Source organism: Microtus pennsylvanicus, chromosome 11 (genome assembly GCF_037038515.1).
Source record: "Microtus pennsylvanicus isolate mMicPen1 chromosome 11, mMicPen1.hap1, whole genome shotgun sequence".
NCBI classification, from domain to species: Eukaryota; Metazoa; Chordata; class Mammalia; order Rodentia; family Cricetidae; genus Microtus; species Microtus pennsylvanicus.
Window position 1 is genome coordinate 93,844,289 of NC_134589.1, and position 141,732 is coordinate 93,986,020.

The 141,732-nt window shown below is 48.4% G+C and overlaps 3 protein-coding genes, 1 long non-coding RNA gene and 1 pseudogene across 7 annotated transcripts; 2 read left to right on the plus strand and 3 right to left on the minus strand.

Moving 5' to 3' along the window:
* Window positions 1–338: 338 nt before the first annotated feature.
* On the minus strand, window positions 339–11,967 carry C11H16orf89 (chromosome 11 C16orf89 homolog). Of its 2 annotated transcripts, XM_075989711.1 has the most exons (8): window positions 11,760–11,967; window positions 10,051–10,200; window positions 7,661–7,811; window positions 6,585–6,702; window positions 5,870–6,005; window positions 4,720–4,824; window positions 1,020–1,103; window positions 339–669 (listed from the first exon to the last, which is right to left on the minus strand). In XM_075989711.1, exons 1-8 carry the CDS (start codon window positions 11,956–11,958, stop codon window positions 491–493), a joined length of 1,122 nt encoding a protein of 373 aa, XP_075845826.1. In that variant the 5' UTR covers window positions 11,959–11,967; the 3' UTR covers window positions 339–490. The 2 variants fall into 2 exon arrangements, with proteins under 2 accessions (XP_075845826.1, XP_075845827.1); XM_075989712.1 differs by lacking the exon at window positions 4,720–4,824.
* Window positions 11,968–20,036: 8,069 nt separating this feature from the next.
* On the plus strand, window positions 20,037–31,148 carry Alg1 (ALG1 chitobiosyldiphosphodolichol beta-mannosyltransferase). 2 transcript variants are annotated; one of them, XM_075941932.1, is made up of 13 exons: window positions 20,037–20,261; window positions 21,342–21,419; window positions 21,552–21,655; window positions 23,606–23,754; window positions 25,258–25,347; window positions 25,656–25,766; window positions 26,522–26,643; window positions 26,767–26,805; window positions 27,017–27,076; window positions 27,903–28,013; window positions 28,774–28,888; window positions 29,937–30,012; window positions 30,737–31,148. In XM_075941932.1, exons 1-13 carry the CDS (start codon window positions 20,054–20,056, stop codon window positions 30,866–30,868), a joined length of 1,395 nt encoding a protein of 464 aa, XP_075798047.1. In that variant the 5' UTR covers window positions 20,037–20,053; the 3' UTR covers window positions 30,869–31,148. The 2 variants fall into 2 exon arrangements, with proteins under 2 accessions (XP_075798047.1, XP_075798049.1); XM_075941934.1 differs by lacking the exon at window positions 20,037–20,261 and adding an exon at window positions 20,296–20,550.
* Window positions 31,149–31,330: 182 nt separating this feature from the next.
* Eef2kmt (eukaryotic elongation factor 2 lysine methyltransferase) lies at window positions 31,331–40,832 on the minus strand. 2 transcript variants are annotated; one of them, XM_075941935.1, is made up of 8 exons: window positions 40,710–40,832; window positions 37,693–37,755; window positions 36,080–36,160; window positions 35,069–35,170; window positions 34,643–34,776; window positions 34,299–34,564; window positions 33,168–33,314; window positions 31,419–31,587 (listed from the first exon to the last, which is right to left on the minus strand). In XM_075941935.1, exons 1-8 carry the CDS (start codon window positions 40,803–40,805, stop codon window positions 31,469–31,471), a joined length of 1,008 nt encoding a protein of 335 aa, XP_075798050.1. In that variant the 5' UTR covers window positions 40,806–40,832; the 3' UTR covers window positions 31,419–31,468. The 2 variants fall into 2 exon arrangements, with proteins under 2 accessions (XP_075798051.1, XP_075798050.1); XM_075941936.1 differs by lacking the exon at window positions 35,069–35,170 and having other exon boundaries at window positions 31,331–31,587.
* Window positions 40,833–40,975: 143 nt separating this feature from the next.
* On the plus strand, window positions 40,976–64,958 carry LOC142859541 (uncharacterized). Its single transcript, XR_012912214.1, has 3 exons — window positions 40,976–41,065; window positions 63,713–63,768; window positions 64,840–64,958. It is a non-coding gene; the product is annotated as an uncharacterized LOC142859541 (long non-coding RNA).
* Window positions 64,959–96,611: 31,653 nt separating this feature from the next.
* Window positions 96,612–97,377, minus strand: LOC142859542 (large ribosomal subunit protein eL8 pseudogene; annotated as a pseudogene).
* Window positions 97,378–141,732: the final 44,355 nt, after the last annotated feature.

Here is a 141,732-nt window from a genome sequence, read left to right on the forward strand (position 1 = left end):
GGGACTTGAAACAGAGACCCCGCAGTCATCCGAGACTGTCCTTAGGACTGAGAACCCAGACTCCACTCCCAACAGGGTGTGGCAGCACACACCTGTGATCCTAGCACTCTGGAAGTGGAGGCAGGAGGATCATGTGCCCAGTCTGAAGTACACATCAAGATCTGATACACAGCTGGATGGGCACCTTTGATCTCAGCTCCTGGGAGGCAGAAGCAGGCAGGGCTCTGAGTTGCAGTCCAGCCAGGGATGCACAAGGAGATCCCATCTCAGCAAACAAGCAAATGAACGATCCGATGTGCACACAAAAAGACAGAAGACTCGGCTGCAGTTGTGCTGTGTGTATTCTGCTGACCTCGGGTCCACCCCGTTCTCCAGCCCTGTCTTTCCTGACCCGCTCTCAAGACTTCTAAATACCCAGATGTGGCGATGGGATTCTAGCTGCTCACTTTCCCCAGATGCCCCCTCAGCATGTGACCCCTGACCCCGGGATCTAAGAAAACATGCCAGTCCTCTGGCCCTCAGGCATGGGAGTGCCATCTTGATAGTTGCTCTCTGGTGACTGTGCGGGTGGATGTGGCTCTCCATTGTCTGGGTGGAATTCTGCCAGGATGTAGAGAAAGCCACCCAGGGCTGCGACTGCCGTGGCTGTGTTGTGGCAAGAGCAGCCGTCTGTGGAGGGGAGAGAAGTGCTCGGAGCAAACTTGGCTCTTTGCTCAACACACTTCACCAGGAATACTTTATGGGTCTCCCCCAGCTGATCTGCCAGGCACAGTGTCGGCATATTGGTGTCCTGCACATCAGAGATGCCCCCTGCAGGTAAGGCTCAGACCCTTTTCCACTGAGGGCGAACTGTCAGACGGGAGCAAACAGAGGTGGGAAAGCTCAGTAGTAGAGCACTCAGTGCGATGCTCTAGACCCTTGGTCTTATCCCCTTGTACTGGGGAAAACGACAACCACCAATCAGGAAAGAGCTTTGATTGCCTGGGTAATGGGTAAGTGAAACCCTAGGTGTTTGTTACCTGTGAACATTTTTTCCCTTCTCCGTACTCTTCTCAGAACGCCCTGCCGATGTGGCGTGTCTTCTGGAAGCTCCCCCTTTGCATCTGGAGAAGAGCCAAAGGCAAAGCTCTCAGGATAACTTCCACTCAATAAGCCTTTTCTCCTCCTGACTGCTTTAGGGACTTAGAGCAAGGATTATCAACTCTTAGGTTGTGAACCCTTTGGTATTGTGTATCAGCCTACATATTGGATATTTACATTATGGTTTGTAACAGTAGCAAAATTACACTTAGGAAGTAGCAATGAAATGGTTTTATGGTTGGGGTCACCACAACATGAGGAACTGTAATAAAGGGTCGCAGCATTAGAAAGATTGAGAACCACTGTTCTAGAGGTTTCTTCCTGTGCCTGTCTGCTTGTCCTCTAAGCTCCACCCCCTAAATCAGAACCTCTAGATGGGCTCCTATTTGACACTCACTCTTAAAGTGTCCTAGGACTCTTCATTTTATGAACCATGGTAATAATTTTTTTTTTTTTTGGTTTGTTGAGACGCGTGTCTCACTATGTAGCTGACTCTCCTGGTACTATATCTGTAGACCAGACTGGTCTTGAACTCAAAGAGATCTACCTGCCTCTGCCTCTCTAGTGCTGGGATTAAAGGTGTGCGCCACCAGGCCAAGTTGTTGTTTTGAGGTAGGTTTTAACTCTGTAGTACAAGCAGGCCTAGAGTTTATAGCAATCCTTCTGCCTCATCCTCCCAAGCATTGGTATAATAGATGTGAGTAAGCTGTTTTTGAAACTTCTTTTACTTAATCATTTTGTTTATTTATTTTTGTGGTTCTTGGGTTGAATCTGGAGTCTTGCACACGCTGGGCCTGCACTCTGCCACCTAGCCCTTTTTAAAATGATTATTGGGGCTGTAGAAATGGCTCAGCAGTCAAGAGCACTTCCTGCTCTCCCAGAGAACCCAGGTTTGATTCCCAGCACCAAAATGGCAGCTTACAACCCTCTGTAACTGAAGTCCTAGAGGACCTGAGTTCTCTTCAGGCCTCTGTGGACACCACATATGTATGGTACACAGACATATATGCAGAAAGGCACTCATATACATACAGATAAATTGAAAATAAAATTACTAGCCAGGCGGTGGTGGTTCATGCCTTTAATCCCAGCACTCAGGAGGCAGAGGCAGGCGGATCTCTGGGAGTTCGAGGCCAGCCTGGTCTACAAGAGCTAGTTCCAGGACAAGCTCCAAAGCTACAGAGAAACCCTGTCTTGAGAAACCAAAAAAAAAAAAGAAGAAGAAAGAAAGAAAGAAAGAAAGAAAAGGAAAAAGAAAAAAATTATTATTACATTTAATTATTTAAGGGTGACCTGTGGCATGTGTGTGTAGAGGTCTGAAGACAACTTCTGGGAGTCAATTCTCTTCTACCATGTGGGACTAGCTTATCATACTTGGTGGCAAAGGTCTTTATATCCTAAGCCTACTTGAAGTCCTCTCCCCACTGTTACTTTGAGGCAGGGTCTCACTAAATTGCTCAGGCCAGGCAGGCCTTGGAGTTCTGATCCTCCAACCTCAGTCTCTTCAGTGGCTAGGATGGCAGAGCTGCACCACCATTACTTTGGCATGTCACCAAGTCTTAGCATGTCACTTCGCCTTACCACATCACCGTGTCTTAGCGCATCACCGTGTCTTAGTGCATCACCCTGTCTTAGCGCATCACCCTGTCTTAGCATATCACCGTGTCTTAGCGCATCACCGTGTCTTAGAGCATCACCATGTCTTAGCGCATCACCGTGTCTTAGTGCATCACCTGCCTTAGCATATCACCGTGTCTTAGTGCATCACCGTGTCTTAGAGCATCACCATGTCTTAGCGCATCACCGTGTCTTAGTGCATCACCGTGTCTTAGTGCATCACCTGCCTTAGCATATCACCCTGTCTTAGCGCATCACCTGCCTTAGCATATCACCGTGTCTTAGTGCATCACCCTGTCTTAGCGCATCACCGTGTCTTAGTGCATCACCCTGTCTTAGCGCATCACCCTGTCTTAGTGCATCACCTGCCTTAGCATATCACCGTGTCTTAGTGCATCACCCTGTCTTAGTGCATCACCTGCCTTAGCATATCACCGTGTCTTAGCGCATCACCGTGTCTTAGAGCATCACCATGTCTTAGCGCATCACCGTGTCTTAGTGCATCACCTGCCTTAGCGCATCACCGTGTCTTAGTGCATCACCGTGTCTTAGAGCATCACCATGTCTTAGCGCATCACCGTGTCTTAGTGCATCACCTGCCTTAGCATATCACCCTGTCTTAGCGCATCACCTGCCTTAGCATATCACCGTGTCTTAGCGCATCACCGTGTCTTAGCGCATCACCTGCCTTAGCGCATCACCGTGTCTTAGCGCATCACCGTGTCTTAGCGCATCACCTGCCTTAGCATATCACCGTGTCTTAGCGCATCACCGTGTCTTAGCGCATCACCTGCCTTAGCATATCACCGTGTCTTAGCGCATCACCGTGTCTTAGCGCATCACCTGCCTTAGCATATCACCGTGTCTTAGCGCATCACCCTGTCTTAGTGCATCACCCTGTCTTAGCGCATCACCCTGTCTTAGTGCATCACCTGCCTTAGCATATCACCGTGTCTTAGCGCATCACCGTGTCTTAGAGCATCACCATGTCTTAGCGCATCACCGTGTCTAACACCTTAGTGCATCACCAAGCCTTAGCTTTCTTCTTATCTCAAAGGCAGTTGCTGCTTTAAGGACCCCAAGCTTCTCATGGAGATACTGGCACTTCCCGGGAACCTGTCCTGTGGCGGGCACAATCTGGGTGTTCTTGGAGGTGGTGATGCTTATGCTTATGAATTTTCAGATGGGAAAATTGAAGATAACCTACTGTCACGTGTCACATGGTTGGAAGAGGCTCATCTCGGGCTTCTCGACTGTCACCCTGTCTGGGTGGTCTTCCCCGCTAACTCTGTCTAAAGAGCCTTCCCCAGTGTTCTTTCCCAGCTCTTGGCAGAACTTGGCATGACCACATCTGTATGTGGAAGGGGTTTCTGTCTCATGTCTGGAGCTACACAGATGCTCAGGAAACACTGAAGGAATGAATTTATCAACACACATGCAGCGGGCCAAGCTTCCTCACAGGACTGGCTGCTAAGCCCATCACCCATGTGTGTGCTTGCCTGTGCACACACACATGTGTTCTACATTGTTGTAATATGAGCGGCTGGGTTGCGTCCCCGCCGCCTGGCTCCTGGCCACCAGCTAGCTTATGCCCCGAAATAATTACACGGAAACTGTATTCTTTTAAACACTGCTTGGCCCATTAGTTCCAGCCTCTTATTGGCTAGCTCTTACATATTGACCTAACCCATTTTTAATAATCTGTGTAGCCCTCGAGGTGGCTTACCAGGGAAGGTCTTAACCTGCGTCTGTCTGGAGTGGGAGAACCATGGCGACCCTCTAACTTAGCTTCTTTCTCCCAGCATTCTGTTCTGTTTACTCCGCCTATCTAAATTCTACCCTATCAGAGGGCCAAATAGTTTTCTTTATTACTTAACCAATGAAAGCAACAGATAAGATACAACACCCACCTCCATCACTACATCACAGTTAGTGCTCAGTGCCCATGCACTCGTTTCTCGAGTGACGCACAACTGAAACCCCACCAACCCTTCTCCTAGGCAGGGCAGACGGGCAACTCACCAGGCTTCCCGAAGCATCCCAGCTGGGGCTTCTGCCAGCTGAGAATAGCCTCCAGCCAGCGCAGCTTGTAGAAGTCAGAGAAGCCGGCCATACCGCAGAACATGACTGCAAACACACACCAAGGTGCCTCTGTAGGCCTGTCTCCACCACCCACCCTTTGTCCCTGGGGTCACCACAGAAGGGGGTGCTTAAGGGACCTGCCTGGCTCTTTCTCTGCTCTAGGATTACAGGGCCTCGACGGATGTGCTGTCTTGACCCCCAGAGGCTCCCAGGCCCTAGTCCTGTCCTTCCAGTCCTATCACAGGGCTGCTGGAGTCAGGCTTGGTGGAGGTGTTTAGAAAGAAGCAGTCACTCAGGGCTCCTTTTCTCTTTATCTCCAAGACCCTGGTGTGTGTGTGTGTGTGTGTGTGTGTGTGTGTGTGTGTGTGTCTGTCTGTCTGTCTGTCTGTCTGTCAGTTGGTCAGTCTGTCCAGAACTCCCTCAGTAGATTAGACTTGGTAGACAAAGAGTAGTCACTGTGACAAGCAAACAATGCTTGGTTACATTTAAGCCCCTAATAAGCAATATGTGTGCAAGCATATGTGGAGGTCAGAGGTTAACTACAGCATCATTTCTACAAAGTTGCCCACCTTATTGTTTATTTTCTTATTGTGTGTGGGCATGTGTGTGCCGTGGCATGTGTGGAGAGGTCAGAGGACAACCTTTGGAAGCTGACTCTCTTCTTCCACCATGTGGGTCTCGGGGACTGAATTTATGTCCTCTGGCTTAAGGTGGGCGCCTTTTAACCCCTGAACCATCTAACCAGCCCCATCTTACTTTTCGAGACAGGATCTCTTGGTTTCTTGGACTTGCTCATTCACTAAAGCTAGGTGCTCACCAAGTCTGGGGGATCCATCTGTCTCTACCTCCTCAGTACCAGGGATTTGCCTGCCCCTGCCTCCTCTGCCCTAGGATTATCAGCATGTGTCACCTGTCACCATTGCTGGCTTTTCCACAGGAGTCCTCATGCCTGCAAACCGTGCCCTTTATTGACTAAGCCGCATCCCCAGGCCTGTATCTTCTGTGCTTACTTGATTAACTTAGCAGTCTGGAGTGTGTGCATGCAGCCCCGTGTCTGCAGCCCCCTCCTCTACCACGAGGCTAGGCTCACTGTTTTCCATGAAGAGGTCTCGGGTGCGGTAGGTATATCCGACGGCCTCAGCTCTCCGGTTCAGTTCCATCATGTTCGCACAGAAGATGTCAATGTAGTGCTGGCTCTGGTGGAACAGCCCCTCGGTGCACCCTTGCTGGGGGACAGACAGACAGCAGGAGACGAGGAAGTGGTTATGTGGGAGATACATGCTCAGTCAGGGAAGGCCTGCAGCTCTGAGCTGGTCTTGCAGGGGCTGTGTTTGGAAGAAGGTCTCTCCTCCTTCCCCAGCCACACTCCTGTCTTTGCAGCGGAGTCAGCTTACGTTCTGGCTTGGTCACTTAAAAACTGAGTGACCGTGGCTCACTCATTTCTGAGCCTCAAAGTCTTTTTCCAGAAAGGGATGGCCATGCAGGTGTGTCCAACCTTTTGACCTTCTGAGCTGATTTGTACAGTAGAGTTGCAAAGGAATCTCAGAAGACTTCGCAGTGTTTGAAGTAGGATTACAGTTTTGTGCTGCCCCACATGTATAGGTTGGACACTACCCATAGTGCTTGGGTGGGCACTGTAGGTACGTAGTGGTAGTGCCTGACAAGAGAACAAACACTAGGTGGCGCTCTAAGGCAGTACCAAGTGCTGCTAGATGGCGTGGTCCAGGGAGCCTCTCAGGACGCCGCCGACAGGCTGTGGGAGGGGAAAACGAGTTGAGAACTGGCTTTCTCTGCATAGCACTTACCATTCTGGCCCAGAGGAAGAAGAGCAGCTGGTGGGACAGGCTGTAGTCTGAGCAGCCGGCCTTAGTCATAAGGGTTCTGCAGAAATTGGAGAGCCTGCAAGGCTGGCTGCTGTCTGTCCTGCAGAAAGACAAGCCAGGCTGATGAGGACAGTGCTCCCTCCCATCCTACCCTGAGTCTGCACACCCCGTGTTTCCCTCTGTGATTGTTAGGGTGAAGGTTCTGGGCTGGGCACTGGTTGCCAATTAAAATACAAGTGTCCCAAGTCTTACTTTGTTTTGAGACAAGGTCTCATTCTGTAGCTCAGTCCTGTCTCAGCCATCTTGCTTGCTGGGACTACAGGTATCTGATACCATGACCGACTGTGTCTTGGTCTTGGTCTAGCTCAGAGGAGGCACTGCGGAACTGTCCTGGGCATGGACAGCCACTAGTGTTTGAGACTTCCTATCACTCCGTGGAGTCCCCAAGTATCTTTTCCATCAGTCTCCTAAATAAAGGACCATTCAAACCCTGCAAACTGGCGAGTGTGATCTGGGCTCAGCGTACTTACTCATACCCTAACTGACGATAGAGGTACTACCTAGAGTGCAGCCCCTCTGTGGGTCAGCTGTGGCTTGGCATTTCTCTGAAGGAGGCTAAGAAGACAATGCCCCCTCCATCCTGCTCTGCCCCCTGCACTAAAATGCCCTAGACCTTCCCGCAAGCCTGTCAGCTGCAGACGGAAGTGGGGAGTACGACTGTGCTCTGTACTGCCCCTAGAGGCCGGACGGGAGGTGCTGGGGCCCTGCTGGGCCTGGCGGAGATTGAAGCTTATTCCTGTGTGGCGAGCAAGGGGAGGGCGGGGTGCGGCGGCGACACGGTGAGCAGGAGAGACGACGACACGGGCGCGGGCGCGGGGGGCACTTTGGGGAGGAGTTCAAACGCTGTGGTCCAGGGAAAGTGAGGTCTGAATTGCATGGAGCAGGGCGGGAGAGGCCTGCTGATACCTGCGCACAGGCACCTGCGTTTACTCAAAACTCTGGTTGTGGCTTTGAGGACACGATGGGGCTTTTAGGTACTGGGGAGACAGGGGACCCACCCTGTTCCTAGCAGCTGCACCAGACAGGCATCGCTGCTTTCCTCTGAGAACGAATCCACAGGCTCCAGCCAGGGGTAGACCAGGGAGGCATTGGTGCGGGTCCAGGCATGGGGCAGCTTCCAAAACCCCGGCTGAAGGCTTGGTTGGAACTCTGCAGAGAAGGAGAGGAAGGAAGTGTGCCAAGTGGTCAGGAACCAAGTGCTACAGTGCTGATGACTATTTCAAGCCCAGAAAGAGGATGCCGCTCTGTGGAGCATCTACTGCCGTGATAGAACACTGTGACCGAAAGCAACTTGCGGCACTGAAATTTACCAGATGCAGAAAGCCTCTCACTTATCAGGGAATGCATGGTTCCCCTAATCAATAGCAAGGATTTATGGACGGGCTTTGCCTAAATCCACCGCATCCTGTGGAAATGTGAAGTGGTGGTAGGAAGTCCCGGACCTCTTGGGTGGGATGTCCAGTGGCGTTCTTAGGAAATCATTGCCCAGCCAGGGGTATCCAGCACGGCTGGGTATGGTGTTAAAGGACTGGTCTCTGTCTCTCTGCTAGACAGTTTCGTCTGTGTGGAGGCTAAAACCATCCAAGCTGCCTGCAAGAGGCTGTGGCTTGTCAAGCCGACTACAAGTCATGTGGAGAGCTCGTTGGTTCTGAGGAACCAGGAATTAGACAGCTCTGACAGGCACAGGGAAAGGGCCACAGATGGATATTTGAGGTGACAGCTTCTTCCTCATTCCTCTGACCTGAGACAAAGGCTGGGTGTTTTTTCTCCTGCTGGTAGAGCCTCCCTCCTGGTGCCTGGTCCAGTCTGGTCAGATGTGCTCAAGGCTGGACCAGGATGCTTACGTGAAGCTTCCCTTTCTTTATCTAAATTGAGCAATCCTAAATTAAGGGAAGGGGACTGATTCCAGGTCACCAAGGACTCTTAAGAGCCTCAGTCCTCCGGGAGAGCCCCCCTCTGCCTTGCAAGGGAGCCCCCTGTGTCTTGCTGTGTGCATACCTGTTCACTCTGTAGATTGTGCTGTCCAAGATCTTCCTAGCTGCTACCTGCTGTGTTCCAGAGTTTTCCTGCCTTTTAACTCTTTAGCTAGCAGATAAAATGAACCTGACCTAGGTCTCTAGATGGTAACAGTTCCAGGCTTGTGTAAGTCAGCATCCATGCTGGGATGGGCTTTCAATGATGAAGCTGTCTGTGAGTCCTCTATACTCCTGTGAGTTCCCCCTTGCCCACACTCCTGCTTGTAATCCCAATAAACTCACTGGTTCACTAACACCGTTTTGGTCCGTCATCATTTCCTATCTTGGGTGAGCAACATTCATGTCTTCTCAGGAAAAGTGCCACACAGCAAGCACTGGTGTCCCCATCCCCACCAGGAACTGCTGTGGAACAGTAATTGTGCACTGGAAATATGTATTATTCTCATTAGTTAATAAAGAGCTGACTGGTCTATAGCTGAGCAGGAGAGTTTGGGCAGGAGAGCCAGACTAGGAGAATTCTGGGAAGAAGAAGGGAGGAGGGAGCAAGACATACTGGAGGACAGGTAAAGCCATGAGCCACATGGCCATACATGGATTAATAGAAATGGGTTAATTTAAGTTGTAAGAGCAAGTTAGTAATAAGCCTGTGCTATTGGTTGAACATTTATAATTAATATTGAGTCTCCATGACAGTTATTTGAGAACTGGCAGGCGGAAAAGAAAAGTCTGTCTACAAGAAACAGATGAATGAGGCTTATAGGATAGGAGCTTCTGTGGCAGTGGTTCTCAACCTGTGGGTCTCAATCCCCTTTCATAGAGGTCACTAAGACCATTGGAAAACACAGACATTTGCATTGTCATTCATAACAGTAGCAGATTACAGTTATGAAGTAACAATGAACATAGTTTTATGGTTAGGGGTCACCATGACATGGGGAACTGTATTAAAGGGCCCCAGCATTAGGAAGGTTGAGAACCACTGCTCTGTAGGATCCTTAAAGGGGGCAAGGTGATGAACTTTTTTTTTTGTTGTTTTTTTTGAGACAGGGTTTCTCTGTGGTTTTGGAGCCTGTCCTGGAACTAGCTCTTGTAGACCAGGATGGTCTCGAACTCACAGAGATCCGCCTGCCTCTGCCTCCCAAGTGCTGGGATTAAAGGCGTGCGCCACCAGCGCCCGGCACTTTTTTTTTTTGATACAAAATACAGAACGGTAGGCGCTAAGGTTCTCTGTGCAAAGAGACGGGCCACTTTAGATCTGCCTCTCTGGAAATCAGGATTAAAGTCAGGAAGTGGCTGGGTCACCTGTGGCTTCCTTACGACTGGTGTGGACCTGGCCTCGCTTCAGGAGATGCCCATACCTAGGTATTTCAAAGGATGCTACCTCTGATGCAATAGGCCCACCCTGCTCTTACCTTTTAGGTATGTGGGGTCACTCTTCTTGAGGTAGAAGATGGATTTTTGGAGCAGAATAGACAGCGTGTTGGCCAACTGTCCAGCACGCAGGCTGAGAGGCCGCAGCAGGGGATTGGAAGCCCATTTTTTCTGGACTCCTTGGAGTTGCACTAGAAGGGGAGATGAGAAGTCATCCATCTTAACATCTGGCCACACGTGTGCAGGGAAACACCCAAGGCTATAGTCATGGACCTGAGCAGAAACAAGGCTCTTATAAAGTGGATCTGGCTTGTGGGTACAGCTCAACTTGAATTCTAGAATTGGGCTTGGGTTCAAATCTTGATTCTCTATGCTTTTTCATCAACTGGCCAGAAAAAGTTACTTAATCTCTCTTCATTCATCATCAGAAATTGTTACTTCTGCCGGGCGGTGGTGGCACACACCTTTAATCCCAGCACTCAGGAGGCAGAGGCAGGTGGATCTCTGTGAGTTCGAGACCAGCTTGGTCTTCAAGAGCTAGTTCCAGGACAGGCTCCAAAGCCACAGAGAAACCCTGTCTCGAAAAACCAAAAAAAAAAAAAAAAAAAAAAAAAAAAGAAATTGCTACTTCTTGGAGGATGTTTTAGGGATTAAGTGAGCTAATGCCTGGAGACAGCATTTTCTGTTGTACGAAGAAAGTATGTAATGAAGTTTATTTTCTGTACTGACTCAGCAAACGCAGCCTGTGAGGGATAAGCAAGGAGGAGTCTAGTCTGGCGGGGGCATCTGGAGACATGGATTTGTTCTTATGGCCAATGTCTGCTCATCCACCATTTAAGATATCTTCACAGGTACCTAAAAATACGGGTGGAGGGGGAGCTTGGCACTGTGCCTGCTATGCCTAACAGGAAAGACAGCCAGCCAGAGAAAAATTGCTCTCTCTCTCTCCTCCTCCTCTTCCTCCTCCTCTTTCCTCTTCTTTTCTCTCCCTTGTTTCTTTATTGGATTTTGTTTTGAGACAGGGTCTCTCTACGTAGCCCTGGCTATCCTAGAACTCATGCAGATCCACCTGACTCTGCCTCCTGAGCGCTAGGATTGCAAGCACAGATCACCACATCTACCTCATGCATCTTTTCTAGAGGAATTTGGCGCTGCTGTGTATGTCTCTGTCTCACTTAATCTCAGCCTGGAGGGGATGGGAATCTCCGGAGATGCCCACTGCCCAAGCCTAGGCAGACACCAGGCATGGAATCTTTGTCACTTTGGGCAGGACCTCACTGCAACCCACATGTGTACTTGTGTGCATGCACACCTTTGTGTCTTGGCCAGGTTCCAGCCCACTCCTTCCAGATTGTATGCCTCCCAAAGCTAACAAACACTTGACTGTTTTCTCAGGACCTTTAGCTGCCTTTGGCAGAAGGGGAGGAAACCAGGTAGGGGCAAGATCTGGGGGAGAGTTCCTGTTTTGTCTCCAGCCACCCTTAGGCAAGGGGAGTGACATTTCCTTACTGTTCCCAGCCTGTCAGGAAGGGCTGCCAAAGGAATCTTTTCCTTCTAAGCCTATAATTGCCAAATATTTTCTCATACTGCCTTTAAGTCCTTATTCTACAAAGTTTGGTAAGAGCTGGCTGAGAACTATACTCTCAGGAAGAGCCCCGGGTCTTCACCTTATCCAGGTAGAGGCCCTGGGGTCTCAGGTCCTGGGGGAACGGGCTTTCCTAGCGTCCATCTGGGAGCAAGGCTCACATACCTTCCAACACTCGGAATCCCACAGCACCGTCCAGGTTGATATTAGGCAGCCTGTCCTCCAGGAACAAGGTGGCTTTCTCTAGCGCAGTCAGGATCAGGCTTGCCATGGTGCCCTGTGCAGTGTCTGGCCATGGCAGTGAGGAGGAGGGCTGTGGTGGCAGGGCCAGCAGCAGAAGAAGAAACAGCCTCAACCTGGCCATGAATGGCTTCTGTTGGTGGATAGTCACACTGAAATGCCAGGAACCCTCCCAGATCCTTTAAAGACCGTGTTCCCGCCTCTTCCTCCACCTCTCTTCTCCAGGAAGACTTGGAGACAAGAGCCAGGGCAGGGTTGCAGCCAGCTACAGGGCCATGGGCATGGTCAGGCCAGTTTGGCGTATGGGGTTTGCTGGTTGTCTTTGTGTATAGGCGTATGTAGGTATGAGTTTGTGTGAGTACATGTACTTGTAGGGATATGTGTGAGTGTATGTGCATATGTGTGTATGTGTGCTGTGTGTATGTGTGTGTGTGGCATGCACACACGTGTGGAAGCCAACCTCTGGTATCATTGCTTAGAAAAAAACCATCCACCTTGATTGAGAAAGAGCCTCTCATCGACCTGGAACTTGCCAAGTAGTCTAGGCTGGTTGGCCAGCGAGCCCCAGGGATCCTGCGGTCTCCCCCATCCTGGTGCTGGGATTGCATGTGTCATCATGCCTGATTTTTTATGTAGATTTCAAGGATTGAACTCAGGTCCTCGTGTTTGTTCAGCAAGCACGTCATTGCCTGACAGCTGTCTCTCCAGCTCCTGTATCTTTCCCACTGCTGATCTAGCCCTGGTGTAAGTGAAGCTGAAAAATTCAGGTTTCTTCCTTCCACCAGGAACTCACCATGCAGTCCTGGCTGTCCTGGAACTCACTTTGTAGACCAGGCTGGCCTCCAACTCAGAGATCCACCTGCTACTGCCTCACAAGTGCTAGGATTAAGGGCATGTGCCACAGGCTAGATAACAAGGAGGGTTCAAAGAAGGATATATGGATTTCCTTGGGAAGGGGTGTTGTAGCGGGAGCGGCAGGGCTGCTTCCCGCCACCCGACTAGCTTTACCCAAAATAATTACACGGAAACTGTATTCTTTTAAACATTGCTTGGCCCATTAGTTTTAACCTCTTATTGGCTAGCTCTTACATATTGATCTAACCCATTTCTAATATTCTATATAGCACCATGAGCTGGCTTACCAGGAAAGATCTTAAACTGCATCTGTCTGGAATGGGAGAATCATGGCGACTGCCTGACTCGGCTTCTTTCTCCCAGCATTCTGGTTGGTCTACTCCACCTACCTAATTTTCTGTCATATTAAAGGCCAAGCAATTTTTTTATTAATTAACCAAAAAAACAACAGATAGACAAATGACCTTAACCAATAGACAGATGACCCTTCTCCATCAAAGGGGAAATAGAAGATATCTCCTGGATAAACTGGGGCGAGGGTTGGGGAACTGGGGGGATGGGAGCTTGAGGGAGCAGGCTGGGCAGGCTGGGTGCAGGAGAAAGGTTGGGGGCCAGACAGAGTTGAAAAGTAAAGAAAAAGCCGTCTTAATAGGAGAGCCCATTTCGGGATTAGAGAGAAACCTGGTACCAGGGAAATCCCTAGGAACTCACAAGGATGACCCAGCTAAGACTCCTAGCAATGGTGGAGAGGGTGTCTGAACTGACCATCTATTGTAATCAGATTGGTGACTACGCTAATTGTCATCAGAGAGCCTTTATCCAGTAACTGATGGAAGCAGATGCAGAGATCTACAGCCAAACCCTGGACTGAGTTCCAGGAATCCTGCTGAAGAAGGGAGGAGGGATTGTGCGAGCTGGGAGGGGGATGGGGGGAGGGTCAAGGTCACACATGATGGGGGAACCCACTGAGACAGCAACCTAAGCTCATGGGAGCTCATGGACTCTGGACCATCAGTTAGGAAGATTGCATAGGACTGACCTAGGCCCTCTGCGTGTGTGTGACAACTGTGTAGCTTGGTCTCTTTGTAAGGCTCCTAGCAGTGAGATCAGGACCTGTCTCTGTTCCCAATGCTTGGTTACCTTGTCCAGCCTTGATGCAGGGGGAAGAACTTGGTCCTGCCTCAAGTTGATGTGCCAGGCTTTGTTCAAGCCCATGAGAGGCCTGCCCCTTTCTGAATGAAGACAGAGGAAGAGTGCAGGGGGAGGGGGAAGGTGGGAGGTGGGGGAGGGGATGGGAAGAGAGGAGGGAGTGGAAACTGTGGTTGGTATGTAAAATAAATAGAAAAATGGTAATGAAATAAAATTTAAAAATATAAATAAAGGTGTGTGCCGCTGCGCCCAGAGGTTTGCTTGTGGAACCAACTCATTGGCAGGTACATTGTCTTCCCAAACTTTCTCAGAGTGGCACTTGACCAGTGGGAACTGATTTCAAGTTAGGGAGGTCACCCACAAAGCTGGGCGCCATGGAGCGTGCTTGTAATCACAGGACTTGGGAATGTAAGGAAGAAGGAGCCACTGCAAATTTGAGGACAGTTTGGAATTTACAGTGAGCTCAAAGCTAGCCAGAGCAACCTAATGATTCTGACTCAAAATTTAAATTCATAAAAGGAGCTCTAAGATGTAGATCAGTGGTACAGAGTGTAAGGAGTAAAATCTAATGGTTCATTTTCAACAGAAAAGTAGCATGGGTCAGTTTAGGTCCAATTATTGATAAACGGAAAATCCTGGACTCCTGGAGGCAGTCTACTAACTATTAATAATGTTTTCTGCCCACCAACCACCACCCCATAATAAGTCTCTTCACAGACTCAGTAAGCCAGATCAAGCTGAATTAAAAAAGTAGAATAGATTTATTTGAGCAAAGCAACTCCTGGGCAGTTTCTCCAATCCCAGAGATTGAGGTCCGAAAGCCCACCCCCTCCAACAACTAATGTAGGAAGACTTTATAGATTGTAGACAAGGGGTGATGATGTGTCTCCCACAAACTGGGGTTGTGTACAAGTATGGTCAGAGGAGGAAGCTGCAGTAGCTGCCAAGAAAGTGGAACTGGGCTTTTAGCATTCAGAGATTCTCTGAGTGGGCAGGGTTTGGAGACAGAAAACAGGAATGGGTATTACAGCCTGGTGAGACCAGCTCCCAGGTCTGCACCAGGGTTGCAGAAAGAATGCCTTCAGAGTGGCGGTACTTAGAAAAATTTCCTATCTATCTGAGGGAAAGACTCCCAGTCATGGTCTGAGGTCATGCGCTTTATATCGCCAGCTCTCATTCTCCTTGGCTTCTTTGTTCACACAGATTATATAGACATTCAACAACAAACTTTAGGCAATAAAAAAGGTCACAAAAACTATTTCTCAAGGTCATAATGCATTCCTTGTGTAAATGATAAGGGACACAAGAGAAATAAACCTGTCAGCTTTCTGATTGGTGGGCAACTGTAAAAGGGAATTCAGCTGTAACGTTATCTTTAAGAAGATAACCTACAAGGGGTTATGAAGGAGAAAGGCTAAACTATTGAGAGGTCTAAGGAAGAAATATAGAAGTCGTGTATAGCTGGTACCTGCTGGCACAGCCCAAACAGTACCTGAGCAGGGAGTGCGGATTGAGAAAAGACAGAGATAGAAGATAGATTCGGAAGGACTGTCAGTGAATACTGCAGCCCGGAGTTTATTTCCCAGCATGCTTATATACAACTCTGAGGCAGAGAAAGTGATACAAAAGTTGTATCCGAGACAATGCTGACACTACGCAGTATAGGCAGACGGTATTTTAAGAACACTACATCTCAGCTGGGCGGTGGTGATCTCCCAGCACTCAGGAGACAGGCAGGTGGATCTCTGTGAGTTGGAGGCCAGCCTGGTATACAGGGTGAGTTCCAGGACAGGTTCCAAAGCTACAGTGAGAAACCTCTCGAAAGCCCCCCCCCAAAGCGTCACAAGTCTAATAATGCATTTTCTTATCGTGTGCACCACCCCACAGAGCACAAGGAGGGAAACTTGTAACTTTTCATTCAAGGTTGTGAGGCCAGACCATCCTCTGTAGTGAAGCCTTTCCCATGGTTATCTGGGCATAAGGCTGTTTCTCTCTGGACTTGGTTAACAAAACAGACATCTGCAATTCTGTCCTTGTGTATTATCTGTGAAAAAATAACTTATGATCTATTCACAGAGACATTAAGTCTAGTTAATTATACTTAATTGTCTTGTCAACAAGTTATTGATGGAAAACAGGCATCTAAGTTTCTCACCGTTTTGTGGAACAAAGGTTTAACTATAAAGGCATATTTTATTCACCAAAATCACACAGTACAGGAAGAAGTCATCCTCCAGTCAATTCACAGAAACAGCAGTGCCAGCAAAGGAGGAACACGCTGCCAGCCAGCAGTTATGGGAAGAATCCTATGGCCGTTTTAGAGGAGGGGGGTTGTAGCACACAAGAGAATTACAGACAGAAGTAGCCTGTTATTCACAGGCAGTGATCGCATAAACCTTGCTCAGGAGGCTACTCCATCAGAGAGTTTGGTCATCTGTGGGTCGACCTTATATCAGCTGTCTTCTACTGCATATTCTTATGGAGACTGACAAATGGGGTTTTCCAGACCATGCAGGGCAAGCTGGAGGTTCCGAATGAATAGTTACTACCATCTGAGCAGTTAGTCTGTCACCCCAAAACCAGATGTTTAGAATGAAAAATTACTAATAGCCAAGGTGCCTAATGATCTGCAGACAGGATAAGATCATCATGTACTTGGTAAGCTTTAATATAAACAGGATGAGCCGGGCGGTGGTGGCACACGCCTTTAATCCCAGCACTCGGGAGGCAGAGGCAGGCGGATTTCTGTGAGTTTGAGACCAGCCTGGTCTACAAGAGCTAGTTCCAGGACAGGCTTCAAAACCACAGAGAAACCATGTCTCAAAAAACCAAAATAAATAAATAAATAAATAAAATAAACAGGATGCAGATCATACATGGTTTTTGCTGAAGAAAACTTAAGAGGCAGAGGCAAAGACAAGACCCAGATTGTACCCTACTGATCATGCAGCCAATGAGGAAAGGGGGTGTCTTAGTGGTTGTGAAGGGATTTCTTAGAAAAGAAAACATTTAACTGGGGGCTGGCTTACGGTTCAGATGTTCAGTCTGTTATCCCATGACTTTGGCATCTCCAGTATCTTGGGGTCTCCCACACAATCCAGGCTTCAAACAATGGTTTCTCTGGGCTTCCACGCAGGGACACTCTTGATACAATGCCTGGTCTCAGTGGCTTTCCTTGCTATCGAGGGAGATTTCATAGCCCCTTTCTTTCTATTTTTTTTCTCTAAATCCTAGGTTCTGGGATTAAAGGTGTGTGCCTCTACAACCCAGCTATAATCCCTTTCTGAGATCCTTGACTCTAAAGCCAAAACCACCTGGTCAAAGCCTTGACTCTAAAGTCAAAACCACCTGGTCAAAGCTGCCAAGGTCTGCTGCTTGAAGGAGCTGGGACTTGGCTGCCGCATTCAGTTACATCGTCACCAGCTGCCTCTTGCTGATGGTCTTCTTCATTGCTGACGCTTTTCTCTAATTCCTTCTCACAGTTTGGAATTTGCTTAGCTGGTTGGGTCTTGCCATGAAGCCGCCACTCCTTCATTCTATTTAGCACCAGACTTTTCTTTAAACTTCTTATCTGGATTTGGCTCCAGCATCATACTTTCTGGTGCTCCTAATCTCCTCAAGCTGTACCTTTTGTGTTTTTCCTTTCTCAGTGTGGTGATTTGAAATAAAACGGCCCCCGAAGGGAGTGGTACTATTGGGAGGCGTGGCCTTGTTGGAGGCAGTGTGTCACTGTAGGGGCGGGCTTTCAAGTCTTCTCAGACCATGTCCTGTTGCCTGAGTCAAGATGTCGGACTCTCAGCTGCTTCTCCAGCACCATGTCTGCCTGCACACCACCACATCACACCATGATGACAATGGATTAAACCTCTGAAACTGTAAGGCACCCCAGTTAAATGTTTTTCCTTTATAAGAGTTGCCGTGGTCATTGTGTCTCTTCATGGCAGTAGAAACCCTAACTAAGACAGATGGACACAGTGGGAAATCATATGGAAGTCAACATGCAGGGCCTCAAACAACTAAAAAGGGAATTTCCATGTGATTCAGCCACACTGCTTCTAGAATCTATGCCAGCAAGCCGCAGAGATACCTGCACACCCTGTTTATTGCAGTATTTAGGTGGATAAGATATGGAACCAGCCTAGATGACCACCAGTAGAGGAGTGGATAAAGAAAACACGGGACATGTGCACAGTGGAGGATTCTTCTGAGGAGGAGGAGGACAGGTCTCAGAGCTTGACATGTAACTGGACTTGGCCTGGTCCTCCCGCCTCTACCTCTTGAGTACGGGGACTACATGTGGGCCACCATGCCTGTACACTGGAGTTTTATTCAACCATAAAGAATCGTGCAATTATATCATTTGTAAGAAATTAGAATGAACAGGGGATTATGTTAAGTAAAAATAATCTAGACTCAGAAAGATAAGCAGCATCTTTCTCTCCTGCTTGGACTCCAGGGGCAAAGGGATAAAAAAGTAAAATGGAGACTACTGAAAATGATGAGTATCCTGGATAGTGTCGTTTTACTTTCTTTTATTGTTGTGAAGAGACACCATGACCACGCCAACTCCTATAAAGGAAAACATTTAATTGGGGTGCCTTACAGTTCAGGGGTTCAGTCCATTATTATCCTGGTGGGAAGCATGGCAGTGTGCAGGCAGACATGGTGCTGGAGAAGGAGCTGAGATTTCTCCATTTGCATCCACAGGAAGTGACTGCCATGCTGGTCGTGGCTTGAGCATCTGAGACCTCAAAGCTGGCCCCCTGTGAACACTTCCTCCAACAAGGCTGCACCTGCTCCAACAAGGCCACACCTCCTCATAGTGCCATTCCCTATGGCCTATAGGAGCCATTTCATTCAAACCACCACAATGAATAAGATCAAATGTGCTAAGGCATGCACAGAGCTGTCACAATGAGCTGGAGAGATGCTCAGCTGTTAACCCAGGTTTGGTTCTCAGCCCTTGAGTAGCAGTTCACAGGCACCCATCACTCCAGTTCTAGAGGATGCAGCACCCTCTTCTGACCTCTTCAGGCACACAATGTCCATATGTTCATACAGGCAAATGCATTTATACACACAAAATAAAAAGGAAATATAATAAAATGTGGTCTACCTCTGTCTTTGTATAACCAATATATGCCAATAAAATCTATAGTTTTTACTATCTTCCTTAGTTTATTTTTTTTTTTGTTTTTCATTTCATTTATTTAGTTAAATTAAATTGATGTAGAGTAGACTCCTAGATGTCAGAGTCTGGGTCAGTCCCCTCCACCCAAGGCCTGGGATAGCACTCCACACAAGGACCAATAAGAGCTACTTCCACTTTCCCTTAAATGGACCCCCTAAATTCGCAGATGTATCTAATTTGAGGCGCTCAGAATGTGTGCAAGGATAGTTATGAATGCGCCTGGCTCTTCTAGCCCAAAGTTCTTCCCCAGTCCTCCCCAAAACACAATCAGGTCTGTCACAGCAATATCGCACTACACTGGTACTAACTGCTGGTCGAGTGTCGAGTCGCAGGACTTTAGAGGGAGTTGGTTCTCTCCTTCCATTGTGTGGGCTCCCGAGATCAAACTCTATCATGGCAGCAAACACCTTTACCTGAGGAGACTTTTTTTTTTTTTTTTTTTTTTTTTGCATCAGCCACTTATGCAAAGTTTTATTTCACTTGTTAGTGAGGCCGCTGTAGAGAGACAGAAGGCAGAAAGAAAGAAGCTTGGTCTGATCTTAGCCAGGACCTTGTTTATTCATGACAAGAGGGTATTTTTGTTACCCATGTGTGCCGATGGTCAAGATGCCCACAGAGCTGAGATACGACCTTTTACAGCGGTGGAAATGACCTCGTAGTCCATAAGGGAAGATGGGAAGTGTATTCTTTCAGTAGGCAAGTTTGAAATTTATCATAGGTCTCTGAAAAAGAAGTTCTTAGAGTCTAATAAAGGAACAGCTTTACTTTCAGAGGGGCACAGTTCAGGGAACCTGACGTGGCTATGTCCTACTAATTCTTGGGCTCCTTAAGCAGTTTCTCCGAGGCCACCGATCCTCTCCCGGCCCCGCCCCTCCTTTCAGGCTCCGCCCCTACCTTCCAGTTCCTTTTCTTCCAGACACCGCCTTATCCAAGGCCCCGCCCCCGACGCAGCAGGGCCTGGGGCTGCGGCTGCGCACAGCCAGGCTTGCCGGCCAGGTCATGTGCTCAGCGCCGGCGGGCCAAGATGGCGGCGTCCTGCGTGGCGGTGCTGGCTACGGCGCTGCTGTTGCCGGTGCTGCTGCTGTGCGCGTGGAAGCGCGGGCGACAGGCGGGCGCGTCCGCGCACGTGGTCGTTGTGGTGCTGGGCGATGTAGGCCGCAGCCCTCGCATGCAGTACCACGCGCTGTCATTGGCCCAGAGCGGCTTCTCCGTGACGCTGCTGGGGTTCTACAGTGAGTGGCAGGGACTTGGGAGGGATGCTCATCCGGGACCCTTGGCTCGCTCTGGTCTGGGGCTGAGGCAGGAACGGTTGTGCTCCTCTCCTGCCTGTTCAGGCCTGGACCGCTGCTCCCTGGTGTCTGCAAGCAGCCTGTGTCAGCCGCCCTTTACCATACGTGAGGACTACGAAGAGATCAGTTGCAAGGTCCCATTTAATTCGCCTAGGTAGTGCAGAGACTGGGGCTGAAACCCTGGTGTGTGAGACCTCAGTGCTGGTCACCACTTCCTCGTGCTGTCTTGTCAGTGAGTTAAGACACGGTGTTTCTTTACATCCAGCGCTGAGCCTTTCTGGTTGGGGATGTTTCTCTTGTTCCCTAAGGTACAGGCAGAGGTGTCCACTTTCTCCTCCTTATGCACCATGTTGATGATTTTGCAGGGGCCCAGTCTCACTAAGCAGCCAATAGCTGGCTTGGACCTCGGTGTGTAGACCACAGTGTCCTTGAACTCACAGAGATCAACCTGCCTTTAGGGTGCTTTAATTAAAGGTGTGCACTACCAAGCCCCCAATATGTCCGACCTTTTGACAGCGATATGAGATTTACCAGCATTCATAGCTATCCTTGCATACATTCTGGGCATCTCAAATTGGACACATCTGCGAATTTAGGGGTCCATTTAAGGGAAAGTGGGAGTAGCTCTTATTGGTCCCTGTGTGGAGTGCTATCCCAGGCCTTGGGTGGAGGGGACTGACCCAGACTCTGACATCTAGGAGTCTACATCAGTTTAATTGAGTTCCTATTGCTCGCCAGTCATTAAGTTAAAGAATGTGGATATGATAAAGGACATTCTAGTAGAAGAACACAGAGTGACCTCATTTTCTATTCTGGCTATTGGGGACCAGAGAGGTTTTGATAAGAACTAGACTAGGACCCCTCCCACACCATTTATTTAAGACAGCGGCTCGCTTTGTAGCACGTGCTAGCCTTGAACACCCTGTCCTCTTTATCCTTTCAAGTACTGGAATTACAGGTGTGAAGGAACACACCCTGCTGCCTCTACTTCTGATACCTTAAAGGGCTCATTTGCATTTGCAGACTCCAAGCCTCGCAGTGAACTCTTGCAGAGTGATAAGATTCAGATTGTGAAGCTGACAGAGCTGCCAAGTTTGGGAGGTAGGACCAGACAACTCCAGGTTCCTGATTAGGGGGAGGTGGTTTGGAGGGGTGGTTGTGTATTGGGGAGCTGAGGGGACTAGCAGACTGCCAGGAGCTCCATTGTAGAGACGGATGTTTTCTGACTTGCAGCTGGACCCCGAGTTCTCCAGTATGGAGTCAAGGTTCTATTTCAGGCAGTGTACTTGCTATGGAAGTTGATGTGCACAGACCCTGCAGCCTACATCTTCCTTCAGGTATATGCCAGCTGCTGCCTACCTGTGAGAGCCGCTATTAGCAGTTCACTTGGGGGCCTTGGAAACATGCACAAATTGGGTTGTTGGTGTGGGTCAGTGAGGTCCTGGATTTGATTTCCAGTCCACACACAAAATGCACAAATTATTATATATATTGCATACTTCTATGTGCATAAAGTATAAAACACATGAGGAGGGCTGTTGCATTCATGGACTTGTGGCAGCTGTGGTCACCTGTACGACACCAGCACAGATCTAGCCTGCCCACATTTAGCATGGCTAGGGGAGGAATTCATGCGGTGCTGTCCCTAGCTGAGGAACTGTTGGCAGTTAGTGGTTGTTAAGGAACGGGGAGTCCTTTTTCTTCCATAGTGAGTCCACTAGTGAAATGCCCATGTTCCAGGAAGTAACCTCATTCCTGTGTTCATACAAGCAACTCTAATTAAACTTAGTCATTAAAAATAAAAGATATGAAACTAGGAGGGGACTAGTTGGTTTATTGAAAGGTTGGGAGGAGGCTAGGAAAGGCTAAGGTGTGAATGATCAAAATAATTATGTATACAGTAATGAAATTGTCAAATAATAAGTGCAATAATATTAAAAACCAAATAAGCATGAGTGTAGGGGTTGCTGGAGAAAAGGCTCAGCATTTAAAATTCCTTGTTCTTGCAGAGGACCTAGGCTTAGTTCCCAGCACATACAATAGTGGCTTACAACTGTTTGTAACTCCAATTCCAGGGGATCTAATGCCCCCTCCTGGCCTCTACAGGCACTAGGCATGCATGTGGTGTACACACATACATGTAGGCAACCACTTACATGAATAAAAATAAATATTAAAAACCAAAAACTTGAGTAGGAGTTTCTAGTGTCTGTTGTGTGTGTCGTACCCACTGGTATCTTGATGTATTTAATTGATGTATTTTAATGCTCTCAAGAGCCCTGTGGCATAGATTCTCACTATTTAGACCAGACTGGCCTCAAACTCACAGAGATATGTCTGCTTCTGTCCCTTGAATGTTGGGATTAAGGGTGTGCACCACTACACCTGGTCTTACTGTTTTTTTTTGATCTTTTACATATGACTGAGGTAAGAGTATAGGGTATATACATCTGTAACTCATGTCCAGTTTCTTTCTTAGGAGAAATTCTTAGCAGTGGAATTGCTTTGTCAGAAATTCCTGTTTAAAATGTGGTGTGTAACTTGATAGCATCAGAGTGAACCTGGGCCTTTGGGGTGCCTGTGTTTTAGGTTTTGTGATTTCTGCGGCTATTTGGCGTTTTTCAGAGCTTGCAAACAAACAAAAAACCAAAACCAAACCAAAAAACCCAAATAACATGTTTTTCCATTTTTGTGTTCTTATTTTTACCTTTCCCTTAGTTTTTATTTTATCTTGGTGTGTGTGCATGTACATGCGTGTTCATGTGGGCTTGAAGGTATACATGCCACGGCATGTGTGTGGAGGGCGGAGGACAACCTCGGGGGTCCTTTCGTTGTTTGAGATGGGGGTCTCTGTCCCTCACCTCATACATAGGCTAGCTTTCCTATGACCTTCCACGGTTATCTCCTGTCTTCCAGCTCCTATCTTGCTGGAGGAATCCTGGGGTTATTTTTGGGAGATGCCATGCTCAGCTCTATATGGAGTCTGGGATGAATGCAGGTCCTTATGTTTGGGTGGCAAATTCTTTACCTCTTGAACCGTGTCCTTAACCCAGGCGCTCTTGATTGTTCATGATTTGGGGGTTTCCAGATTGGTCAGTTTTGATAACTTCTTACTCTGTTTTCTTCTTTTGATGGCGGAGAGGACCTTCCTTCTGCCCATTGCTGATGAGAGCCTTTGAAGGTCACGGCCTCATCTTTGCTCTTTGCTGTGTGGTCCCTCCTCTTCATTCGGGTACATGGGCCATGGTCTGTGCTTCCTCCACTGCCTCCAAGTGTCTCTTTCCTAGAACCCTCCGGGCCTGCCTGCCATTGCCGTCTGCTGGCTTGTGGGCTGCCTGTGTGGGAGCAAACTGGTCATCGACTGGCACAACTATGGCTACTCCATCATGGGCTTGGTGCACGGCCCCCGACACCCCATCGTGCTGCTGGCCAAGTGGTGAGAGGGTGTGCGTGGGAGGAAGGGCCTGGTTGTCCCATCTCATTGTGTGCTTCCAGCTCTAGGGGTCACCTAGTTGTGCCCTTTCCCTTCCCCTCCTGGGACTGATGCCCCTTGTTGCCCAAGCAGTTCCTGACTGTCACACAACACCAGCTTCATGCCAGGGGCCAGGTGCCAGGCCAGGCCCGCGTGTCTCCCATCTGTCTCCATCACCCCAGCTGTGGTACACTGTACGAGTTAGGAGAGTGGGCTGAGAGTCATGTTGTCTCTTGCCACCAGGAAGTAAGTTAGGAATCACCCCCAGGGAGTTCCATTTCAGAGCCTTCTCCATATCTGGAGGGGGAAAAGGCTGCAGTAGGTAGTATGGTGGTAGCTAAGGATCTTTCTCACTTGGTCCAGCCTGGCTTTGAATTCGTGTCGGTCCTCTTGCCTCAGCTGCTTATGCTCTGGGATTATAGGCACACTCCTCCACACCCAGTTTATTACCTCTCACCTCCCCACTGAGGCAGGGCTTCTGTGTAGCTCTGGCTGTCCTGGAACTCCCTTTGTAGACCAGGCTGGCCTCAAATGCAGAGATCCCGCCTCTGCCTCCTGAGTGCTGAGGTTAAAGGCTTATGGCATCACCCCCAGCTTTTAGGTATTTTCTTTTTGTAATTTTTTGATTTTTGTTTTTAAAAAATAACTTTATAAATGGATATTTTTCCTGAGTATTTTTTGGTGTACCTGTGGAGGCCGGAAGAGGGCATCAGATCCCCTGGGACTGGACTTAGATGGTTGTGAGCTGCCATGTACCCTGGTCCTCTAGAAGAGCAGCCAGTGCTATCTGGTCCCTAAATTTGATTTTTTTGAGTCTCGCTTATTGCAGGCTGGCCTTGATCTACCTGAGGTTACAGGTATGCGCTGCCACACTTATTTTATGATGTGCTGGGGATGGAATCCAGGACTCCGATGCATTATGGGCAAGCACTCTACCAGATGAGCTACATCCTGCCTTTTTCTCTTGAGTGTTTGGATAGGCGTGCACCACCATGCCCCGTTTTTGTAGCACTCGAAATGGAACCAGGGCCTTAGCTTGCCAGGAAAGCACTCTGCCAGCTGAGCCACATTTCCAGCCTGCAGCTTAGTAACCTTGACTTCCTCTTCCTCCCTCTCCTGGGACAAAGCTTCAAGTCACTAAACTCCCTTTATACCGCAGTGAGAGAGTGGCAGCCCTGCTGGTCCAGGGTGCTGAGACTTGCTTAAGTGGCCGTTACTGGGTTTCTCCTCTATTGTGTGCAAATGGATTTATGGAGACCGTTTCCTTTTGAAGTAACTGTAAGCTGAACAGGGAAGGAAGTGTGTGAAAAAGTAACTGTACAGGGAGCGCATGGCACATCCCGACAGGCTCAAGGGCCCTAGTTCTGCAGCCTTTTCACTACCCATGGGTATCAAGTCATATGGAGAATGGGGTGGCATCTACGCTCATCCCATGGCCACCTGCTGATCCTCAAGACATCTTTGTAGGTATGAGAAGTTCTTCGGGCGCCTATCCCATCTGAACCTGTGTGTGACCAATGCGATGCGGGAGGACCTGGCGGAGAACTGGTGTATCAGGTATGCAGGCCTGGGATACCCATCAGCCCGCCAAGTGTTTTGAGAGCTGCAGCACCTGCTGCTGTGTTGCATTGTAGCAGTCATGCCCTGAGAGATAGTTAAGGGCTTGAGAAGCCAAGGGAGGAGGCAGTAGGCTGTCTTTACCTCCCAGCTGTGTGGCCTAGGACTTCTTGGTCCTGAAGGTCTGCAGTATTCTGAGTGATCCTGGAGTTTCCTGTCTTTGGGATTCCCTAAATTCCCTTGCTTTTTGGAATCCTGCTGTGTCCTGTTTCTTAGAATTTTCTCTGTCCACTTCCATCTCACGTCAGGGCTGTGACTGTCTACGACAAGCCAGCATCTTTCTTTAAGGAGACGCCCCTGGACCTGCAGCACGAGCTCTTCATGAAGCTGAGCCGCACATACCCTCCTTTCCAAAGCTGGTATGTCTCCTGTCTCTCCGCTGTCCTGGTCTCCTGCAGACTCATCCAGGGCCAGCAAGCTAATGCTGCAGCCTGCCACCTATTCCTGTAAATAGGCTTTTATTGGAACACAGTCCACCTGTTCACCTCTATGTTGTCAGTGGCTGCTAGAAACCTGGTGTGGTGGTGAATCTCTGTAATCCCAGCACTGGGGAGGCTGAGGCAGGAGGATTTTAAGTTGAGGCCAGCTGGGCTACATGGCAAGCCCCAGTGTTTGTTCCCAAACTACAGCAGTGGAACTGGGTTTCACAAGAGTCTATGACCTACAGAGCCTGAAGCAGCTACTCTCAGGCCCTTTAAGGAACTGCCTGCTGAGCCTTGTGCTACCTTGCCCTGTGGCCAGTGGGTTCTTGTGGGGCAGGGGACCTGAGTGTCCTCTGGGCATCTCACTGGGGAGAGAAGACACCTGTTTCAATTCTGCCCCGTCCTCTGTGTGCTCTGGGAACCAAGCATGGTTGCTGGGAGGCAGGACAACACCTCACTGGGATGCTGTGTGTTCTTGGGAATCAGGTGTAGTTGCTGGGAGGCGGGTCAGTACCTTCTCACTGGGATGCTGAGCAGGTAGAGTGGAGAGCCTGTGGGGGTGGGTACTGTTCCTATAACCTCAGTCCCAGCAACCAGGATCAGTGAGGTCAGTAGGGTGCCAAATGGCTGGGAGCCTGTGGCTCCTCTTGTGCCAGTGTCTAGTATCTCACCTCTCTCCTCTGATTCTTCAGCTCTACGCCCTTGGACCCCAGCGTGGAGAGGTCGGCCTTCACCGAGAGGGATTGTCAGAGTGGGGTGGTGAGGCATCTGCATGGGCGGCCAGCACTGCTTGTGAGCAGCACGAGCTGGACAGGTCTGCCTCCCTCAGTACCTGGGGTGTGTGCCCAGCTTGTCTTGGGATCTGGGGATGGGTGTACGAGTAGGGCGGGAGGTTTGGGAGGCAGTCTGTGACCCTTTTCCCCTTCTCTCCCTGCAGAGGATGAGGACTTCTCCATCCTGCTGGGAGCATTAGAAAGTAGGTGTGTGGTGCATTAGCAGCTTGGAGCTTGGCAGGGGCTACTGCTTGGCGCTTACCTGACCTTTTGTGGCAGCCTGTCACGTGGTGTGCCCCCTGGTGTCATGGGTGGGCCAGCTTGGGACTAGCATCCCCCCCCCCCCCCCCGAGAAGCAGCTTCCCTGCTACACTTATTTATTTTTTCTTGGTTGGTGTGTCTTTTTTAAAACAGAGTTTGAACAACTAACACTCAATGGAGACAGCCTTCCTTCCCTAGTCTGTGTGATAACAGGTACAATGGGAACACCATATCATATTTTTAGAAGGGCAGAGGGTGGCAGAAGGATGGGCATATGGCCTTTAGAGGGCACTGTTAGTAGTCATCTCAGTTCTCCAGGGTAATTTCTCCCTTTCTCCTCGAGACCTTGCCCAAGCTAGGCAAGTGCTCTACCATGGAGCTACATCCCTATCTGTGGTTTATCTGTGTGGAGAGAGAGGGTCTTGTAGGTTGTCCAGGCTGGCCTTGAACCCACTCTGTAGTCCAGGCAAGTTTTGATATGCTAACTTGCCTCAGACTCCCAAGTAGCTGGTACAGGACTGTGCCACCATGTCCCTATGGGTATAGGTTCTACATCTACTTGATAAATAGGGAACCTGAGGCTCAGAAAGGACTCAGGAGTTCAGATTTCAATCTGGATGATACTTAGACCAAACCCTCCCCTTTCCCAGTGCACTCCCAGCCTCTGTAGTTCAGAAGCAGTGTGTCCTCTGCCCAGTCACAGGGTTAGGCAGTTCCCTCCTCCTGCTCCCTCCCAGTCAGGTTCCTAGGGGACCCTGGCATGCTAAGGAAAGTCCCTGTATCACTTGGTGCAGGTGGAGATTTGGTGTCCGTCTTGTTGGCACCCTAGCATTTATCTTAGGCCCCTTAGCAACCTGCAGCCCTGTGCCAGCTGGCTGTGCTGTGCTTAGTGTCTTGGCCATGGGATGTCAGGGCCTGATGGGGCCACTGGTGGGTGTGGTTTTGGGAGAGAGTTGTCAAGTGTCAGCTGGAGCAGCAGGACCTGCCCAGTGGTAGTGATGGAGAACGACAGTGTTAGTGACTTTTCTTCTCTGTGAAGGGAAGGGACCTCTCAGGGAGCACTACCGCCACCTCATCAGCCAGAAGCACCTCCGGCATGTCCAGTTCTGCACCCCATGGCTGGAGGCCGAGGACTACCCCCTGCTTCTAGGTGAGACAGAGTACAACACTATCCCACAAGGGCAGACTGAGCTCCTTTTTGCCCTGTAATCTTTGTACCCTAAGGTAGCCCTGAGTTTGCAGCACAGCCTCCTGCCTCAGCCCCAAGTACTGGGGTCATAGGTGTGCACTGGCGTGTCTGGGTTTTGTTGTTTGTTTTTTGAGACAGGGTTTTCCTGTGTAGTCCTGGCTGTCCTGGAACTCAGACCAGACTGGCCTTGAGCTCAGAGAGCTACCTGCCCCCTTGCCTCCTAAGTGCTGGAATTAAAGGCATGCGCCACCACTGGCTACTTTGTTTTTTAACTTAGAGGAGTTGGCTCTCTCCCTCCATCCACTATGAGGTCCAGAGATGGAACTCAGTGTCAGGCTTGGGAGCACTGTCACCTGCTAAGTCAAGGCAGCCACCTTTAGTTATTTTTAAGTGGTCACTGGGTAGTATTCTTAACAAAGCTGAATGAACCACAATCATAGCCAGAAACTGCTTATCACAGTGATTGCCTGGGAATTTTCTCTTTGAAAATGAATTATGGCTAAGAAGAAACAATAAATCAATACAAGTAAAAACAAAAATGAGTTTTAATCATTAGGCAGTGGGAGACAGGACCCAGTGGTCAGCCATGTTTCTGCCTCTGGTCAGGCTGCCTGACTCCTTGGTCAGTTTCAGTCTGACAGGGACAGCTTCTGATTTCCCCTCCTTGTCTAGGGATCATTACACAGGAGAATGTGCCCTAGTGTTTTGACTGTCTTTGCAGGGTCAGCGGACCTGGGTGTCTGTCTACACATGTCTTCCAGTGGTCTGGACCTGCCCATGAAGGTGGTGGACATGTTTGGGTGCTGTTTGCCTGTTTGTGCCGTGAACTTCAAGTGGTAGGAACAGATACCACGCTACACCTGGGGCATATTCTAGATCAGCAGCCGGGGGCCCTGTCCTATGGTTGGGCTGAGCCCTAGTGAAGGATAGTCAGCTTGGGGCATCCACACCATGCTAGTCACCCAGATACCAAATGTAGCTAGGATTTTGGAAATATTAGTACATGCCTGTAGTCTGGAGGCAGAGGCAAGAGGATCCCTGAGCTTGAAGCCAGCCTGTGCTACCTGAGTTCCTGTCTTGGGAATGTTATAGCAAGGAGCATATTGATTGTGTCTGTATCAGCATGTAGCTTTCTTGTCCTTGTTCCTTGCTGGGATGTAGACACCATCTAGAGAGGATGTGAAGCATAGAGTGGGGTTCACGTGGATCACGTGCAAAGCAGTTTACACAAGGAACCACCTGCGGATATGAGAGGGGCTCCAGGAATATGTCCTGCACAGATAGAGAGGGACGGGGTGGCTGGAGTTTGTTCATGGTTGACATTCTACTCAGGCTCCTGCTGTGAGAAGGGAACAGGGGCCAGAGCTGCCTGCAGTCGACTGGGTTTACATCCCTCTGTTCTGTGGCTCGTCTCTCAATTGGATGGGAACCATCCACACCAGTGCAGTTCTGGGACTCCACTTTCCCTGGCCAGGGTGGGTGTGGGCATGGAGGCTGCAGCTTGACAGCTCGAGACCAGCCACAGGATGGAGTTCAGGATGTGATGTGAAACCCTGTGTGAGCCAAGCTCAGGCTCTGTCGGGATCAAATCTCCCAGTGACTCTGCAAAGGTACTCCCGATGTGTAGAGCCAAATACAGGCTTGCTGGGACTCTAGTTCTCAGGCTGGAGTGGAGAAAAAACACAGAAACCATCTTGACACAGAAAGGTCACCTTCCTTTCTCCCAGTCAGCCTGGTGTTTTGACATGTGCTCTTGCAGGCTTTTCTTTCCAAATACTCCATCTCGGAACACTGAGGCCAACCTACCATTCTTGACGCTGGCTTCACCTGAGGGAGTAGTGGTCTCATCTGTGTTCCCATCCTTTCCCCTTGTTTTGTCTGCAGTTTGCATGAGCTCGTGAGACATGGAGAGAACGGACTGGTTTTCAAGGATGCGGAGGAGCTGGCAGCACAGCTGCAGGTAGTAGGCCGACTCCCGGGGGGGGGGGGGGGGGCTCGTGGCTTTAACCCTGGCTTTGAGCCAGCTCTCTGATCTCTGCTCCTCCACAAGGACAGCTGTGGTGGGACTCTGGGATGTAGACAGGCGGAGGAAGGAAGCAGAAGCCTCCAAGATAGTCTCTCACCCTGCTCTGCCATTCACAATGACAGGAGCTAGAAGAGCCAGGCATACACATATACTCCTGCCTTCTGTTTGTAAAGATGGGAGCTGTGCTTCCCTCTGGGGAGAGTGGGGAATAAGGGAGTTTCTGCAGAAGTATACTTGTGCTCTCATTTCTGACAAGGGACTTGTTTGTCCTTACGTCCTTGTGAGAACTCTGAAACTCCATCCTTGTGCGGATGGGAATACAGCTGTGGACATGTACAGGGAGACTGGATTCCTTACTTACAAAAAATGCCAGGTGGGCTGGACTCAGCCTGAAGCCTGCAGTTTGCCGGCCCCTGATAGATACTTCAAATGCAAAGCTGTCATGGCCTCCATCTTAACTGCACCTGCAGTTGTGTTAGGGGTGGTAGAGGGAAGGGAAGACAGCAGGTGGAGGCTCATGCCCCATCGCAGGGCTGTGGGTAAGTAGATTGATTCTTCAGGTATCCAGTGAGGGGAGGGGCACTGCTAGGCATGAGCAAGGACCTGACATGGAGCTGGGTGCATAGGGAGCTGAATTCCAGTCTTCCTTTTCCTGTAGATGCTTTTCTTAAAGTTTCCTGACCCTGATGGAAAGCTAAACCAGTTCCGGAAGGAACTCCGGGAGTCGGAACAACTGCGGTGGGACGAGAGCTGGCAGCGGACTGTGCTCCCTTTGGTCACTCACAAATGACTTCCAGGCCAGAGGCTAGGGCCCTGCCCTCAGGGTGTGGAGCTAGGTCCAGGCTCCATCCATCCTGTACCCCCCCTTCCAACCAGCACCTGCTCCACTTGTCTCTGGTGGGCTGTTGAGTGCCCCCTAGTGGCCAGAAGCCCAAGGACAGCAGTGGACAACTGGGAAATGGACAACTGGGAAAGTGAACGATCTGGCAGCTGCTTCATCCTGTGTCTCTGAGAAGCTCTTCTCTCTGGTGACCTGTAAACCTCTCTGTCCCTGGATTTTTGTCTCCGGACTTTTACATTCCTTATGTTCTGGTTCTTTTGGGCTGCCATGAGCTCTGGGATATCATGTGTTCACTGGGATTGGCTGAGCAAGGCCTGAGCTGTCTGGCAGGACAGTCATACTTGATAAATTCATGTTTTTATTAGCACAGTAGAAATGCTTGCTCTGAGCCCATGTCCTCTCCAGATGAGCTGCTGAGGACAGGCACCACACTCAGCCTGTGCTTACTGTCCATTTGTGCTTTGCTATTAACTTCCCTGCCCAACAGAAGCCTTCCCAGCTTTCCCACGGACTCTTCCCATGACAGCAATCTCACTTTACCAGTCACCTTCAAATACTGTGATGATGGCTCAGCACGAGCTTCAGGATTACGATGGCCGAGTGCTCTTCATAGGGGAATAGTTTGCTGGCGTGAGGAGGCACTTCTTCCCAGTAGATCCCTGCACGATCTAGACAGAGAACAGAGATCTCAGGAGGGCAGTGTTGGGTACAGGAAGTCAGTCTGTTAGTGCATGGCTGTTGACACAGGTGTGCATTCAAGCTGATTTACTTGGGCCACAGGTTTCTAGGCCCATGCAGGTGCCCTAAGGGTCTGTGTGTGGGCCCACTCAGTCTACAGGAGATTGGTAGGGTTCTGCTCTGCCATTTCCCACTGTATTCCCTTAAGGCCCCACAAACCTCCTGTCTCTGTCTCCAGCAGCACTAGAGTTACAGGTGCTGTGGCCACAACCCCACTTTTTATCCCCCCCAAGACAGGGTTTCTCTATGTAGCCCCAGCTGTCCTGGAACTTGCTTCATAGAACACACTGGACTCAAACTACAGAGATCTGCCTGCCTCTGCCTCCCGAGTGCTGGGATTAAAGGCGTGCACCACTGCCTCCCAGCTCACACCCAGCTTTTTGCATGGGTGCTGAGGATTCAAACTCAGGTCTTCGTGTTTGTGCAGTAAGCACTTCTGCCTACTGGTCTCTCTCCAGCCTGAAGGCGGTAAACAGCAACAGTGTGGCCCCTCTCCCACCACAGCCCCTGGGCTGCCTGGGTTCATGGGACTTGCAAGGACTGTGGGCTGATGCGGTCTCGTCTACATTTCTATTATAAGTAAAGCTAGGAGTTTAAAGGGCAGAGCACCACAGGCATTGAAATATGCGAGGCCCCAGAGCCCACCACCCGAGTGTGACAGACACAAGTTGGCACACTTCAAACTCCTACCTGAATTTTTAAAAATATTTTTAAAAATGGAATCTGGCCTTGCACATAGTAGGAAGCATTCTACCACTGAGCTAAGTGTCCTGATCCCATAAAGAGAGTTACTGAAATCAGGAACAGGCTACTGCTCTGGTTTTTTTTTTTTATTTTTTTATTTTTTTTTTATTTTTCGAGACAGGGTTTCTCTGGTTTTGGAGCCTGTCCTGGAACTAGCTCTGTAGACCAGCCTGGTCTCGAACTCACAGAGATCCGCCTGCCTCTGCCTCCCAAGTGCTGGGATTAAAGGTGTGCGCCACCACCGCCCGGCTCAGGCTACTGCTCTGTAGTACTCGATTTTCCTAGGGGAAAATAGATTGCAGGTATTTATGTGTGCATGCACATGTGTGCGCAAGTACATTAGTGCTCCATCAGTGGGTTCTGGGAGCACCGACCTGCTTATTTGCTCTATACTGAAGGGGGAGTCTGTCCACAGATGCTATGGCAGGTGAGTAGACAGCTTTGTTCTGAGTGCCTTAGTGTCTAAAGGGGACGCGGGATGATGGCAGGACAGCTTTCCAGGTGCTGGCTGGTGTCAGACTGGAGCACAGACAAGGCTCGTAGTAGTACCATCTGGGGGCTCCGCAGATGGCAGGGCCCTTATTCCTCTTCTAAATCAACCCGTAGCTTCTCTCTAGTTGCAGAGTGCTCAAACAATGGCTTCCAACTGCTCACTGCCTCTGCAGGCCAGGCTGTGCCTCACAGAACAGATAAGGATGGGATGGGTGCTGAGGAGCAAGGCCAAAGTCAGCCCGACTTTTAAACCCTCCTAGGGTCGGGAACTGACCCAGCTCTGTGATGAACAGCTTGCCCGTGTCTTGGCTGCGGACGGTATAGGCCACGTAGACATCAGGAACATTCTTCCTCTGGCAGTCGCTGAGCAGCTTCAGGACCCTGACCAGTGACAGTGTCACTTCCCCATAGTATAGCACATCTGCAATGGAAAGGCTGTTATTGAAGGGTCTTCTGTTAGGGTCTGTGCCCAGAGCAAGGGTGTGGGGCTGAGCGGACGTTGGCATGGGGTGAGGGCCCGTGCATCGAGTGGTGGTGTTGAGACTTAGGGCTGTTCCATAGGAAGGTGCTGCGGATGAAATGGAGGAAGTCTAAAAGCTTTACAGTGGAGCCTCACCCCCCAACCCCGTGGCAACATTGGTTCCATGCCCCTTTTTCATTTGCTTAGTGAGCAGGTCTTAGCCGGCTCTGGGGCGAAGTGGGGGGACCTTATTGTGTCAGCTGCAGAGTGGGAGGTACTGTTTCTGGTGACCTCTGTTGTGCTAGGGGAGGAAGGATCATTGATGGCCCAGGCAAACACTGCTTTCCAAGATTCCATGCTCTTTGTCATCTCTGAAAGACACAGTACAGGGACCTAGGACCCAGATGTGCTGGTGGGAACAGACAAGGCCACATGGCACAGTGATGATGATAACTCCCTGGCATATCTGCATGGAGCCAGCACAGACAGTGTGGCAGGGCCACTCAGCTCCTGTTCCCTGAGTTGGCCTCTGTCACTCCATTTAAACATGACCCAGGATGGTGCTATCAATAGGTGGAGAAGTTGGTTGTGGCCCTGAGAGGACCACAGGCTGCGTGGCCTTTGCCCCATCTAAAGATCCAGGGTGGCCGTTTATCGCCAGCAATGGGGCAGTCTTGGTGAGGTGGGTGACTTTCCTGGTGTTCACTCCAGGACCAGGGAGGGAAACAGGTGGCCTCAGGGGAAGGTCCTCTAGACCAGGCTAGTGTCCTGCCCATCTTACGTCTTCATGTCACAGCAATGAGAGCATCTGTTTCCACAGAAGGGTCTGGGGCTCTGGAGTGTGTGCTGTGACATCACTTGGTGGCCTAGGGTGTCACTCGGGGGCCCTGCCTGCAGCATCCATTGTGTCTTTATCTGCCCGGGTGAGCGCTGCTGGGGCATTACCTGCTGCAATGACGACATCTGCCTGGAAGGCAGAGAGCTGAGAGGCTGTCACCTCGTCCCAGTCCAGCTCGGCCACTGTCACCTTCGGGCTGCCTGGGTCAGTGGGAGTGTCGGGCTCTAGGGAGAAGCCGTTGAGGAGCACATTTCCACGAAGCTGCTCTAGCACCTGGCCATGGCAGTCGCTGAAGATAAATGCTCTGGGGTGGCACGCCTTGCAAACAGCCAGGCCCGTGAGCCCAGCTCCGCTGCCTAGCTCCAGGACAGTCCTGTGGGAGATGGGGACCTCTGCTCACAACTGCACCAGCCCCACCTGCCTTAGTGCCCCGCCTGTGCCCCAAGATTACCTGTCCGTGAAGACTGCTGGGTTCTTGATGGCCCACTCTGCCAGGCAGAGAGCAGCATCCCATGTCACCAAGCCTGTGGTGCCATGGGACACAATGGCCGTGCTCTCAGAGAGTGTGACCGAGTCTCCTGAAGGCTGCAGAGACAGGAAGAATGAACAGAGTTATCAGAGTATTATTGGTGGGTCCTAAATCACAGCAACTGAGCAGCTGAGCAGAATATGTCTATGCTGGAATATACTCAGCAGTGAAAAGAAACCAAGTTGCTACAGCCAGAAATATGGGTGAGCTTGAGGCTACTGTGCTGAGTGAAAGGAGCCATGCCGTGTGATCCCCTTCATCTAAAACTTTTAAAATGACCCAGTCAATCACAGACAAGACTGTGAGGTGCGTGGGGGTAGGAACAACACAATAACATTCATATCATACCAGCAAATAGCTCCGGTGGCACTGGGTGGACTCTTCGGCCATCAAAACCTCTGCCAGCGCCTCGTACAGTGCATCCAAAGGCTCTGTGGGCACAGCCTCATGCTGGGAACAGATGGTGAGCTTCAACTGAGGGCCACACTGACCCTTGTAAATAACCATTCTGTTGCTCGCTTCTATCTGCTCTGAACAGGACCGGATGGCTTTTACAGCATTCATGGTGCTGGGGCTGGAACCCAGGACCTTGTGCAGGTTAGGTTGGTATTCCGCTAAGCCATGCTCCAACCTGGCTTTTACCAGATTTATAGGGGAAATTTTGGAGTGGGAGATAAGATAGCATATGGACAATTTAGAATTAAAATTAACAAGAGTGCACTGGTGGGTGCCTCAGGGAGATGTGTGGAGAGTTAGAGCAGGTAAGGCCTAGGCCAGCAGGCAGAGTCCAGGAGAAAGCCACACTGCCTAGGAGAGGTGCCACTGTCCTTAGATGACGTGTTCAAGTGAGCCCCAAGTGCCCAGTGCAGCTTTAAGCTGCCTTTTGGTGGCGTTGAGACACAGCTTCACCTGGCCTCAGAGCCCTGTCCCTCCCAGTGCTGCGAGGGCCTACAGAGGCACTGAGGTGGTAAGGCCTGGAGCCAGGTCGTGCAGAGATCACAGCTGTGCTGAGTCTTACACAGTCTTAAGGTGTCTTACAGAGGTGGGGAAGACACTGCAAACTCCAGCAGGAGTGGGTGGGCCAGCCAGGAAATGGCTGGTGGTGTGGGGGAGGAGGAGGCATCCTTCACCCAGTGGCAGGGATGTCTGGTAGGAGGGAGAACCCGAGTCCAGGAGATGAAGCTGCTGCTGAGAGTCCTGGCCTCTCTCCTACCCTGTCCCACCCTGCCCTCCCTTGATAGCCCACCAGCATCTGCCTGCCCCAAGGCAGGGAGGTGGGGCTGCTGGAGCCTGGCAGAGCTCTGGACCTCTGTGTTCCCCTATGTGGCCCAGCCCTGGCAGCCACTGCCCATCACTGACCTTTTTGATGAGCTTTGAGAGAAAGCAGCGTGCATACTTCACAGATGGCAGGTGCTGCACACACACAGGGTGCTTCACAGTCTAGACAACAAAAGACAAGAAGGTGATTGCTACAGAGACATGCCTTTAGTGTCCAAGATGCTTCACATGACTGGAGGGAGCCTGATGTGCTGGGACAATGGGGGTGTGTGCCCCGGGCATCGACAAAATGGAGACTTTTCTTGAGATGATCTTACTATATATCTCAGATTGACCTCAAATTTACATCTTCCTGCCTTAGGATTATGGGTATGTGCTGCCACTCCCAATGTAAGATTGAGCTTTAAGTTCTTTCTTTACAACGTTTCTACATAGTGGCACAGCTCCGGACAGGAAGCTGAGTTCACAGGCCCTTTCCTGTCCACCCAGGGAGGCAGGTGGGGATGACATTAGTCTATTGTGAGGGCAAAAGTGGGGTATCTGGCTTCAGGGAGGAGGTGAGGGCCCAGTGCAGACCCCCAGATACCTGTCCTGGCTATGAGGCCTAGGTGGTGAGGAGGGTTAGAGATAGAGCCAAGCAGGCAAATATGGAAGAGCAAAGGCCCTGCCTAGACAGGAACTAATGACTCAGTGGAAGTCAGGAGCAGGTCAGAGAGGGCTGTGTGGGGTAGCTCCCAGGTGGCTCAAGGAGGTCAGAGGACCAGCAGGAAGCAGGAGATGGAAATGGGCCTGGAGGGAGGTGTAGCTTTCTACCTTGGGAGGACGGCAGGATCCCCTTACATCTGCCAGAGCTTCCTACTGAGGGTTCATCCACTACAACCCATTGGCTCTTAAAGCAATATGCTCTAATTTTTGTTGGGTTACCCATGGAAGATTGTAAGACAAAGCCTGACTGCTTCCTCCTTCCTTTCCCCCTTTATCTTCCTTTCTGATAACAGGGTTCCCCAGTATAGCTCAGGCTGACTTTGAGTTGGCCCTGGCCTAGGCTCCTTGGGTGGGCTTGGTGGCTGGGGGCATTGATTCAGGAAACCTCTACCCAAAGGCATGTGCATTGCTGAGATCAAATCCCACCTCTGCCTCTGATACTGAGCAGACAAGATGAGCTTTCTTATTTGCCTTAAATGTGAAGAACATTTCAAAGCGGTTATCAAATGCTGAAAGCAGCCACCTATCACCTGCTGTCCCTGTAGTTCAGGACTTCCTAGTGGGTGGGCTGGAGAGATGGCTCAGTGGTTGAGAGCACTGATTCCCAGCACCTACATGGTGGCTCACAACTATCTGTAACTCCAGTCCCAGGGAATATGACACCCTTTTCTGACATACACGTAGGCAAACACCCCCACATATATTAAAAAATACCCAAAAGTTAAAGCCATATAGAAAAAATGGCATAGTAGCACTCCACAGAGACATAGTCTTAAAAAATAAAAAGGCATCCCCTGGCTTCCCTCATCTTGTGCAGTTGTCTGAATATCTTCTTCATCCATTAAAACCAAACAGCCAGAGCTGTCTGAGGTGCTGACACCCATATGCATTGCCAACTCAAGTGCTGTATCTTTGTTTTTGGGGGCATTGCTTGGAAAGGGTACAGGTAAGCCTTGGCTCTGCTATTTGGGTATGCTGGGGGCTCTTACCTTCTGCAGAATAGCCAGCAACAACTCAGAACCTGAGGGCTCCTTTAATTTCTCTTCTAGGCTCTGTTCCGAGGAGAGAGAGTGAGAGATAAATCCTAGGGGGATTGTCTCAGCAACATTACACCGCTGTGGAATATTCTGATAAAGAGCATCAGTTATCTTTACCCAGGGACCTGGAGCCAATCTGAAGTGGGAGCCACCAGAGGTAAACTCAGTCTGATGTCACAGGCCATGTGGGGCTGAGTATCAGTAGACTAACTCCCGATTCAATCACTGGGGTTCCAGCAACTTTGAAGCTGAGCTGGTAAACTAAGAATCAGTTACAGCATAAAGGCCTGGAACCTGCCACTTAAGCTAGGAGACTCAGATGTGTGGTGCCAAGCCTGGCCATGCCGTCTTTCTCACAGGGACTCAGCTCCAGTCAGGGCAGGTATGTGACACACTACAAGCCGTCATGTCTTCAGAGCATTTTACGATGCTTTGACGCTTTTCTAGCCTTGTCTACACTCAGTCTCATCCCTGTTCACCCCAGTACAGCTGCACCAGCTCCTTTACTGTTCTTAAGCACGGCAGCCATGTTTCTATCATAAGACCTTTGCTTCCTGTTCTCCAAGACTATCCTGTGGCTGGCTGTTTCAGGGCTTGGGTAGCAGTTCAAGAGCTGCCTCTTTTGGGAGGCCTTTGATGACTCCATTTGCCATTTCCTTGCTTGTTCTTTTGAGACAGGGTCTCAGCCTGTAGCTGGGGTTGGTCTCTGACTCACAGAGATCCTCCTGCTTTAGCACCCCAAGCTGAGACTGGCTCCCTCACGTGGTTTCGCTTGTTTTCTGGCTACTTACGGTGTCTTGTCTGAGTAGGGCTGGTCTCTACTGTGCCCTGTTGTAGAAGTCTTTAGGTTCTTGCTGTAAGCACTCTTATGTTCATTTTCCTATAAATAAGCAAAGGCTGTGCGGGGGGTGGGGGTGGGGTAATGCTACTCCCTAATATAGGAGCTATTGGACTCTCCCTTCCTGCCCTGGCTGCCTTAAGCAAAAGTCAGACAGCAGCGGGACTGCCCTTACGTCAGCCTTGGCTGTCTGATCACTCCATAAACACCTTGGACAACCACAGCTGATCTGCATGGTGCAGTCTCGTCCAGGGCTGTTTTAGGTACTTTGCAACAGACTTTTTGCTGTCATAAGCCTGGGTACACACTATATTACTCTGCATTCATTTTGATGTGCAGATGGGGAGCACGCCCCCTGGTGGCTTAGTGGAAGGATGGCTGGGATGGTACTAAGAGGCAAGGCTGTGATTGGTTCAGACAACTACATAACCTGCTGTGGTGCCCGGGCGGTGGTGGCGATCCCAATCCCAGCACTTGGGAGGCAGAGGCAGGCGGATCTCTGTGAGTTCGAGACCAGCCTGGTTTACAAGAGCTAGTTCCAGGACAGGCTCCAAAACCACATAGAAACCCTGCCTCGAAAAACCAAAAAAAAAAAAAAAAAAAAAAAAGAAGGGAGTGGACTATGTCGGGCAGTGGTGCATGCCTTTAATCCCAGGCAGAGGCAGGCGGATCTCTGTGAGTTCAAGGCCAACCTGGTCTACAAGAGCTAGTTCCAGGGCTGGAGAGTTGGCTCAGCCGTTAAAGGCTGGGCTCACAACCAAAAATATAAGAGCTAGTTCCAGGACAGGCTCTAAAGCTACAGAGAAACCCTGTCTTGGAAAACAAACAAACAAAAGAAGGGAGTGGACCACAAAGAGCCCTCCTGGGAATGGTCTCTTCTTGGTGCAGGCTGAGCTGGTAACATGTCTCCATGTTACAGACACAGAGACAGCAGAGCAGTGGTGGCTGGACCACTCAACAGTGGCTGGCAGAATTGTAAAAGCAGCCAGGCAGCTGACCGTGGTCAAGAGTTAAGGAATCCCCACTCCTAAGGCCTGCACAAGAGCTGTATGTTTGCAAGGGCTGCTACCAAGGGCTGAGGAAACCCAGCACGTAGGCCTGCTGGGAAGCTGGCAGCCAAAATGCCTCAAGAACTCCGGAGGTCCATAAGGACCAAGGGCGCCCTATATGCAAGAAACCTGCAATTGCTGCTCTTGTCTGCCTACAGCTGGCACAGGAAAACACAGCATGCCCTGAGCTTCTTGTCTGCCTATGATTTCTAGCTGGGAAAAAGAAAAAAGAAAAAGAAGCCCAACTGTTTGGTAGCAAGAGACATTGTATCCCCCACAGTGTTATTTAGATGGCACAAAGATGTAGCCACTTGTAAGGTCCCACAGTATATAATTCATACAGCACATAGAGGTTTGAGTTAGGATTCTTCTTTTTGTAGACCAGGCGGGTCTCAGAGTTTGAGACCCAGAGTGCTAGGATAATTGGCGTGCCACCTCCCACGGTGCTCGAATTCTAAGCAGAAAGTTGGTCTCCCTGGCCAGAGTTTTGGCTCTCACCCTTTCGTACTTAAACGGAGTGACAACGGACCCCAGTATAGTGCACTGTGGGCGACCCTGAGCAAGTGCTTAGCACTGACATCGAACGGAGACCCATAAGCTACAGGGTTCCAATCTGTGTTAAGATCAGAAATACCACTCAAAGAAACCGGGCAGACTTTGGAGGAATACAATTTTACAGTGACTCATGCCGGTGAGTTCCTTGCACACGAGTTATCAGCGAGGACTCTCCAAAGGAACCTCGTGCCTGAGCCGCACGTCCCCAGACAGCCAGGAAGTTCCCTTTTCAGTCTGAATTCCGAGGCGGTTCTGCCTGCAGCCAGCCCTTTGGATGGGAGCCTGGCCTCCCCTTCAGGAGAGCGCGGTTGAAGTTTTCAAAGCTGTTTTGCAGTTGCCAAGATGACCGATCACTTGCTTAAAAAGTCGCTAAAATAAGACAGCCCGGCCCGTGACCCTGGAAGTTCTGCCAGAGAAGGGCCCAGCCTGCCTCCCCAAGTCGGGCAATGAGCGAAGGCGGCCCCAGACGCCCAGCCCGGCAGCCCCAGATGCTCAACCCCAACACCCGCCTTAGATCTGCCGCCCACCTGCCAGGGAAAGGAGGGAAGCGCTCGAGCCGCCAGGAAGCGGCGCTCAAAACTCTGCAGCAGAGACGTGGCCCCCTCGTGGTCCTCAGGCGCCATCGCGGGGCAGGGCCAATGTCGCCTGAAAACAAGCGGAAGCAAGACCTGAGTCTGAGGAGGCGGGGCAAAGAGGCTGGAGCTGTGGGCGGGGCTAGTCAATACTCCGGCCCAGGAGGTGGGGCATGGGGCGCCCTGGGGGCGGGGAGTATGGTGGGGCGGGACAAAGGCGGGTGTAAACTGCAGGGTTCTTGCGCTGCTGTGTCTTGAGAGGCGAAACTTAGGAAAAGGTTAACGCGGATGGTGGGGCGCGTTTCAAACAGGTTCGTGGAGCTGGAGCGGGCAATCTGAAGGCGGGGCCTACACTGGCCTGGGGTGGGGCTTAGAAGGTGGTCCTTGACCAAGGCTGGGGCGGAGTCTAGAGGTTGGAAGGCGGGCCCAAGGTGGGTATGGGGTGGGGCGGAGCTTAGGGGCGGTCCTTGATCGGAATTGAGGCTACTAGAGGTTGAAAGGCGGGCCCAAGGTGGGCATGGGGCGGGTCCGAGACTGAAGTGGGGCGGAGCTTAGGGGCGGTCCTTGACCAGAACTGGGGCGGAGTCTAGAGGCTGGAAGCCGGGCCCACGGTGGGTATGGGGCGGGTCCGAGACTGAGGTGGGGCGGAGCTTAGGGAGCGGTCCTTTGACAGATTAGGGTACAGGCTCGGACCGGCCGAAGGCGGGGCTGAAGTGCTCGCCTAGTTGCGGAGACGGATCTTGGAAGTGCTCCTGGCCTGTTGGGATTCTTCTGCTGAGCTCCCGGCCATCCTGTAAGCGGGGTTATGGTCTAGTGCGTGGCTGAGTGGTGCGCGGCCTTGCTTGCTCCTCTCTGGGCCGGTCTCACTCCCGGGTTTTGATCCCGGAGGCGGGGCGGGGTTCGTGCCCACCCAAGCCAGCACAAGTCTCCTGATTCCTGCACACTGGTCTTGGTCCACCGGCAGGTGCAGTCGGTGTGGGCGGCCTTATCAACACCCTCCCCATCAGCACCGCCCTCTGGGACCCGCCAGGAAGGGCAACCTCAGTCTACTCTCCAGTTTTTGTGCCTGTATCCTAACATCACCTAATTCTTACTAAGCATCTCCAGTATGATTGGTAAGGCCAGGGGCTGCAGCAGTGGGATAAAGCCTATTTGGTTTCTGCCTTCCAGGGCCTGGGGCCTCAAGCGGGAACATAAAACAGTAGCAAGATCTGCGCTGAAGATGAGTGCACAGAATCGCAGAGGCATCCAGCAGGTGTTTCGTTTGATCTAGCAAGGAAAGAGAATCCCAACGAAGAGTGGGAGCTAGCTGCCGCGGGTGGCCGAGTTTTCAAAGTTAACGTGTCTTACTAGAGTTGAAAGGCAGGACGCTGGCAAGCCACCCCTGCTGCCCCCTGATTCTGCATTGTCGTTCAAGGCAGAGCAGTTCACTTTAGCAAATGTTTAAAAAAATTCCATTTGGAAGCTTTCTGAGCCAGCCTGTTCAATATGCTTGCAGAAGGTAGATGAGGGGGACATATTAAGTCCCATTACTTCTTTCAGATGAGAAACCCCTTAGGGGAACAACAGAGGGGAATTGATTGCAGTCAGGTCTGTGACCCTCCAAGGAGCCAGGCCAGCACAACCTTTAAAGAAGGGCTTGGTCTTTTTATTCCCTGAGCTGGGTTGACTTAAACGTAGTGAACTGTAGTTGTTTCTGTGGGATTTTGTCTTTTCATTTTTTTATGTTTATCACTTGTATGTGTGTGCTTGTGTGTGTGTGTGTGTGTGTGTGTGTGTGTGTGATTCACCATATGTAAGGACAGCTTGCAGGAGTTGGTTCTTCTCCTACGCAGACTGAACTCAAGACATTAGGCAAGTTATCTAACTTGTTATCTAACTATCTAGCTGAGTTATCTAACTAGCCTTATTTGTTTGTTTTACAGTCTTGCTGTGTGGACTTGGCTAGGTTGGTATTCTCTTTGTAGCCCATTTTGGCCTTGAACTTGCAATGATACTCCTGCCTCAGCCTCCAAACTGCCCAGGATTATAGGCATGTGCCACCATGCTGGACTGTTACTGTGTTTCTTACATTGCATAATCCTGACTGCAGTCACCTGACATTCTGAGGCCTCACAAGTAGGATGGGTCTGGCTGACTGAGGAAGGCTGACTTTGGAGGTGGCCTCAGGGACACTGGCTTACCTGTGCCGTTTTGATCAGCTCTCTGCCTGCAGTTGGTGATGCAAAACATGGGAGGCAGAGAAATGCACATCATTCTTATTAATCACTTTTGCTACAGAACAAAGGAGCGATAGCTGTCCTCATGATAATACTGCATGACGTGTTCCTAAGGTATTAGGAAGTCTTGGCTGGTCTAGCCTTCCTGATACCACAGACAAGAGCAGATTGAGAAAAGACTCAGAGTTATTGCACACTGAGTGTGACAAAAGCTGTGCATCTTAATTAGATCTGAATGAAGGGGGACAAGGCACTGAGGATCTTGTGTGTGTGTGTACACACGTGTGCCTCCACTGTTGTTCCTGTTCATCTTGTTTTTTTTTTTTTTTTTTGAGGCAGGGCTTTTCATTGGCCTGGAGTCTACTACTAGCTGGCCAATGAGCCCCAGGGATCTATCTGTTCCCGAAACTTAGCACTGGTTCTACAAGTGCAGATGAATCTGGGAGATCAATTCCAATCCTCGTGCTTGTAAGGCAAGCCCTTTACCAACTGAACTATTATTCAGCTCACTGAAGGACTTTTGAGGACCCAGGGACCTCCCAGGGGTGATGGAAGGCAGAGTGCTGATTCCAGATGTTGATGTCTGGAGCAAGGCCTGGGTGCACATCTGAGTGCTCCTGCCCCTTCATTGTAGGAGGCAGTAGGTGCACGAGTTATATCAAAGGCTCTCTATTATCTAATAATAGCCTAATGCATTTTAGCTGTATGAAGCCATTGCCTTTTGGAAATTATGCTTTGGGTTTGGAGTTCAATCAGCATGAGGAAGTTTTTCCTTTATCTCTTCTCTGGCTAATGGCTTCTGTAAGAAAAAGGACCAATTGATTTCTTTCTAGAATGTTGCTTCAGGGTGCAGCGACCTTTTATAGGTCATGTTTCAACTTATAGAAGAATTTTATAGTTCAAATATAAATTGCACCAAATGCAGACTCTATAATAGGATTTAAGGTTAAATAAAGTTTCAACCTTCCTCGGGCTGTTTCCAGCATCCAAGAAGCCCCGCAGCTTTGGAGACAGGCGCTGCAGTAAAGTCTCTGCAGGGTCAGGTGTAATCCACATAGGAAGCTTGGTGTAATGATCTCAGTCCCGGGACTCGCAAAGAGAAACACAAGGATTATATGATGGTTTTGTTTGTATTTTAGACAGGGTCTCGTGCACTCCAAGCTGGCCTCTAACTTTGCCACGTAGCTGAGGTGACCTTGAGCTCCTTATCCTTCTGTCTCTACCTCTGGATTACAGTTGTGGACCAACACACCCGTTTTTAAACCGTGGGGGACGCTGAACCCAAGGCTTTAGGCAAGGTTGATAAGCACTCTACCAGCTGAGCTACAGTGTCAGCTCCAATTATATAATGTTTTGGTTTGCAATGGAGCCAGTATTAAGGATTGAATTGTATCCTCTGCAAAGGTAGGCTGTAATTCCTAACCCTTGGTTCCTAGGAGTGTGAATATTTTTTTTTGGAAGTAGAGTGGCTGCAGATATAATCAAGTTAACAGGAAAACATGCTAGAGGAGATCCTGGGTACCAGCGACTTTCCTTATAGGAGAGGAAAATGCCACATAAAATCAAAGGCACAGAAGAAAATGGCCACATTGCTTTAGAGCTCAGAGTGATGCAGCTATAAGCCAAGTACTACCGAGGACTGCTGTAGCATCAAAGGCTAGAAGAAGCAAAGACGGAGGGAGCCTAACAGTGCCAGAACCTTTGTTTTGGACTCGCACCTTCCAGGTTTGTAAGACACTGGACATCTCTTGCTTTAAGCCACCCAGTGTGTTACTTGGCTACTGAAGCCCTAGAAATGAACAGAACTGGTCACATTACTTTGGGGAGTCCTTTGCAAAAAACAAAAAACCCACCAAAAACACCCAAGGGGCTTTGATAAAGAATCAAGGACTTCAAAGTGGTGCTGGGCCTGTTTTTTTTCCTTAATAAGACCATTTTTAGTAATCTGATCATTACAAGTCTGTCCTGGATGCTCCTGGGTCCCTGAGATGCTTCCCATCCATGCTCCAGTGAATATTAATTATGGAAATCAAATGGACATTTAGCACAAGAAAATGCTCACTGTAGCAAACTTTCAGAGGGCAAGTCATTGAAAGCCGATTCACTAAATGACCTCTTGGCTAAATGATGAATTTGCCTAATGACCATTCTGCATAAGGACTCATTTGCTAAAAGCCAATTTTCTGGAAAAAAAAATCAACTTCTGGGACGTTCTGCTTATCAAAGATTGAGTCATATTTCTACAGTCAAAGTCAGTGGGGTGTTGGGGGCACCACGCTGGGCTACCATTTGTCGCGAGCCACCTTTTGGGGGTTATCTTGCCACGACCCTATCTGCAGTGGGTTCCTATGAACCAGAGTAGGAACACGAGGATTAGAAGTGTTAGGTAGGGAGAACAGAGATAAGAAAGAAACGCAGAGGAGTGGGATAGTACCCGGAGGGCAACTCATTCAATCCTGGGTGCTGAATTTTGAGTTCTCAGTTTGCCCGCGTTTATTTATTTATTTTTTACACTTATACACTTTTATACCCCAATACAAAAGGATGGGGGAGGGAGAAGGCGAAAGACTGCTTTAATGTGATACAGAAGACAACCAGAAGAGTTTCTTGCTCCAACACTCAGACATCAAGCTATTAATTTCAAAGTAAAGTGTTTGATGTTTGGGGTGGTGAACCCACCCTAGACCAAGTATCCTGTAGGCAGCCACTCCCTAAGTAAAATCTGCGATTCAAAAGAAAGAAGTGTACACTTGAATTCTCTGACCTTTGGTCAGGGTGGAGCCTCTATGGGCCCTCTTAAAGTCCAAAACACCTAGCAACCACACCCTCAGGATATTTTGTTTTGTAACCACACCTATTTCTAACAACTTGGAGAGAGCAAAACTAATCTCAAACTCTCTGACCTTCAAACAAGGTGAAATAGGCTCACACCTGTGTGTGTCTCCTTAGTGGGGTAGCCCAGGTCTGTAATACCAGCACTCAGGAGACTAAGGAGGATTGAAAGTTCCAGGCTAGCCTGGGCTACAAAGCCAAATCCTGATTCAAAATAAGAAAATCACCTTAGGTGATAAATAGCTGCATTTTACTAAGCAGATCTCTGCCAACATTGAACACTGTTCTCACCCTTGTTAAATTCTTGCGTGGTGATAAGCCCAGAGGAAGAAGGGCTGTCCAAGTAGTGACTGTACACAGCTCCTGCTCACAGCAAGTGTCCTTCACACCACACCGGGCCACATCTGTTACATGGTACTTCTGACATCTAGATTTTCTTGTTGGTGAGAATTATCAGTACCAGAAAATGCAAACCACTTTGTTTTTTTTTTAATCTCACAATTAGTATCAACTTTTAGTATTTTCCTTTGGGAGCTTGTTTATCATTTATAAAATTAAAACAACTATTGTAATGATTGTTCTGTCTTTCTGTCTGTCTGTCTCTCTCTTTTTTCAATTCCAGCCTTTTGTTCCCTTCTGTGGCTTATGGCATGACAGCTCAGCCACACCTCTAGGTCTCTTTTATTAAGCTTAAAATCCCTGCAGCTCAAAAATTGTGGCTTTTCCATACAACATGTGACTGCTGCCATTTTGACTGGGATCAGGTGACTTTGCCACTATTTTGGCTAAGAGCCAGGTCAGGTGGCCAAGTTCTGCCATCTTTACTGAGGTATTTCCTGCCTGGTTTCCCAGTGTTAACTCTGTAACATGGGTGGCCTTACTGCCATCTTAATTGAGAGCCAGGTCGGGTGACCAAGTTCTCCCATCTTTACTGAAGTCTACCCTGCCTTGTCCCCCAGTTTACTCATGTTTTTTCCTAAATTCCTCTTGCTGACTCTGTCGCATGTATGTTTTGTGCAGTGGCATGCCTTTGGTAGGGCCCACAAAGAACATCCACTTTGCCTAATTCCTGTTCACTCTGTGTGTATGTTCATACATGTAACTTAACATGCACCCATGTTTACTGTTAAATGTTATAATTGTCTGTTTATTGCATCTCATTTCAGACTACAAAAACAACAAGTCTCATGTTTTAAACTGGGATGTACTTTTAAGTCTCTTACAAAAATACTTTATATTTAATCCAACCCTCATTTAAAATATATTAAGATGTTCTCTACTGTAATGCTCTGTCTCTTTAAGAGACAAGCCATGTCTACTCCCTTCCTGCTTGCAGCCTCAGCCCCACTCTCTCTCTTCCGGTCCCTCTCTTGAAGAGGCAGCTTTTGCCTCTCCCCACTTCTCTGTCTCTCTCCTCTCCTCTCCTTTCCTCCCCTTTTCCCTTCCCCTCCATAACCCACCTAATAAATGTCCAATTTCATTTTGTATGGTATGCCTATCTCTATGCCTCCCACCCGCCGCCTTCCCACACCACATGGCTGGAGACCAGCCACCTTCATTTGGGGACCTGCCGAATGGTCTCAACCCCACAACAAGCAGCCGGGGACTCACAGCAAATCCATTTCAGTTATACCCAAAAAACAGCCCTCAACTGCTCAGAGATCTGGGGAATATGGCATTTAAATATTTAATTATTAAAAAAATTTGCATAACAAAAAGAGACAGGTTGGCTCCTAGCAGCAGCACTCTACTTCCTCCAAAGAAGACAGAAGACAAATGGGCACAGAACAATGCCTATCGGCAATTTGCTTCAACAGCTAAGCGCTGACCACTGGGCGAAACTGCCTTCCATCTACACTGAAGATCTCCAGACATGGACAGAATAGCTGGAATCGACAGCCTAGCTGCTCAGGTCAAGCTAGGCTTGTCTTCCTATGGATTTCTTAGCCCACAGGATCTTCTGGAGCCTGGAAGGCCCTGTGCTAAACAGTAGAAGACAAATATAACCTTCAGTGACCATGAAGGACCCTGAGGGTAGCTCTGGGTGCCAACCAAGTAAGTTCTCTGTCATTTTTTTAAATCAATAACTCAAGTAAAATTTTATCCTTCTCAAAGATTTCTGATGCAGCTTGACAGCTGAGAGGTTTTGTCAGTTTAAAAGGACAATAATTCGTGATCCTAGAGAAGCTAAATAAGAAGGTGAACCCAAAGAAAAGCATATAGTTATCCTGGATATTGGAAGTAGATAAGATTGCCAGGCAAAAATTGGGAAGTTGGGGATGGGGGTGGGATGGGGATAAGGGGAGAGGGGGAGAGAAAAGTGAGAAGGGGAGGATAGGGAGAGCTTGGGGGAATGGGATGGTTGGGATGGAGGAAGGGTGGATATGGGAGCAGGGAAGTACATATCTTAATTAAGGGAGCCATTTTAGGGTTGGCAAGAGACTTGACTCTAGAGGGGTTCCCAAGTGTCCATGGAGATGTCCCCAGCTAGTTCCTTGGGCAGCTGAGGAGAGGGGGCCTGAAATGGCCCTATCCTATAGCCATACTGATGAATATCATACATATCACCATAGAACCTTCCTCTGGCGATGGATGGAGGTAGAGACAGAGACCCACATTGGAGCATGAGACTGAGCTCCCAAGGTCCAAATGAGGAGCAGAAGGAGGGAGAACATGAGCAAGGAAGTCAGGACCGCGAGGGGTGCACCTACCCACTGAGATGGTGGGGCTGATCTAATGGGAGCTCACCAAGGCCAGCTGGACTGGGACTGAAAAAGCATGGGATCAAACCAGACTCTCTGAACGTGGCGGACAATGAGGGCCAAGGACAATGGCACTGGGTTTTGATCCTACTGCATGTACTGGCTTTGTGGGAGCCTAGTCTGTTTGGATGTGCATCTTCCTAGACCTGGATGGAGGGGGGAGGACCTTGGACTTCCCACAGGGCAGGGAACCCTGACTGCTGTTTGGACTGGAGAGGGAAGAGGAGGGGAGTGGGGGGGAGGGGGAGGGAAATGGGAGGCAGGGAGGAGGCGGAAATTAAAAAAAAAGGGACAATCTCACCAAACAAATTTCAGTAAAATACTGAAAGACCAGGATAAATCCAGACCCCGCTAGCAGGAAGAGTAGAGCCAAAAATCTAGGTTAGCTGGTTCAGTGACTTTGTTCCAGGAACTGGCTGACCACAAAGTTAGATTATAATCTTGAGAAACGGGGAGTTATCCCCTTGTGATTATCACTGGTATTTTTGGAATCTTCCAATGGCGCCCTCCCTATCCCCTTTGGGTTATGGTTTCTTCTCTTAAATACCCCTTCTCCCAGCTACTCAGGGTCGAACTCCTCTACCCCTGCATGGGATATGAGTTTCGGCCCCAGCACGTTGGTTCCTGTCAATAAACCTCGTGTGATTACAGCAAGGACAGTCTCTCATGAGTTCTTGGGGGGTCGTGTTATCCCGAGACTTGAGTGAGAGTCTCCCAACTCCGGGGGTCTTTCAATACAAATACAAGACCTACAAGTTATAAAGGTGTGAGGACAAATACAAATTATCAAACCTCTCTCTCATGCTGCTTTCCATAGTCTTAAAAATACTTTTCATTGTGCAAAAATATCTGTCACAGTCATTCTGACACAAATATGCTACTGTTTATGCAATGCATATGTCTAAAACTTCTGTTTTCACAAACCCAAAGAATTCTTGTAATTTCCAGGGAGCCAAATTAAAGGATCCACCCTAAATAGGTCAGATATATCCCCCTCAATTCCCTGCTCCTAAATTTTTTTTCCTTAGCTTTGTCCTCTGTTTTGTCAATACCTTAAACAGGTGTAAGAGACACCAGACATTTCCATACCACAAACACCAGAGAGGAGCAAAGAGACCAGCTATGCCAGTATTTGACCAGCATCCAGCTTTCTCAGGTTTCCCTCAAAGACACAAATAAGCAGGAAAAGGTCTTGAGAATCTGACACCCTGGTTCCTTTAATCTGTGGTGCCTAACCTTCTGCCTTTTTATCATAAAAAAGAGATAGGAATGTAATGATTGTTCTGACTCTTTAAGAGACAAGCCATGCCCACTCCCTCCCCATCTGCTGAGATAGGCTGATCTTCAGCTTCTAGCCTGAGTTCTCTCTCTTTTCTGTCTCCCTCTCAGAGAGGCAGTGTCTGTTTCTCCCTTCTCTCCCCCCTCTCTCTTTCTGCTCTTCTCTCCTCCCTTCCATAACCACTAAATAAATATCTAACCTCACTCTGCATGGCATGCCTATCCATGTCTCTGTCTCTTGCCTGCTGCCGCATGTCTCCCTGCCTGGGATTGGCTGCTCTCAGGGCCTGCCACCTGCTGCCACATGGCTCACTACCACCGCTTGGGGACATGCAGCATTTCTGCTGCCTGTTGCTGCCGGGGATCCTGGAGCTTATTTTTAATAATCTTTTTCAACTATGTTTACTTACTTGTGTGTATGTGTACACAATGTATGTATCGAATTGCTTTTCTCCTTCCATTATATGAGTATCATGGTAAAAAGTAAAATGCTGTGGATCCCCAGGCAGCAGGCAGTGGGTCCCAAGACCACACCGTAGTTCCCTGAAGTGGTGTCAGGCAGTGGGCAGCGGGTCCCGAGAGCAGCCAGTCTCAGTCAGAGAGAGCGCAGTTCCCAAAGTTGCTGCAGTGGGCCACGAGGAACAGTGAGTTCCAGGCAGGGAGCCGCAGCCCCAGTGGGTGAGAGATAGAGACATGGATAGGCACACCATGCAGAGTGAGGTTGAATATTTATTTAGTGAGTTATGGAGGGGAAATGGAAAAGGAGAGAAGAGCAGAGAGAGGGAGAAAGAGAGAGAGAGAGAGAGAGAGAGAGAGAGAGAGAGAGAGAGAGAGAGAAATGGGGGAGGGGGAAGTGGGGAGAAGGGAGAAACAGAAGCTGCCTCTTCAAGAGAGAGACAGAAAAGAAGGGACTCAGGCTGGAAGCTGAAGATCAGTGGGCATGGCTTGCCTCTTAAAGGAACAGAGCAGACCATTACAATGAGAATCCTAGGATTTAACTCATGTTGTCAGGCTTGGTGGCAAACACCCTTACTATTGAGCTATCTTTCTAGGCTTATAATTTATTTTATAACCTCTCCTCTCCTCTCTCCCCTCCCTCCCTTTCCTTTCCCCCCTCCCCTTCCCCCTTCTCTGTGCATCAGACCTTCAGGAGTCTGTTCTTTCCTTCCACCCATCATGGGTTCCTGTGACCAAACTCAAGTTATCAGGCTTTCAGGGTAAGCGTTCTTACTCACTGAACCTTCTTGCTGGCTCAACTGTACTTTTTCTTATTTTATCTCCTGGGGATTTAGGAACTCTATGACTCAGTCTAGCTCCTTGGTGGATGTACACACACTATATGTAACTGCTCTGTTCAAGAGCCAAAATACTTCAAAGTACTGTTTTCAACAAATACTCCAGAGAAATAATCTGAGTTCTTATTTTATTTTTAAGACATTTATTTTTGTTATTTTTAATTAACTGTGTGTGTGTGTGTGTGTGTGTGTGTGTGTGTGTAGAATGAATCTCTCTCCCTCCATTTATCTATGTATCTGTCTGCCTGTCTGTCTATGGGATTTATTGGACTGACTTACAGGCTGCAGCTTAATAATGACTGTCTGTGAACATAAAGTCCAACAATCTGGTAGTTTCTCAGTTCACAAGACTGGATGTCTCAGCTGGTCTTCAGTATATGCTGGAATCCTAAAGAAGTAGTTTCCAGTGCCAGTGAAGGCATGGATGTGCTATCAAGGTGAGGGCAAGCAGGCAATAAGCAGGACCTTCCTCCTTCTGTATTCTTATATAGATTTTCAGTAGAAGGTATGGCCCAGGTTAAAATTGTGTATCCCCACTCAAGATCCAAATTAAAGGCATGTATCTTCCTACCTCAAAGGTCTGGACTAAAAATGGATTCACCCACTTCAAACCAAGCAAAAATTCTCTCACAGGTGTGCCCTCCATTTCTGGATTGTAGTTCATTACATATATAGCCAAGTTAACAACCAAGAATAGGCATCATAGTGTATGTTTGTGTGGGTATGTACATGCAGGTTTCCACAGAAGCCATGGCATCTGGAGTTATTGTTATGATCTGTTGGCCTGGTCTATCACCTGGGTAGCCTGTCCCTTTAAGAGACAAGCCCCTCCCTCTCCCAACCCCTCCCCTTCCACTGAGGGAAGCAGAAATCCTGCCTCCTTCAGCCTGCACTCTATCTCTATCTCTTTCCTGAAGAAGTAACTTCTGTTCTCTCTCTTCTCCCCCTCTCTCCCTCTCTCTGTGCCTCTCTTCTTTCCCCTTCTCCCCTCCCTCCTTACCCTTTCCCCTCCATAACTCACTAAATAAACTCTATATTCAAACTCTCTCTCTCCCTGCATGATGTATCTGTCAGTCTCTCACTGGCTGAGGTTGGTCTCCTATCAGTCTAGGTGACCCACCAAAGCCTCAGGGGACTCTCCCAGGCCTGGGGGACCTACTGAGGACTCAGGTCACCTGCTGCCTCTCCTCATAGCACCACTCCCCCTCGTGGGATCACTGCCCCTCATGGGACTGGCCTTCCCTCTTCCCCCATTATATCTTTAAAAAAGAATAACAGTTATAGACTGTTGTTAGCTGCCTGATGTGGGTGTTGGGGATTGGCCTCTGGTCTGTAGCAATAACAGTATATTCTCTAAAATGATGAGCTACCTCTCCAGCCTATTTAATTTCAGTTTTTTTCTTTTTTTATTACTTTAAAAAATATCAATACAAATTCCCACTCCCTTCCCTCCTCCCACTCCCTCCACACACCCTTCCACTTCACCCCCTCCAATCCTAAGAGAAGGCAAGGAACCCTGCCCTGTGGAAAGTCCACGGCCCTCCCTATTACATCTAGGCTGAGCAAGGTATATATCCAAAGAGAATAGGATCCCAAAAAGCCAGTACATGCAGTAGAGACAAATCCCAGTGCCACCGTCAATGGCCCCTCAGTCTGCCCCAACTGTCAACCACATTCAGAGGGACTAGTTTGATCCCATGCTCATTCACTCCCAGTCCAGTTGGAGTTGGTGAGCACCCATTAGCTCAGGCAAACTGTCTCAGTGGATAAACCCCTCACGGCCTTGACCTCCTTTCTCACGCTCTCACTCCTTCCACTCTTCAAGTGGACCTTGGGAGCTCAGTCCAGTGCCCCTATGTGGGTGTCTGCCTCTGTTTCCATCTGTTGTTTAATGAAGGTTCTATGGTGATATTTAAGATAATCATCAGTCTCATTACAGGACAAGGCCAGTTCAGGCACCCTCTCCCTCCATTGCTTAGGGTCTTAGCTGGGGTCATCCTTGTGGATTCCTGGGAGTTTTTCTAGAGCCAGGTTTCTTGCTAATCCTCTTTTCTTACTCTCATATCTGTCCTTCTTCCATCTTGACTATCCTGTGTGTATGTCTCCAAGCCAGAAGAGGGCACTAGACCTCATTACAGATGGTTGTGAGCCACCATGTGGTTGCCGGGAATTGAACTCAGGACCTTTGGAAGAGCAGGCAGTGCTCTTAACCACTGAGTCATCTCTCCAGCCCCCACATCTTGACTATCCTGTTCCCTCAAATTCTCCTCAACCTTTCCCTTCTCCCCTTCCTTCTATCCGCCATCCCCATGCTTCCAATTTTGTCAGGTAATCTTGTTTCCAATTTCCAGGTGGGTCTATATATGTTTTTCTTTGGGTTCACCTTATTATTACTTAGCTTCTCTAGGATCATGAACTATAGGCTCAGTGTCCTTTGTTTATGGCTAGTATCCTCTTATGAGTGAGTACATACCATATTCATTTTTTGGGGTCTGGGTTACCTCATTCAGGATAGTGTTTTCTAATTTCATCCATTTGCATGCAAAATTCAAGATGTCATTTTTTTTTTTTACCACTGAGTAGTACTCTAATGTGTAAATGTGCCACACTTTTCTTTATCCATTCTTCAGTTGTGGGGCATCTAGGTTATTTCCAGGTCCTGGTTATTACAAACAATGTTGCTATGAACATAGTTGAACAAATGCTTTTGTAGTATGATTGAGCATCTTTTGGGTATATTCCCAAGAGTAATATTGCTGGATCCTGAGGTAGGTTGATTCCCAATTTTCTGAGAAACTTGTCATACTGATTTCCAAAGTGGTTGCACAAGTTTGCATACCCACTGGCAATGGATGAGTGTTCCTGTAGTAATATGGGCGAGCGGCAGGGCTGCGTCCCCAACATCCCAAGCCGCCTGCCCGGCTAGCTTATGCCCCGAAATAATTACACGGACACTGTATTCTTTTAAACACTGCTTGACCCATCTCTATCTAGCCTCTTCTAGGCTAATTCTCACATATTAATTTAGCCCATTTCTAATCATCTGTGTAGCGCCCCTAGGTGCGCTTACCGGGAAGATTCTAGCCTAAGTCCGTCCTGGGTCGGAGCTTCATCACGTGCTTCTGCCTGGGAGCTGGGCATGGCATCTCTCTCTGAGGTGTCTGCTCCCCAGCGGAGAGGAGAGCTGTCGAGTCTGACCTCACTTCCTCTTCCTCCCGGCATTCTGTTCTGTTTACTCCACCCACAGGGCCAAACAGTTTCTTTATTGCTTAACCAATGAAATCAACAGATTGATATATGACACTCCCACATCACTTCCCCTTTTTCTGTTTAAACAAAAAAAGGAAGGCTTTAACTTTAACATAGCAAAATTACATATAACAAAACAGTTATCAAGTAAAAGTTACATCAGAAACATTTATACATATAACAAAATTGACCGTAAATCTCTATCAATAAAGCAAAATCTATACTAATGCAAATTATTCATGTCTATATCATATCCCCCTTTAAATGTAAAAGAACATTTATAAACCATATTTGGGAACATGGGCGCAGTTTTTTCTCTCCAAACTGCTTCCTGCTGAATGGGGGCGTCGTTAATTAGGTCTTTCATGGTATAACCTGTGTGCCAGGGTCATCTCAGTTGGCAGTTGAGCGAAGCAATTTTCTGAAGATGTTCACAGAAACCCTTCAGGAGGACGTGGTCCATCATACCAAATTGGAATTGAAGAAATCCATAGAGTCTCATCCTCTGTGAAAACAAAAGAATCTCTTTTCCAAAGTATCATATCCTTAGATCCAAATTCTGAAATCATACCCTCATGATATCCGTTCTGGTTCCACTGGGCAGCCCATATAATGAAATGTCTCTCTGTACTTAGCTCCTTCACAGTCAAAAATTTTAAAGAAAACACAATAATACAAAGAATCCAGACTCTCTGTGAATTTTTCATCTTTACGCGGCTTATTTTTATTTATATCTATAACTATCTGTACTCTGTCTCTTTAAAGACTTTACTTTTTTCTTTTTAAACCATTAACTTTATTCTCTATATTCTTTTTCTTCTCTCTCCCAAGCCAACGTACATTCATCCAACAGTGTGACTCGTTTAGCGGTCTGAATCTGTCCCATTGTGAATCTGCAATTTTTTACTATCCAGGAGCACTTTTGATTTGCGCCTTTAAATCACTAGGCGCTTAAGAGTCTAAGCTGTGACATTCCTACGTTAACTTTTTGCTTTTTGAGCATATATCTGTAGACCAGGCTGTCTTTGAACTCTCGGAGATCCGCCTGTCTCTGCCTCCCAGGCATTGGGATTAAAGGCGTACACTACTACACCTTGAACTCACAGAGATCTGTTCGTCTCTGCCTTCTAGGCACTAGGATTAAAGGCGTGTGCTACCACACCTTGAAGTCACAGAGGTTTACTTTAAGAATTTTAACTTTTAGTCTGCATATATTTTTAACACACTTTAAACCATTCAGAAATTTTCTCTGTCTTTGAATCTCTCTTTACTGTATATCACTCTTTTTCTGACCACATGAGTCTTTAATTTACCAAGCAATATCAGTAGGACTAAAGCAGTGGCTTTGACGGCTGGATCCTTAGCTTTCCAGCCTCATGGCGGATATACAGGCTGCAGCCATGTTTATAGCCACACCTGGCATTTCAAGGTCCCTGCCAGCCAGAGAGCTACAACAGACAACACTCAAGTCCTCTCTCAGTAGCCGGCCCTCCTGCCTCAAACAGTCAGAGTTTGCCCTGGCAGGATGGCCCAGAAAGCTGGCATTTTTAAACGGCGCAGCTTTTTTCCTGCTACGGCTGAAAACCGAAAAGCATGCGTTCAGCTTTTTGTCAACACCATTTAAGTGTTTTGTGGCAGGACCTCTTAATGAGCTGCAGGCTTTGCAGCTAAAGCTGAGTCAGGAAGCCTCTCTTAGATGAGGCAGCTTGCTTGCCTCTAGCAAGCAGAGTAGACCAGAGAAATTGTCACAAGAAACATGCTTTACTCTATTCTTTTCCAAGCTTTCTCAGGCTTTCTGTGGACTCAGTTAGCCACACGTCTGGGCGTCATTTGTAGTAATATGGGCGAGCGGCAGGGCTACGTCCCCAACACCCCAAGCCGCCTGCCCGGCTAGCTTATGCCCCGAAATAATTACACGGACACTGTATTCTTTTAAACACTGCTTGACCCATCTCTATCTAGCCTCTTCTAGGCTAATTCTCACATATTAATTTAGCCCATTTCTAATCATCTGTGTAGCGCCCCTAGGTGCGCTTACCGGGAAGATTCTAGCCTAAGTCCGTCCTGGGTCGGAGCTTCATCACGTGCTTCTGCCTGGGAGCTGGGCATGGCATCTCTCTCTGAGGTGTCTGCTCCCCAGCGGAGAGGAGAGCTGTCGAGTCTGACCTCACTTCCTCTTCCTCCCGGCATTCTGTTCTGTTTACTCCACCCACAGGGCCAAACAGTTTCTTTATTGCTTAACCAATGAAATCAACAGATTGATATATGACACTCCCACATCATGTTCCCCTTACTCTATATCCTCTCCAGCATAAGCTATTGCTAATATTTTTAATCTTAGTCATTCTGATAGGTGTAAGATGGTATCTCAGAGTTGTTTTAATTTCCCTGATAGCTAAGGAAGTTGAACATGTCCTTAAGTATCTTTTGGCCATTTGAAATTCTTCTGTTGAGAATTCTCTGTTTAGTTCAGAACCCCATTTTTTAATTGGGTTATTTAGAATTTTAATGTCTATAGTTTGTTGAGTTCTTTATATATTTTGGAGATCAGTCCTTTGTCTGATGTGGGGTTGGTGAAGATCTTTCCCCCTTCAGTAGGCTGCCTTTTTGTCTTATTTACTGTGTTCTTTGCTTTACAGAAGCTTCTCAGTTTCAGGAGGCCCTATTTATTTATTGTTGCTCTCAGTGTCTGAACTACTGAGGTTATATTTAGGAAGTGATCTCCTGTACCCATGCATTGAAGGCTATTTCCCACTTTCTCTTCTATCAGGTTCAGTGTGGTCAGATTTATATTGAGGTCTTTAATCTATTTGGACTTGAGTTTTGTGGATCTATTTTCATTCTTCTACATGTTGACATCCAGTTATGCCAGCACCATTTGTTGAAGATGCTTTCTTTTTTCCATTGTATAATTTTAGCTTCTTTGTCAAAAATTAGGTGTTTATAGGTGTGTGGATTAATATCTGGGTCTTAAATTTAATTCCATTGGTCAATGTCTTTGTTTTTATGCCAATACCAAGCTGTTTTCATTACTGTAGCTCTGTAATAGAGCTTGATGTCAGGGATGTTAATGCCTCCAGAAGTTTCTTTATTGTATAGGATTGTTTTAGCTATCCTGGGGTTTTTGTTTTTCCATATGAAGTTGATTATTGTTCTTTCAAGGTCTGTGAAGAATTGTGTTGGGATTTTGATGGGCATTACATTGAATCTGTAGATTGCTTTTTGGTAGGATTGCCATTTTTACTATGTTGATCCTTCCTATCCAAGAGCATGGGAGATCTTTTCATTTTCTGGTATCTTCTTCGCTTTCTTTCTTCAGAGATTTAAAGTTCTTGTCAAATTGGTCTTTCACTTCCTTGGTTAGTGTTACTTCAAGATATTTTATGTTATTTGTGGTGATTGTGAAAGGTGATGTTTCTCTGATTTCCCTCTTAGCTTTCTTATCCTTTGTGTATATACTGACTTTTTGAGTTGATCTTATATCCTGCCACATCACTGAAGGTATTTTTCAGCTGTGGGAGATCTCTGGTAGAGTTTTTTGGGTCACTTATGTACACTATCATATCATCTGCAAAGAACGAAAGTTTAACTTCTTCCTTTCCAATATGAATCCCTTTGATCTCCTTTTGTTGTCTTATTGCTATTGTTACAACTTCAAGAACTATGTTGAAGAGATATGGAGAGAGTGGACAGCCTTGTCTTGTTCCTGATTTTAGTGGAATTGCTTTGAATTTCTCTCCATTTAATTTGATGTTAGCTGTTGGTTTGCTGTATATTGCTTTTATTATATCTAGATATGACCCTTGTTTTCCTAATCTCCCCAAGACCTTTATCATGAAGGGGTGTTGAATTTTGTCAAATGCTTTTTCAGCATCTAATGAAATGATCATATGTTTTTTTCTTTCAGTTTATTTATATGATGGATTACATTGATAGATTTCATATGTTGAACCAGCCCTGCATCTCTGGGATGAAGCCTACTTGATCATGATGGATGATTTTTTTTTGGTCCAACCAAGGAGGCCATGCTCTCCATCATGAAGTAAATCCTCTAGGGCGATGTTGCCTCAGCATTTGTCAACCTCACCCTGTAGAAGGGACGCCAGTGACTGTTTGCTTATCACTGTCCAGCAAGATACAGAAAGGACTGGTGTTCCTTGGTAGCCTGGTGCAGTCAGACATTGTGCTACATTGCATGATGGAGATTTTTGGGATTCATTCCCAAAGGTGAGGGGTGATTCTCTAATCTGCACTTGCAATGGTGCCAAGAACCCCAGGGATGGTGGTGATGGAGTGGGATAATGCTGAGGAGAATGAAGGCTTTGTTCTTCTAATAGAAAGGGACTGCTTGCAAGAGGAGCTAAAATCTATAGCCTACTAGCAACTGGAAAGAACCAGGAGTCAGAGGGTTGTGACGAACTAACAACACAGGAACAATGACCAAGAGGGGACTTTGTGGAGTTGCAGTTAGAGGCAGAGTCTCCTGACATGGGTGCTGGGAAAGAAATCTGTGACCTCTGCAAGAACAGCAAGTGTTCCTAATTGCTGAGCTACCTCTCCAGTCCCACCTCTTCTTTTCTTAAATAAAATTTAAGGTCAGCATGTAGAGTATTGGCCTTTTCATCCACAGGTGTTAGTACACTTTGTGGTCATTCAACTCCCCCTCTCCCCCAGTGCATCTGTTTTTTCTTATTCATTCCACAAACACTTGTGTACATATGATAGCTATATCCAAACATAGCTGGGTGTGCAAATAAAGCGGGGTACAAACATAGCCATTTTCTTCTTAGAGTTTATGTTCCATGGTGAAAGAGTGGCTTAAAAGACTACCTGAGATAGAAAAAGACAGAGTTAGATAGACAGATAGATAGATAGATAGATAGACAGACAGACAGACAGACAGACAGACAGACAGACAGACAGACACACATAGATGCAAAGAGAGAGAAAATGAAGTTTGGTGGGTAGGAAGGTGGAGAGTGTAATGGTTTAGATAAAACGCTGTGCAGTTCCCCGAGGGGTGATTGGGCCACGAGGGACAGCCAGGTTCCATGAGAAGCCGTGCTGGGTAGGAGACAGAGACGGTTAGGCACACCATGTAGAGTGAGTTTGGATATAGTTTATTCGGTAAAAGGGAAGGGGGAGGGGGGAGGGAGAGAGGAGGGTGGGATAGGAGAGGAGATAGCAGAGAGCCCAGGCTGGAAGCCTGGAAGCTGAAGGAAGGTCTGCTTGCCTGGCCTTGATAGAAGGTTGGGGAGTGGGTGGGGCTTGTTTCTTAAAGGGACAGGACAGACCATTACAGAGAGGATCTAGGAGGAGGTGGGGGAGGGGAAAACATGACCAAAATATATTGTATGAAAAAAATTTTTAATTAAAAATTTAAAAAGGCCGGGCGGTGGTGGCGCACGCCTTTAATCCCAGCACTCGGGAGGCAGAGGCAGGCGGATCTCTGTGAGTTCGAGACCAGCCTGGTCTACAAGAGTTAGTTCCAGGACAGGCTCCAAAGCTACAGAGAATCTCTGTCTCGAAAAATAAAATAAAATAAAAATTTAAAAAGGGCTAATTCAAAATATGGGGTGTAGGGGTTGGAGAGATGTCTTAGTAATTAAAAGCACTTGGTGCTTTTGCAGAGGATCTGAATTTGGCTCCCAGCACCCACATTGGGCAGTTCACTTCTGCCTATAACCCTAACTCTAGGAATCTTACACCCTTATCTGGTTTCCATGGACACCTACCTACACACACACACACACACACACACACACACACACACACACACACACACACAGAGTGTGGGGTAACACTTTGGAAAGACAAGAGTCCACTGGAAGCCTGCCTGCTTTTCCACTCGCACAGGCCTGCAGCTTTTGCTTCTTGTCTGCAAACACAATTCTTAGCATTCCTGGACAAATTGGGTCCATCTGTGGAATCCACCTCAAGGCCCCGAACTTGCACGGGCAACACTTATTCAGCAGATACCAGCAGCCTCATTAACCTCTGTTCTTTCTGGGGAGACAGTGTAGGGAGGGGCCTGCAGTGGTGCTAAAGCTTATGTAGTATTCTTTGATGATTTCTTGAGTCTGTTGGAGCAGAGTTATATATTTTGCTGAACAAACAGAGGACTTTCCGAGCCCTGGTTTCTGGTATGGCTGACAGGTGTGTATGTGGCAGCCAGGATGAACAGGTATCTCTGTGGTGTGCTGAGGAGGGGTATATCTGGATCATGTGTGAGTTCTATTTTTAGTTTCTCCAGGGACGTTCACACTGATTTCCACAAAGATTCCACAAACCCTACATAAAGGCTACATCCATACCAGCATTTATCAGTTCTGTGCAACAGTCATGTTGACTGGAGTGAGCCGGAACCTCAGTGCAGTTTTGATTTGTGTTTCCCTGCTATCCTAGCCTCCATTTTATGTGGCGCTGTCTGTGGGTGAAGTGTGCTGTGTGCTGGGGTTGGTAAGCTCGTGTCCCATTTTCTCCACCCCTCTGCTCCTCACGGGAGGGACATGCATGGTGCCTTGTTGTACTCTTAGAACACAGGATAAAAGGGGAGGACCCAACCATAGGAGTGACTGGACTGTTGTTGAGCCAGAATCTACTCCCACCAGGTGAGGCAAACGTGGGGGCTTGAGCTCGGAGTGGCAGAATGCACTTCATCCCAAACAGAACTCCTTAGACGGCATCTCCTGCCCATCCCATCACCCTGGTCCTGGGTCCCAGTGCAGTGTCTTTTCTGACCAGCTATGGCAGCAGGCTGTCCGGGTGTCTGTGTAGATGGATCTCAAGCTCATGCCTTCAGGGCATAACTTTGACTTGAGTTTTTTGAAATTTATTTTAATTTTATGTATGGGTGTTTTGCCTGCATGGATGTCTGTGTATGATGTGTGTGCAGAACTGGTTGAAGCCAGCAGAGGGCATTGAATCCTTTGGAACTGGCATTCCCGACATTTGTGAGACATTGTGTGGTTGCTGGGACTTGGATCCAGGTCTTCTGGAAGAGCAATCAGTGCTCTTAACCACTGGACCATCTTTCTAGCTCCCAAACTTATTTTTACTATTTATTTATTTATTTATTTGTTTGTTTATTTATTTATTTAGACAAGGTCTCCCTTTGTAGCTCTGGCTCATTATTAACTCACTATGTAGTCCAGGATGGCCTTGAGCTCACGAAGATCCACCACCCTCTGCCGCCCAACGACTGGGAATAAAAGTGTGTTCCACTAATGCCCAGAGATTTTTACTTTTAAATTTATATTGTATGTGTGTGTGTGTGTGTGTGTGTGTGTGTGTGTGTGCGCATACATGTGTAGTTGCATGTGGCATGTGACACAGTGCACATGTAGTCAGAGGATAATTTGTAGGACTGGTTCTCTATACTATGATACTGTATGGGTCCTAGGAATTGGAAGCCAGGCCATCAGAGTTAGTGACAAATGCTTTTACCTGCTGAGCCATCACCTTGCTGATCCTAACGGTGAAATTTTGCAATCGAACTCACAGGTTATCCTCACAAGAATAGAATTTCTGCTTCAGGAAAACGAATACTAAATAGCCATGGAATGATCCAACTCTGAGGCTCCCTCAGGCCTGATCTCTCACTTGTTTTCCTGAATTTGGGGAGTTCTCAGGCTCCCGAAGACAAGCATACACTAACAATTTTAGTTAATTAATTGGAGACTAGGTCTCACTATGTAGCCTTGGTTGGCACCATCACACTGGACCCCAACAACTGTTTATTAAGTGGTAAGTGCACGTCAGCCTATGGAAATGAAGAGGCAGACATGGGAAGAGCTTTCCAGAAAGAATGCAGAACTAGAACTGGTGAGGTGCGGATGGGAGGATCAAGAGTTCAAGTTTAGCCTTGGCTACCTGTGAGTTCCAGGCTAGCCCATCTCAAAAACAAAACGACATTCCCTCCACAAAACAAAACCACAGCATCAAGACGCTAGCTCTTGGCCAGGTGATGGTGGCGCACTCCTTTAATCCCAGCATGTGGGAGGCAGAGGCAGGTGGATCTCTGTGAGTTAGAGGCCAGCCTGGTCTACAAGAGGTAGTTCCAGGACAGGCTCCAAAGCTACAGAGAAATCCTGTCTTGGAAAAAAAAGAGAAAATAAAGGAAACCAGATCTTCATAAAGACAACTTTAACTAAATGTGAAGATAAGAGAATAAATGCAGTGACTTTTCACCCAGCTTCAGCAATGAGCAGCTTGTCTAACCCACCTCATGTCCACCCCTCTCCCCTTGTCTGCTTGCTCCCTGACCTTGACATTGGAGAAAATCCCAAGCATGATATTATTTAACATATAAACATCTCAGAACACTTCCCTCTCCCTCTCTTCTCCCTACTCCCCCTCTCTTTCCTGCCCTTACTCTTCTCTCTCCTCCAAGACTAACACTTCACCCCATCTCCAGATCATGTTCCCTTCTTTTCCTGTGATTGCTCTTTCTCATTTGTATTAGTTCTTTGAGAAATTCATACAATGTATTCTTATATTCAGTCCCCACAAACCTCCTTTCCTATATATCCAATGTCGTATATTATTTTTAAAAATATCAATCTACTCTAATTTGTGCTGCTCATATGCTCTTGAATATATGACCTTCCACTGGAGCATGGCCAAACCACCAGGGGTCATACCCTAAAAGAAAACTGGCTCTCTCTTGTCCCAGTTATCAACTGCCAATAGCTCCTTAGTGAGGAGCGCCCACCTCCTCCCTTCATGCTGAGATTTCGTCTAACTTGAGCTTGTGCAGACTATGCATGCTGTCTCAACTGCTGTAAGTTCATATGTGTCTGGGAAATGCTGTTTTCCTTGTGGCCACTCACTGCCTTAGTCGCCTATACTCTTTCTAGTCTCTCTTTTGCAATGATCCCTGAACCTTGGGAGGAAGGTGTGTGATGTACACATGATCCATTTAGGGCCACGTGTCCCAGAGTCTTTGTTCCCTGCACCATGATGAGTTGTGAGTCTCCGTGTTAATCACCATCTACTGCAAAAGGAAGCTCCTGAGATGAGGGCTGAGAGATGCACTGATCAGTCAGTATAATGCTGTGCTCATTTAGCAGAGTAAGAGGGGTAGGTGCTCCCCTAAGGACTACACCTGTCTAGCTGCAGGGTTTTGGTCTTGCTATGGGCACCAACAATGGGTTTCAACTTGTGGAGTGGGACTTATATGAAACCAGAAAGTGGTTGGTTACTCCCGCAACATTTGCGCCACTATTGCACCAATGAGCATGTCTTGCTAGGTGGGTTGCTATTGTGTACATCTTCAGGGATGACAGATGGATGCTATTATGATGACTTTTCTCCTCTGGCAGCATGCACAACACCTTCCAGCACTGTGAGAGCTGACTAGTGGGGATGAAGCTTCCAGGTGAGTACCAGATTGATTTCTCTGCTCTATTACTCAAACATGTGGAGTCTTACCTTCTGGAGGGCAACCAGATTATTGACAATTGTTGGGGAACATTATTTTAAGGTGTCTTACTTTTATTAATGCTGCATTTGTTAAACTCTGTGAGGCTGTGATTCTTTCCCTGTCTAAAATACTTGAAGGTCTAATAAATTACTGGATGGTCAATAGTGAGGCAGGAGCAAGAATAGGTAGGGCTGGCAGGCAGACAGTATAAATAGAAGGAGACGCAAGCAAGGAGGAGGAACAAGAGAACAAGGGGAGGAAGACACTGGGGGCAAGTTACACAGCCAGCCACTGAGTAGGGTGAAAGTAAAATTACAGAAGTAAGAAAAGGAAAAAATCCAGAGGAAAAGGTAGTCGGGATACTATAAGAAAAACAGGTGAGAAGCAATCTGAGCTCAGGTCAGGCATTCCTAAGAATAAGCCTTCACATGTGTGATTTATTTGGGAGCTGAGTGGCTACCCGCCCCAACAAAGCCAAAAGAATAAAATGTCACACAACAGGTAATAGCCTATAATGTTTGTTGTTGTTGTTGTTGGGGTCTATGGTACATTACTTGTCAAGAACTTCAAAAGAGGTAACACATTCCTGGCACTGGGTGTTTTGTTTGTTAGCCTATGGTGCCTAGTTGGGGCTTTGTTGGCCCATTCTAGGGTTGTGTGTGTGTGTGTGTGTGTGTGTGTGTGTGTGTGTGTGTGTGCATGCGTGCATGCATGCATATGTGCATGCTTGTGTTTGTGTGTGTACATGCGTGTGTTTGTGTGTGTGTGCGCGTGCATGTGTTCGTGTGTGTGTGTGTATGTGTGTTTTAGGAAGTTCCCACAGTAGCTGGCTTCCATTTGACTATTTCAGATGTCTCAGTGTTAGATATCCCTCCCCATATTCTCTCTTCTGCCTGTCGTCCTATCTGTCCTCCCCACCCCATTTCACCGTTCCTGCATCCTTATATTTCCCTGTAACCCTTATATACCCCGTGTACTATCCCTGCCATGCCCTTACTAATTTCCTGACCTCTCCTATCTCTCCAGCTCCCCATCTGTGAGCCCTCATCATCATATGTGTCATTTAAGACCCCACACATCTGCCAGCACTTCATTAGGAACTGGAGGAACATTCTGGAGACTCCAGTCTACCCGAAGCTTCAGCTCCACCCTCACAGCTGCACCCAGTCAAGCACAGTGAGCATCCTTGTTATGGATGTTTGCACAGAGGTGGCTGGTGAGTGGCAGGGGACTTCTGAGTGTGGGATTGTCTTTCTGCACTTCGTGTACAGGGGAATTTCCATGGAGCTTTCTCGGGGTGTGGCGGTGGGGGAGATACCATTCCTGCGCATGCTCAGGCCAATGACTACTTACATATTCAGGAGAAACGAGGCTGTACCAGGCACCGGCGGGCACCTCCTCTCGTCTTTGCTCTTTTAGTAATGTGGTTCTCTGAGGCTGCAGAATATGTTATTAGGCATCTTTTTCTGTCAACCATCATGGCAATCAGCTGGGACAGCAAACAGACCAATAAAAAGGAATGGGTAATCAGCCGTTAACAATTCTTTCTAGTCAGTTTGGGCTGGGGGAAGGCATCCACAGGCCCCCCTGCTGTCACTCAGCCCAGGCAGGAGGAAGAATATGGGAAGGGGTAACTGTGAAGTCAGCCTGGGTCCTTACAGTCCAGGCTGACTGAAGGTACCCACAGGCCTGCCCGTGGTACTGGGAGATAGGTGCCGTTATGTTGAACAAATATACGGTGGAGAAATGGGAGAGAAAGTGAAGCAGAATGGTTCATGGCGGTGGAAAGAGGTGGAGCTGAAGAAGCTAAGGCAGTGAGGAGCGGGCTGATGTGTGTGGGCTGCTTGCCTCCTAGAGCCAGGGTGATGTCCGGGCCCAGACTGCTGCCAAGGGCCATGTCTGGGTCCATGGTCATACCACAGCTAAGGTCTGTGTTGACATCCTAACCCCGTTTCTTAAAAAATTGAGGTGAGAGACTTATATGGTAGAGTATATTCTTAATTATACAGTTTGATCTTTTGTGCTCTGGGGCATGGAACCCAGGGCCTCCTGCAGGCCAGCAAGCATCCTCTTTACTGCTGAGCTGCAACCTTATTTGATCAAATAAATGAATGAATGAACAGATTGAAGGGCCAGCTCAGTGGTTAAGTGTACTTACAGCTCTTTCAGCATTCAAATTTGGTTCCCAGCGGCCTGTAACTCCAGCTTTAGGGATTTATCACATGATTAAAAAGACCAAATCTTCACACACACGCACACAATGTTGGAGTGGTAGTTCACTTGGTAAAATACTTGCCCTGCAACACAAGGGCCAGAGTTCTATTACCAAAATGGATGTGATTGGACTTCAGGGTCCAACATTTGGTGCATTGGCAGGGAAATGAGTTGCTCCCAGACCCACTCCAGACCCAGTTGGAGGTATAATGACCTCGCTTTTATGTTTGTTTGTTTCTGTTTGTCTGCTGTTTCTTTCTGTTTTTATGTAATTATGAGTCAGTAATTTGGTAATTTAAAAATTGTACCTGTGAAGGGCTAGTATTGGATAGTTTATGATAAGAACTTCAAGTCTTTGAAGAAAGAACTTAAAGAAGACATCAGAAACAAAATTCAAGTTCAATTGGATCAAAGACCTCAACCTAAAACTAGATATACCGAACCTGATAGAAAAGAAAGTGGGGAACAGCCTTGAATGACTTGGCATAGGAGACAACTTTCTGAACAGAACATCAGACAAATCAGACAAAACAAAATTCTACTGAAGGGAAAAAGATTTCGCCAACTCCACATACTATAGAGGACTAGTATCCAAAATATGTAAAGAACTTAAGAAACTAGAGGACAAAAACCTAAATAATCAATTAAAAATGGGGTGTAGATGTAAACAGAGAATTCTCAATAGAGGAATCTCAAGTGGCTGAGAAACACTTAAAGAAATGTTCAACATCCTTAGCCATCAGGGAAATGCAAATGAGAACAACTCTGAGGTTCCATCTTACACCTGTCAGATAGGCTCAGATCAATAACACAAGTGACAGGTCGTGCTGATGAGGATGTGGAGCAAGGGGAACAGTCCTCCATTGCTGGTGGGAGTGCAAACTTGTACAATCACTGAGGAAGTCAATATGGCAGTTCTTCAGAGTATTGAGAATAGATTTTTCTCAGGAGCCAGTTATACCACTCCTGGGCATAGACCCGAAGGACACTCCATCCCACCACAAACACATGTTTCTCTCTCTCTCTCTGCACGTGTACAAGCATGTCTACATGTAGATAAGACATTAGCACCAGCTGTATTCCTCTATTGCTCTTCATTTTAGCTTTTGAGGCAGTATTTCTCCGTGAACCTGGAACCCAGCAATTAGGTTAGACTGGCTGCAAGCAAGCTCCAGAAATGATCCTGTTTCTATTTCCCCAGCACTTATGTTATAAAGACACACCCCCATGCCACACATTTTTGCATAGATGATGGGGGGGTCCAAACTTAGATCTCCCCATCTTCCTAGCCTCACCCTGAAGTTGGACCTGCAGTCATCTGTGCATCCCCTGATCATCCGGGGTGTACCAACACATTCTGCAACTAAATAGGCTGACAAAACTGGAGCAGTAAGAGCTAACCTCGGTGACTGTGATGGACAGGCCTAGGAAAGGGGCGTTTCGACTGTACCATCATAGATGCCATGGCTCGAAACCCATGGACCCAGTATCAAGAATTAACTCTGTATCAAGATGGACAAAACCCTTTCCCTGAGACACTGCTTTCCTTCAGGCTCTTTTTTCTTTTTAAATTACTCTCAGCAAAGTGCTGTGAAAATTTGATAAGACAAAGTTCTGGAGGGTTGCAGAGAGGGTGCTGGCTTATGATAATATGTAGATACAGCAGGTTTGAAAGTTCTTTGTTTTATTGCTTTGGGGCTCATGCTCCAAAGCAGCTGAGTCAGCCCATTGCTAACTACCCAACCTTCAAGAACATCATTTGCACAATTACAATGTGACATATGATGTGTATATCTGGGCAATCCTCTGGGGAGAGAGATGTCTGGAGTGGCAACTAACAAAGCTGCAGCAGTGTGTGTCTGTGCCTGTGTGTCTGTGTGTGTGTATCAGAAGTTGACTTTAGGTGTCTGCCTCAGTCCCTCTCCATATTTTTTTTTCTTTTTTGATAGGGTTTATCACTGAACCTGAAGCTGTCTGCTTTATCTAGATGCCCTGGCTGTGGAGCCCCAAGAATCCATCATCTCCATCTCCTGAGAGCTGGAATTCCAGGTGTTATAACAAGCATGTATACACACACACACACTGCCTTAGTTAGGGTTTTTATTATTTTGTCCTGAGGTTACCACTTCCTTTATTCCATTTCTTAATGTGTTTAGCTCCTTGAACATAGAAAGGACTTAGCTCATTCCACTTCCTGGTGCTCCTTTTCTCCTCAAATTTTACATTTTCTTGCCTCCCTTTTTAAATCATAAATCTGTATAAGAATGGCCAGTAATTGATGGAGGAAGGTCATTGGCTAATAAAGGAACTGCTTTGGCACATTTTATTGGTTAGGACGTAGGTAGGTGGAGTAAACAGAACAGAATGCCGGGAGGAAGAGGAAGTGAGGTCAGACTCCGCAGCTCTCCTCTCCGGAGCAGACGCTTCAGCAGAGACGCCATGCCCACCTCCTGGGCAGACACACGCGATGAAGCTCTGACCTAGAATCTTCCCAGTAAGACCGGTGCTCACAGATTATTAGATATGGGTTGATCGGTATATCAGAATTAGCCAGTAAGGGCTAGAGCTAAGGGCCAAGCAGTGATTAAAAGAATACAGTGTCTGTGTAATTATTTCGGGGCAAAAGCTAGCCGAGCAGGCGGCTGGGGTGTTGGGGACGCAGCCCCGCCGCCGCTCCATATTACTTCAAGTAATAACCACACAACAGTCAATACTAGGCTGTTTTGAGGTTTTCTCTGCCAGCAGAATTAATCCAAATCTCTTCACTTTTACCTCAGGTAGACTCTTTGGACAATGGCAAAAAGCAGCCACTTTCTCCACTAAAATATTGCAAGAAAGATCTCTAGGCAGCATACTAAAGTTCTCTAAACCTCTTGAGCCAGTCCCCCACAATTCAAATCAGTCTTAGCGCCACTGTCTTCCATGCTCCTACTGGTATGGCCCACTAAGCAGTGGTTAAAGCATCCCACTGTTTTCCTAACCCAAACTCCCAAAGTCCAAATGCCTCCAAAGAAAAACATGATCAGGCCTATTATAGTAATATCCCTGTCCTTGGTGCCAACTTCTGCTTTAGGGTTTTTATTGCTGTGAAGCGACACCAGGGTCATGGCAATTTTTATAAAGGAAAATCATTTCATTGGGTGGCTTCATTTTCAGAGGTTTAGTCCATTATCCTCATTGTGTGATATGGTGGCGTGTATGTAGGCAGACATGATGCTGGAGAAAGAGCTGAGAGTTCTACATCTTGTCTGGCAGGAAACAGGAAGCAGTCTGAGACACTGGGTATGGCTTCAGCATATATGACTTTAAAGCAAGTCTCCCTGGTGAAACACCTCCTCCAACAAAGCCATACCCCCTAACAGTGCCACTCCATTTGCAGGTCATTTTCTTTCAAACTAACACATAAACATACATATATACATACAAACACATACACATATATACATACAAACCAACACACACATGCATGTGTATACATACAAACACTTTTGTTGTCATTTTCTAATTTTGTGACACGATGGTAGGGAAGTGTGGTCTGCAGTCGCATGGAATACAGCCAGTCTGGGGAAAACTTGAGGGCTTTGGCATTTCACTAGGCTTTTGTGTGGTCAGCTCTTTTGCAAATGAACCCTGAGTGCTTGGGAGGCATGTGGCGAATCTGAATGTCAGAGTTTTCCTATTTGTCACCAGGCTTAGCAGTTGTTGAGACATTTCCTGAGGGACAAGGACAAACATCTGCTCACCCTGGATAGGATGCTGACAGCAGACGGGATTCTACCAAAGCTGAACTTGGTGACTGCTCACCCTGGATAGGACGCTGACAGATTCTGCCAAAGCTGAACTTGGTGACTGCTCACCCTGGATAGGACGCTGACAGATTCTGCCAAAGCTGAACTTGGTGGAGCAGTGAGGTTGCTGGGTTACTCATAGGAAGCCTTGTCATAAATATCCACCGCAGCCTAGTGGAACCCTGGGAACTCTGCACTCTTGCAGGGAACTAGCTGGGTCAGAAAGTCTCCTCTTCTCAGCAGTTCTTACTGCTCGGATAGCCTTGGGGAAGATGTGCGTGCGTGCGTGTGTGCGTGTGTCTTTGAGTATTGCCTTAGGGACTTTCTGAAGCCTGTGAAGAACCTTCCTCCAGGACAAAAAGCATGCACTCCGAGGAAAGAAAGAGTGGTGTCACTGGAGCCTAACTTCTTGCACAGCAGGTCTCCTGGAACCTTGTAGTGCAACCCTGGGCAGTGCCGCTATGACAAACAGACCGTCAGGTCTCGGTGGTTTAATCCCCGCGCCACAGTCTCTGCCACAGTGCTTCTGAGGTCTCGGACATTCCTATCTTGTGTTTCTTCCATCTCAGGTTTTCACTGTGAGGTTCTCCGTGAGAAGGGAAGAAGCACGGAGAACATGCCAGGAAGAGAAGTGATTTCTTAACCTCCCTGTTGGTGGAAATGTAGTTATTGTCCCATCCTAGCTGCAAAGGAGTCTGAGAATTAAAGTTTACCTGCATTTTCAGGCAGCTGAATGGTGTGGTAGACAGCATGGCCTTTGTGCAATTTTTTTCTTTTTTTGTATTTTTGAGACAGGGTCCTGGCTGTCCTGGAACTCACTTTGAAGACCAGACTGGCCTCAAATTCACTGAGATCTGACAACAAATATTTCTTGTTCTTTTAAGTTGAAAAAAACATGTATGTGTGATATATGTAGATGTTCACCCTGTTGTGAGTGTTTCTGTGGAGGCCGTATGTTAATGTCTTTTTGGAGACAGAGTTACTCATTGAATCCAGAACTCGTCAATTAGGCTAGAATCTGTGATCAATGGACTCCAGGGGTCTATGTTCTGCTTCCTCAGGACTCAGACTACAGATGTGTGTTGCTGTGCCTGGCTTTTACATGGGTGTTTGGGATCCAAAGTCAGGACTCTGTGCAGGCTCAGCAGACACTTGCTGAGCCAGCCACCTCGCCGGTGTCTTCCTCTTGTTGAGGAGTTGTTCTTGCTGTGGTACTTCTCAGGTTTGCTTGTTTAGCTCCAGGTGATCCTGTTTTCTGAATTCAGCTTTGAGAATTCTCTCTTCTTTACTCTGGTCAGGTTTCCTGTCGATAATGATGAAAAGTGTTTCCCCAATGGGGTTAGGGATGTGAATGCTTTCAAATCACTTGAGGTCCTTTTTCCTCTTTTACTTTCCTTTGAGACAGGCTCTCACACTGTGGCCTCTGCTGGCTGAGCTCATGGCAATCCTCCGTCTTCGCCCCTTGAAGGGTGGGATTGCAGATGCGCTGGTGGGATTGCAGATGTGCTGCACCATGCCCAGCGTCTCCTCCTCCTCCTCTTCTTTTGTATGTCTTTGTGCATACATGTGCATACATGTGAATGCATGTGTGTGCATGGGTATTTGGAAGCCAGTGGTAAATCTTAGGTGCAGCCCCTTCATAGCCAGGGGTCCCTTGTCTGCCTCATGTCTCCGCTTCCCCAGCACTGGGTCCACAGATGTGTACTGCTATATATTTATTTTTAAAAAAACCTTTTAAATATTGGTTGCTGGGATTGAGCTCTTCTGAGGCAAGCACTTTACCAAGTGAGTTCTCTTTTTAACGGTCTTCCTCTTTATAGACAAGAACAATCTAGTCTCTGGTGTACACATTCAGTCCCAGCACTGGGGAGGCAGAAACAGGATCTCTGTGAGTTCCAGGCCAGCCTGGTCTACATAGTAGCAAACCACAGGCCTGCAAGATTACGTAGTAAAACTTTGTCTCAAAACAAAACAAAACAAAACAAAACAAAACAAAACAAAGTAAAACAAAACCCCAACCAAACAGAAAACCCCAAGCAACGATAAAAACAAACCAATTGCCTTGTGAAGAGAGGCATTAATTAAATCTGTGTGGGCAGGGTTGAACCCACTAATACAATAACTTTGCCTTTAAGCCTTCTATCGTGAAGTATTTAAGAGAATGATTAATCTCAAAAAAGTCCTTTTAGGGTAGGTAACCGGAGCAAGAATTCTCAGAGGCTCAACCATCCAACATCGGCACTTTGGCCTCTGGCTCCCCAGCCAGTCCGTTTTCCTTCTCTTTCAGTCTCCCAGGATGCATAGTGGCAGGGAAGGCCGTGGACCTGAGATGAAGCACTCCACACGTTATCTGTTACTCTAATAAGCTTGAGAGAGGGGGAGAGAGGAGGGGCGCTCTCTCTAGCTATTATGGCCTCCACCGGAGGGTTGACACACACAAGCTCATTACTGCATTATGTTTTATTCAACAAAATAACTTTCATGTCGTAGCTTAAATTGAATTCTCTAAAACATCTTTATTTCCTGCATTATGTGCCTCAAGTGTCTTCCAGCGGCCTGCGTGCTCTCCAGAATGAAGCTGTGGAGATGGCACAACAAGAGTCAGTCTAGAGAACAGCGCAGCTATTCTGTGGTAATTGGCCTGCCGCATAATTAAAGGAGCCAAGTTCCTCATCAGAGACCCAGAGGCAGGAGCATAAAAATAATCCGCTTTCGAGAACTTTTATTGTTGGTGGCCTATGGAGCTCTGGTTCTACAAACAGATTTGCTTAGTCAGTTCCATTTATAAAGAATCAGCAACATGACTGTAAAAAGGATTTATTTTTATTACATATACATATATTATATATACATATGTGTGTGTGTTGTGTATCCATGTGGATACGCACATGCACAGAGGCCAGGTGACCTGTTCCACTCTCTGATTCATTCCTTTAAGATATAGTCCTCACTGAGCCTGGAACTCACATTTTTGCTAGGCTGGCTAATCAGTGAACTCCCAGAATATACATGTCTCTACCCCTAATCATTACTGGGGTCACAGGCACTCTTGGTCATACCTGGCTTTAAAATTTTTTTTTATGCGAACACTGGAAATTCAAACTCAGATCCACTGTGATTTGCAGAGCTTTATCTTTTTCAGGCTAACTGGGGTGATGAAGGAATGAAGAAAGGACAGACAGACAGACAGACAGACAGACACACACACACACACAGAGAGAGAGAGAGAGAGAGAGAGAGAGAGAGAGAGAGAGAGAGAGAGAGAGAGAGAGAGGCAGGCTGGCATGGGGGGGGGCATGCTCGATCTGAGGAAGCGGCATCTATAAGAACGGCCCAGATCCTCAGATGTTCATTTTGCTCAGTACCAGGAGGGAGACCAGGGAAAGGAGCAGAGAAGTTACCTTGTCTCAACAGGCAGTCCCCATAGGTGACAGTCTCAGGTTGCAGACATCCAGGAGGGGGAAGCTGAATAGCTGGTTTTTGTACAAAGTGTTACTTGGACCAAGAAGGCTTTGCCATTCACGTGAACCTCACCTGGGGTAAGGCTTTGCCATTTTCGTGGATCTGAGGCACTGGTTCTTGTCATGGCTGTGCCCATGTCAACAATATACATTCACCCAGGGCTTCCTCAGCTCCCCACACAGAGCCTCATGTTGGTAGCAAGTGATCTTACCTGTCTAGCAGACTCCCCAGTGCTTAAAATTTTCTTTTGAGACAGAGTCTCAGGTATCCCAGGGTGGCCTTAAATTTGCTATGTAGTTGAGAATGGCCTTGAACTTTTGATCCTCCTGTCTCAGAAGTGCTGAGCTTATAGGCACATGTGCCATTACCCTTGGTTTAATGCAGATCTTGGGGCTCAAATTCAAAGTTTCCTGAAAGCTGACAGACACTTTTGAGTTGCCTAAGTTGGAGTCTCGGCCACCTTGCTTTTTTCCCCTGTACTTAATATTCTGCTAGAGACTGAACGTAGCATTCATCCATGCTAGACAAGGGCTGTACCAGTGAGCTTCACTCTAGCGCTAATTGTTTCCATGAAGGAGGCCTTTCCCGCAGTGGTTTTATTATGAATGTGATCTTTCAAGACGGCTCTGACGAGCTACGCCTATGGAAACCACCAGTCAGCATCTCCCTGAAGTGTATGATGGTCAGTTGACTTTACTACTGAGTCTCTTCTACCCATGTTCTATGTTCTGATCCTCTGTGAGGTTGCCAGGGGCTGTTCACCTATTGCCTCACGCCCCTGCAGACTTCATTTCTTTCTCAGAACTCTGTTCAGATGTATGCCGTCACTCACGGTTCACCCTGTGGTCCTCAGACCACCCTTAATTCTCTACCTGGTTCTCTATGCTAGACTTACCACATCTACTAAACTTCCAGAACACCCGGGTGCCGTCTTGAATTTCTCCCTCTTCTCCAGCCAGGCGCCTTCCACCCATGGTTCCAGCTAGCCTTCCTCTGCAGTTTCATCCACAGTCTTGGCTGACCACCTAGTCTCACTGGGCTCAGCATTGCCCCACCAGCCTCCTTACTTTCCAGCCATCTTTGACCACGTGACTCTTCTTATAGTGTCCCCACCTCTCCTTCCCTTTGGGTCTCGATCTGAGTCCTTCAGCTTGTCGCAGACAGGATGCTGTCAGCACCAGCACTCCCCTTCCACTGAGACCATTAGCTGGTTCTGTCTTCCCCACATGGAGTCGGCGGCTGCTCCTTGAACCCCACTAGTAGAATGATTTTGGGACCAGAATAAAAGGGGGAATACATTCTACCCAGGCTCTAGCACTCACTTCACTATTGGGCTTCTTTGTCCAGAAAAATGTAAAGAAGCATCTGCTCACCAGACAGACAGGACCCTGGCAGACTAAAGGAAGGATTCCACCTGAGTCCCACACGGTAGACCAATGAGTGTGCTCATGGGCAGCTACACTGTGCGTAAACACACCTCTAGTCAATTGCTCACCTCTCACATAATGCAGAGGAGGCTCAGAACCCCTCCTCCCCCTCCCTGTGTCCCGTGAAGGTCTCCCATGGGTCACAGTAGCTGCTCTGCTTCAAGATTGGAATGGCCATGCCCAGCTCAATAGTAACAGCTACACCCCACTGGCTGTGTGAGCATGTGTTAGTGACTGAACCTCGGTGACATCAGCTTCTGTGAAGTGGGAAAGTGGACACTCAGATGCTCTCCTCAAAGGGCTCTGAAGAGGGGGAGTTTCTAACTCAACCACCAGGTTGGACCACAACCTACCACAGGTTTATCCCACAGCTGGGAAAAGAGCTCAACTCTGTTCACAGACACTCCAGGTCACCCAGGGACTGAATCTACTCTGTAGTTTATTTCTTCATGCAAGCTTAATGTCACCTGGTGGCTTGTGGGGACAGGGCTGGTGACCTTTTAGAGCACAGGGAAGCTTTGAATTGTCAGTGGAGAAGAGGGCAGATGGCAGGTGGCTTTTTGGAGTACAGAAAAATTAGGAAAGAGAAACTCACCTCTAGGAAGAGACAGGAGTGCAAAGTCACGCTTGGACAGATGCTTTCCAAACCAATCTGTAGATGGAGGCCGTCGGGAGGATCCTAGCTGCATCCTGCCCCTGCAGCAAGGTTTCCTTCCTGTTGTAGCGATTTCACACATTTCCAGAAGGCTCTGATGGGCGTGTGACAGATTCAGGTGCCTGGACCCAGCACAGCAGCCGCTCTCTGGAGCTCTAGAGCACTGTTTTAAAGAGAGAGAGGGAAGAGATGGCTCGGCAGTTAAGAGCATGCTTCTCTGGGAGAGATCCCAGCACCCAGATAGCGGCTCACAACTGTCTGCAACTTCAGTTCCAAGGATCTGACTACCATTCTGGCCTCCATGGATACTAGACACACATGTGGTACATTGGCTTATATGCAGACAAAACACCCATATACATACAGTAAAAATAAAAAATGTGGGAAAGCATTGCCCTGCTGTGGCTGGGATTTGTGTTGATGTCTGTGGCTTCTGTTACCATGGAGAGTTGTGCCATTGCCCAGGGTCTGGGACATCATTCTGGTGGCCATGTTGCTGCTGGGGCCATGCAGTGTATCTGAGTAGTCTGTGCTACCACTTGGGGCCTTGGTGACATCCAGGCCCAGCTGCTGCCGAGGACCATGTCTGGGTCCATGGTGCTGCTGCAGCCCGGGTCTGTGTAGAAGTTCATGGCCCATGTTGCCACGAAAGGCCACACGGATGCCCAGGGGCTGGGCCATGCCACTGCTGGAGCCATGCTGATCTGAGTGGCCTGTGCTGTCACATGGGCCATGGCGTCATCTATGCCTGGGCCGCTGCTGAGGACCTTTCTGGGTCCATGTCCCTGCAGTGGTCAGGGCCTGGGTTGACCTCCATGACGACTGTTACCACCAAGGGTCGTGCAGATGCCCGGGGTCTGATCAGCCTACCTGATACCATGTTGATGTCTCAGGGCCATGCTGCCACCAGGTCTTACTGATCTGGGTGGCCTGTCCTGTCACCTGGGCCCATGGTGATGTCAGGGCCATCTCCAGGTCCAATACCATGTAGCGGCCAGGGTCTGAATTGCTGTGTGTGGCACCTGTTGCCACCGAGGGCCATGCAGATGCCTAGGGTCTGGTCAGCCACCTGAGACCTCGGTGTACAAGAACCATGCTGCTGCCAGGGCCATGCTGATCTGAATGACCTGAGCTGCCCCAGCAGGTGCCATGGTGACATCTGGGCTTGAGCTGCTGCTGAGGGCCAGGTATGGGTCTGTGATCCTGCTGCATTTGGGGTCTATGTTGATGTCTGTCACCTGTGTTACCACAGGGAGCCATGGAAACCATGCATGATGAAGTCTGAGGCCATGCTGAGCTGGCCCTGCCCTTTGCTGGCCCTGCACCTTGCTGGACACTGCAGCAAGAGTTGGTCCCTACCATCATAGGAGAGCTGGCCCCTCACCCCGCACTCGGGAGAGACAACCACACTCCGACATAAAGGTGGGAGAGCTGGCTTTGATAGCACAGGTGTAGGAGAGCAGGCTGTGTCCCTTGCCTAGGGGAATGGCTCCAGTAGCCAGGACTGACCAGCTCAAATACCACCCAGGCCCATATCCAGGGCCTGGGGTTGACCTGTCAACCTAACATCTACCCCATCTCTGACCCGCTGGAGCTTGTGAAGGGACTGGTCCTGTGGATCAATACCCACAAGGTCTCCATGACTTGGGGCAGCTGCAGGATATCTGAGAATTTCAGTGAGGGCCCAGTGATGGTGGAGTAGCAGAAAGCAGAGGCCTGGAACCAGACTGGTGAGTCATGGCAGGGAACTTTTGCAAGGAAAACTCATAGGACAAAAGGGTCTGCTGTGTGACACATCACTCCCAATGCCACCAGGACAAGTGAAGAGGAGGACCTAAGGCCACTGAGATGAATAAAGACGAGGATCCAAGTTTTTTTTTTTTTTGTTGTTGTTCTTGTTTGGCTTGGTTTTATTTTATTTTATTTTTAATTTTCCTTTTTGGGCATGGGGCGCTGCAATGGTGAAGGGCAGATGTGGAGGAACTGGGAAATGAGTGGAATTAGGGTGCATGATGTGACATTCCTAAAGAATCAATAAAGAAATTATGTTATGAAAAATGATGTGTTAGGGTGGGGAGGAAAAGAGAGGGGACAAGCTCCTAAGTGGTCTTGCCTAGCACGCTTCAAGCCTTGAGTTTGATCCCCAGCACTGCATAAAATCAGGTGTGTAAAACATGCCTATAATCCCAGCAGGGAGTGGAGACAGGAGAAACAGAAGTTCAAGATCGTCCTCGGTGAGTTTCAGACAAGCTTGGCTACAAGACACTACATCTAAAAGAGGAGGGTGGGGTGGGAAGGAAAGAGCTGTACCTGATTGGCTGTGACTATGGTGACCTCAGCACACTGTAGTCTGACCAGGGTGAGTCATAGAAGATCTGTACACTATAACACTCCTGAGACTGAGACAGCCTTATACCTCCCTCCTACAACCCCTCCTACAACCCCCCCGCAACATCCCCCTACAACAGCCCCCCCAGCAGTGCTTCTCGCCACAGCTCCCAGTGCTTCCCTATCCTCCCCTGCAGCAGCTCACAGCAAGGAGTCCTTGAAAGTCACTTACTGTTAGGAGGACTCTGGCAGCCCCTCCCGGTATTTGCATTTTTAAAATTGGTAACGAGTTATCTCAAATGAGCTTCTAATTAGTAGAGCTCCAGGGCTGTAAGGAAAGGAAGTGAAAATATGTAAATACTGCAGGGGCCTGTTTGGTGTGCCTCTGCCCTCTTCAAGTGGGCCTTCGACTTTTTCCTATTGTCTTTCCTTGGACCCCAGTGGCTTTCTCTCTAAACTCCCAAAGGGGCTCTCGGGGGGTGGCTTGTGGGCACTGCATATTAAAAGTTGAGCTTGTAAATTGGAACAGCCTGGAGAAGTGATGGAAAATACCACGACTGTCACAGGTTCTAGAAGTTTTTCTACCTCGACTGAGAGGCAGAATGTAAGCCCCTTCTCCCTGTAATCGTGTGATGGGGATGGTTTCTCTGAACAGGGATCAGACTGGGGGCTCCGTGTGACACTGGAGGTTTAGTTAATTATTGTTATTATTTTAACGTTTATTTATTTGTGTGTCTGTGTAAGTGTGTATGTCTTGGTGTGAGTGTGGCAGTCAGAGAAGAATTGGTCCAAGTTGGTTCCTCTGTGTAGGCCCTGGGGATCCAACACAGGCTGTCAGGCTTCACAGCAAGCACTTTTACCTACTCAGCCATCTTGCCAGCCCCAAGGCTCACTTAGAAAAGCCTGAAGTCACAGCAGCTTCTCTTGGCTCTCTTTGGACTCAGTCATGCTCTTGGGGAATCCAAGCCCTGTGTGGGCAGGGACAAAGCCTTTTGACTCACAGCCCTCAGGCTGAACTCTTGCCTGGTACTGGTTGTCATTTTGTAGTTCCAGAGAAACAAACCCTACTGGTGCCCAGGATGGAAGTGCACACTTACTGCCCAGCCTGGTCCAGCTGGGGTTTTGTCATCAGAACAAATAATGAAATGTCTAAGTCACTGGAGTTTGGGGTGTGAAGTATGGCTCTCTGCAAAGCTATAGGTATTTAAGATATGTGTTGTGCCCTGCTCTGTGGAACAGTGTGGTAGAGACGGGTCAGGATGAGTGAGCACCAATCCCTTTAGACAGAGGCGAGGGGACTCAACCTTCCCTGGGGTTCTCAGAAGGTGTCCAAGACTGTTAAAGCACGGTTAGAATCTATTAAAATCACTCCCAACATTAATGATGAATTCTTATTGTAATAACTTCTGATCCCCATTTTTTGTAAAGCAAAGACATTGCGAGTAAGTCAGTGTGATTTCCTAATTGGTTGGACTCTCGCTGCCCTGGCTACACTGGACCAAAGGACAATCAGTCAGATAGCCAGCATGGCTGCCTTCATGTCAGCCTGGTGGTTCAGAACACTCCATGACCCCTTGACAAACACTGCACCACCGCCACAGCTGAAGGCTGCAGCTCCTGGAGGTGCAGCTCCAGTCAGAGCTGTCTGAAACAGTTCACACAGTGTTTGGTGCTGTCACAGCCTGAGTGCACTCCACATGACCCCGAGGTCATTTCTACCTAGGCCAGAGAGTGAACTCCTCCACCCCTGACCCCCAGGCCTGGGGGCTGTGACTAGTCATAGTCAGAAACTGAGACTTCTGATACCTGGGCTCCCAGACACCCCCAGAGATTGTGAAGTCTCAATTTCTCAGTCCAAGACCTTCTCCACATCAAGAGCTGCGGATCCTGATACCACAGGTCTGGGAGACTTGCAGAGCAAAGAGCCCTAGGCTTGGGAAATGGCTCTGTGGTTAGAGATCTTGCCGTGCATGCATGGGGCTCCAGTAAACTGGGTGCAGCAGCATGTGTTTGTAATCCCGTCACTCCTGTGGTGAGATGGAGGATGGACACAAGGGATCCTCGGAAGCTGGGACCAACCAGCTTCATGTACACAGCAGTAAGAGAGACTTTACCTCAAACAAGGTGGGAGGTGAGGGCTGGTATCTAACATTGTCCTTTGACCAAGGCACTTAGGCACTGCTCTGTCTCTCTCTGTCTCTGTCTCTGTCTGTCTCTGTCTCTGTCTCTGTCTCTGTCTCTCTCTCTCTCTCTCTCTCACACACACACACACACACACACACAACACAACACACAAAATGAATACAAAAAGACGGATCTGGGGAGATGGCTCGGTGGCTAAGAGCAACTGCTGATCTTGCAGAAGGTCCAAGGTTGACTCCCAGCTTACAATTGCCTGTAACTCCAGCTCCAGAGTGCTCTGGAGACTGGGATCTGACAGAAGGCCTAGGGAGAAGCACACACAAAGGCTCTGAGGTACAAGAGACATCTTGGAGCTCATGTCTAGGCCTCCCTTAGTGCTTGGTGATTTTGTATCCTTCCCCAAGCAACTAAGTGGATTCTGTTTCATGTGTGGGGGTATATGCATGCTTGTTTATGTGTATACATGTTCATGTGTGTGCACATGTTCATGTGTGCATATACATTTGTACATGTACGTGTTCATGTGTGTATACATGTGCATTTGTGCATTCGTGTTTGTGTGTGTGAGATGTTGATGTTTGATGTCTTACTTCATTGTTCATGTGTGTACACATGTTCATTTGTGCATTCGTGTTTGTGTGTGTGAGATGTTGATGTTTGATGTCTTACTTCATTGTTCATGTGTGTACACATGTGCATTTGTGCATTCGTGTTTGTGTGTGTAAGATGTTGATGTTTGATGTCTTACTTCATTGTTCATGTGTGTATACATGTGCATTTGTGCATTCGTGTTTGTGTGTGTGAGATGTTGATGTTTGATGTCTTACTTCATTGTTCATGTGTGTATACATGTGCATTTGTGCATTCGTGTTTGTGTGTGTGAGATGTTGATGTTTGATGTCTTACTTCATTGTTCATGTGTGTATACATGTGCATTTGTGCATTCGTGTTTGTGTGTGTGAGATGTTGATGTTTGATGTCTTACTTCATTGTTCATGTGTGTACACATGTGCATTTGTGCATTCGTGTTTGTGTGTGTGAGATGTTGATGTTTGATGTCTTACTTCATTGTTCATGTGTGTATACATGTGCATTTGTGCATTCGTGTTTGTGTGTGTGAGATGTTGATGTTTGATGTCTTACTTCATTGCTCTGCATCTTCCTATGATTACGTTTAGACTATTTTTAGCTATTTTTGATAATTTCACATGCATACACAATATATCTTGGTCATAGCTAACCCAACTCCTCTCACAGAAACCCTCGATGCCTCACCCCCAAATACCCTCCTCCTGCTTTGTGTATTACCCTCTGAGTCTTTATGCACACAGGCATGGGGCCATCCACTGTGGCATGGGCGACCCACCAGAGGAAAAATTCCTGTCGTTCCTTCAGCAACCAACAATGTAAATAGTTCCTCAGCTGAGGGTGGGGCTTGACGGTCCCTCTCACATCTATGCTGGAGTGTTGCTGGCTTGATCTGGTGCAGGTCCTGGGTAGGTGACCACAGATGCTGTGAGTTCCTGGGTGTGAGAAGAAGACAGTGTTGCACAGCAGTCTGCCCTCCTCCAGCTCTCACACTCTTTCCGTCATCGTGTAAGATGTCCCCTGAGCCTTCTGGGCCATTTGATGGGGACAGCTCATGTAGGGATGAACACTCAACAGTCACTTATTCTATCTTTGTTTTTGAGACAGAATTTCATACTGAACCTGAAGCTCACCGATTTGACCAGACTGGCAGCCAGGCAGCGGTGATGCTCACAAGGTAACGTGATGGGGGAAGTGTAGACACACTGATCCCTGGGACTCACTGGCCAGCCAGCCTGTCAAGTTCCAGCCAGTGAGAGACCCTGTCTCACAAGCAAGGTGAAGGGGCTGATGGTTGAGTTGGGGCTCAGTGGTTGGGTCTACCCTCCCTGCAAGCACGGGACCTGAGTTTAAATTCCCAGCACTCATAAAACAAACACGCAAAACCAAAATCAGATATGGGCCTGCAACCCCAGCTCCAGGGGTGCAGAGGCATGTGGATTATATGAGCCTATCTGAAACAGCAAGCTTCAGTTTCAGTGAGAGAGCCCATGATGGGGCAGTGAGATAGAAAGCAGTAAAGAAAGGCACTTGATTCTGGATTTGGCTTCTACGCATGTGTGCATGGATGCATGTACTTGCGCAATCACATGTATGTTGCCACACTCACACATAATACCATAGATACAACACCACAGACACACACATGAAAGAAAAAAAAGCCAAAATGGACCATGCTGGAGTAACTAGAGCCAGGGACGTCTTTGGCCTCTGCATGCAGCACATACATGTGAAAGCGCACACACACAACATAGCAGGTCAGAGTACTAATAGGGCTGTCTTCCCATAGATGGGGTGGTGTCCCATCTCCAAGGGATGGTTTTTAGGTGGCTGTGTCCCTGGCTACCCTGGCCTTCTTGGGGGAAGTCCTGACTGGCAAACTATTTTCTGCCTCGCTCTCCATTTGGCAGGCCTGGGGGGGCCAGAGGCCTCCGGTTGACTGGCAGATGAGCACTTGCCCCGCTCCTGGCCGACAGCTTCACAGGAACACTCACATGACATCACCACTTTGGACTGCATCCTAATTCACTTGTGGCTTTTACAGCCTGGCTTTCTGACATGAGCATGGCGCATTTGTCATTTTATGGGACAGGGAGCGGCCTCGGGGCTGGCTTTCCTTATTTCTCCTCTACTCTGCACTTTTATTTTATTGGGGTTAAGCTAAAGTCAGTGTTCCTGTGTGCCCTGCATGCAGATCTTGACTCTGAACTTGAGATAGTAATTGTGACCTTTTTTGGCAGCTTTGGCCATGAGGTGGACTGATGTGGAAAAATCTGTTGGGAAATCTTAGTCAGCATGGCTCCAGGATTCTGGGCCCAGAAACCCTCATTATGTGTTTAGGGGTGTAGAGGGTTTGGGCTGGTAGTACTTTCCAGTGTGGTCCAGGCATGGAGGCGGGACCCATAGCAACACTGTTGAAATGATGCTGATTTTGGGGGGCTGATATAGAGCCTTTGTGTCTTCTAGGCAAGTATACCACCATCACATTACTCCCAGCCTAACAGTGCTGAGTCCTGATTCCATTTTGGCTGCCCGAAACTTGGGAAAGGCTTCTATCAGTGGCTGAGGGAGAGGATAGAGATGAAAGAGTCCAGTGTGTCACGGGAAGCTGGGGGGCTCTGGACTGGGAACCTTCCTGGTTTCCATCATGCTGTTGACATCAGAAGGTGTAACAGGACCCCAGACCTTAGCACTACTGATGCCTTGTTAGAGGTACCTAGGCACCCTTCTGATCTAGGAGCCCAGCAGAAGACCCCAACATCTGCCCAAGGGAGAATAAAGTTAACATCACCGTCCGCAGCTCTGGGAATTTCCCTAAATGCTTGCTCAAGAGTCTGTGTGTTCTCTGAAAGAGTTACATTGTGACATTCTGGAGGTGCTAGCAAGATTCTCAAAGATGCTGGGGGCCTGGGATCCTCTGGAATAACAAGAGTAACAGGACAGTTCATAGGGGGTTTGCACCCTGAAATATTGCTGGGCCCCAGAAACTTCTGCCTCCGCTCCTGTGGACCCAGAGGCTCCTGATGCCTCCACCCTAAACAGGAGACTGAATCTGTTCTCTCCAGAGGTGAATCTATTTATGCACCTTCTGCATAGGACATTAGGAAGGGCTGGATGCAGCCCTAATTCCAGTTGTCCCGGACACATGTGAGATGCCACTGGTTCCCAGTTTTAGTCCGTGTGATGGAGACCCCTGTTGTCTTTGCGCTTTGTCTCTCCGTGTTTCTGTCAGTTCTGTCGGTCGGAGAAACAGATCTATCATGGGAAGGGGAATGAGCAAGATGGAGGCCACTGGTGCCTCTGGTGTGACTGTAGCTGTGGCATCTGGCTGTTGCTGTTGCTATGGTGATGTTGGCAGTGACCTAAGGTGGATTTTGTGGACAAAGACAGATATGATGTCCGTTTTTTTTTGCCCAGAAAATCCAGACCTTATAGGAAATTGACTGGCCCAATGAGGGCTCAGACCATTTGGAACATGGTGAACGGGGGAGCCAGACATCGCAATCAGCTTTCTCGAATTGACCAGTGACTTCCCTTGGTAAACGATACCACCCAAGACCCACACCCTCTTGTTGGGTACCCAAATCCTTTTGGTTCAGCCAGGCCACCCAGAGAAACTCCAAATCTCCACCTGTTCTCTCAGCCCCACTGGAGGAAACCCACCTTCTCCCTCCTGCTCCTGGAGAGCTCTGTCCCAGCTTGTGTGGAGTTGTTACTTGTGGTCCCCATCCTTGTCCTTGCTCCACTCCCTGGGACGGCAGCACTTGACTGGAGCACCTCCCCCAGTCCTTAGAGCAGAAGTGTTGCTGTTTGCTTTCTTCCCTTGGCTTCTTTCTCTCTACTTCCATAGTCCAGGTCCTAGTTCCTGTATGAAGGCAGGGAGGGGCTTGGCCTCTTGTCCATCTTGCCATCTGAGTGCTTTTAAGCAGAGGGCCTGCAGGGGGAAGGAAATAGCCACTCCCTGATCCCTCCACTGTCCATTCCAGCAGGAGGGCAGGCAGGGATAGTTTCCCCTGGCCAAGTTGGGGATGGTAGTGAGGTAGTCCCTTCTAGCTCAGGCCCATTCACCCCTCTACGCATGCAGAGTGGTTCTGGGGGATCTGGGAAGATTTTCTTGGGGCAGAGGCAGGCCCCATCCTCCCACTAAGGGAGTTGCCTCTGACAGACCTAAGACCTGAAAGCTCCCTTCCTTCCGATTTCATGGTTTGTGTCTCCTTTTCAACCAATGATCTCTATGAACTGGAAAACTCTGAAACCGTCATTCTCTGAAAAACCTCAGGCCCTCATTAATCTACCTGACTGGGACCCCAAACACTGAGCAAGGTAAGGAGGCTTTGGACAATTTCCACCAGGCCTCTTGAGGATGACTGAAGGCAACTGTTCGGAAATTTACCAATTTAGTTGGGTGGTGGCGGCGCACGCCTTTAATTCCAGTAGAGGCAGAGGCAATTTTCTGTCAGTTCTAGAGTTTTGGAAGTTGCTTACAATACACTTCTTGTTTACTTAGGTAATATCATATCCTTCTGGAGTCTTTGATGGAGTTGAAGAATTTATAGTTATAGTTTTCCTTAGTTTTGATAAAAGATAAAGTGTATATAAGAATTGTAACTGTAATTCTTCCTTGATACCTGTTTTGTTTTATGTAATTTTATTAAGTTAAAACCTTCCTTTTTATTTAAACATACAGAGATTCCCCTCTGTATGCTATGATTACCATTAATGAATAAAAAAAAAACTGGCTTGGCCTGATAGAGTAGAACAGAACTAGGTGGGGGAAAACTAACCTGAATGCTGGGAGAAAGAAGGGCGGATTCAGAGAGAAGCTATGTAGCTTTGCCAAGACAGATGGACAGATGCCCGGATTTTATCTGATAAGCCACAGCCTCGTGGTGATACACAGATTAATGGAGATGGGTTAAATTAATATGTAAGAGTTTGCCAATAAGAAGCTAGAGCTAATGGGCCAAGCAGTAATTTAAATAATATAGTTTCTGTGTGATTATTTCGGGTCTGAGCTTCCAGGCAGCCAGGAAACAAACAAGCAGCCTACTTACAACTGCAGAGGCAGATAGATATCTGTGAGTTCAAGGTCAACTTGGTCTACAGAGCCAAGTTCCAGAACAGACAAAGCTACAGAGAAATCCTGACTTGGAAAATTCAAAACCAACCAAACGCCCCCCCCCCCCCCGCCCAAACCTGTCAATTGTCTAAGGTGAGTGAGGTAATACAAGAGCCCCAAGAATCGCTGCCCAGGAGTGCTTCTGTGAGGCTTACTGGGCACCAGATGCCCCAGAAAACCAGTGGGCAACCAATATTGCTTTTGTTATGTAGTTAGACTGAGATAGTGAAAATAAGCTGTGGAAGTTATAAGGACACCTTATCCTGTGTAAGTGATTACAAAGGGGGTCCTTACCCAGCTATTGGGATCCTGTTTCTGCTGGTTGGGGGGCTGTCTGCTGGCAGTTGCCCCCCTCAGCCATGCGAGTAAAGTAAGTAGACAACAGACTTAGGGCCAGGAATTGTTCCAAACCACATCACACTTAGTAGCGGCTTCTTGAGGAGGACCCCAGAGAGGCAGCTATCCAGTGCTCCACAATATCAGACTATTTTCCTGGACCAGCCCAGCATCTAATCCTGTACAAATTCAGCCCAGTCAGCCTGCTGCCAGACAATAACCCAAGAGAGCCCCGCCGTGTTTGCCTGTGAATGACTGGAGAGGTCCAGTCCACCAGACCCAACCTAACGGATGTCCTGCTGTGAGAAGTAGAAGAGGTGCTGAGCTCCCCAAGTGAACTTAGGTACTTCACTGGGAGAGGGAAGAGCTGTTGTCACCATGTACACAGACAGATGGAGGAAGGACAGAGCTGTCACCATGTACACAGACAGACAGATGGTGGGGGAGGACAGAGCTGTCACCATGTACACGGACAGATGGAGGAAGGACAGGGCTGTCACCATGTACACGGACAGATGGAGGAAGGACAGGGCTGTCACCATGTACACAGATGGTGGGGGAGGACAGAGCTGTCACCATGTACAAGGATGGTGGGGAGGACAGAGCTGTCACCATGTACACAGATGGTGGGGGGAGGACAGGGCTGTCACCATGTACACAGATGGTGGGGGGAGGAAAGGGCTGTCACCATGTACACGGATGGTGGGGGGAGGACAGAGCTGTCACCATGTACACAGATGGTGGGGAGGACAGAGCTGTCACCATGTACACAGATGGTGGGGGGAGGACAGAGCTGTCACCATGTACACGGACAGATGGTGGGGGGAGGACAGAGCTGTCACCATGTACACAGACAGATTGTGGGGGAGGACAGAGCTGTCACCATGTACACAGACAGATGGTGGGGGGAGGACAGAGCTGTCACCATGACACAGATGGTGGGGGAGGACAGGGCTGTCACCATGTACATAGATGGTGGGGGAGGACAGGACTGTCACCATGTACACAGATGGTGGAGGGAGGACAGAGCTGTCACCATGTACACAGATGGTGGAGGGAGGACAGAGCTGTCACCATGTACACAGATGTTGGGGGGAGGACAGGGCTGTCACCATGTACACAGACAGATGGTGGGGGGAGGACAGGGCTGTCACCATGTACACAGATGGTGGGGGAGGACAGGGCTGTCACCATGTACACAGATGGTGGGGGAGGACAGAGCTGTCACCATGTACACAGATGGTGGGGGAGGACAGAGCTGTCACCATGTACACAGATGGTGGGGGAGGACAGAGCTGTCACCATGTACACAGATGGTGGGGGGAGGACAGGGCTGTCACCATGTACACAGATGGTGGGGGAGGACAGAGCAGTCACTATGTACACAGACAGACAGATGGTGGGGGAGGACAGAGCTGTCACCATGTACACAGATGGTGGGGGGAGGACAGAGCTGTCACCATGTACACAGATGGTGAGGGAGGACAGAGCTGTCACCATGTACACAGATGGTGGGGGAGGACAGGGCTGTCACCATGTACACAGATGGTGGGGGAGGACAGGGCTGTCACCATGTACACAGACAGACAGATGGTGGGGGGAGGACAGGGCTGTCACCATGTACACAGATGGTGGGGGAGGACAGAGCTGTCACCATGTACACAGATGGTGGGGGAGGACAGGGCTGTCACCATGTACACAGATGGTGGGGGAGGACAGGGCTGTCACCATGTACACAGATGGTGGGGGAGGACAGGGCTGTTACCATGTACACAGACAGACAGATGGTGGGGGGAGGACAGGGCTGTCACCATGTACACAGATGGTGGGGGAGGACAGAGCTGTCACCATGTACACAGATGGTGGGGGAGGACAGGGCTGTCACCATGTACACAGATGGTGGGGGAGGACAGGGCTGTCACCATGTACACAGACAGACAGATGGTGGGGGGAGGACAGGGCTGTCACCATGTACACAGATGGTGGGGGGAGGACAGGGCTGTCACCATGTACACAGATGGTGGGGAGAGGACAGGGCTGTCACCATGTACACAGATGGTGGGGGGAGGACAGGGCTGTCACCATGTACACAGATGGTGGGGGAGGACAGGGCTGTCACCATGTACACAGATGGTGGGGGGAGGACAGAGCTGTCACCATGTACACAGATGGTGGGGGGAGGACAGGGCTGTCACCATGTACACAGATGGTGGGGGAGGACAGGGCTGTCACCATGTACACAGATGGTGGGGGAGGACAGGGCTGTCACCATGTACACAGACAGATGATGGGGGGAAGACAGGGCTGTCACCATGTACACAGATGGTGGGGGAGGACAGGGCTGTCACCATGTACACAGATGGTGGGGGAGGACAGGGCTGTCACCATGTACACAGATGGTGGGGGAGGACAGAGCTGTCACCATGTACACAGACAGATGGTGGGGGGAGGACAGGGCTGTCACCATGTACACAGATGGTGGGGGAGGACAGAGCTGTCACCATGTACACAGATGGTGGGGGAGGACAGAGCTGTCACCATGTACACAGATGGTGGGGGGAGGACAGGGCTGTCACCATGTACACAGATGGTGGGGGAGGACAGAGCTGTCACCATGTACACAGATGGTGGGGGGAGGACAGGGCTGTCACCATGTACACAGATGGTGGGGGAGGACAGGGCTGTCACCATGTACACAGACAGATGATGGGGGGAAGACAGGGCTGTCACCATGTACACAGATGGTGGGGGAGGACAGGGCTGTCACCATGTACACAGATGGTGGGGGGAGGACAGGGCTGTCACCATGTACACAGACAGATGATGGGGGGAAGACAGGGCTGTCACCATGTACACAGATGGTGGGGGGAGGACAGAGCTGTCACCATGTACACAGATGGTGGGGGAGGACAGAGCTGTCACCATGTACACAGATGGTGGGGGGAGGACAGAGCTGTCACCATGTACACAGATGGTGGGGGGAGGACAGGCCTGTCACCATGTACACAGATGGTGGGGGAGGACAGGGCTGTCACCATGTACACAGATGGTGGGGGAGGACAGGGCTGTCACCATGTACACAGATGGTGGGGGGAGGACAGAGCTGTCACCATGTACACAGATGGTGGGGGGAGGACAGGGCTGTCACCATGTACACAGATGGTGGGGGGAGGACAGGGCTGTCACCATGTACACAGATGGTGGGGGAGGACAGGGCTGTCACCAGTACACACACAGACAGATGGTGGGGGAGGACAGAGTTGTCACCATGTACACAGATGGTGGGGGAGGACAGGGCTGTCACCATGTACACAGATGGTGGGGGGAGGACAGGGCTGTCACCATGTACACAGATGGTGGGGGAGGACAGGGCTGTTACCATGTACACAGATGGTGGGGGAGGACAGAGCTGTCACCATGTACACAGATGGTGGGGGAGGACAGGGCTGTCACCATGTACACAGATGGTGGGGGGAGGACAGAGCTGTCACCATGTACACGGACAGATGGTGGGGGAGGACAGGGCTGTCACCATGTACACAGATGGTCGGGGGAGGACAGAGCTGTCACCATGTACACAGATGGTGGGGGAGGACAGGGCTGTCACCATGTACACAGATGGTGGGGGGAGGACAGAGCTGTCACCATGTACATAGATGGTGGGGGGAGGACAGGGCTGTTACCATGTACACAGATGGGGGGGGAGGACATGGCTGTCACGATGTACACAGATGGTGGGGGAGGACAGAGCTGTCACCATGTACACAGATGGGGGGGGAGGACATGGCTGTCACGATGTACACAGATGGTGGGGGAGGACAGAGCTGTCACCATGTACACAGATGGGGGGGAGGACATGGCTGTCACGATGTACACAGATGGTGGGGGAGGACAGAGCTGTCACCATGTACACAGATGGGGGGGAGGACATGGCTGTCACGATGTACACAGATGGTGGGGGAGGACAGAGCTGTCACCATGTACACAGATGGGGGGGAGGACATGGCTGTCACGATGTACACAGATGGTGGGGGAGGACAGAGCTGTCACCATGTACACAGATGGTGGAGGGAGGACTGGGCTGTCACCATGTACACAGATGGTGGGGGAGGACAGGGCTGTCACCATGTACACAGTTGTGGGGGGAGGACAGGGCTGTCACCATGTACACAGATGGTGGGGGAGGACAGGGCTGTCACCATGTACACAGATGGTGGGGGGAGGACAGGGCTGTCACCATGTACACAGTTGTGAGGGGAGGACAGGGCTGTCACCATGTACACAGATGGTGGGGGAGGACAGGGCTGTCACCATGTACACAGATGGTGGGGGAGGACAGAGCTGTCACCATGTACACAGATGGTGGGGGAGGACAGGGCTGTCACCATGTACACAGATGGTGGGGGAGGACAGAGCTGTCACCATGTACACAGATGGGGGGGAGGACAGAGCTGTCACCATGTACACAGATGGTGGGGGAGGACAGGGCTGTCACCATGTACACAGACAGATTTTGGGGGAGGACAGAGCTGTCACCATGTGCACAGAAAGATGGTGGGGGAGGACAGGGCTGTCACCATGTGCACAGAAAGATGGTACACTTTTGCTACGTACCGCATCCACAGGGCTCTCTATCATAAGAGGATTTTCTCATCTCACCCAGAAGAAAAATCAAGAACAACGAGGAAATCCTGGTCCTACCAGAAGCCCTGTGGTTTTCAAGTGAGGTAGCCATTGTCCACTGCAAAGAGCATCAGCAAGGGGAATTCCCAGAGGCCCAAGTGAATGAGGCAGCAAACTTGGCTGCCCAAAAGGCAGCCCTAGAACCATGGGGCTTGGTTACTCTGTATGAGTCTGATTGGCTCCAGTGCCCAATCTGAACACAGGAAGAAACCAAGTGCGTCTTAACCAGGAGGCAAATGGGTGGAGGTTCAGCCAGGCAGGACACATGTACTCTCTGCTGCTGTCAGAAGACCGACGGTCACCAAACTCTGCCAGGCCACCCATCTCGGGGCAACCAAGACTGCTGAGTCACACAGGCCCAGATATTCCATCTGTCAAGTAGACAATTGTAGTAATAGGAGCGGCGGGGCTGCGTCCCCAGCACCCCAGCCGCATGCTAGCTCATGCCCCGAAATAACAACACACAAACTGTATTCATTTAAACACCGCTTGGCCCATTTCTATCTAGCCTCTTCTAGGCTAATTCTTGCACCTGGACTAGCCCATTTCTTATAATCTGTGTAGCCCACGAGATGGCTTACCAGGGAGATTTTAGCCTACGTCCGTCCTGGGTCAGAGCTTCATCGTCCGTCTGCCTCAGAGAGCAGAGCTATCGCCTCTACCTGGGAGAGCGGAGTATGGTTTCTCTGCTCCAGAGAGCAGAGCTGTCCAGTCTGAGCTCACTTCCTCATCCTCCCAGCATTCTGTTCTGTTTATTCCACCCACCTATGTTTTAACCTATGAGGGCCAAGCAGTTTCTTTATTGCTTAACCAATGAAATCAACAGATTGATATATGACATTCCCACATCAGACAATCATGTTGAGGACATTATATCCAGGTTTGCCACTTGTATACAGGTGAAGCCCAGAGGAGGAAGGAAAGTCCCAGAATCCGGCCTGAGGAAGCACCACTGGGAAGTGAACTTCACAGAGATCAAACCCATGGGTGTTGGTTCTCTGGACTTCAATAGCCACCTTCAAGAGTTTAGCTCCTAGATTTGGGTTGCCCCTCTCCTGGGGTCCAACAATGTCCTGGCCTTTGTGGACAAAGTTTCTCTAAACCTGGCAAAGGCTCCAAACGTTAGCTGGAAACTACACTGTGTCTATAACCCACCACACTCAGGACAAGTAGAGAGGATGAATAAGAAGGGGACCTTACATATGTCCTTGGCACTTTCGGAAATTGGGGCACCCTGTCTTTTGGCCTTCTAAGGGCCAAATGCACCCCATATCAAGAAGCTCACAATGCAGAGATTACTAACAATTTTCTTCTTACATCCTTACAGGTCCTGCAACAGAACCCGAGGACTGCTCATCAGATGGGTCAGGAGGATGTGCCCTTGCTCACGTCTGAGCCTGCCCACAAGTTCCAGCCTTAGGTGGGTCCTGACCTGGAGCCTGCAGTCAATGTGGAGAGACCCATACTGAAGGAGACCCCTTGCACAGTGGGGCTTCCTCCTGGACCCCAGATTAGGCACAAACCACACCTAAGCATCTGTTTACACAGAGAAATCTTTTTTTAATCGGAAGAAAAGTTAAAGTGGCTGCTTTCTGTCTCAGGCAGAAAAACTGCAGCAAATGACCTTGCATGTGTATTTTTTTTTGAGACAGGGTTTCTTTGTAGCTTTGGAGCCTGTCCTGAAACTTGTTCTGTAGACCAGGCTGGGCTCCAACTCACAGAGATCCACTTGCCTCTGTCTCCCGAGTGCTGGGATGAAAGGTGTGTGCCACCACTGCCCAGCCTGCAGGTGCAATTTTTAAGAGGAAGAAAAGGAGAGGTTATGTTAGGATGGGCTAGGATGCAGTGGTAGGGGAGCTAGAAGATGAAAAAGGGGATGGGAACAAGGGAAAGGAACAGGGATATTTGTCCCAGAGGGACATAGGGCTGCCTCTGGACAGAGGGGAGACAGACATGGCTCAGTGACAAATGGCAATTTATAAAGATACAAAGGGAAACCCTGTGTTAGGATGAGGTGTTTAATTTTGATTGCATATGTTAATTATGTGATCCAAAGGGGCTTTTAATTGCTGGACTTCAATACTTTGATAGCTGGACCATGGCAGTCAGCCTCAGGAGGAGGAAGTGGTCAAATAAGTGAATAGACTTTGGTGGTTAGCTTTAGGAGTGTAATTTTTTTTCAAGGTAGAAGGAATTGGAGAGAAGGGCATGGCTTGCCAGAGCCATGCTCACCACACTTGAGCTGGCCAGGGTGCCTTCACATACCCCATGGTCCTCACCTCCCCTATAGCTCTGCAGGTTTTCAGTGTCATCTCACGGATCCACCATACACAGGGAAGGAGCCTACAGCAGATACGGACAGATGGGCCATCACCAGGTCCTCTGACGCCCTAAGGATAAGGTTGACATGGGACCTATAATTATAGTTGTCCTATTTTTTTTGTCTCTCTGTGGAAAAGGCCCCCAACCCCGAATAAGCCAGAACTTTGGGTATGGGAATTAAGAAAGACTAGAACTGGGGAGATGACAGCCAGTCTATCCACTGAGACCCAACCCATCTTCCAGGGATATTTCTGGAATCCCGCCTCTGCCCTTGACTTGGGGAAAGAGTGAATCTCTCTGTGTCTTAGTCTCTTCTGGAGTGTGGAAACAGCCTGTTCTTCCTGGGATCTTTGACAAAATGCTTTAAAGGTTTTCTAATCTCTTGGCATCTAGGAAGAATTGTGAGCACTCCAGCTGGTCGCCTTGTTTTTCGAGACTGGACTTCTCCGTTGGAGCTCTCACTGATTAAGCTCAGCTGACTAGCCAGTCAGCCTCAGGGATCTTCTGTCTTCACCTCCCCAACTACTGCTGGAGACAACACCATGTCTGGCTCTTTGTGTGGGTTCTGAGGATCAAATTCAGGTCCTCACGATTAATAAAAACTCAGGATCAGAAATTGGGGCTCAACCTGAAGATCTGAAAAGCAAAACAGCCAGCCACTGGATCTTACTTCGACCTCAGTCTGAAATGGTAATCCTGCCTCCAGGAATCTCTAGAAGGCGACCTGTGACTTGAGAGCTATTTTTTCCTGTTTTGTAATTCTCTTTAGGACTGGGATTAAAGGTGTGCACCACCGTGATTAAAGGCATGAACTGCCCAGTTTCTATGGCAACTGCTGTGGCTACTGAGATTAAAGGTGTGGGTTACCAAAATCTGGTCTGTAAGGCTGGCCAGTGGGACTGTTTTACTCTCAGATCTTCAGGCAGTCTTTATTTATTAAACTACAATTGAAATGCCGCTTCAGCAAGGCAAGCATTTGTTGACTGAACCACCTCTCCAGTCCCTGGCACTGTCTTTCACATTACACAGTTTTCCTTGGAAAGCCCAACTCTTAGACAACAGGAGTGTCTGACATATCTGGGTTTTGGGAACCAGTTACAGTAAACAGGCATGGATTCAGCAAAGACTGGAGTGATAGGCATCTCCACTTCAGCGTGAGGTGTCCATTTTAGGTTCTGGGTAACTTTGGTGCCACTGAGATGGGACACTACCCATGAGCAACCTAGCAGAAAAAGGATTACTTTGTGGTATCCTTCACGGAGGGAAAGGCTTCGTGAGTTCATGATGGTGGGAGCGGGCGGCAGATGGATTGGATGTGGAAGCAGAAAGTGTTGCCTGAAACCAGGAATGGGGCTGTATTCAAAGTCCTGCCCCTAGTGACCAATTTCTGCTAGCCAGGCCCCACCTCCTAAGAACCCAAGAGACTCTAGCACTGCCAGGGAGAGACCACACATTCAAAACATGAACCTATGGGGGACATTCAGGATCAAACCATAGTGCTCTGCCTCTGAACGACTGAAGCAAGAGAGGGAACTGAAGGGCTAGTGTGTCTAGACCATGGGGCAGCTCACCTTGCTCCCTCTCTGTTGACTGAGGTTTCTGTCCCCACTGGTCCCACAGCTGTTCAGTCCCAAAGAAACACACAGAGGTCTACATTAGGTATAAACTGGTTGACCTGTTAACTTAGGCTTCCTATTAACTCCTATATCTTACATCTTAACCCATAATTCTTGTCTGTGTTAGTCATGTGGCTTGATACCTTTATCAGCGAGGCATCCTCATCTTGCTTCCTCTGTGTCTGGGTGATGCAGATTCAACCTTTCTTCTTCCCCGAATTCTCCTGCTCTGGTCACCCTGCCTCTACTTCCTGCCTGGTCACCTTGCCTATACTTCCTGCCTGGCTACCGGCCAATCAGTATTTTATTAAAATACAAGTGACAAATCTTTACAAAGTGCAAGACTATTTTCCAACCGCACTTCCCCTTTTATTTCAAAGCAAGAACTCTGAACCCAATGTCTTTTGTTTAGCTTTTTCCTGACCATTATCCATAACAACTTGCCACCAACACTCTAAACAAAGACAAATATCCGTAATTTATTTTTTTGGGAATGTGGGCATAGTTTTCCAGACTACTTGCTCCTGATTGGGGTGCTGTTAATCTTATGGGGACCTAAAGAAAATTTAAAATTATGATCAAGTCCTGACTGGAGTATTCTGTGAGGCTTGGTCATTTTAGCCAGCAGTCTTGAAACTGTTCTGAATGTAGAACTCAGAAATCTGGGTCATCTGCTCTTATCAGAGATTTCTCAGGGGGTCCTCCTTGATCAAACCTGATTTTTCTTAGCCCAGAATGAACCCACAGCCTCTCATTTCCTGTAGAAACAAAAACAAAACCTTTTACAGTCGGGTTGTGACTGGTCTATTTGGGATTTCTGTTCCCCTTAGACCAAGACCAGTAGTCTATGACTGATCTGACTTGGGTCTTTCCATTTCTTCAGGTAGTCTGGGCTAGTTATGTGTTTCCATGAATGAGGACTGGGAGCAGAGGAGGAAGCTTTGAGGACCGACTCCACCACAGTTTAATTCTGGTCACACACTTTCCAGAACACCGTTCCCTTACTCCAGCTCCTCTCTGGAATAAGTGCAACATACAGCTTTGCTATGGCAGAAATGAGAGTGAAGTTAGAACAGAGAGACCCAAGAAGTCTTATAGTTGCTGGAAAACCAGCGATGGATCAACCCCACCTTATTTCTTCTTGACCACTTGTAGTTGTGAAGTCATGGCTGAACAGGGGATGAGAATGTGGCTGAGTTCATAAGTTGTCTGGAGAAATGGAGAGAAAAGGAGGTTTGTGTGTGTGTGTGCGCACGCGTGTGTACACATATGTGTGTTTATGTTTACTAAGGTACATATACATGGTTGTGCATTTACATATAGAGGCCAGAGGACACCCCCAGCTGTCACTTCTTAGAGCTGCCTGCCTTTTCAGTTTTGAGACAGGATCTCTTACTTGCCTGGAACCTGGTAGGCTAAGCAGGCTGGCCAGTGAGGCCCAGTGATCCTTCCCAGTGCACCTTCTCCAGTGTTAGCATTACAAGCTTGCATTCCACACACAGCTTTTTAAAAATCAGCTTTAGGGAATCTAACTCAGATCCTCAGGATTGAGCAAGCATTTTAGTAAACAGAGCCCTTCCTCTTCTCGGCTCTTCACGAGACAACCTGAAAATGGAGAACAAGTCAAGTCCCAATGGGAACATCTTCACAGACCTTGAACAAATGCGACATAGAGATATTGAGGGACAGAGATGAGCCCAAGACCTGGGAAGAGCTGGGGAGGCAGCCATGGGACACCCTCAGTTCCAAGCACAGGTAAATACTACACTCTACGTCCTCATGTAGAAGACAGTGTGTTTCATCTCTCTTGTCACCCTTCACGGTGGCCAGCAAGGCTTTTAGCATCACGTGTAAGGCAATGAATGCTTGCCGAGGGAGAAAGGTGACCAGCTCATAGGCAGGGCCACACTTTAAATTACTGACTTGTGGATTTTGTGTTTGAGGTTGATCAGGAACAAGAAGAACAGATAACTCTGCCTGGCTGCTGCTGCTTCTTCTTCTTCCTCCTCCTCCTCCTCCTCCTCCTCCTCCTCCTCCTCCTCCTCCTCTTCTTCTTCTTCTTCTTCTTCTTCTTCTTTTTTGGTTTGTAATTATATTTGTGTACAGAAAACCCAGCAGTACATTTAACCCAGTTTAGTGGCGAGTTCTTTGGCCTTTGCCTTTTCCAGCTTGGCAATTCGAGCCACAGATTTAGGACCCAGGACGTTGCTTCCCCAGTGGCGGTGGATCTCATTATATCTGTCGTTTTGTAGTTGGTCCTAATAGCCTCCACCAGCTTGGCCAGAGCACCCTTGTCTTCTGAGTTAACCGGTGTGAAGGCAACAGTGGTGCACATCTTCCTATGGACCAGCCGCCCCAGCCTGGCCTTTCCCTTGATGATGCAGTAGTGGACCCCCATCTTCCAACACTGGGCAGGCAGGAAGACCACCAGCTCAATGGGGTCTACGTCGTGGAAATCACCACCAGCTGAGCCTTCTTGTTCTCTACCAAAGTGGTGATTGTATTGATGCCTGCTTGAAGCAGCTTTCTTCTCAGCATGGGCCAGCAGCCTCTGCTTCTTCTCCTGCTTGGTCTCTGGCCTGTACTTGTGGGCAAGTTTAAGCAACTGGGTAGCTGTTTGCCAGTCCAGGGCCTGGGTGAACTGGTCAATGGCAGGAGGAACTTTGAGCCGCTCATAGAGGATGGCCCTCTGCCTCTGCAGCCTGGTGTAGCGGGGCCATTTGACGAAGCGTGTGAGATCTCTCTTGGGCTGGATATCCTGCCCAATGCTGAAGTTCTTAGGCCTCTTCTCAAATGAAGGATTCACCACCTTCTTAGCCTCCTGCTTCTTCACGACGGTAGGGACCGGGACCACCTTCTTCCCCTTGGCCTTTCTCTTGGGCATCTTGCCGGGCTGGAGGAGAGAGAGCTGCCTGGCTGCTTTTAAACTCAGGCAAATGAGTCCGACATGGGGCGACTGCACTGGAAACAGAATGTCATTGCTTGTCTAGAAGTGATCAATGCAGGCTGGAAGCCAAGAAGGACAAATGCCATAGAGCCTCCTTTGACATGTGAGGACCTGTGTTTGATCTCCTTCTTGGATTATGGAGCAAAGGGGACATAGTTCTCTTTCTTGGAAAAACCTCTCTGTGTGTGGCATCAGCCTTTGCTGTGGAGGGGACTGATGGTATTTTCTCAGCACGGAGTCGTCTTACATTCCTGGAGACAGAGCTGAATTGCCTGGATTTGTCAGTGAAGAAATATTGCTGAGCTTCCTACTAACTCAGGAGAGTCTCTGGGTTCTGTGGGAAGGTCTGTGGCAAGGCTGAGAAAATTATACCCAGTGAGAGTTCAGACTCACTGAAAGATGCCAGAAAGGCCCGAGAGGCCTGGTCAATACTGCACTTGCTACAAGGGTGAAGTCTGCCCACGGTGGATGGATGTGGGTGCCTGGAAGCTGCCCAAGGGACCCCAGAGCTCACAGCATTTTCTCTCTTCTTCTCTCCCTCCCTCCCTCCCTCCCTCCCTCCTTCCCTCCCTCCCTCCCTTCCTCTCTCCCTGGCAGAGTCTGCACAGAGGCTCTTGCTGGCCTCCCTAAATGGTACATCCAGTGGGTGTGCTGCAGGAAACTCACACAAGAAACCCACCGTAATCCTGGAAGAACTTTTCTCAAGTGGAGACGCCCTCTTACTTCTAGTCCTGTACCCTGTACCACCTGCCCTATGCCAGCCACTATCCAGCCCTTCAGTGTAGTCAGCAAATATTCTAGGTTCATTTGCTTCCAGGCCCTTCCCTGATACTATGGTGACTAGTAAGTGGCTAGCCAGTTAGTTCACTACAGAAAATGTGTTTATTTATGGATGTATCTCAAACACAGTCACTACATCCTGAAATTCTTTTTTTCCTGAATAGCATGGCTTAGAGGCCTTCCTATGTTGGCATGTTAAAGTTTCCTCCAGTTTTTGGTCACTTTCTGGCTCTTCACAAACATGTGTCACCTTTTCCTCTCATGGTGGACATGCCATCAGTTTTCGGTCCCGGCTCTTCTCTGATTTTGCTATGCATTTCCTCCAGTACCATTTTGGCCCTGTCTCCGGAGTGTTTCCTGAGAAGTGAGATCTCTGGGGTGGACGGCACATGCACTGAACACATGCAACAATATTACTGAATAAGACAGTTGAATTTGCAAGCGAGGGTCATTAGCAGAAAAACCCGTTAGGTAATTCTGCCCTGTAAATGTTATATTTGAGGAGGTCCTTTTACAAAATTGACTTGTGTTCTGCTTTTGTTTTTCCTTTATAAAAGGGCTCATAGAAGCTTATAGCAGGAGGCATATTACTTAAGGCTGAAAATGCTGAACACATAGCAGCATAATGCCACGTATTAGAAAGCCAGGGTGGTAACAGTGTTAGCGCCTGCTGCCCAAGCTCCGACAGTACGCCACCCAGTGTTCCAATGAGACAACCTAAGGAAACCCCATGATGTCTGTGTAACACAGGCAAAGCAGAAGTGTGTTAGCTGTTTCCTTGTAGGACAAAGTTTCCAACTTAGGATGGGACAGCGTTATTTTTGGTTCACAGTCAGAGAGTCCTGTCCATGGTCACTTGGCTCTGAGGGTCCTGTCCATGGTCACTTGGTTCTGAGGTTCCTGTCCATGGTCACTTGACGCTGAGGGACTTGTCCATGGTCACTTGGCTCTGTTGCTTCCTGGTCTGTGGTGAGGCAGAAATTATGGTGGGGAGTTGGGGGGGGGGTAAAGCTGCTCACTTTGTGACAGAGGGAGGAAGGAGGAGAGAGAATGGAAGAGGAATGAAGGAAGAAAGAGGGGCATCAAGGACAAGATAGAAGATTCGAAGCTACACTATAGTGACCTGCTTCCTCGTACAGGCCCTGCGTCCTTGGATCCCATCAGTTACAAAGGCCAGGCTCTCAGCTCGGGAGTCAGTGCTGTTTAGCAAAGGTGGTTTCTAGGCATCTGCTTCACTCTGGGGCTCTGGCCTCTCCTGGATGTCGGCTGAGCCAAGCTGGGGTGAAAACATTCCCAGTCTTAAATTTTGCCATAATTAAAAAGGTGAAGAAAAATCAATGCCATTTGCCAGAGGCTGTTGGATGGTGTATGTATTATACAAAACAAACCTCCTTCCGAAGGCAAAATTCCCATCCTATCAACAGACACCATTTTGGGGCCCACACCTGCTGAACCCAGACTTTGTCCTGATACTCTCATGAGAGAAGGGATGTCTGGGTTCTCTGCTCATAGGCTGCTGGTGATGATATCAGATGGTTGCCATACATGTGATAGCAGAAGTTTATCCAGGGTTTGGTCTTCTAGGTACACTTCTAGAACCCTCTCAGGAAGTCAGTTATGTTCTAACGTACCCCCTAGGACCAAAAGCTCCTAGAGCTCTCATTCTGTAGGTGGGGAAACTGAGGCACATGGTGATTAAATACTTGTCAAATGTCAATGGCTAGGCAGAGGAAAAACCGATATTCTGGGGGTCTCTGGACTCCAGACACACGGGCCTAAATGAGGCACCATTTTGCTTCTGTGCTGTTGAGTTTTCCTGTGTTGGGAACAAGAGCAGAAGTCAGGAAAGCAGAGGAGGAAGAATACATAATGTTTGTACCAGGTTTCCTAGTCAGTCTCCAGTCGGCATTGGGCCTCCTGGTCTAGTCAGTATCCAGTGCCTCCCTGCTCTGGCCTGGGATAGTGTAATGTTCATCTTCCTGTCAACTTGCCCAGGACTCAGGATCACCATGAGAACCAGCATTCATGTTTATCCACTTCTTGATTGCAGGTACAATGTGACCTCAGGCTCCTGCTGCCATGTTTCCCCACAATGATGGACTCTATCCTCAAATCATGAGCCCGGACAAACCCTCCCTTCTTTTCACTGCTTCCCACAAGGCATTTGGAGGAATGAGAAAAGTGGATAATGCAGCCAGGCAGTATCATTTTGAGTCAGTGTATCTTGGGGCCCATGTGTGCAGTGAGATCTCTGTATTTAACCCTTTCTGACCTTTGTTTCTTCTCGGGGGGCTTGATACCCAAATCAATGAGACGTCAGGGCAAAGATGTCACCACAGGGGTGCTTGAGCTTGGAGCCTGCACAGGCTGTTTCCTCAGCCAGCTGACTATAACCCTGTTTCTGTCACCAAAGCAACCTTCCTTAGGCTGAAGTTTGACATACCCACAGGTATAGACTCGGGTAGGAAGAAGGATGGAGAAGAAAGGAAGGGAAGGAGCAGGATACAGAAGGGGCAGGTCGAGGTGGACTTCAGTTTTCTCCAGGCTGGAGGAAGGGACATTTGCTCTGGCCATGGTGAAGGCAGGATCCTGCTCCTGAAGCGAGCCCATGGCTGGGGTCCTAGTGCATCCACAGGGACAAGGTGCTGTTAAAAACTGGAGTAGAGGCCAGGCAGTGGTGGCACAAGCCCTTAATCCCAGCACTTGGGAGACAGAGGCAGGCGGATTTCAGTGAGTTCAAGGTCAGTCTGGTCTACCAAGTGAGTTCCAGGACAGCCAAGACTGTTAAACAGAGAAATCCTGTCTCAAAAACCCCAAAACCAAACCAAACCAACCAAACAAACAAAAACCCAAGGAGTACAGTTTGAGGACAGAAGGCAGAGATCAGAAGGGGAGGAAGGGTAGGGCAGGGGGGCAGGAGAGAGAGGAAGAGGGAGAGGGAGGAAAGATGGATGAATGTGAGGTAGAGAGGAAGAGTGGGGGAGAGAGAAAGTAGAGAGAGAAGGAGAAACAGTGGGGGAGGGAGGAGCAACTCCTATGTAGAGGAGGTGTCCCTGGGACAGGGCAGACAGCCTGTTTAGCCGTTGTTCAGACTCCCAGATCCTTCACTAGTGTGTGTTCGTGGACGTGTACGTGTGGAAGCGTGTAGGAATGGGGATTGCTGTGGCTGTGTCAATTCTCCTGGTGGTGGAGGCCCTGCTGGAGGATCCTGGTGCCGTCGAATGTGGCACTGGGACTTGGAGTGTTAGGGCGCTGTGGTTGTTGGGTCATAGTATTGGGGGGCAGTCCCTCATGAAAGGAAAGTGAAATAGACTCCTATTTAGGAGGTTTCAGCTTCTTGCTCAGCCTAAGGGTATAGGCACCTGTACTCTGTGTTGATAATTGAGACATTCCTGACCTCATGGGCACCTAGCTGGTTCGAGAATCTCTGGATGTGACTGGGTGTCACTATTAGTCTTCTGTGCTGGACATAGACTCTGTTCTTCCAGGATCTTGCTCCTTCTACTCAGAGCAGGGTGTCTATGTAGAAACTGAAGGTGCCACATAGGAGCTGGACACACCTTGGTCATAATTCCTGCTGCTAATGTGCCATTGGTGAGGCTTCCTCGTGCGCATTGTGTGAGGAGGCCCCTGGATGAGACTGGGAAAGCCGGTGAAGGCAAGGCTGCCTGAGACCCGAGAGTTATTTCAAACACATTATTACCCTTGCTAGCATAAGCAGGCAAGTCAGAATGGTTTTATTTTACTGAAGTCACCATAAAGTTTTAGAAAGTGGCATCCCTATTAGATTACAAGCACACAGTTGAGGCAGACAGCTGCCACACAAGTCTCTGCTCCATCTCTTCCTGGCTGGTCCTGCACCGGGCTTTCTTCTCAGGCTTTCTTTTCCTCATCTGTGAAATGGGAGAAGGGCAGCATCCACCCTATGAGTTATAAGGAGGCTTACCTCATTAATGGACAGAAAACACACAGAGCAGTGCCTAACCCATAGCAAATGCCACCAATCAGCAGCTATTGTTATTTCCCGACTATTACCAGGGCTCTTACCAGTCCTGGGAACTATCAAAACTATCAAGAGCTTTCTCCTCAGGCCATCTGAAAACCTGGGCTATCGGCAAATACCCTTGTTAATGCAAGAAAGATGGACAGGCCACACAAAACTCTTCAAATAATATCCTGCCCCCTCTACTTTTCTCTTCTTGATCATTCCCAAAACTGAAGTATATTAAATATTGGGATACATATGTGAATTGATTCTTGTCTTCTGGGAGTCATGGACAGCCTTATAAATGTGAGTGCAGGGAGCTGGGAGCTGACTCCTTCAGTAAAGTGCTTTCTCTACAGGCAAGAGGTTCCGAGTTCAAACCCCATCCACATAGAAGTTGAATGTGTGCCTGTAATTCCAGCACTGAGGAGGAAGAGCTAGGAAAAGCCTGGAGCTTGTGGGCTGACAGTCTGGTTGAACCAGTAGCCGTCAGGTTCAGTGAGAGACCCGGTCTCAAAATTAAGATGGAGAAAATCGAAGAAGATATCCAACACTGACTTTGGCCACCTTTGTGCCCACATACACATGTGCACAAATACATACACATGCACCCCCTCACCCCCCAAATCGAATATAGAATCCTATTTCCCCTCTCAGAGAGAATGGAGTTTTGCATGTATAACTTCAGGGAGTTCAAGAATTTAGGAAACCACTGTGGATTTTTGTCCCTCTGCCCACAAGAACTCATTTTCATCTCTCTTTTACACAATGATCTAAAGAGAATAATCTAGAGAAAAATTAGAATTCATACTCTGTGATGGTGACTCTGAAGGCTGTATTGGTTATTTTTCTTGTTGTTGTGATTAAAATACTTCCCTGAAGCCACTAGTGGGAGGAGAGACCGAGTTTGGCTCACGGTTTGAGGACCCCTCCTTCACCACGGAGATGGCATGGTGGCAGGCAGATCTGTGGCAGGAAGAGTGCTGGGCACTGCTTGCTCGCATGTGCGCAGGTCAGGAAGTCGAGGGCTCAGGTTGGAATCCCCAAGACCCGCTCTCAGAGAGCTACTTCCTCTAACTAGTCCCTACTTCAACACGGTTTAAAACCTCCTGAAACAGCCCCACCTGCTGGTAACAAAGTGTTCTAATGTGTGTGTGTGTGTGTGTGTGTGTGTGTGTGTGTGTGTGTGTGGCCAGGGCTACAGGTCATCTGTGGGAGCCTCAGAGCTCAGGTCATCAGCCTTCTCCGGGACCCCTGCTCTCAGTCTACCACACAGCCCCGCAGGAAGACGCCTCCCAAGTCTCAACACACCAGGCTGCGTGGGCATTGCCTTTAACACTCTTCTCTTAAGCTCTGCAATTTACGGTGCAGTCATTCTGGGAGAAGGCAAGGATTAGTCTTTGTTGTCGGAGCTGCTGTGGGTATTAAAAAGCTCTTGTGGCAATCAGCACCCCACAGGAGAAAACAATGGGGCACTTTGCAGGCCCACTTAGTCAGAACAAGGGGGTGGAGATTTGGATAATCAAGACAAATGTTTCTGAGCCCAGGATGCCTCTAAGAAGGGCTGTAGGAGCTGGGCGAGGCTGGTTTCCTGTTTGTTTTCTGGTTGTGGCAGATGCCTGCCCAGTTACTTTAGCATCTGAGGAGGAAAGAACAAGATCCTGGGGGTGGAGCATCTGCTTCAAATGCCCCAGTGAGGGTCTGGGGGCGTGGCTTAGCAGAAACCTTACAGATCAGTCACTTAAACTTCAGCCAAAGGCAGGATTCCAGTTACCCCAGAGAGAGAAAAAAAAGGTGTACAAAGTTGCAACTTTTGAACTTGATAGAACATCGTTCCAGTCTTCTATTTGTTTGAGAACAGGATCTTGCTGTGTAGCCCAAGCTGGCCCCAATCTTTTGATCCTTCTGCCTCAGTCACCTAGGTGCCGGGATTGCAGACATGTGCTACTCAGCCAGCCTGGCATTCATAGTTTGATAAATTAACAAGACATTTTTCAATATTAAATCTCTGGCAGAATAGCACCCTCCAGGTTCAACTGATGAAAACTTCACTGGTAGCCCCGGTGGCAACTGAACATCCCTGTGCCATTCACAAACTCTAGCCATGGAGAGAGAGGCATATTCCAGAGGGGCAGAATCCAGGATGTCATAAACAAAGACACATGGGCATCAAAGTGTGTGATCTGGGAGGAAAAGGTCACCTGTCTTTAGCTTAGTTGCTATTCTGTTGCTGAGAAGAGACATCATGACCAAGGCAACTATTATAAAGGAAAACATTTAATTGGGGTGGCTCACAGTTCAGAGGTTTAGTCCATTATCATCGTGGTGGGACATGGCTGTGTGCGGGCAGACATGGTGCTGGAGAGGCAGCTGAGAGTCCTACATCTTGCACAGGCAACAGGAAATAAATTGAGACAGTGGGTCTGACTTGAATGGCGGCACATTTCCTTCAAGGAGGACACACTAAGACAACAGGGTCACACCTCCTAACAGTGCCCTCCCTTCGGAGGTCATTTTCTCTCAAACCACAACACACCTCAAAGCCCACTCCCAGTGACACACCTCCTCAGATGAGGTCACACTTTACTGTAGTTAAAAGAAAATTCTCCCAAAGGGAGTGGCACTATTAGGAGGTGTGGCCTTGTTGGAGGAAGTGTATCATTGTGGGGGCAGAGTTTGAGGTCTCTTTTGCTCAAGCTTCCCTCAGTGAGACTGTCAGTTGACTTTGTGTTGCATATCAATGTAAGAACTCTCAGCGCCAACACCACACCTGCATGCTGCCATGCTCCCCGCCATGATGACAATGGACTGAGCCTCTAAAACTGTAAGTGAGTCATCTCAATTAAATGTTTTCTTTATAAGAGTTGCCATGGTCATGGTGTCTCTTCACAGCAATAAAAACCCTAACTAAGATACTTATCAAATACTTCTACCAACTGGGAGCCAAATATATTCAAATATATTAGCCTCACTGTGGAAGGATGAGAACGCAGCATCTTTGAGACCTGCTGCAGAAAGAGTCCCATTATCACCAGTACCTACTGTTGCTCTTCTGCTGTCTGATGGAGCCATCTTGGCCACAGCTGGGTTGTGCTTTGTAGCAGGTGTGTGTGTCCCAGGCCTTCATTGTGATGTATGTTGGCTTTTCTGCCTGGAGTTCTCCATGGCTGCTGGTGCCCATTTTGGTGGAAGGGCTTAGATATTTATTATTTATTGAGGGATTGTGAGTATATGCAAGTAAGTGTGTAGGTGCACATGCACATGTGTTTGTGTGTGTGTGTGTGTGTAGGCCAGAAGGCAACCTAGCTGACCAGTGAGCCCAATGAATCTGCCTGTCTGCCCTTCCCAGCGCTGGGATTAAAAACACACACCACTATACCTAGATTAATTTTTTTAATGGGACAATCAAACTTAGGTCCACATGGTTACATGGCCAGCATTTTCCTTACTGAGTCATCTCCCTATCCCAGACTTTGACATCAGATCAGCTGGGAGAAGGCTCTGTGTGTGCATGACTCGTGAAAGGGCCTGCAGCTCTAGGAGTGGGCAAAGTGTAGGCATACTCTCTTTCCTGTAAACTTGAAACCACTTTGAACACAGTCTGTTTCCAGGGTATGGTGGTTCACGTCTGTAATCCCAACACTAGGAGCCAAGGCAGGAGGATTGTGAGGTCAAGGGTATTCTGGAATACACGGGAGATACTGTCTCAAAAAACAAATCTATAAAGAAGCAACAATAGGTAGGTGGTGGTGGTGCACGCCTTTAATCCCAGCACTGGGAGGCAGAGCCAGGCAGATCTCTGAATTTGAAGCCAGCCTGCTCTACAGAGCGAGTTCCAGGACAGCCAGAGCTGTTAAACAGAGAAATCCTGTCTTGAAAAACCACACACACACACACACACACACACACACACACAGACACACCAAGATAAAATAAATCTCCCTCTTTCTGTCTCTGCCCCCCCCCCCCCCCGTGTGTGTGTGAGTGCAGGCATGTGGGTGTCATGGCATGTATGTGACAATTAGAGGACAACCTTGGGTGTCAGTTCCCGCCTTCCATCATGTTTGAGACAGGTCCTCTTGTTCCCCACGGCACATGTCAGGCTGGAGCTCTGGGGACTTTCTCCTGTAGAAGTGTTGGGACTTCTACTGCAGCGCACACCACTGTCTGTCTTTGTGTGGTTTCAGGGGACTCCCACTCAGGTCCTCAATGCTGCACGTGCATTCTCCCCTGAGCAATCTCCCAGTGATTGTCCTGTGATTGAGTTCAAGGGGCTTCAAAGGAGGGCTCAACAGGGACTGTGGACACGTTAGATGGGGCTGGACAGCTGGGGACTGATGTCCTAGAGGGTGTTTCCTCTCTAGGGATGTCAGTGCATTTACAGGGCAAACAGGCAGTGTTAGTGTGGCAACCAGGGCTGGAATCCCTGTAGGCCACTGCAGGAAAGGGACAGAACAAAGTCAGGGACACATGTGCGCTGGACTTGAGTGGTCATCTGACCTCAGTCTGTCCAGTTCTGAACGGTGGCTCTCTGGGCTTACTGTCAGTTCAGAGACCAAGCCTGGCGACCTCATTTAAGGTTTGATGGCTTCCTCTGGCCCATGTGTAGCTACACTGAATGAAGGGGTCAATTCTGGAGAAAGAGCAAGCACACAGTTAAGGCTTCTGACCTTCCCCTCAGTTCCTTCCTCTGGGTTCTGAGGTGGGGCAGAAAGACAGACGATTAAGGGGACATAGGAGGAGGGAAGACATTCTGTTGAAGCTGCTCACCAGTTGAAAGTAAGAACTCTACCACAGTTAGGCCTTGCTGTAAAGGTTGCATGTATAGAGATGATATTCCTTGTATATAAAGATATTTTCAATAGTAGTGTTAAAATAGCGATAAACTGTACCTGTCTGACCTTCAAGTGTGGCCTTCTTCTTTCCCAAGATTTTCCTGGGAATCTCAAAAACAAGACTAAACTGGTGTTTACCGTGGCCCTTGTCCATCTTATCTTTTCCCAAAGGCCCCATGGCCTTAGCTTACCTTATCAGCAGAGGTCCCATCCAATGTGCTCCAAGAGCCCCATCTGGTGTACCCCAGGAACCCCATCCAATGCACCCCAGGAACCCCATCCAGTGTACCCCCAAGAGCCCAATCCAATGCACCCCGGGAACTCCAATGTACCCCAGGAGCTCCACCCAGTGCACCCCAGGAACCATCCGGTGATCTCATTTACCAAAAATGTTCTTCAGCCAGCAGATGAGATGAAACTTCATAGCCACCAAAACAGAATGCATGGCCACTTTGGAGACACTTAGTCTCTCCTTTGAGAAGGCCACGCCCACCTCTCAGGCACTCCTTATTGCTTCTCCAAGTAGCCTCATAGCACCTGTGGTTAAATCTGCCAAGGATGCCTTAATATATAGCCCCATAGTGGCTGCTCCTGAAATTCTTTTCTGTGGAGAAGTCGAGGATCAGCTTCGCCTGGGTAGGTGAAGGGGGAGGGAAACTCCTCCGGCTGCGCCGAGGCAGCACAGTGCTGTGTCTCCCACTGGTGCCCCGCCATTGCTCTGCAGTCTGGCTCAACTCTGGGAAGCAACTGAGTGGACACAATTCCATGTTTCTGTGACTCAAGCGAGACTTCTGACTTGTTCAAGTTCGAGCGAAAGCCCTTCTTGGCCACGTCAGAGAGACTATCAATCTGCCTCATTTTTAAGCGCAGGAGACTCATGGCGGGCACCACAGACCCAAGTGAGCCAGACCTGACCCAGAATCTGACTGGTTTTGACTCCGCAGTCACCTTTGGCCATTAAGTGCTGCCGTCACACTCCAGCCACGGCAGTGTTCCCAGCATGTCAGACTCCCACTCTGTCTGATGTTACTCGCCATAGGGCTGCCTCAGAAAAGACGGACAGTCACAGACAGACAGACTCTCAGGCCCTCGTGTGGTGACGGGCTGGTCCCTGCTGGGGAGAGATGACACCTGGAGTGGATTCACTTTCGTGCCCAGTAAGTTTTCCTGAGCATCTGGTACGTGCCATTCTTGGGATGGCTCAGTGGGTAAGGTGCTTGCTTCGTAAGCATGAGGACCAAAGCTCGTTGCCTAGCAACAACATAAAAGGGAGCATGGCAGTGAGCACCTGTAGTCCCAGTAATGTGGGGTATAGACCAGGTCCTGGGGGTTCACTAACCAACTAGTTAGGGAATCCAGGAGCTTCTGTTTCAGAAGAGACCCTGTCCCAAGCCCAAACCCAATCCAACCCAACCCAACCAAACAAAACCAGAGCCATCAAGAAGGCTCAGCTTGGCGCTGGAGAGATGGCTCTGGAGGACCCCGGTTCAATTCCCTGCACCCACATGGCAGCTCACATCTGTCTGTAATTCCACTCCCACAGCTTCTGACACCTTCACAAGACATACTTGCAAGCAAAACACCAATGATCATAAAACAAACAGAAAAGGAAGGCTCAGCTGGTACCAGTATTTGCTGCCCTAGCCTGAGGAGCTGAGTGCATCCCAGGACCCGCCGTGGAAGGAAAGAACTGACCCTTCTGCCATAAGTTAATAAGCCAAATTAGGGTAAGTCTGAGGCCAGCCTGGTCTACATAGTGAGTCCCTGTCTCAGGAAAAACAAACAAACAAACAAACAAACAAACAAACAAACAACTAGTTGAGAAAAAGACGGAAAGCAATAAAGGGAAGGCAGGCGTTTGACCTCCTGCCCCTACCGCCCCCCCCCCCACCCCATGTGTCGGCTGACAGACCCAGTCTTCTCTCAATACGTGCTCTCCAGAGTTCTCCATGCCATTTTCTAGGCGGCCCCAAACCATTCCAAACACAAATAGAGCCAACCACCAAAGTGACTGTGCTGTTCATCCTCTCCCAAACTCTCCGGGCGTCGCTCCTTTAGTTTCCTTCCTAGGGCATCAGTTGTGAGTTGGCTGGAGACAGGGCTTTGCCTCAATGGGCGCCCACTGTGTACCTGCTGTAGTAGGTACACAATCCTGGCCGGTCCACCCGCAGTGCCCCTGACGGCCAGGAGAGGGCGGTGGAGAGCCAGCAGAGCTGCACAGAGCTGCCCGGCGCGGACCCCGAGCCCGAGCGCAGAAGCCCCGCTTCACCGCGAGGCCGCTTGCAGCGGGAGGCGCCTGCTTCTTTCCTAGTCCCCAAGAGTAGGCACTAAAAACCCCCACCTGAAGCCATGGCCAGCCCCCCTAGCAGCCCTGAAGATGTAGGCAAGCTGCGAGAAGGCAGGGAAGGCCGGCAGAGAAGGGAGGACGATGCTCCGGAGCAGAAGAGGTTGAGGCTGGGGCTGCGAGCGGGAAGCGAGCCCCAGGACGGAGCCACCGCACAGCTTCCAGCCCGGGACGAGCTCGCCACCCACACAGGTGGTGAAGACAGAGGTGTAAGTAATCTTGGGGCAGCTGGGACGTGGGTCAGGGCTGTGGTGGTCCAGGGATGCTTGGCCATCGCCTGGTGAAGTTGGTAACTGGGCAACAACTCCTGCAGGCGCATTGTGTTTGCTTGGAGGGACCGCCCGGGGATCTGGATGCTTGGTGGCAAGAACTGTGTTTATGTGCTGTTGACTTCCTAATAAGCCCCACGAGGTGTGGCTGGTGGGGAGCAGCCCCAGCTAGACTGTGTCTTACCTCCGAGGCCCCCTGGAAGGAGAAGAATGTGGGGTTGCTTTAAGTAGCTCTAAGCAGACACCCCCATTCTGACCAGAGCTGTCGGGGTACCTCTTTGGGACTTCACTGTCTGTGCAAAACTGTCCCTTAGGGGAGGGTTCCGGGTGGGGACATAAGCAGCACCAGGCTTACCAAGCCCTGCGGTACTCAGCCTGAGACTGCAGTCAGTATGCACTAGTCACCAGCCCCGCATCTTTCTGCTCTCGCCCCTCCCTTCCAAGTCTTCTGGGAGTATGGAAAGGAGGCACCCCAGTCCCCACATTCTTCTCCCTAGCCCCACAGAAGGGGACAGCCAGGCAAAGTTCTTGGATTCCTCTTGGCACTTCTGCCAGGCTTTTTCCCTCAGCCAAGAGCGACTCTGTGTTATGCTGTTTCTGGGGGCACAAATGAGGTGGAGACCGCTTGGCTTCCCTCGCTGGATTCTCTCCCAGGTGGCTCCAGCAGACTGTGTTGGGGAGAGACGTACCTGGAGGCGGACGAGGGCTGCTGTCCTTGGTGATGCAGCCACCTTGACTGTTTCTTAATGGTTAGTGGAGTTGAACTCTTTGCTCCCCGCCATGTTTGCTTGGCTAAGCTTGTCTCACCAATTTGATGAGCGGCTGATGAGCCCCTCGAGGGAGCGGTCTCTTTCTCCTGAGTCATTTGGGTGGCAGCTGGCCACATCGGAGCTCAGTGGCTCTGGTATGGGGTCACTCTTACGAACTTCTAAAGCCTCTTGTACCAATGCTCACGACTCTACACGGGGGCTACCGCATTTTGAAGAGGCCCGCGAAATCACCGGAGCCAGGTGAACGGCCTCTGAGATCCCAGTGGAAGCTAGTTCTTCTGGAAGGTTTTCTGGGCCACGTGGTGGAAAGGCCAAGAAGGGAGTGGGAGGAAAAGCCTGGTCCCAAGCACAGTGACTGTGTAGTGTCGTGAAACTTTTGTGGCTGGGAGAGACCCCTGCCTTCCTTCACTTCTTGCTTTGCACAGAACTCTGCTAAAGCTCAGGAATCCAGAATCAATGGAAGCAACCCGGGGAAACGAAGTGCTGACCATTGCTGAGTTGCCGAGTCTGAGTGTATATTCTGCCTGACTGTAGCTGGTTGTCCTTGGGTAAATCACTTAACCTCTCTGACTGTGGTATCTTCATTGATAAAACAAATGTGCAGTAGGCCCAGATTCATGGGATTGTTGTTCCTGAGACTAAAGATGCACCTTGCGTGGGTCTGTGTGCTCAGTAATGTGCACCCCAAGGAACTGGCGTTGGTGGGGCGTGTCCCCATCGACTGCTTTCTGGAGGTCAAGGGAATTCTGTAGACGAGGGTGAAATTTACAAGGACAGACACCCCACTGAGCCTTTAGTACAGGGTGGGGGTGCAGGAGCCCCTGGGGCATGGGTTTGAAGGAATGAATACGCAGGAAATGGACAGAAATGATCCCTCCCAGTCCTGGTCATAACACTCCTTTTTAGGGGTTCTGTGGTTCCCTGTGTTCAAACTCCTCTTTTACAGTCTAAAGATTGCCCAGAGCCCAGGGATCCCTGTAACCCCTGTCAAATTCATCTTCCTTGTTTGTGTCGTCTAATCATGCACGGAGTGTTTCCAGGCTGGTGCGTGTGTGTGTGCACATGTGTGTGTATGTATGTATGTGTGTGTGCGCACATGTGTGTGTATGTGTGTGTGTGCATGTATATATGTATGTATGTATGTATGTATGTATGTGTGTGTGTGTGTGAAGGCACAGAGGATGGGGGGGCACAGTCCCTGTCTACACCATGGGCTCTGGAAGAATGAGCCAAACAGAGCACATTGCCTTCTGTGGGGTTTTGTCCTTAGTAACCATTATTTTGTTGAAGGTGTCACAAACCCTCTTGTTCCTTAGCGACAGGTCACTGTGGATTCTTCTCTGCAAAGCTGCTGAGCCATCAGGGTACATCCAGACGTGTTTTTATGTGAAGGATAAAATGTCTCTTCTCATCCCTGCTCCTGTTCCTCTGAGTGGCTTCCTGGCTGTGCTCTTGTCTTTGGGGTTGGCAGGTTGTTAAAGGAAGCTTTTAGGGGACACACCAGAACTCCAGGGCCCCCTGAGTGTGACATCTTGCTGGGACGCTCGGCAGGACATCTCACTTCTAACCTCCTTTTCCTTATTTTATCCACATTTCGTTCATCTTGTGAACAACAGTCTTATATTCTTATTTTAAAGTTAGCATATAAAGTATTGAGTTCCATTATGGCATTTTCAAACGCACACATGCTCGTGCACATACACACCTGCACACACACACTTATGCACACACACAAACACATGAGCGCACATTTAAATTCTCCTTCCCTCTTCTTTGCACCCCAGTTTACCCCGTCTTTTCTGCCTTCCTGTTACTTGTATTCTTTTGCCCACCCCTCCATTCCTCATCACCTCGCTCCTCCTCTCATGGGCACTCTCTAGTTTTATGACCTATCCCCACACCTCCCCACATATGCACATGAATAACTATTAAAATCTAGAATCCATGCAGCCCAGTTCCAGAAAGACGAATACTGCTGACTGCCTCGTGGGGTCAGAAACCTCTTAGCTTCTTTTTCTTCTTCATTTCTCTAAGATGAAGGGAGGGATCCCCATGTTAATTGCAGCCTATGGCTCTTTCTGGAGGGGGAGAAAAACCTTTCCAGGGAGTTGCCTGCCTGCTTCAACTTCACCAGTCAGTTGGGCTAAGATTCCCTCCTTGTTGCGGGGTGAAGCTGAATTCTCAAGGTAACAACCTAGTGAGCCCCCAACCCCTGAAATCCTTGATGGACCTGCTGAGCCATCCCTCCTGGATCTGGGATGAGAACAAGAAGGCCCTTTAATCCCAGCACTTGGGGGGCAGAGGCAGGGTATATCTGTGAGTTTGAGTCCAGCCTGGTTTACAGAGCGAGTTCTACGACAGCCAGGGCTGCACAGAGAAACCCTGTCATGAAGAACTTAGAAGCGAGAGTAAGAAGGTCCCTGACAGGAGGGTGCTGGGTGGAGGAGCATCAATACTCAGGCCTCTCCTTTGATCTGTTTTTGTCATCTTGACACAAGCTACAATTATCTGGGAGGATGAACTTCAATTGAGAAAGTGTCTCCATAAGATTGCCTGTAGTGTAGGCTATTTTCTTGATTAATAATTGATGTGGGAGGGCCCATCTTATTGTGGGTGGTGCTATCCCTGGGCAAGTGTTGTAAAACAAAGAGGCCTGAACAAGTGGTGGAGAGCAAACCAGTAAGCAGCATTCCTCCATGCTCTCTATTCCTGCCTTGACTTCTTTTGGTGATGGATTCTGACCTCCCATTTGTGAGCTGAAACAAACCCTTTTATCCCTTTTGGTTCCTTTTGGTCACGGTGTATTATCATAGCAGTGAAACCTAACTAAGACACCGTCTTTGCTGGTGATAGGCCGCTGGGGCTTCTTCACCTGAGCACAGTTGGCTTCTGGGTGTGGATCCAGGTTGCTCTTAGAGAAGCTCAGGACTGTCCCGAGCTGCTCGGTGAGTAGCGCTGGAGCTGACGTCTGCCCAGGTGACAGCCGGAACGTCTCTAGACCTTGTTGACAGCCTGCACAGGGTGAAGGTTGAAGGTTGATGGTCTACTTTCACTTCTTTATGTGTGTGTGAGCACACACAAGAATTTGTACATGGCAGGCGGTGGTGGCACACGCCTTTAATCCCAGCACTCGGGAGGCAGAGGAAGGCGGATCTCTGTGAGTTCGAGACCAGCCTGGTCTACAAGAGCTAGTTCCAGGACAGGAACCAAAAAGCTACGGAGAAACCCTGTCTCGAAAATAAAAATAAAAAAAACCCAAAAAACAAAAAAAGAATTGTACATATTTCTTGGGGTTAACCTTGGGTGTCACTCATCGGTTGCTATTTACTTTTTTCTTATCTTGGCGCAGGGTCTGTTATTGATCTAGGTGGTCCACCATGTCCAGTTCTCTCTTTCTCTCTCTCTTTTATTTGTTTTATGAGTATGAGTGTTTTGCTTGCATGTATGTTTGTATACCGCATGTGTGTCTGGTGCCCATGGAAACCAAAGGAGGGCATGAGAACCCCTAGGACTGAAGGAACAGTGTGAGCTGTCACGTGAATGCTGGAACTTGAACCAAGGGCAGGAGCAAGCGCTCTTCCACTGACCCAGTCACCAGGTCTATACTGGTGAAAGTGCTCAGAAGAGTCACTGTTGGATGCCTGGGAGTCCATTCCCTTTCACTCCGGACAGAGAAGGCAGCCACAGACCAGGCAAACTATTTCACCGAGGCCAGCCTGGTGAAGCCAAGAACATAGTGGAGGTCACTCCCAGGAGCATGGATGGTGCATTGCTTACAGGAGCACGGGCAACTACACCACAGAGTAGAGCATCCCAACAGTTGTTGACCTCTTTTCCCTCCTTGAGGATGCAAGGTGTGCTTCCTAACTTCCCCCTTGCCCAGGCGGGAACACCAAGAGTAGCAGTCTTGTGAGGATCTGTGATTTTGGCATATCAGAGTCCCCCAAACAGGCAGGTTGAGAGGCAGCCTCCACTGTGCCTCTTGGCAGTGTGACCTTGAGAAGCTTGCAGAACTGCCACAGGCCTCCGCTTCCTCAACTGTGTGCACTGGTAATTCGATATGAATATGTGGGGCTTGACTTACTCGTAGAAGAATGGGACATGCTTGGTGTAGCACTTCATCAGGATACAAAAACAGGTAGGGAATGCCTAAACTTTTTGTAAAATGGCATTTATGAGAAAGGAAAACATAGATAGAGGAAGGGAGGGAGGGAGGGAGGGAGGGAGAGAGAGAGAGAGAGAGAGAGAGAGAGAGAGAGAGAGAGAGAGAGAGAGAGAGAGAGAATATGAGTAGAATACATGTGTCACGGTGTGCATTTGGAGGTCTGAAGACAACTTGTGGTAGTCATTCCTCTCCTACCATGTAGGTTCTGGAGAATAAACTCAGGTCATCAGTCTTGGTGGCAAGCACCTTTATCTGCTGAGCCGTCTCGATGTCCTCAATTTTATTATTATTTTTATTTAACACTATGTGGGTGTTTCCAACTCTATTACCTACCCTTCTCAGATCCATTGGTAGGATGCAAAGGGGGTTCCTGCCCAATTCACCCTTCGTGTTCTGCTTCTACTTGAGGTTCCTTGGTCCCTAGGCTGCCTGCTGGGGTTTCAGGTGGGAGGGACATGGAAGGGCAGATCAGATGATGCCCCGTGTTTGCTTTGATGCTGGAGCCTTCCAAAGCCTTCCAGACCTGACCAGTGGCCAACCAGTGATCCACAGTGTTTGGAACACACCTGGGTTTCTGGCTTAGCATATGAACACAGCAGGACTTCCTCATGGAAACTGTCTCCCTGAGATGAGATGGGAACTTTTCCCTGGTGATGCTCTCTCTTGGGCCAACTTGGAGACATGGCCGCCCACTGGAACCTGGTATGTCTGCGGTTTGTACAGCAAGCTTCCATGTCTCCCAAAGGACAGAAGTTTGGGGTACAGTCCTAAGCACAGCAAGGGAAGTTCCTTTGGACCGTAACAGAAAGAGTTTTGGGGTGCACAGCACTCATTTTAGTCCCTTCTGGAGGAACACACCTCCTTTATCTGCAGTGGTTTTAGGGAGTGGGCTGTGCTAGTTCTGGCTCTATTTCTGATTTCAGAAATATTTAATCACTGCCTGGTTAAATGGCAGCTGCTGTGTTCTGCTAGGCTGTGGACATATGGACTATAGGCAAATGTCTTTGTAACTTGTTTCTGGTACATGTTTAGTGTGTATGTGTGTGTGGGCACGCACGTGTGTGTGTGTGCTTGTGTGCATATGTGTGCATGGCCCACATGTGGAGGGCAGAGCACAGCTGCAGGAGTTTGTGCTGTCCTTCCACTGTGTGCGTTCTGGGGATTGAGTTCATTGTCCTCAAGTTCAGTACTTTTTCCTTTTGAGCCGTATTGAGCCATCTTGTTTCCCCATGTCTTTATAATTATTATTATTAATTTTAGACAAGTTCTTACTCTGTGGCCCTCACTGGCCTGGAACTTGCTGTGTAGACCAGGCTGGTCTTGAACTCAAATCAAAGGCATGTACCATCATGCTGGGCTGTACATTTGTATTTTTTAAAGATCTATTTATTAATTATGTATACAGTATTCTCAGTATTCTGTCTCCATGTATGTCTGCAGGCCAGAAGAGAGCACCAGACCTCATTACAGATGGTTGTGAGCCACCATGTGGTTACTGGGAATTAAACTCAGGACCTTTGGAAGAGCAGGCAGTGCTCTTAACCACTGAGCCATCTCTCCAGCCCCTTGTATTTTTTTTTTTAAGACAGGGTTTCTCTGTGAAGCTTTGGAACTCTCTCTGTAGTCAGGCTGGTCTTGAACTCACAGAGATCGACCTGCTTCTACCTCATGAGTGCTGGATTAAAGGTGTGTACCACCATTGCCTGATTACATATGTCATTTTTAACCTCAGTCAGGTAGCTGCTTTTCTATTGTGTATCCCGGAATGTGATGTGGGTCTCAAGGGGCAGGAAGGGGACAAGATTGCAGGTTGGGACAGGGCTTCTCAGGGCTGTTGGTGGCTTGAATGATGGTAAGGTTAGTGGGAATTGAGGAGTATTCACGGTAATGGCTCTGGAGATCATGTCTGAAGGGCAGGTTGTGAGGGAGAGGTAGGGCCTGAGATGGCTCTAGGGCAATACAAAGGACAAGCATTTGACTTTGGGCTCATTAGCCGAGTTTTTGCTGAGATCTAGTTGTGGTGACTGAAGACACAACCAGGCTGGGGACAGAAGGAGAAGAGCAGGTTAGATATTCTGATGTGGGAGTTGCCAAGGGACTGGAGAGGTTGTCACTGGCCAGCTCACTCTTGGGATCCTCACCTCGTCTTTCTAAGCCTGGGGTTACTTATCCAAAATTTATGTGGATTTCTGAAGATCCAGACTCCAGAGCCCAAACTTTTGCAGCAAGTGCTTCAACCACTGAGTGATCTCAGATCCTTTAAATATTTCTGCCGTGTGGTAGGTGGAGTTTGTGGAACCCTTGGAAATGAAGGGTTGCTATACCCCATATTTTTGCTAGCATATTTACAGAGAACAGGGTACAGAGGGTGCAATGCTTTATTCCCAGTTTGGATGATCTGTCTGCTGACAGTGCTCTGCTCTGCTGCACCTAGATCCCTGGAAGAAAACCCTGCCTCTATGGAGAGTCCTGCTCTGGTCCTGCTCAACATGTGATACCAAAATACGGTGCCCTTAGGAAGCCTCACCTCTGTCCATAGGGAGGGAAGGTTTGTTCCCATTACATCTCCAAGTATTTGAGCAATTGTAAGCCAGATGAGCATCTGTAAACAAGATGGATTGGTCTCTGTTGCCCTACAAGTAATACTCTAGCAGAGATAAACTGCAGCCCATGGGCTGGAGTTGGCATGCAAGTTGTGTAGAACAATAAAGTTTTATTGAAACACAACTAATAGCTCTTTCCTACTACAGCAGAAGCTTCAGGAATTTGGGACAGAGATGGTGGTGCCTACTAAGCTGAACATATTCTCTGACTTTTGTTGGTCCTTGTACTCCGAGAGCCCCAGGTTTGGAAGTGTTTGTTCCCTCTGGAGTTCTTTGGGAGAATAAATTCAGGTGCTCATGAAATGGCCCCAGCCTTAGAGACGCTAAACTACCATGTAGCAAGTAATCTCAGCTTTACCTGTCTCTGGTATTGGACAGGACCTGGTATTTCCTGCTCCTGTGGCCAGACTCTGGGTTGGCACACTGTTTAAGTTTTGTATAGACATGTGGGGAGGAAGGGGTGGGAATTTGTCCTCTCCTAGGGCCCCTTTACTGTGGGTCTCCCAGAAAATGTCACCTTTCTATGTGTGCAGTAGGGTTAGTATCTCTACGTGTGCAGTGGGGCTAGCCTCCCTGCTGCTTGGGCTCCTAGGGACTAGGCCTTTGTGAGACCAGAGACAGAGGGAGGAGGGAATGGGCCCTCAAGTGCAAGCACAGGAACTTTGGGAATGAACATTTCCCCCCAAGATCCAGACTGTCTGGGCGTGACTCCTGCCGCTCTTCCTCCGAAGCTCTTGCTAATGGCCAGATGGTACATTTTCTATTATTTTTCTCTGAGCAACTTGCAGCTTCTTGCATAGATCTTCTTGCCGTCAACCATCCACGGGCAACAACAGGATCTCCAGGGGTGCCTCAGAGGAGGAAGTGCCTTTCTTTCCCACTAGGCTGTAGAGGAGCACTCCCCACAGACCAGCCAGCCTCTTGAGATTCTTGGCTCCTCGAACTTCCCAGCCTTCAGAGACACTGTGCTTCGCTGGGCTCTGCTGTGGTTCACAGGGTTGGCAGCTGGGTGGAACCACTGGTTGCCTCCCTCCCTTGGCAGCTTGCACGGCACCTCTGGTACCATGCAAGTTAGTTCTCAGGGAGGAGGCTTCCAGGTCAGCTCCAGTGTGGGTCCTCTGAGTTCTGTGTCCAAAGTGTATGGTGTCTCCAGCAATAGGGGCTTGCCTCCAACTTCTGGGTGCTTCCAAGGACAGTATAGCTTGTGTTGTTTTGGGAGTCTCTTGGACATCTCTGACAACAATAACTCAGTCCTGATCAAGTAACTTGAGAGAAGAATTCTCATCTGGTACTGAGGTTTTATAGTCTATGGCTCTTGCAGGAGGCATTATCATCCCAAATGGCATAACTTCATCTAAACTATATGTATGTATGTGTATGTATATATGTATGCATAGACATATACATATATAAACATAGACAATACACATACATATATATTCATAAACACACAAATATACATACACAATGCACTCATACACACACACCCATATGCATGTACACACATATGCACATACACAAATATACACATATGCATGTATGTACACATATCTACATAGACACAATATATACATATGTAAACACACATATCCACACACATATATACATATACACACAAATATATGCACACAATATATGGCCATATACAAATACACACAACATACACACATATACATAATATACTTACATGTGCTATTGTAGTTTTAGGTAAATATAAAATAATATGATTTCCTTTAGCCCCTTTTCAACACTTTCTGTTATTTTTCCCACCTTCTTACCTCCCCTTTGAACTGGCCTCCCTCCCCCTCCCTAATTCAAGCCCCTCATTTTTCCACCCCCCACACTGTAAAGTCTGTATCCCACTCCTCCCTTCTCTAGAGCCTCCCCCACCCACCTTGGTCCTCCTTTACCTTCCTGGTTCCTGTGGTTACTTCAGGATGTGTATCCGTTCATCTTTCCGCATTTGTTTCGCTTCACCCAATCTAGTATTTTCCAGTTCTGTCTTTACCTGCAAAGATCGTGATTTCATTTTTCGACACTATTCCATGGGGTCTCTGTACCACATTTTCATTATCCACTCATCGGCTAAAGGACATTTAGGGTGTTTCCATTTCCTGGCTATTGTGGATAGAACAACAGTGAACATGGCTGAGCAAGTATCTGTGGAGTCTTTATTTTTAGTTTTTTTTTTCTTTTTGAGGATTGTCTATACTGATCACCATATTGGCCGCACCACTTTTCGATCCCGCCACCAGTGAATTGAGGGCTCCTTTCCCCCACACCCTTGCTAGCATTCTTTGTCGGTTATTTTGTTGATCACAGCCATTCTGACTGGGTAAGGCGAATATTCAGTTTTCAATGTGAATTTCCCTGAACTTTCTGAGGGATTAGCCATTTATATTTCTTCTATTGAGAACTCTCTTCAGATCCACAGTTCATTTTTTAAAAAATTGGGCCTTTTATTTTCTTGGCTCTTTGGTTTTTGAGTTCTTGTGTATTCTGGATATTAATCCTGTTAGATACACAGATGGCAAAGCTTCCCTCTGGCTCTGTGGGCTTCCCCATCACTCGGTTTGCTGTTTCCTTAGCTATGTAGACTCTTCAGCTTTGTGAGGGCCCACTTGTTAGTTTCTGGCCTTAGTTCCTGGGCAATGGAGTTCTCTTCAGAAAATCCTCTCCGTGTGGCTTCTTTGGTGCAGTGGTTGCTGTCTTGGTGGAGATGCAAAGTGGTGCGGTCACTATGGAAATCACCTAGGATGGGGATACGGGAGCTACAGGTAGGGTAGGTCCACAGGGGTTGGCTCAGCAGGCTGGGTTGTTGCACAGGATGTCTGAGTCATGAGGATCCCAGGGGAAGGATCTGGCTCAAGCACCTTCAGGGGGGCAGAGTAGTGAGCTGTACTGCGGAGCACAGGTAGTTACCGGCATCCCTGCATGGGCTGGGAAGCCAAGATCCCTGGTGAGCAGCCTCAGGGGACCAGAGAGGGAAGTCTTGATTGTCTAGTGATGGACAAGGCCCACTGTGGGCAGCATCATTCCCTAGGTGCTTTAATTGTGTAAGAAGCTTAGAAAAGCATGAGCCTGTTGGACCCAGCTAGCCTTGGCTGTGAAGTTCTCTGATCACACGCAATGCTACCTGGAACAGCAAGCAGGCCTGCCTTCAGGTTCCTGACCTGTCTTCCTTCCTGGACTGGCCTCATGATGTACTGTGACCTGGGAGTGTGAGCACAATGAACCGTTGTTTCATTATAGCAACAGAAAGGAGGCTAAAATCCTGGGATGTATGAGACTTTGTCTAAAAAAAAAAAGTGTCTGGATGGATTTTTGGATCTTGAGATGTAGAAAAAGACTTAAAACTAAGCATTGTAAGAGCCACCAAGTGGACAGCCTGAAGGGTGCACCAGATGGGCCCGGGTAGAGCTCTGTGTACAGGCTGTGAGGCTTCAGCATGCCCTACAGGCCTGAGCTGCTGGAAGTGTGTTATTGCTGGTTAAGTCAGGTGTGTAGTGTGGCTGTATGTTGCATGTGTGTGTGTGTGTGTGTGTAAGATCATGTTTAGGGGTATGTTGCAGACAGAGGGGTCTAGGCTGACAGAGATGGTCAACCAAGAAGGGTACTCAAGGCTGTGAGGAGTAAGTTTGGGAGGGGAAGAGGAGGCAGGAAGGAAGCAGGCACTGAGGATGTGGTTGGCATGGGGACTTTACATCTCAGGGCTTCCAGGGATGGAGATCAAATGGAGGATCAGGGCTGGAACAGGGCTGCTAAGACTGAGAGGTGCTGGGAGCTAGGGATATTTCTGTGAGTCTGCACTCGGTGGTGAGGGCACTGAAGAAGACCTGTGCTCTCGTTATTTTTTCAGCCTATTTAGAACAGGATTTCTTCAGATGGTGCATCTTACGTAGTCCCTCTTGATTTGGTGTCAAATATTCATGGCATAAGGAAACAAAGACACTGAGAAAACACAGGACTGTGAGCATTGATTGAAGATTTTCTTTCATTTATTTCGGGGGTTATCACTCATCCTAAGATCATGTTGATTATATTGAAGTTTTTTTCATGTGTTTACAGATTTTAAACGTTATTATTCACCGAAGGATAGAATTTCCAACATCCCTCCCAGTTCTCTTTCTCTGTGTGGATAGGGCATGTGGGGGAGGGTGGTTGTGACTGGTAGTGACCAGTGGTCTGGACTGGAAGCATTGGTGTGGGTTCTACACCGGGCATTCATTTGGCTGTGTACAGCTTCTAATACCGTCCTTCCTATTTTACCTGACCTGGGATGGCTATTCTGGGAATAAAAGCTTTTAACCTCATCCCCCAAGTCCCTGCTCAGCTGAGGGTGGAAGCCAAGCCTATTCCCGCCTGTCTTCTTCATATACAGTGCAGAAGCAAGAAAAGCAAGTTGTGGCTTCCTGGGGGATTCATTTCTGCAGCAGCTCACAATCTGATCTAACTGGTGGGAATGGTATTTCTCTGTGTGTGAAAACAATAATACATAAGTCTCTTAAAATTTTCTTTTTGGGGGCTGGAGAGATGGCTCAGTGGTTAAGAACACTGGCTGCTCTTTAGAGGACCCAAGTTTAATTTCCAGCACCCATAGAGTGGCTTATGATGGTCTGTAACTCCTATTCCAGGGTATTTAATGCTCTCTTCTGGTTCTGCAGGTACCAGGCATACATGTGATACACAGATGCACAGGCAGGCCAAACAGCCCATATACATGAAATGATAAGATGGCGATAATAATATTTTTTATTAGAATGTATTTAATGTATTATTGTTTATGGTAATGGGTTTCATAAAGGACCCCCATGTGTGTGCATGCATTGTGTGAGTGTGCGTAGGTGTGCCCATCTATGTTCAGGTACTAAAGTTTGTATGCAGGTCAGAGATTGACGTCAGATATTGTTTCTCAATTATGCGTCACTTAATTTTTGAGTCTGGAGCTGACTGATTTGGCCAGGCTGGCTGGCCAGAGAGCCCCACGGGTCCTCCTGTCTCCATCCCTCCAGGGCTGGGATTGTGTGCATTCTCGCTATTTCCTAACTGAAGCATCCCCAGCTCCTAGAAGGACATCATCATTCAAGCATGCTGTGTACTTTGAGAGCGGCGCTCCTCCCATCTCCCGTCTCTTTTCCTCCCACTACGCCCCCTTCTCCCAGACAGCCTCTCTTCTGTTTTTATTTCATGCCAGTGATTTTATACAGCTATATAAAATCTAGGATCCATAAGTGGGGGAAAATGTGATGCTTGTCTTTTGAGTCTTGCTTGTTTTTCTCAACACCACGACCACCAGGTTTATCTATCTTCCTGCAGAAATGTGTTTGCTTTTCTTCACAACTAAATAAAACTCCATCATGTACATTTACTACATATTCCCCATCTATTTATCCATCCATCCACCCATCCATCCATCTATCCAACAATCCATCCATCCATCCATCCATCCATCCATCCATCCATCCATCCTTCTATCCATCCATCCATCCATCCATCCATCCATCCACCCATCCATCCATCTATCCAACAATCCATCCATCCATCCATCCATCCATCCATCCATCCATCCATCCATCCACCCACCCATCCATCCTTCTCACTAAAAAGAAAAAGAAAGAATGCCAACTTTATGTTGTTTCCCAAATTTAAAAATAAATATTTTTTTATGGGTTTACAAAATAGACAAATCAGGAGTCAGTGGCTTGAAGAGCCAGCGTGTGGGATGCCAACAGACTAGGGAGTCCAGCAGCTTCTCCTATCCCATGTATTAGTGGCTCTGCAGCACTGTAGTTTCCTGATTCCACCATGTTTCAGGGACTTTGGGGACATCACTCGGGGACATCTGCGGTGCAGCAGCTGTGACATCGCAAGCCTTCAGATGTATGCATCCCATGCTAATTGCATTAAAACACGGCCAGGGCTTTGGCTCTGTCATCCCCCCAAATTAAACACCTTAGTCACAGAAGCACGCAGAATTGGATTTAGGGTGACTGATTCCTACCCGTCAGGAGGGGTATAATTAGATTATATTTTTCTCCAGTTCAACTAAAAGAAAATTGACAATAAAAGGCTGATCAATATGTGCAGCTCAGGAGCTAAAGCCTGCTTGTAGATGGAGAAGTTCTTGTTTTGAAAATCTATCTTTGTGAGTAAAGGGGAAAAAAATCCATCTTTCTTTCCTAGAGGGGAAAGACTTGGTGAAGCAGGCTTAGCTGCAGCTTGACCATCAGGGTTTTCTATTGTGTGGCTGTGTATTCACGAAGCTGTGTGCTCTGGCTTGGGCTGTGTGTCTACTTACCTGTCTCTCTGTGTGTTTCTGTTTGTCTGTCTCTATGGCTAGATGGCTACGTGCAGGTGGCAGTGTGTCCCTAGGCAGGTGCACATACTCCCTTGTGAACCACACCTTTGCAGGGTTCTCGGTGCCTGGAGCTCAGCATATGCTTTTTAAAGAAAAAAAAATCACTTGAAAACCAAGGCAGGAGGAAGGGAAGCCTGGTGCTAATGGCTCCAGGCTTCCACTCCCTCAGAATCTTTTGATTTCTGACTTCCTCCCTGTGAAGTTTCTGGATGGATCAGAATGGAGGTGAGCCCTCAACAGCAGGTCACATGTGCTTGCACATCCACATTTCCCACTGTGACTTTCTTGCCATTCTGGTTAGAATGTCTCTCCGCTGACGCCTCCTCGTGCATTGTGGGATGCTGAGAAGCATTAATGACCACAGACGCTAGGTGCCAGGAACACACCTTCCCCATAGTGTGACAGCCACACACTTTTCCAGTTACCAATGCATGTCCTGGGGGACAAACCTGCCTTCATTTGCCGTTATGCGGATATTGTCCTGCTTCAGTAAATTGTGACCTGAGTGGGGTAGCTGAAGCTGTTGGTAGCTGGTGATGGGGAGAGCTCAGGGACCTGGGGGAGCTTGCCAGGGGCCTCTGTGTGTCACCACACTAGGTGTTAGCTGCATGAGTCTGCTAGTTTGTGTAGATGCCATGATACTTGTCTTACACGTCTCATGTGTATGTTCTTATTCTGATGCTATTAGAATTTTCTGTTAAAGGCATGATGGGAAGGGTGATACTTTGATCGGGGGCTGCAGGGTGGGACTTTTAGGGTGGGTGTGCTGTGTGTGTCTGTGTTGCTGGTCACACAGGAGACAGGGCTTGTAGCAGATCTTACAGCAATCTCAGGCACACTGGGTCCTAGGTAAACCTGGGTTGGTATGCACAACACTTTTGTAGCAAAGGTCACACATGGGGCTCTAGTTCATAAGCAGGAATTGTGGCTGCCTGAGGAATTTGGTCAGTGTCTGAGGGTTACTAGCTATGCCTGCAATCCTGCCTTCTCTTCTGGAGTCGGCAATTGCCATCACTTTCTGTTCATTTACTAGACTGGCGTGGAATGCCCATGGGCCCCACATTACTAGGAGGGCAGAGGCAAAGATGTTGAAACTCAGGCTCCATCAGGGGCATTCTAACACAGATTAGGGAGGAGTCCAAGGACTGACTGGCCAAGCTCCTTGATTGGCATCGTCCTAAGCTTTCTGTGAGACTAAAGAACGTTTTCCATTGTCCTTGAAAGAGCACTGTGCGTCAGACAGCCACACACTTGTGTTAACTCTGATTCTGCAGAATATTAAGAGTCTGATTCTTACTATTTTTTTTCCTTTTTAAAGAGAAACCTGCTTCTCAGAAAAAAAATCATTTTTTGAGCACGTTGAACTGGAATTTTCCTTGGGCACGATCAAAAGCCTAGGAAAGCCTGGCTATATTCACGAGTTAAGTTCTAAAGTCTAGTGAGTAAAACTGGTAGCCTGGGACAGCGCAGGCCACTGGGGAATCCCTGCCCAGTCTCCAGGATTCACCAAAAACTCTTGCAGCACTGGGTGACTTCTTTGTGAGTAGCTGATGAGGTCTCCGTGGAGCTGCATGTCCTTCAGGCTTCTTAGTGCACACCCATGGCCCACTTCTGTCTGTCTGTCTGTCTCTCCTCTTGGCAATGAGAAATAGTTCATTTACTGTGTGTGCATGTATATGTATGGATGTTCGTGTGTATGCAGATGCACATAATATCTGCAACCAAATATGAGTGAGCACAGCCTGGGAACACAGATTCAAGATGCTCTGAACAATGTCCCAATGTGGTTAAGGGCATGACAATAGTTTTATAATTTTTTTAGTGTGTGTGTATGTGTGTGTGTGCATTCGTGTGCAGGTACCTTTGATGGCCAAGAGAGCATCAGATCCCTGGATATGTGAGCTACCTGTTGTGGGTGCTGGGAACTGAACTCCAGTTCTCTGCAAGAGCAGCCAGTGCTCTTAACTGCTGATCCATCTCTTCAGCCCATCCCCTAATTTTTTGAGACGGTGTCTTTCACTCAACCCGAACTCACCAACTCCTTGAGAGTGGCTGGTCAGCAAGCCCCAGGGATCTGCACATCTCCACCTTCCTAGTCCAGTCACGAGGTTTTCATAGTAATGGAGCAAAGAAAGCAATACATCAAGGCATGCTTAAAGTCCATCAGTCAGATGGTGACAGCAAAATAAGGGAGTCCACTCTGTGCCTTGGAAGTGCTCTGGAGACATTCTCAGCCTTTGGGTTGTTGGAAGCTAGGGGATTTTTTTCATACACCCTGAAAGGATTTACTTAATGATCTTAATGATACCAGCCCGCCCACAGAAGAGAGCAATGGGCGGCTGTTTAGGGGACTAAAGATAGCTCAGGATAATTGGCTCTAGACCTGCAGCTTCCCAGCTCTCCACAATCCCACGTCATTGCTCGGTCTAGCACAATGTTTAGCACAGTTGTGCCTCTTCCCTGTGAACTTTAGTTCACTCTTGCAGCAGCCCCCAGGCTGAGCCTGTGGTTGGTAGAACCACTCACCGAGAATCTCTTTCTGCCAATGGCTCCAAAGGTTGAGAGACTAGGAGCAGGAGCATCGAAGCCCCCCATCTTGGCCTCTGCATTGGATTCTAATCAGCCACGGAGCCCAGAATTCTTCCCTAAGCCCATGGAGGATGGTCAGCAACCTTGACAATGATCCTAGTATATGCACCTGCTGGAAGTTTGGGGCTCAGAGCAGCCATAGCTGCAGATACAGAGACAAGAGCGTGATGCCTGTCAGTCTCCTCTAGTTTGGAGAAAAGATGAACTTGAGCAGTAGTGACTTCATGGCGCATGCTTTGGAACTCCAGCACTGGATGGGGTGGGAGACTCTGGAGTTCAAGAACCTTCCCAGGTCAGCTTCAGCCATGTAGTCCCTTCAAAGCCATCCCCGGCTACCTGAGACCCAGGGTCCAATCTGCCTGTGTGCAGGAGTCTTAGAATACAGCCTGCATTAGGGCTCCATGGCCATGCAAGGAACAGGTCTACCACGGCTGCTCTTGAGTCAGATACTCTGTTCTCCCCAGCTGTAGGCTTTCCTAAAGAAACCCAACAGACAACTGAGCTGCCCAGCCCGCTTGGACAATGGGGTCCCTGATAAAGCCATCAGGATGGAGACACAGGGCAGGGATTACTGTTCTATTGCTGTGAAGAAACAGCATTGGCCAAGGAAACTTTTAAAGGGCAACATTTAATTGGGGACTTCCTTACAGTTTCAGAAGGTGAGTCCATGATCATCATGGCGGGCAGTGCAATGGTAGGCAGGCAGACATGCTGCTGAGCCATAGCTGAGAGTTCACCTCTTAAGATATAAACACGAGGCAGAAGGAGCTAATTGGCAATGGAACGGGCTTTGGAAACCTCAGAACCCAAGCCCAGTGACACACCTCCATCAACAAGACCACACCTCCTAATTCTTCCCCAATAGTTCCACCAACTGAGGAGCAGGTGTTCAAATATATGAGTCTATGGGACCATTTTCACCACATGTGGCAAGCCCTTCACCAACTGCAATCTCTCTAGCTCCGTGAACAGTATTTGATGGTGAGGGCAGGTGAGAGGGATGGCAGAGTGGCGAAAATGACTGGAGACTGGAGGGCTAGGCAGAATGCCAACAAGTGTGGAAAGAGTTTAAGTCATGGGACAGCAGGGTGTCAGGCTCACTGGGCAGCTACCTCATGGAACTGGTCAGCATCACTGTGGCCTCCCTCTGAAAGTGAGGGCTGTTGTAGAATGCGCTGGGACAGTGTATGCCCAGAGGAGGTGAACTCTTATTTTTTTTTAAGTTTTATTTTATGATCTATTTATGTGCATGTATGTGTGTATATGCACGTGAGTGTAGATGCCTGCTGAGGCCAGGAGAGGGAGCTGGATCCCCTGTGATCTCCAGTCCTCCACAAGAGCAGTGTGTGCTGTTATCCACAGAGTTATCTCTACAGCCTTGGAGGTGAACTTATAATCCTTGTTAACAGACAGGGAAGTGGGGAGCCATAGAAGGTGAGGTGCTGTCTACACGGGGCTGCCTCTTTGGTTCACTTGCAGAGTGCTGGTTGTTCTTAGGAGTGAGGGAAAGAGAGGAGATGCTTCCCACCAGCAGCTGGGGTGAAGGAGACTTGACTGATGTTGAGGTTAGGAGAGTGGAGACCATAGAGCAGAATGAAGGCAGAGAACAGGTGACAGTGGGTGGGGGAGTTGGAGGCAGGCTCAGAGCAGAAAGATCACAGCTCGTTTCCAGGTGGGTCCTCAGGTGCTCTGTAGCTCCTGGTCCCTTAGTGAAGAGGAGTGTGTGTTTATGATGAAGATATCTAGACTCTGGAATGCCTTCCGTCCTACCTCCTCAGCTGCCGACAGCTCCCTGCTATTCTGTTTCTAGAACCTAGCAATTTCTGGTCAGAATTCATGGCAGAGGGATTTCCATTTGCTTTTGAGAGAAATATAATACACCACCAAGAAACTGCATTAAACAATTTCGATTGCTGCAGGGGGGTTGAGTCTGTTAAGATTTTTGCCAGCATGAGTTTTCTGGTGTACGGCCATTCCTAGCCTGGGGCAGAAGGACCATCGGCCATTTGCAAGACCCCACCTGGCATTTTCAGCCAAGCCTGAAGAAGTGCTTCTGCTGTTTTCCCCACCGACTCACGAGGCAGGGCGGTGCTGGCGCTTGTTGGTTGATTTCCAGGGCTGGATTCTGCTGCGGAGCCTCCGCCGACGCTCGGCCGTGTTATTAAGCTCTGGCTCCAGTGTGGGCTGTGATTTGTTTTTCCTTTGAGTGACATGACCATATTTTCCATTAAAATCCAAAGCAAATAGCTGTGTGAGTGCCAGCTCTGTCACTCGCCCTGCCTTGGAGGGAAATCAGTTGGGGTGAGTCTGGTTCTGTACTGGTCTCCATATGGTTCTGGAAAGTTCCATCCTCTCAGATTCACTCTGAGGGGCCCCACAGTGACTCAGACAGACCTTTGAGATTCCTGGAGGTAGCAAGTCACGTTTTAAATGGCATTTGGCAAGTTGGGTCGTGCCTGTGACTCAGGTCAAGTCCAATCTCATAAATGATCTCTGTGTGTCAAAGAAAATGTTGCGCATGGTCTTTGCAATCCACCACTCTCTGGGGGTCCAGCAGCCTGTGGCGTCTTGGGGCAAAGACCTCAGAAAAACCTCCAGCTGGCTGAGGAGATAAAAGAGCCAAGATACTTCAGCATGTTTGGGATTGGGGTTGCTGCTCCCACACTTCCCACCTCTGGGTGTCATGAATAAACATTATTGTTCCCCTCCCCACCTCCTTCACTGCCTGAACTGTCTCCACTGTTCACACCACTGTGCTCCACCATAGCTGTACCTAGGGTGTTTACAAAGTATCTCGCCTTTCATCAGGGTGACATTTGCCAGACTCATCCATACTGCAGCATAAGTTAGAACGTTAGGACTGAATCATATTGTTGTAGGGCTACCTCATAGTTTATATCCATCTGTCCATCTACCCATCACTCATTTATCTATCTATCTATCTATCTATCTGTCTGTCTGTCTGTCTGTCTGTCTATCTATCTATCTATCTATCTATCTATCTATCTATCTATCTATCCATCCATCCACCCACCCATCCATCCACCCATCCACCCACCCATCCACCCATCCATCCACCCACCCATCCACCCATCCACCCACCCATCCACCCATCCATCTATTCACTCATTAACTACCCATCTATCCTTCCATCAATTCACCTACCTACCCACAGATGTGCCCACCCATCTACCTAAACATCTATTCAGGCATCTATCTATGCATCTACCCACCCTCCCATCTGTCTATCCACCAAATTTGTCTCTGTCCACACTTTCATTCAGTCATCATCCATACATCCACCTATGCATCCATCCAGCCACACATCTATCTGCCCTTCCATCGCTCATATCTTTTCATCCATCTAACCTTACGTCCATCATCCATCCACTACATGCACATCCATTCACCCCTGCATCCCTCTACCTACCATGCATCTCCTATTCATTCTCCATCCACTCTCTTATCCACCTATTTCATCCACCCACTCATCTCTCTCTCTCTCTCTCTCTCTCTCTCTCTCTCTCTCTCTCTCTCTCTGTCTTTTCTAGCAGCTTGAAGTTGTCCTCTGGCACACACCCACACACCCACACATACATACACAAATCCACCATGCCCCCCCACCAGAAGGAAAGAGATAGAGATATGCACATGTACCTACAACACATGCATCCACACACAGCATGCACATATATGTACACACACAAATAAATAAAAACCACAGTGAGAGGCCAGAGGCTGTGTTTAGTTTCAGGGATGGGAAAAAGTCAGTAAAAGGGCTGAGATGTGGCTCAGTGGTCGAGTGCTTGTCTAGCTTCACGAAGCCCCATCTCCTGTCTCACCACTGATCAAAGGTATCAGTTGACACAGTTATTCTCATTGTTAGGCATCTCACAGTTTAATGGAGCAATTCAGATGTAAGCCAGGACCAATGTGACTCATTACATAAAGGAAATTTTAGCTGAGCCAAGAGCTGCTTGGGGGTGCCACATGGGCTTGGCTAAATAATATTTCAGTTATTTCATGACAAAGTTCCGCCTCCTTTGGTTCTCTTTCATCTTCCCAACTGTGAAAAATAAAATCTGGTTGATGCCGATACGTCTTTGGCAGTTTGGGTTTTCTCTTTCAACATAGAGGGCAGGTGCAGCCATTTCTCCTATGAGCAGCAGGGGCTGGCGGTTGGTCAGTTCCATTGTTGGCTTTCCACTGAAGCTAGTCCCTACAGTCGGACCTATAAGTAGTGAGCCTTTCAAGAGAAGATGTGTTCAGAAAAAAAAAGTGATCAACTTTAGAAAGAAACAATTGCAAGTGGTACCTGTTGATGGTGTGTTTAAAAAAAAAAACAGTAGTCAGCTGTCAAAAGAATAAAGTGATAGAGAAAGTGATGGAACTGGAGATGATCAGGTTAAATGAAACAAGGCAGATGAGGAAGCAAAAACACTTTGTGTTCTCTCATATATGGACTCCAGATGGAAAAAAACACAGGTCATGACAGTAGGAAGAAGATTATGGAGGGGAAGATGGGAAAGTGGGATCTGAAGGGAGGGAGAGAAGGAGAAGAGGGAAATGGGACTAAAGAAAAACAAATACTGCTTGGCTTCTCTTACATGTGGTATCCAGGTTTAAAAAGAGTGGCTGGGAAGATGAATGGGGCTAGAAGCACTCACTGCCAAGTATGAGTTCAAATTCCCAGTGCTTATGTAAAAACATAGGTATGGCTATGTTCCATCTGTAATCCCAGCTCTGAAGGGGTGGAGACAGGAGGACCACTGGGGTTGGTTGGCCACCAGCCTAGCTCTAGGTTCAGTGAGAGACCCTATCTTAAAGGCATATGGCAAAGAGTGAGATCAGGACATCAATGTCCTTCTCTGGCCTCCACCTGCATACCCTCACACACACGTGTGCATCCACCTTCCCGCTGACTCACGCTTAAGCATATCATATGAGTACGTATGATGTGAAATCAGAGGCAAATTCTACACAGGAGAGGAAGGAACAGGTAGGAGGAGAGGAGGACAAGGGAAGTTAGTGGGGAGTGTGAGCTAAGCACAGTGTTAGTCTTGTGTGAAATGTCCTTTGTACACTTGCTCAAATCATGAACAGAGAAGAAAATAAAGTCTGGAAGTTGACCTTTTTCTCTGAAAAGTTCTGAGTTATTGCATGTTAGATCCAGTAAGAAAAAATTAAGTGGCTCAAACAAAACCCACCGTGGACAGCAGGCCTGTGGGTTCAGTAGTAAGGTGTGAAGGCCACAGGCTTCATTCTGAAGTAATAGTAGTGTTGGGTTGGGCATGGTGGCTCACTCATATCTGCCTTCCAGTGCTAGGGAGGCTGAGATAGGAGGACCACCTATCGGTTTTGAGGATAGCCTGGGCTCTAGAGTGAATTCCAGGTCAGTCTGTCAGTTGGGTTATATGAAGTGAATTCCTGGGCTACAAAGTAAGACCTTATCTCAAAAGCAAAGAAACAAAAACAAAACCCACATAAACCAAATGAATCCAGATCAAACGGAACATGGTGGTCGTTAGGTTTCTAGATGGCTCCTAAAACAGACTAAACTGCTGTGTGGGAGTGTGGTTCTCCAGTCCTTGACTGAAGGCTGGGCCTGGGAACACATTCCTGGAACCCCAACACTCAGGACTGAGTCAGAGGGATCATAAGTTCGTTCAGAAGCTCACCTTGGGCTACATAGGGAAGTTCTGCAACAAAACAAGACAAAAGAAAATGAAACCACGCTATATGACAGTAATATTGTGAAGACTACCTGCCTGATACCAGGTGTTGACCTGTTGGAAGTCAGAAAGTGGAGATGGAAATGACACCTGGATTGTCCAAGAATTTGGTGTCAGCAGGAGAGGACAGAATTTGAGAACACCAAGTTATGTGTTCTATAGGTTAAAGAAAGACTAGCAAAACAAATAAATACATTTAAAAATGAATTTGGATCTGTGGAGAGGTTGCTCGGGCTTGTTGCTCTTGTAGGACCTGGGTTCCCATCACCCACATACTGCTTGACAATCGTCTCTAACCCAAGCTTCATGGGATCCGAAGCCCACTTCTGCTGGACGCCAGCTACACATGGTACAGCTACATACTTGCAGGCAAACGTGTAACACACATACAATAAAATTAATCTTAAAAGGCTGGAGAGATGGTTCTGCAGTTCAGAGCATTTGCTGCTCTTTCAGAGGACCTGAGTTTGGTTCCCAGACCCACACTAGGTGGCTCACAACCATCTACAGCTCCAGCTGTGAGGGACTGGACACCTCTGTTCTGCATGGACACCTGCACTCATATGATTGTGCCCATACAGACACAGAGACATACATGTAATAAAAAAGTAAATCTTGAAACAGGTTGAGTAGGACAAGCTGGTTCACAGTGTCATTCAGGCTTCGTGTTTTTCCTGGTTGTGTTATCAGTTACTTAGCTTGGGGTGCTAAAACCTTCCAGCAGGACTGGTGAATTCTCCTTCTGTTTCTCTCAATAATTGGCTTCTATCCTTTGGAATGCTGCTGCTAGGTCATTTTGTCTTGCCTGTCCCTAGACCATATTCTAAATCACTGTGGATGAACAGTTTTAGTTTTTATCTCTATTCCTTGTCTAAAGTTCTGTGTAGTCTGATATGACGAGTGTGACTGCTCCATGTGTCCCTGCCACTTTTAAACTAATCTCTATGCACTTTTATTTGTTTCTCATATGTAGCATGCAGCTGGTTCTGCCTTTTTGTTCAGCTTGTCCATCCGTGACTTGTATACGGAATGTTTGGGCTATGAATATTTGATATAACTTCTGATAGAGTCAAGTTCAAGTCCATTACTTTGACTTAGAAAATGGTTTATTTTGATAACTTATGTATGTGTTTGTCTGCGTGTGTGTATGCGAACATGGGCAGATGCCCACAGATGCCAGAAGAGGGCGCTGGATCCTCCAGAGCTGGAGTTACAGGCAGTTGTGAGCTGCCTGGCATGGGTGCAGGGGTCTGAACTCCAATCCTCAGGAAGAGCAGCAAGCATTCTTAACTACTGAACCATCTCTCTAGCCCTTTGACTTTTATTATTTTCTGTGTCCTCTATTCTTTGTTCCTTTATTATTTTTTTGACCGCCTTCTTTGGAGTTACTACTATTTAGTTATTTAGTATGTTTTTATTGTTTGGTATCGTCTTACAGTTACTGGGGAACATTTTATGCCAGTGGACTCTCTCTATCCTTTTTGACTCAGCTGCCTTTAGCTTAGATTCTGCGCCTGGGGAGAACGCTTCACGGTTTCATTAATATGATGATTATGGATTGATGGTCCTTGCAGTAGAGACACCCTGGGCACTGTCCCCTTTGCCCCTGGGGTTTGTCATTGTGTGACAGTGGCAGAGGTGACTTGCTGAAGTGCCAAGTGAGGTTTGGTCTGTGGTAAGCGCTCATTTTCTGGAGCCTGCATCTCACTTCCCTCTCCAGGGGCTCCCAGTCGTCTGCCCGCTGTCACTGCGCTCTCCACGCCAGCTGCTTCCTCCATCTGGTTGGGGATGGAGAACATTCTGGAACCCTGTATAAAAGCTGTTTTGTAGAAACCACAGGCACTAATGTCTGGGATAGACTTCAGCAAGTCTCCGATTTCAAGGGTCACTGTTACGGACATGGCTGGGTCCTTTTGGCTTCCTGGCCATGGTACGTATTGGAGGGAAAGGAACCCTCCCTCAGAGATGCTGAATCACCATTCATTTCAACCCACGCCATTTTTTTGCTTTGTTTATGACTTAGATTAATTCTGAGGCTCTAGTACCCAGGCTCCTATGAAAATTCCAATAAAGCAAAACTGATTAAAATCGGATTGCCCCAGAAGCGAGATGTTATTTTCTTCCCTGAAGCGGTATTCAGCATCTAAATAAAGTCAGGAGACCCCAAGCCCTCTGCATCAGCCTTTTAAAAAGGCTCGATGGAAACTCCTCCATTTAGACCCATAAATATAAAACAGGAACTCTTAAACGGGACATTTCTCCCTTGCTCAAAAAAAAAATCCAATATGAAATGATAGCCTTGATCATAACTTAATTTTTCATTTCCATTTGAACTTTAATTTTACTTAACTTTTCTTCTGACAAATCTCTAAAGGAATGTTTAAGCGGCAGGGCCTAATGTGGGCCGGTTATTCATCTTTCAGCCCTGGGGCTACCCACGAAGGCTTCATCAGCTCAGAGCGAGTTTTATTAGAATCCGTAGCTCAGGAAATATTGCTTTCTGACAGCTCCTGGGCTGTAGAATTTAAAAGGCTTAAGTTTTGGGAGAATTTACACCATGGCTTCTTTTGTACCTTTCAGGGGCAGTAAATCCCAGCTTCCTAGTGCCGCTCTGAGGAACCGTGTCACCTCGCCCCCTACTTCTCTCTGCAGAGGGCTGCGAGGCTTAGGCCAGCCTGAGCTCCTCTTGGTTCTGTACCCAGTTGGGTACTCTGACCAGAAGGGAGTAACTGCACCACCGAGTTCCCTCTACTGTGGTGGAGATTGTCCTTGATCTAAGCATGGACATGGGATCTTGTTCCAAGGCTGTAATGAGTTAAGGGTGCTTTGTCCTCATTGTGTGCCTACAGGTACACAAGTATGTTCTGTGTGTGTCTCTCTTTGTGTGTGTGTTAGAGGAAAACCTCAGGTGCCATACCTTAGATGCCATCTACTTTTTTTTTTTTAAAACAGGGTCTCTTGCTGACCTAGAACCCACCAGGAAGGCTAAGCTAGCTCAGCAAGCCCTGTGGATCTGCCTGTCTCCATATCCTTAGTGCATGCACTATCACACCTGGGTCTTAAAATATGAGCCCCGGGGATCGAACGCAGGTCCTCACACTAACGTGGCTGACCAGCACTTTACTGACCGGGTTACCCCCCAGCCCTGAGTGCATGCTCATTGAACGTCTCCACCAGCTGCTCTTGCACAGCATTGACAAAAATACCCGAGAGAACAACGTGAAGGAGGAAGGGCCTTTTCTGGTCCACAGTTTCAGAGGGTCTGTGATGGCCTGGCTCTGCGAGTTTGGACAGAGCATCATGGCGGCAGGATCGTGGGAGAGTTCCTTCAGCTCAGGGCAGCAGGAAGCAGAGAGAGCGTGGAAGCCCAGGGAACAAGGCATATCCTTCAAAGGCGTACCCAGTGACCCATTTTCTCCACACCTGAACCTTCCCCAACCTCTCAAAATAGCCCCACAGGCTATCAACCAAGCACCCAACACCCTTCACATCCCAACTGTCACGGCTGCTGCATTCGCCAGACATTCTTAGTCCTGGGCCACAGTGCTGAATAAATCAGATGGCAGTTGCTCCCTTCATGGAGCTCACAGGCTGGCAGGAAAGACAGGGACTAAACTCTTAAATACACACATGAATCATAACTGGCAGCTAGAGCTACGGAGAAAATAACATCTCTTTGGAAGAACTGAGCAGAGATCTGGAGGATGGGAAGGTGTTACCAAGAGGAGGGTGGTCCCACATAACAGGCAGACTTTCATAGGATGGGGAGATGTTACCGTGTGTGTGGTGTGTGGTGTGTGTGTGTGTGTGTATGTGTGTATGTGTGAGGGTCTTAGACAACATACATAGAGGCTTTCAAAAGATGGGTGGATGTTACCTGGGGTGGAGTGTTTCTCTGAGGTTTTTGTTTGATTTCCTGCCCCCATTCCCAGTGGCTTTGGACTTCCTCATGTGAGTACTGGCAATTCTGATCTTTTGTGAACCCTGCTTGTCTCCTCTTTTACAATCCTTGCTCTTGCCTTTTACTGGTTGCTTTGGAGGGTTCTGCTGTGTGTGGGTTGGAGTCAAGCCACTTGCAGTGTGTGCATGTGATTGTTCACCTTGATTGTCAACTTGTTGGGATCTGGAATCACTGTGGAAAAAGCCTCTGAGCACGTCCGTGAAGGAGTTTCTAGACTGGGTGAATTGAGTTGGGAAGACTCACCTTAGCTGTGGGTGGCACTGTTTTTGGGGTATGTCCCAGACTGAATAAAAGGAGGAATGAGCTGAGCACCAGCATCCATCTCTCTGTTTCCTTTCTGTAGAAAGCAACATGACCAGCTGTTTCACGCCCGTGCCACCATGCCTTCCTGCTGTGATGAACTGTACCCTTGAACTGTGGACCCCAACAAACCCTTCTTTAAGTTGCTTTTGTCACAGCAGTGGGAAACAGCTAATCCAGTGTGGCTGAGTGTGTTGTATGTGGGCCTTTCAAGTGGACTGGACTGAGGCATGGGCTCACTCTGATCAAATACCTGATGGGGCAACTTAAGAGCAAGCAGGGTTTGTTTTGGCTCACGGTTTCAGGGAACATATCCGTGTGGCAGGGATGGCGTGGCATCATGGCTCTATCTGTGGATGGCGGGAGCTTGCGGCTTGTTCCCATTGTGGCTGACCAGGAAGGAGATTAGGCTGAGAGCTTGCCTGGAAGCGGCTCCAGGCTATAGTCCTGAAGGCTCACCCCCAGAAGGTTCCGGCCATGCCTTCCTTAGGAAGGTTTTATAAACCTCCCCAAATAGCACCTCCATCCGGAACCCAAGTGTTCAAACACACTAGGCTGAGGGAGAGCATTTCACACCCAAACTATAGCAGTTTCCAGGGTGAAGAAGTCTAAAGTCATAGGCCCTCCACAAATGACTGGTCACAATAATATAGGACTAAGTCGGGCACACATAGAGACAGAGTTTCTCTGCTACACGTCCTTCCAGAAACTGGGGCTCAGTGAGAAGAGAAATGAGCAGCACCCATGGATTTCAATGTGGTTGGTAAACTCCTAGTAGAGATTCTCCTCACAGTGTCTGAAACCAGCATGCTGTATTGTGCTAGGGCCCCTACTTCTGTGGAGGGTGACTGGTGGGGGCGTGGCAAACAGTGAGCGTTGTTTCTTTCCTCAGCTCTGCATCTGTCTCTCGATGTTCCTCTGAGGTCTTTAAAGACTATGTTTCACTCTATTGATCGGCAAAACAAAGTGGCGTTCAGAGCGTGTGTGTGGAGATCTGCGAGGTTTTATTGAGCGATAGCTCTATATTTCTTGCCCTTGCAAGGACTTTCTGGTGAAAATAAAGGCTGTGAAGAAGAAATGGGAAGCGCCTCAGGTGCAGAGGCCATGCAGAGACATCCTAAGACTCGTAAGTCACTCACTTCCTGAGTCTCAAGAGCCTCGCTCTGGGATGGAGCCTTCAATCAGGAGGAAATTGCTAAGCGACACTTGCAGAACAGACATCACTAATTGATCCTAACTCATTTTCAGGAAACGTATCTTCTGCGGTATTCTTGGAAATCTCTGACAGTGAGTTGGGGCTCGCTCACTCTTGGGTCAGGAAGTGTCTTTGCCTGACTTCACCAGAATTCTGTGCATCTGCAGTTGTTTTCTATTCCTGCTGCTGAGTTCCACACAGACATCTCTCGTTGACCCCGCTGTCCTTAGGATGCTTTATCCACACAACACTTTTGGAAATATCTGTTAGAGATTTGGGACCAGCTCCTGGTTGGAAATGTAATAGCCTGCCTTTCTCATTTTTCAAAGTTGTCTGGGTAACCCTGGATTTTTTGGTCTGGGATTTTCCAAGCAATGTTAAGCTGGCAAAATACTCTTGAGATAAAAGAATTTAAATAAATGCTCTTTCTTCAGCTCCTCTGGGCATCTCTGTTCCTCTGGTGAGCACATGGGCACATTTGAGTCTACTCTTTTTCCTTTTCCTTTTTTTGGTTTTCTTGAGACAAGGTTTCTCTGAAGCTTTGGAGCCTGTCCTGGAACTAGTTCTTGTAGACCAGGTTGGCCTCGAACTCACAGAGATCCGCCTGCCTCTGCCTCTTGAGTGCTGGGACTAAAGGCGTGCGCCACTACCACCTGGCTCTGAGTCAACTTTTTAAATAGTGCCTGACAGCATCCTAACACCAGATAGGATGCACCATTACACATCGTCATGACTATTCATCCTCTGGGATGCTAAGGGCTATTGGTGCTAGGTGCCAGGTGAGAGAGGCTCTCAAGAGAAAGAACCGAGAGCAGAGTCCTAGGCTGAGGGAATTTCAGTGGAGTGAGCATCCTAATGTGAATTCAGTGAAGGACAGAGATCGGCTGGGCAGCAGGAGGAGCAGGCACCAAGGCCCTGCTTGAGCTTTCTCAGGAAGTGTGCACCAGGGCAATGGATTGTGGCAGGGACCTGGATGAGAAGCGGGGAGAGACTGAGAGCTATGGAGAGGTAGACCCTCTGGCTGGGAGTGTGGTGTAAGCTTTGGCCTGAGCACGGAGGTCTGGGGCTGTGGTACCTGCTACAGGGCAGAATGGGTGTGAAATGTGGGAAGATGCCAAGGAATTGGTTAGGACAGTTTTGTCCTGAGTGTTGAATCTGACATGCTTCCTTTTCTTTAAATCATTGGATGGAGGACTGGGTAGAGGAGATGTGGCCTATGTAGTATACAAGATGGGTAGTTCTCAGAGTGAAGAAGAATGCAGTTATGTTGTTGGGAAGGAAAATGGACACAGGAGATCATCACAGCAAGCCCATTTCACAGAGGTAAATAGTTTATATGGATGCATTACATCATACATGTACACATTACAAGGAAGTAAACATGACATCTCTTAGGGGAACAAAAGAGACTAAGAAAAGGTGGGGGGCAACCAGGGGAGCATGGGGTGCAAGGGTGTGCTCAGTGTACATCATATGTGTGTGAAAATGGCCTTATGTAACCCAGATTAATAAAACCAGTTTAGTTGTGAATTCAATGCACAGAATAATGGCTTCTGTCACTGTTTTCACACGCATGTGTCCTGTACTTCGCTCATCTTCAGCCCCATTACCCTCTTTGTCCTTTCCTCACCTTTCCTGGTTCATGGTCTCCTCTCAAATAGACTTTCTTCTACTTTCATGTCACACATACAAGCACACACACATGCACATGCGCACACTCGTGTGCACAGCACTCCCACGCAGAAGAGAATATACACAGTATTTACATACACGCACACACACACACTTCCACACAGGGGAGAAAATACACGGTATTTATCTTCCCAAGTCTGGTTTATTTCACTTAACAAACAAATCTCCAGTTTCACCCATTTTCCTGTCAACGACAGAATTTCATTCTTTTAGGGCTGAATAAGCTGCCCATTAAGGGAATTCTTTTTTCCTATTTGAAGGCTCTCCTGTACTCCTGTCTGTGTGAATTCTCGCTTTGTACCTACACTGTGCAAGACACTCCCTGCCCCCACCCCAAGTCTGGTTATCTCCTGTTGGCTGACATCTTCTGGCAGGTGGGAGGTAAAGGCTCAGTGAAGACTGGATTTGCATTTCCCTGGTGATTGGTGGTGTCTCATGAATATATAATTATGATTAAATAGGAAGAATATTAAGAAAAAGTCCAGAGCAGGCAAACACATAGCCAGGAAGACTGGGGAGTGGGGAGAGAGGTGGGAGAAGAGAGAGGTGCTAACTGGAGATAAGGTTTGGGGAGATGGTGGAAATTTCTTCAGTTGATTGTGGTGATGGTTTCACACATATAGGCTGTATTCTTAAAATGTGTTCATTAATATTGTGTGTGCATGGTGTGTATGTATGGGCGCTGGTGCCACGGTACATGCATGGAGGCCAGAGAACAAGCTGGTGGAGCCATTCTCTCCTTTCACCTTTAAATGGCTTCTAGGGATCAAATTCAGTTTGCTAGGGTGGCTTTGTAGATAATTGATTAGCCATCTCACCAGTCCTGGGTTGTTCTGAGCAACAAGCCCTTGCTGACCTGACTGGCATCCTTGGCTCTGATGCCATTCACTTGGATGCTCTGGTCTGACCCTGAGCTCTCATACTGGACGGGGAGGTCAGTTGGTGAAGTGCTTGCTGGAATGCTCGAAGCCCCAGGTTTAGCATCCGGAACTGAATAAAGCCGAGGTGGCACATGTCTGCAGTCCCAACACTCAGGAGCTGGAGGCACAAGGCTCAGAGGTCATCCTTGGCTACATAGAGAGTTTGAAGCCAGCCTGGGCTATGTGAGACCCTGTCACTCACAAACAAGCAAGCACCCCCCCCCCCAACACACACAGTAGTTCTCAAAATTAAACTTCGTGGAACTGTGTAGAGCAGCCCCAGGCTTTAGGCCTTTCTATTGCTTTGCTGTCCTACAGGTATGGGGACAATGTCCTGTAAGCTGAGAGGAACCCTGGGAGAGGCAGCAGCTGCTTGCATTGACTGCACCTCCCCCGCAGCTAGCATCCCTGCAAGCGCTGGTGGCCTATGCAGGTTGTTTTGCAGCACAAATAAGAGATCAGTATTTTCATTTCCTCTGAAGCTCTGTGGTTGGAGAAAACCCACGAAAACACACCTGTCCCGGAGGCTTGGCAACGCGCTTATTAAATGTCACCTGGTGGGTCCCTGGCTTGTCACTGTGGCTGCTCTTCCTGCGTATTCATTCCAGCAGTGCGCAGGGTGGCACATGGCAGGGCCTGCTTTGGGGCTCAGACTAGAGCATTTTTCTGAGCTCCCGGGTGGATTTGTCCTGCCCTCCTGCCAGTGACTTCTGGATTCCTAATCCCCTCCCTGTCACTGTCATTTCCACCCCTGAACCATAGAAGTAACACATGCCTGTAGTAGACACCCTCCCCTGCACACCAGAAAAGAACACATCAGACGTCAAGGATCCTACACCAGCTCTGCTCTCCGTACCTGCCATTTTAAAACATTGCTTTATTGCTTATGTGCTGTGTGTAGGCGCACATGTATGCCACGACACTCAGGTGAAGGTAGAGGACAACTTACCGGAGTCTGTTCTCTCATTTCATCACGTGACTCAGGTAATAATATAGCTTGGCGTCAAGTGCTTTGCACACCGAGCCGTCTCACTGACCCATACCTGCCATTTTCTGGAGCTGTTCTGGCTGTTTGAGGCATTGCAACAGATCACACACAGGGTCTCTCTCTCTCTCTTTCTCTCTCTCTCTCTCTCTCTCTCTCTCTCTCTCTCTCTCTCTCTCTCTCTCTCTCTCACACACACACACACACACACACACATACACACACACGTCAAAGGGACTGCAAATATGTGTTGTTTAAAATGATCATGCTTATGGTTAAAAGAGGAAAGAACAGAACATGCTCATAACCACTGATCCGTCCCTCTACCCTGCAACAGCGCTAACATGGGTTCTGAGGATTGAATGCAGCTCCTCAAGCTTGCACCTTACTGACTGACCTATCTCCCCAGCCTCCTCCTTCATCGCTTTTTAATTGCATACATATGGAGCGGGACTCTGCAGAGTAGTAAAACACGAGAGAGGCAATTTTATTCAGGTTTAGCACATGTTCAGAGATGTCCACAGACACGAGAAGTCGCAGCTTCTTCTACCCATGGAGGTTTCATTTCCTCAACAGACTGTGTTAGCTACACATGACTGTTTTTCCTTGAGACATTTTCCAGTGAAATAGGGGCCAGACATTTTTCTGCTTCTTTGATTTTTTTTTGCCTTTTTGAGATAGCAATAGCAAACCAGAAAAATCTTGGCGGCCGTAGTCACAGTGTGCTTCCTGCTTTCCTCCAGGGAGTCAATGTTATGGATGCCTTCCTCCCATGCCCTTCCTGCTCTGCGCAGCCATAGGCGGAGTAC

What these genes read in the sequence shown, in the direction of transcription:
- C11H16orf89 (XM_075989711.1), bottom strand. Translation starts at nt 11,958, where the DNA reads ATGGCCAGGTTGAGGCTGTTTCTTCTTCTGCTGCTGGCCCTGCCACCA. An exon ending in GTGCAGCTGCTAGGAACAGG is followed by an intron (nt 6,703 to 7,660) that starts GTGGGTCCCCTG and finishes GTCTTTCTGCAG; the next exon opens with GACAGACAGCAGCCAGCCTT. An exon ending in TCTTCCTCTGGGCCAGAATG is followed by an intron (nt 6,006 to 6,584) that starts GTAAGTGCTATG and finishes TCTGTCCCCCAG; the next exon opens with CAAGGGTGCACCGAGGGGCT.
- Alg1 (XM_075941932.1), top strand. Translation starts at nt 20,054, where the DNA reads ATGGCGGCGTCCTGCGTGGCGGTGCTGGCTACGGCGCTGCTGTTGCCG. An exon ending in GCGGAGAACTGGTGTATCAG is followed by an intron (nt 25,348 to 25,655) that starts GTATGCAGGCCT and finishes ATCTCACGTCAG; the next exon opens with GGCTGTGACTGTCTACGACA. An exon ending in AGCTGGCAGCACAGCTGCAG is followed by an intron (nt 30,013 to 30,736) that starts GTAGTAGGCCGA and finishes CTTTTCCTGTAG; the next exon opens with ATGCTTTTCTTAAAGTTTCC.
- Eef2kmt (XM_075941935.1), bottom strand. Translation starts at nt 40,805, where the DNA reads ATGGCGCCTGAGGACCACGAGGGGGCCACGTCTCTGCTGCAGAGTTTT. An exon ending in TTCCCTCCTTTCCCTGGCAG is followed by an intron (nt 37,756 to 40,709) that starts GTGGGCGGCAGA and finishes TCCTCGGAACAG; the next exon opens with AGCCTAGAAGAGAAATTAAA. An exon ending in TGCTGGCTATTCTGCAGAAG is followed by an intron (nt 36,161 to 37,692) that starts GTAAGAGCCCCC and finishes TTTGTTGTCTAG; the next exon opens with ACTGTGAAGCACCCTGTGTG.